The following is a 144,179-nucleotide window of genomic DNA, read 5'->3' on the forward strand; positions in this document are numbered from 1 at the left end:
ATAAAACACTACAAGAATCATTGAATCTTCCATTGCTAGAAGTTATGAATGAAGTTATGTTAAAGAAGAAGATACCTAAATCATGGTCAGAAGCCTACATTATACTTATTCCAAAAGAGGAGGCTGATCCATTACAAATTAAAAACTATAGACCTATTTCTCTACTAAACGCAGATTATAAAATTTTTGCTTCAATATTGGCAGAAAGACTTAAAAATACCTAAATAATTTTATTCATCCTGATCAAAATGGATTTTTGCCAAAGAGACAAATTAAAGACAATATGAGAGTAATCTTGGACACTTTGGAATACTACGAGGCACACCCTGAAAAACAAATGGCTTTGATATTTTTAGATGCACAGAAGGCATTTGACAATGTGAATTGGCGATTCATGTTATTACAGTTGGAACAGATGGGCTTTGGTAAAAAATTCATCCAAGCAATAGAAGCTATATATCATAACCAAACGCCAAAGGTAATGATAGAGGGAGAACTGACAGACTCTATTGATATGAGAAAAGGAACAAGACAAAGGTGTCCACTGTCACCTTTGTTGTTTGTGTTAACCTTGGAAGTGTTAAACAGAAATATTAGAGAAGAAAAGGATATAAAAGGGATGAAAATTAAAAAGGAAGAATTTCAGTTGCAAGCATTCACAGATGATCTGGTTTTTATTTAAGAAGACCCACTAGAAACAGCATTAAAATTGATAGAAAGGATAGAGGTATATGGGAAGGTGGCTGGTTTGAAAATAAATAAAGACAAAACAAAGATTTTGACAAAGAATATGTTATCAGGACAAAAGGAAGAATTGGTGGATGTATTGAAAATCCAGGTCACAAATAAGATCAAGTACTTCGGGATACGTTTGACAGCAAGATGTAGTACACTAAAAGAGAATAACTATATGAAACTTAAGCAGCAAATAGCGCTAGATTTAGCGAAATGGGAAAATTTACAACTTTCATTAATAGGGAGAATATCAACAACCAAGATGAATATATTACCCAGAATTTTATATTTGCTTCAAACAATTCCAATTAGGCTTGGAAAAGTCTATTTTGAAGATTTAAATAAAATTGTGTTGAAATATATATGGCAAGGTAAGAAAGCAAGAATAAAATTAAAACTTTTGCACAATGCTAGAATAAGAGGAGGATTTGGTTTGCCTAATTGGGAGTTGTACTACCAAGCTACAAATTTGATGTGGGTCAAGGAATGGATAACATTAAGAAATGCTAGATTGTTGACACTAGAAGGACATGATCTGTTGTTGGAGTGGCATGCTTTTTTATGGTATAAAGGAACTAAAACATGGGGGTATTTTAGAAGACATTATACACGGGAGTCTCTGTGGTTAAATTCGGAGAAGACTAAAAGGCAATGTTATTTGAAAATTCCGGTCTGGCTATCGACTATTGAAGCATTTTCTTATCCTATAATATACAAAAAGCAACAAACAGTTAGATATGGTGAAATATTGAATGAAAAGTGTGAACTTAAATCTATGCAAAAACTAGAGGAACAAGGTATAAAGGTGAATTGGTTTTCATATACGCAAATACATTCTAGGTATGATAAAGATTCTAAAACAGGTTTCTATGATAAATTGACTGATTTAGATAAGATTTTGACAGGTATTGATGAAAAGGTGATTAAAAAACTGTATGGATATTTATTAGAAATTAAACTAGAAAAAGAACAAGTTAAAGAAACAATGATTGCTTGGGGGAAGAATTTTGGATATGGGATTGATTTAGAGAAATGGCAAAAATTGTGGTCTCAAATTTACAAAATGACAGTGTCAACAGCATATAAAGAAAATTTGTATAAGATGTTTTACAAGTGGCATTTTTCTCCAACAAGAATAGCAAGAATATTCAAGAACAAGTCTGAAAAATGTTGGAAATGTCATCAGATACCTGGCTCATATTACCATATGTGGTGGACATGTGCGAATGCCAAAAAATATTGGACCAAAATCCACACAGGGTTGGAAAAAATGACAAAAAAGCATATAGACTTGAAACCAGAGATATTTTTATTGGGAATTTTACCTGAAATATATAGTAAAGAATTGAAATATTTGATTGTAAATGTATTAACAGCGACTAGGATCGTATTTGCTAAAATTGGAAAAATGAGAAAATACCAACACAGGAGGAAGTTATTAAGAAAATAATGGAATGTGCTGAAATGAGTAGATTGACAATTGAAATCAGAGAACAAGAAGATAAACAATTTTATAAAATTTGGGATCTATTCTATCAATGGCTAGACAATAAAAATGGTAATGAAATATGTAGATTTTAGAACATAATGAATATATAAAGATGTATTTTTTATTATATCAATAAAACTTTTTTTTTAAGTGTGATCCATACAAAATATGTTAATCTTTAAAGTCAATTTCAATTTGTACCAAAGTGTTCCAGTAATTTTAAGTGGGCATATTAATGTATTACTAAATGTATTTACATTGTGGATTTTTTTTTAACATGGCATCAGAACATTTGAAAAATATGAAAGCTGAATAAATGAATTATTCTTTCATCTCTCTCTCTCTCTCTCTCTCTCTCTATCTATCTATCTATCTATCTATCTATCTATGAATTATTCATCTATCTATCTATCTATCTATCTATCTATCTATCTATCTATCTATCTATCATCTATCTATCTATCCATCCCATCTTGTGGTTTAGGCGACTGAGGGATTAAGATCAAGATAAAACATATAAGTTACAGGATAGTTAATGTATTTGTCTTGCAAATGAAGAAGATGGAAAAAGTGTGAGTTACTGCTCAGAGTATTCATCACATTCCTCTCTCCTTGAAGATGGAAGTCGTTGGGTTCTTTAGTAATGCTTTACTGATACTGGAAGGAGAAAATTAGGAACTGTCCTGGATGCTTCTGTTCGGTAATCAACAAAATTATATTTGACATACTTTGCAATAGGGAGACAGGACTGCCAAGCATTTGCTGCTAGTTTTAATTTGATATGTCTTTTGGCTTGTATCTCAGAGTCAATTGCTCCCCACAGGATTATGAACCACTGCAGATATTTAAAATGCACTAGGGTATTGTTTAATTCCATGTGTTCCCTTTAATAAATTTAGAAACATTCCACTGTGTCTAGCTTTTTGTCTTATTATTCTACAAAAAAACCCTATTCATTCTTTTAAAAAAAACCCTTTCCAATCTCAGTCAATCAGTAAGAAGACTTTTAAACATCCTCTGCCATCAAAACAATTTTCTGTTTTTCCTTACTTGTTGAAGGTATGATCATGGATCATTACTAAATATTTCCAATTTAGAATCCTACTGTGGATTGACTGACCCCACCGTCTCTCTCTCTCTCTCTCTCTCTATCTATCTATCTATCTATCTATCTATCTATCTATCTATCTATCTATCTATCTATCTATCTATCTATCTATACCATCTTCTATAATGTTGGTATTGTTTAATTTTCTTTAAGAACTGTGATTGATTTCTAATGACTTCTACCTATTGAAAAATACTAACTTTCAGAAATCTAATTTGATGATCTTTTATCTTGGAATTTAGATAGTTGGCATATGATGCATTTTTTGTACAAAACAAGAAAATTATTTAAAAATATAAATTCATATTAAGAAATAACATATTGAATGCATAATTGCCTTTCTAGGAATATAAAGGATCTTGTTGGACAAGACAGAAATACAAGTCAGGATGGTGGATGAGATTTTTTTGCCTCTCCCTACGTGCTCAGGAAGTGCCCTCTTATGTTTTCTTCTGAGGATTCTGTTTCAGAGCAAGAACCTGCTTCATAATTTCAAAGGGCAGAGGGAAAAGAAGAAATTATCAAAAACTGCCTCTCAGCCTTATTGGAAGCTAATCTGATGTAAAACAGATGTTCCATTTCAGACTTCCCCTTTCTTCAGTGCAATAAAATTGGCAAAATAATGACATAAGAACAAGTTTGGGAGCCCAATTCCTTTCTTCCCTTAGGTTCCTGCTATTGCTTTATTGAAATACAGCACACTCAGGATGAGACATTCCTATTTCTAGGAATGGAAAAATTTGCTCAATTCTGTTTTTTTTTTCTATTTCCATTCCATACTTGTGTGAATTTTTTGTATGGCACTGAATGCTTGAAAAAGTGGATTATAGCAAGTATTCCAGGGCAGCCTCCACCAACATACCTACACACACCAAAGTACACTATTGACTTTTATTGATTTATTGATTTATTGATTTTTATTCATTTATTTTATTTGGTTTGTCAATTTCTTACAAGATAATAGGTATAAGTAAAAACATAGTTATGAATACATGGATACATATAAGAAAATTTCAGTCTTGTCCTCCTGGAATGAAATTATGCTGGGAAGTAAGAAGACTCAGATAATCTGTCATAGAATCCTGTTTTTTTAGGTCCAAAAACATTGTTGTGAGCCATGCTAAATTATAGATGATAATGTCAGAATACTTGTTTTCCAGATGATCTTTCTGCAGCTAGCATATTTACTCACAGATAAACCAATCTGTGGATATGCCAACCTTCAAATTTTTAATTTAATTCAATTTAATTTAATCCTATCTTTATTGTTTTTAGAAATAACTCAATGTGGAGAACATATCAGATATTCTTTCCTTCCCCTACTATAAAAGTACCATGAAAAATACACCACCTGCAGATAAGCTACATTTTTTTTAAATTATATCTTAGTTTTAAAAAACCTGAGGGTCTATTCAGCCATGGGTGTGTATGGAGATCTGGATATTAAAAAAAAAAAATTGTGTATAGTTACATATAAGCCCACCTGTGGATAAGACAAAGACAAATTCAATTTTTGGGAATGTAGTTTGATATTTAAAATTCTCACCTTATATGCATGTATATATGGTACTTATAATTGACCATAGTCCATATCAAACAAGCTTCTTAAACACCATAACTGGTTATGAAACAACTCTAAACTGCATATCTCACTTGCTAAGATCATATTTCTTCTGTCAGTTACAGGAAAATTTACTTCTTCCATAAGAGCTGCATTCCCCACTAAACTTATTTTTGTTTTATCTGGTTCAGCTTTAAACAATTGATCTCATACATTTTGAATGAGCAAATTGTGTTTCTTTGGGCTAACCATAAATATGCTTAGCAGGGTCTACTTTCCTGCATCTTTGCAATGGACCTCACTTTTATTGCCCATGGTTAGTGGATAATTTTATGGAGAGAGAATCAACCTCTGCACTGTATTGGTCTTTCAAAATATTGAATGCAATTTGTGAAATTGAAACCCAACTTCAGGACTAAGTGTCATCTTAGGTTTGTTCCTGATTCTCAGCTTAGAGAACAAGCTAGCAGCCTACAGTGATATGAGGGAGACAGTTATACAGTATGTCAGTAATCTCCCTCTTCCATAATGTAACAGGCGTGATCGCTCTATTCAGTGTGGAACTGAGGAGTAGAAATTAAAATATTGAGATAGAATCAACCTAATACACCTTGCATGCATAATCTGTTCAACTCACCACTCTGTTGATCAATAAATCTGCTTTTAATTCAATATGCAAAAGCCTGCTTCATTTGTATAATCTGTTTATAATAGGCATGGAAAAATTCCAGAAACTTGTGCCAGCAGGCTGAAACCTGGTAGGTGGGCTGGAATACAGAGTCCACTTTCATTTCACAGCTTGCTCTGAGAAAAATAGAGCTTTCACAAACATTAATTTTAAAATAATGAAATTGGTCAGTGGCTCTTCATCTGGAGTCCATTTTAGGCTGTATATTATCCACAAAGACAAAAATGCTTTTATGATTCTGAAAAGGGCATAGCCTCACCTGCATCTGAATGAAGTGCCAACAGACACACACACACATGAGGGTGTTCCCTATGGAGAATGTAGCATTTGATTTCCCTATGCACCTTTCTACAAAGACATATTTAAAGGTCAGTGGGGATTAGAAAAAGAAAAAACATTTCTAAAAAAGAATGACGTCTTAGTTTGATTGTGGTATCCGATTTGCAGAAATGTGGTGTGCATTTGGGTCCTCCTTCAAGTCCAGTCATATTTGTGGACATAATATATAAGTCTCTATCAGTGATGGGATTCAAATAATTTTACTACCAGTTCTGTGGGTGTAGCTTGGTGGGCGTGCCTGGGAAAGGATACTTTAAAATCTCCATTCCTATCCTACTCCAGGGGAAGGATACTGTAAATTCCCCATTCTCTCCCAACCCCACAAACCTGCTTTCCAGCTCTGTTCTCCTGTGTGGGCAACAAAAGAAGACCCAGCCAATCAGCTGGGATTTGGGAGGCAGAGAATAGATAGGGGCAGGGGCAGTCAGAGGGGGGGTTATCTATTAGCATACTTACCTGTAATTGATCAGTCCAGGATGGTAGGAAATTCGAAGAGCCATCACTGGCCACAGCCGCGAACAGCCCAAGTATAAGAAGGTTTCTTTGCTGCTCAGTCCTAGATGGAAGTAAAAACAAATTAGAATCATGCTGGTGCCCTGAGTCTCATTCCTGTGACATAACACTGGTGATGAAAGTGGGATACTGAGACAAAGGGGACCAGTGAGCATGTGGTGACCGACGAACACCGGCAATGCATTCGAGTTGAAATGGCTGGAAACAACACGCCACCCGCACCGTTCGATACAGCAACCAAAGACTGGGAATTGTACATCGACCAATTCCTCATGTTCCTCGAAGGGAACGACCTCCATAATGTATCCAAAAACAGGAAGAGAGCCGTCTTCCTCACCCATTGGGGTCCCGTGGTATTTAAGATGGCCAAAGCATTACCAGCACCCGCCGACGTGAAAACGATGGCCTGGCCAGACCTGGAAAAGATACTCAGGGCTCACTACACACCAACTGTTTCCTGCCTAATCAGAAGACATGAATTTTATCAGTGCAACCAAAAAGAAGGTGAGAGCATCAGCAATTTCGTTGCAATGCTGTGAGACATCATCGAAACGTGGGAATTCTTAAACATGGATGAAGCCATGAGGGACCAAGTGCTCTTGGGACTGAGAGATCTTACACTCCAGGGCCAATTATTAATAAAACCCAAAATAACACTCCAAGAAGCAATAGAGGAAGCTATCGCAGCAGAAGCAATGCAAAAATCAGCGGCCACCATGTGGAAGATGAACAAAGCACCACCAGCGACCCCAAAAAACACCGCCACAACCCACCATGCGGACATCGAGTCCACATTGGAAGACGACAAGGAAGAAGAAGGGGTAAATCAACTCTAGGCAGAACAGGGCAGAAGGGACCAGAACGGAAAGAGGAAAGAATTTCGTTGTGCTGGTTGCGAGGGGAACCATCCATGTTCTGAGTGCCATTTCCTAGATGCAATCTGCAAACATTGTGAATGGCAGGGACATATTGTTGGGCATGCCGAGCAAGAAAGAACTATGGCCCTAGACAAAGATAGAACACACACACACACACACACACACACACACACACACAGAGACACACACAAACAGGGAGCCATTGGAACCAAGACAACAGAAGCAGGAGAGGAAAAGAAACAAGCAATGGAAGAGAAGAAACACACCAGACGGTGACCATCGGACACTCCAACATGACAAATGCCAAGAAAGTATATGTTCAGGTCACCATAGAAGGTCAGCCGTGCCGGATGGAAGTGAACTCAGGCTCATACTTGTCAATGGTATCATGGGACACCATAAAAAGACTGATACCAGACATGAGCCAGGAAGAACTCAAAAAACAGACACTAACACTAAAAGACTACCAGGGGAACAAAATCCCTGTAGTAGGTACTGGTCAGTTCAAAGTAACCTTCAAAAATACACCAGAATCCTTCCATTAATCATAGTTGCCTGGAATTGACCCAGCTTATTGGGACTCAAATGGTTTGCACCATTAGGAATCAAAGTCATAGGGATAAACAGCATAACCGAAACAGAGTGGGAAGACGATCTGATGAAAGAGTTCTGAGACATATTCAATGGAGAACTGGGCAAGTACTGAGGGTCCCCAATTTCCTTTAATCTAAACCTAAATATAGCTCCCATAAGACTAAAGGCGAGGCGAATTCCTTTTGCACTAAAACCAAAAATCAATGAGCAATTGGACAAACTCATCATGCAAGGGGTTTTAGAATCAACTGACCACACGAAGTGGGAAACTCCAATTGTTACACCAATTAAAACTGATGGGTAGGTGTGCATCTGCAGGGACTACAAAGCGACCCTTAACCATGTGCTCCAACAAAGTATATACCCGGTCCCAGTGGTACAACATCTATTACATTCCCTTGGGGGAGGGGAATCTTTGCAAAACTAGACCTCATGCAGGCATACCAACAGTTGCCCATTGACTGCCAAACAGCGGGAGCCCAGACAATTGTGACACACAGGGGGGCATTCAAATGCAACAGACTGCAATTTGGCCTCAGTGTCACCCCAGGGGTGTTCTAGAGCTTAATGGAACACCTATTGCAAGGGATAAAAGAGATGATATCATACTTCGATGATGTGCTGGTATCAGCCAGGAACAAAGAACAACTATGTGGCTGCCTAAGGGAAGTCCTAGGCAAATTCAAGGAGGTGGAACTAAAAGTAAAAAAAGGAGAAGTGCCAATTAGCCGCCAGCAAAGTTGAATTCCTAGGATACCTTATAGACAGCGAAGGAATCCACCCCACTGAAAATAAAGTCAGAGCAATCAAGGAAGCCCCCAGACCCACAAATAAAACTGATCTACAAGCCTTTTTAGGACTCATTAACTTTTATAATATATTCCTACCACAGAAAGCAACCATTGTGGTACCACTACACAGGTTGCTTGACAAGAAAGCAACCTGGTCCTAGGGGCAACGAGAAGAAACGGCATTCCAGGAAATAAAAAACTTGATCACATCAGACCACATGCTAATACAATACAGTGAGACACTTCCCATAACACTAACCTGCAATGCATCACCTTTCGGCATCGGTGCAATACTCAGCCACGTACTACCAGATGGGAAAGAAGCACGTATAGCCTTCTATTCAAAGACATTGTCAAAGCCAGAGCAGAACTACAGTCAACTAGACAAAGAGGCAATGGCCGCTGTCACCAGAATAAAATGTTTCCATGAATATATCTATGGGAGAATTTTCACACTAGTCACAGACCACAAGCCACTTCTGGGCAGAATCACAGGAAGCAAAACTATACCTAATATACTGTCACCACGAATGACAAGGTGGTCGGAATTCCTGGCGGCATATAACTAAAAACTGATCTACCGACCCGGAAAAGACATGAATCATGCTGACGTGCTTAGCTGTTGTCCTTTACTTGACATAGAAGATGACCCAACACCAACCACATCGACCCTTCAAATAGAGACATTAGAAAACCTACTCATAACAGCAGCAGACATCACTAGGGAAACAGCTAGAGACAAAACCCTGGCGCGAATTTTAAATTGGGTAGGAAAAGGATGGCCAGAAACAGAGAGTGACGAGACCATCAGACCATTCCGGAATCGACAAACAGAACTTTCAATGCTTAAGGGGTGCGTACTATGGGGCGATCGGGTGATCATACCGGACAGATTAAGGAAACACATACTTGAATTATTACATGAGGGACACCCGGGTATTGTAAAAATGAAAGCCCTGGCAAGGAGTTGTGTATGGTGGTCAGGGATGGATAAGGAAATAGGGGATTGGGTGTCAATGTGTAAAAGCTGCCAGGAATCGAGGCCAACACTCCCCACAGCAACAAAACATGAATGGAAACACCAAGGGGATCATGGTCCAGATTACACATTGATTTTGCAGGCGCAACCAAAGGACAGACATTTCTAATAGTCATAGATGCTTACTCCAAATGGCTAGAGGTAAGCATTATGCACGCCACTACAACAGAAGGTTCATTAGACAGTTCAGGAAACTTTTTGCCACACATGGATTTCTGGATTTAATTGTATCCGACAATGGGCCACAATTCACAGCAACAACATTCGAGGGATTTCTAGCACAACAGGGGATAAGGCATGCACTAACAGTGCCAGGACACCCAGCTATGAATGGATGGGAGGAATGCATAGTATGTTACATGAAGGAAACATTACAAAAGATGGGGCCTGGGGACACATAAGAAAAGATAGATAAGTTACTAACCATTCAAAACATGACACCCAGTGCCACAACAAATAAAAGCCCAGCAGAGTTACTAATGGGAAGAAAACTAAGATCACACCTAGACAGACTGCACCCCATGTATAGCCCATAAAAACCAGCAAGCTCCCCCAGTAATTGCCGCACATTCTAAACAGGGGACCTAGTTTATGCAAAAAATCTCACAGGAGAACCACTGTAGATACCAGCAAAAGTAACCCAAATAACGGGACCCCGTTCTTACAGGGTAGACACCATGGGCAAGAGAAGCTGGAGGAGGCACATTGCCCAGCTCAGAGCAAGAGCCACAAAGGGTGACCCAAGCAGAACGAAAGAGGGGGAAGACCCCCTCAAACAAACAAAACAAATACAAGGAAGGAGGGGGAAACCCCTCAAAGATAACCATAGGGGAGGGGGGAGACCCCTCAAACAGATAAAATACAAGTAGGAAGGGAGGGAGAGACTCTCTAAGAACAACAAAAATAACAGATAAATAAACCCTGACAACTACGCAACAACCAATACTAACACTAGCCCCGGTTTGGAAATGTAAACATGTACCTGAGACCAGAGAAGAAGGCAGGTCTGGAAGACAGGAACAGGCCCTGAAGGATAACGGGGAAGCAGTTCCTGGCAGGAGCAGCCAGGCCAATTCAACCAGCCAGGAAATTCCTGGCGGGAGCAGCATGGCCAACTCAACCTTCCAGGATGTTCCAAGAAGGCAGACGGGAGGAACAGCAGATCTGTCCGAACAGTTCAGAAGCCAAACGGAGACTGAGTTGCGCAGGTCTAGTAGAACTCATAAAAGCCCCGCCTACCTACATGATTACCATGTTTCTCATAAAATAAGGCTGGGTCTTATATTTTTTTGAGCCCTGAAAAAATGGCTAGGCCATCTTTTCGGGGGGTGACTTAATTCCCCCCCTTGCATCCTCATCTAGAATGCCCCGTGGGCACCTCGCCACCAGCCGCTCCTAATGGGTGATCATGGTGAAGCGCAGAGAGCTCCCTACTCCCGCCGAACACCTTTGCTGCAGACCCAAGTCCTTTGGCACCCGCAGCTGTTGCTTTCCCTTCTGCCCATTCCACTGCCAGGTTTGGAGCTGCCGCTTCAGTGTTTGGAGTGCTGCTGCCATTTGGAGTGCCGCTGCCATTTGGAGCACCGCCACCACATTTGGAGCTGCCGTGCTGCTGCCATTTGGAGTGCCACCACCATTTGGAGCACCGCCACCACGTTTGGAGCTGCCGCTTCCGTGTTTGGAGTGCCGCTGCCATTTGGAGTGCTGCCGCCATGTGGAGCACCGCCGTCATGTTTGGAGCTGCCACATCCACGTTTGGAGCTGTCGCCATGTTTGGAGTGGTGGTGGTCCTCCAAATGGTGGTGGTGCTCCAAACAGCAGCAGTGCTCCAAATGTGGAAGTGGCAGCTCCAAACGCGGTGGCGGCATGGGCAGAAGGGAAATCAACAGTGGCGGGTGCTGAAGGTCTTGGGTCTGCCGCAAAGGTGCTTGGCAGGAGTAGGGAGCTTTCCATGCTCTGCCATGATCACCCATTAGGAGCAGCTGGTGGCGAGGAATTGCTGCCTGCGGGGGAGGTCGTATTGTTGGAGAAACATGGTATGTACGGTAGGCAAAGTTCCAATTGGTTGGACCGGACCAGGTTTAGAGGGGTGTTATGCATACTTACCTTTAATTGATCGGTCCGTGGTGGCAGGAAATTCAAAGGGCTGTCACTGGCCACAGCCGCGAGCAGCCTAAGTATAAGAAGGGCTGCCATGGTTTCTTTGCTGCTCAGTCCTAGACGGAAGTAAAAACAAATTGGAATCATGCTGGTGTCCTGAGTCTCATTCCCACTACATAACAGGTGGTATTCCGAACTACTCAAAATTTCCGCTACTGATTCTCCAGAACTGGTCAGAACCTGCTGAATACCACCTCTGGTCTCTATGCAGCTGTCATCTTCTCCCTTCCTTAGATAGTCTCTGCTCCTTACTTGTCTTCTCTCTGTAAACCACTCAGGTTCCTTCTCCATCTTTGCAAGTCATAGGTGATGAGAAGAGATTAGTCTTTATAATGGAAGATGAAGAAGGAGGGCAAATTGAGCTTCTTGTTACCAGACTGGGAAGTGATGAAGCAGGGGAGAAGCCATAATTGCACATCTCTTTTTAAAAGAAAAAAACTCTCACTTTTGTGTTTATGTGGGTAGCTAGTAAACAGCTTAGCAATGCTACCATATACAACATCTAATTAAAATAATTAATTCTTCCTAATTTGGGGGAATTATTTGGAGGATGAAGATAAATGTTCCTTTTATTTTTAAGGGGGAATGAAGGGAAGGAAGAAGAAAAAAGAAAGGGGTAGACTGACTCTCTCTTTCTCTCTCTCTTCTCCCTCTCTCTCTCTCTTTCTTTTCATCACCCCAACTATTCACTCCTATCCTATTTAAAACTAAAACAGCAGCACAGTAAAAATAAACCCAACTAAAATAGATAGAGTGGGAGGATGGAGGGATTGCGTTGGAATCAAACCACCAAATATATTTATTAGCAAAGCTTTGGTAGCTATAGGAATTTAATCACAACTGGGCCCTAACAACAGTCAGATCCTAAATGCATCTTTTATTTAAATGCCTGCTGCTTTCCCCCATAACTCCATCCTTCACATTGCCCTTGCAAGTCAGCCCTTAGTAGCAGAGATATGACCATTCCAGGCTCAAAATTTGGAGCAGTCAGAACACTTGAAATAGATACGTTTTACCAAAACATTAGAATAAAAGTATTGGAACATGTTCCTTTATTTCAAGGCTAAAACACTCAGAACTGCCATTTTGAACTTGAATCATTTTGCCTATCTTTAACTCTATCCTTAAGAGTTGTATTGCAGAGAGAGGAGGAGGGGTGCCCTATAAATTTAATAAGAAAGAAGAAGGCTTCCCTGTCATGAACACTAGCAGTGTCCAATTAGAAATTCATTTGAAACCTTTTTCTCTAATGGCCACTTGTCATTGGAAATTGTTTGAGGGAGGGGGCATCATGATTCATATCTACGAGTCTATAAAGGAGGCTGCAAGAGTAACCAAGATTGTAACTAACTGATTTGGAGAATGTTATAAAACAGTAAATGTGAAGAAGGGGGGAGGGGGGAAGAGTCCCAACCCATTTATTTTCATCTTTTGCCAGTGGCTTTAGGTGATTTCTGTAGTGCAAGTCCTGCACTTCATTCTGAGCTTCCAAGTTTCAGCTGTCATTTCAGATTGTAGTGTAGAGTTGTGGCTATCTATTTGAGATCTTTTTGATTCAATATGAAGAATGATATTGTCTCGATTCCTTTTTATTTCATTTGTTTGCTAATTCACCCCAAAGGTCTAAAAATTAAACATATATGGGGTACAATTGAAAAAAAAATAAACAAAAAGGTGCTTTTGACCACATAAATACTTCACTATGTTTCATGATTGGATTTAATCAGTGTGAAGATAATTACCTTTCTATGGGATTTTCTCTTCTCCTTTTGATCCCATGTATAAGTCCTACAAAGGTAATTTAGATCAGTCTATTGTGGTCATATCTTAGACAGATCCCTCAGCATGTTGCTGAAATTTACTTCCAAGTGAACAGGTAGCATCTAATAAAGTAGACAGATGCTCTCAAAGGTTCGGTGCTATGAGAGGCACTATATCTCACAAGACTGTGCAGTGCTTTGGATTCAAAGGAAAACATGTGTCAGATTGTATGCTGAACTAGCAACTATCTCGTAACTGCATCCTTTTTAGATCAGACTGCTGCCCTCAGCTCCCACTGTTTCTGGTGCAGTAAACCATAGCTCATGAAATCCTGCATTTTTAAAATAAAATTTGATAGTCTGAAAAACCATGACCAGATTCCTTCTGATGTATCATTTAGTAATTCGGACATGCAGTTTAGTAATATAGACCTGAAGGGATGAATCAGCATTCTTCAAAATATGACCCAATCACTTTGTACAGTGATCACTATATAAAACTGATTTTTATCTTTCTTTCTTTTTCTTCCATATTCTTTCTTTCTTTCTCTCTTTCTTTTTCCTTTCTTCTTTCATTTCATTTTCTTTTCTCAGAACAGCAAAGTTCATTCAGGGCATTTGATGTGCTATTTTAAAACATCCTGACAACATGAAAAATGACATTTTTCCTCAACTCTAATTCAGCATATGAAAAATAAAACATACCAAGAAACTGTTCTTTCTCTCAGAAGAATACGTTCAGTATGACTACAGAAAGAAAAGGCTAATATCAGGAATAAAAGAGTAAGAATCTGTATAGTAATGGAATGCTTCCCACATTTATTAAACCAGCCTTCTGCTGAAGCAGAAGTGGTTAACTAATGTGAACCAATAGCTTGGGAGGAAAGTGGTTGTTCGATAGTCAGTATTTTGGAATATGCTTATGCATTAGTAGTGTCTTAGCAGTTTGCTTCAAGTGATGCATTGTTAGAACCCTTAAAGTGCATCACTTTTCCCCCTTAATGGTTTTCAGAAGATGATAGATAGATAGATGATAGATAGATAGATAGATAGATAGATAGATAGATAGATAGATAGGCAGACAGACAGACAGACAGACAGACAGATCCCAGCCTATATTTCAGCAATTCTGCTCAGTGGCATAAGGGTTTTGTTGCTGCTTCTTTTTGTTGTTGCTGCTGTTGTTCCATGCCCAATAGGACTCTGACCTGAGCCTAGGTTATATGATTCTCATGTATTACTTTATGATTTGTAGGCATGCATGAATCATACCCAGAAATTTTACTTTTTAATTTAAATTTAAAACTTCTTTTTTAATTTATAAAATTGGATTCTTATAAATAAACTCCCCAAGAACATAGAAATGAAAGTTTAAACCTTTTATTTCTATTTTTCTAAAGGGGAAATTTAATCGTGAACCCCAGAGACGCTGCCGAGAGGTGGCGGCAATACTTCGAGAAGCTCTCCACCGAGGAGTTCCCACTCCCACGAACCCCGCGAGGTGACCCAGTTGAAGGCCCAGTCTCAGGCATTTATGCCAGCGAGGTCACCGACGCCATCAAGGCCATGAAAAACAGTAAGGCAACAGGACCAGACGACATCCCTGCTGACTTCTGGAAAAAGGCACTACCGGGCTCGGCATTGTGGCTGTGCGAGCTGTTCAACAACATCGTCTCCACGGGAAAAGTGCCACACGACTGGTACCGCAGCACCACTGTTCCGATCTGGAAGGGAAAGGGCAGCCCAGCGGACTGCTCCAACTACAGACCGGTCAGGTTACTGTCACACACTATGAAGATCTTCGAACGTGTCCTTGATAAGCGCATTCGGGACATCGTCGACATCAGCGTCAACCAGGCTGGATTTATTAAGAACTGCGGCACCACCGACGCCATCTTCGGTGTGCGGATGCTGATGGAGGCTCACAGAGAGAAGAAAATCCCGCTCCACACAGCCTTCCTGGACTTGGAAAAGGCCTTCGACCGAGTCCCGCACGATCTCATCTGGTACGCACTGCGAGATCACGGCGTGCCTGAGCTGCTCGTACAATGGGTCCAACTCCTATACAGATGTCACAAAAGCCATGTAAAAGCGGCAGCTGGGATATCAGAGGAGTTTAATATCACCGTCGGTGTACACCAGGGCTCCGCTCTCTCACCACTGCTGTTCATTCTGGTGATGGACACAATTACACACGACCTGTACATGCCCGCCCCATGGACGCTGCTCTACGCCGATGATGTGTTCCTGGCTAACCTGTGCAAGGCTGAACTCGAGCACCTAGTCCAACAGTGGCACGACCGCCTCGAGCAGTTCGGGCTCCGGCTGAACCTAAAGAAGTCCGAATACCTGACCACTGACAATGAAATGATAGGCTCCATCCACGTGAACGGGCAGGAGCTACCGCGCGCCTCCACCTTCAAGTACCTGGGAACTATTCTTGGGGAAGAAGGCCTACTACAAACTGAGGTGGCAGCCAGGATCAACGCAGCGTGGGGCAAATGGAAGTCCGTCACGGGCGTCCTCTGTGACAAGAAGATGCCGATGCGCCTGAAGGCGAAAATCTATAACTCTGTGGTGCGCCCTGTAGCCATATACGGCGCAGAGTGCTGGCCGGTGACCAAAGAAGTCGAAAGCAGACTCCAGATAATGGAGATGCGAATGCTCCGATGGTCGGTAGGCCTCACCCTACTCGATCGCGTCAGGAACGAAGAAGTGCGTAGACGGTTCAACGTCGTGCCCATCCCCACGGTCATGAGGCAGTCCCAGCTACGATGGTTCGGCCACGTGAGCCGCGCCAAGGAAGAATCTATCATCAAATCTGCAATGAAGGTGACTGTCGGAGGAGCGAGACCGCGTGGTAGACCTAAGCAACGCTGGATGGACACGATCAAGGCCGATCTAGAGATCGCGAAGGTAGACCTGACATACGTGGTAGACAGAGAGGTGTGGAAGCAGTACTTAAGGACATTAGCGGACCTCGCCCGAGCGCGAGACAAACGCTGAAGAAAAAGAAGAAGAAAGAAGAAGAAGATTTCTATTTTTCTACCAATAGGCATTCAGCCACCCTAGAACATATATACATACCAGTATTCAGGGGTGGGATGCTACTGGTTCTGCCCAGCTCTATAGAACTGGTAGCTCTGAAGAGCAGCAGACACCGAACCAGTTCTGTGTTTGTTGCTGTTTGACCCACCCGCCTGCCCAGGCTCTTACCTGTCCTTTATTTCCTGCTTTTTCAACCTCAGCTGCTTTGCACAGCACAGCTGAGGTTGAAAAAGCAGGGAAAAAAGAGGCTTTTCAAATGCTGTGCACCTGCGCGCTGTGCTTTTCAGCTCTCCAGGCAGCACAGCTTAAGGTTTATTTACACTCGTACACAGCAAAACGTTGTCAGTAAACCAGCAGTAACACCAGTTGAATCCCATCACTGCATGTATTCATGAATACATAACCCAATCTCAGATCAGTGCAGTATTGGAATTTGTGACAAACTCTTTGGAAAGAATTGGGAATCATTTGCCTCAGAAACTGGGAGCCCTTGTCCTGAGAAGATACAAAGTAGTTTGGCAGTCCTGGAAAAGAAAGAAACATTTCTACTAACTGACCATGAGAGAATCTAGCAAGAGCAGCTTAATAAAATGAAGTGGAAAGCTCCAGTAAATGTCTATGGAGATTCTTAGTCATCCAGGTCATGGTTGTCCCAAAAGTACTTTTTCAAAAGGCAACTGAACTTTGTTGTTGTTTTTTTACCTCAAAGATATTTCACTGTCATCCAAGAAGCTTCTCTGAGTTCTGAATTGAAAAAGCTTCTTGGATGAGAAGTGAAATGTCTTCAGGTAAAACAAAGTCCAGTTGCCTTTTGAAAAAGCACTTTTGGGAAAGCTCCAGTAGCAATCTTCAATTCAGAATTAGGTGAAATTAACTCAAAGTCAATCATAAGAAGGAAAATATTTAAGTTGATGAAGAAGCAGTTGAATATGTCTAGAGAAATGTCTGGGATTGGCCATGAATTCCACCACAACACCCACTTATTTGAAATAAAAAAATGTTTTCATTCTTTCCTGCTTCATCAGTACATTGGCTAGCTTCCCAAACTCACCCCTTACCCTCCTTCATGACAACTGCAGTTTTACAGAAATTAGGGTGCAAAATCCTCTGTCAGCCACCACTTCCTTGGAGAGCAAGCAGTATTCCAGAATTAAAACACCACCATTATTAAAATCCTCATTATATATTTATAGGGCGTCTCTTCTACAGAAGGAAATGAATTGACTTTCCAAATGGCAATTTCAATTGATAGCATTGACAATAGTCATATATAAAGAAAAGCATTTTAATAAAAATGTAGAAGCATTTTTTTTAAAAAAAGCCTTGATCTTCTGCCTAGCAAAGTAACATCATTATTTTAATGAAACTTCATTATTTTAATTAAGTAAGGCAGGCAAGCTGCTGCTTTGGACTTTGCTCATTATCCCTGCTTTAAATAGGAGTTTTGTAAAGGACTGAAAAAGCTTCAGTGATTGAAATAACTCTAAATTCTGTTTGAAGTTTGTGAATGTCCCATTTAAGAGATTTGGAGATTTGGAACATATCTCTTCATAGAAACATCTGTTTATGAATTTAAAGGAGAGAAGTCTTACATTTTCACCTCTGCTGCCAGTGAAGACTCTTTTCTCTTTATTTAACAAAAGGTGGCAAGATCAGAGAGACATCTAACCAAGGAAAATAACTCAGGATATCTTGGACAACAGCCTTCATTTGACTTCTGAGCTTTTCACTTTCAGTTTGGATGTTCAAATACACCTAATCTTGTATAATGTTTGCACAGTAAAAGTATTTACATCTAGAATTACAGAACTGCAATGGATCTACAATATTAGGAGACTGGCAAACATCTGAAAGCTCTTGGGTTTATCATTTTTACACATATGGTATGTTTTTCATAAAAACTAATACAAACTAGTGTAAAGTAAGGAAGAAAAAAAAGGAAAGAAAAGAATGCAAGAAAAGAAAAAAGTTGAACAAAAATAAAGAAGAAAGAAAGAAAATATATAATGTATGTGTGTGTGTGTGTGTGTGTGTGTGTGTGTATATATATATATATATATATATATATAGAAAACTTAAGAAAATATATATATATATATATATATATATATATATATATATATATATATATATATATATATATATATATATATATATATATATTCTGCTATGTTATTCTGCTATGCAGGCTCTCCTTTCTCCATATGGTTCAAGTGTCCATCATGCCATTGCCTATGGAAAGTTAATGATGCTACCTTATCAAGGAAATAGTATGTTTGTTTGTGCTTCCAAAAACTCATATCCCTGACAAATATATAGTATAGTCTCTATCATATGCACAGTGCACTTAACCAGATCTGTTTCTTTTTAAACAAACAACTGCATTCACATTAAACACTGAGCTTAATGGGTTTTTTGCTAGTTGTTTGTTTGGGGGGGTTATGTGGTTGTTTGGGTAATTCAGACTAGTTGTGAATCCAGAAAATGTATAAATTCAGTATGCATGTTGTATCAACCAAAACAAATCTCTAGAACAGCGGTCCCCAACCTTTCTGGTTCTGCTGACAAGTAGCAGCAGTGACAATGCGGGGGAGGGGATGGTTTCACTCATGAAACCTAATCCTGCACATGCATAAATGGTTTGCATGCTTGCCCACCGTTTATGTGATCTGGTTCCCTATGGGCAGCAGACTGGTACCAGTCCATGGACCGGGAGTTGGGGGACCTCTTTTCTAGAAGACAAACCCTTGGCAAACAAAAATTTAGAGAAATTGTGCTTATGGTTGGGTTGAAAAGGGATTCCAATTCAAAACTTTTCATAACCCAACATTTGCATGCATTCTTTACAAGGACCAGAACTACTCGCATGAGATTTCTCCATGCACAGCTTTCCCATAAAAGAAAGTCCAGAGCACTTTTCAGTTTAAAGTCTATGTTCCACACAAAAGACCAACCATATGGTGAAATCTCAGAGGTCATCAAATTAGCATCCATCATCTCTACCTATAGCCCTATTCCTATCTCTACCATTCATTTTTTTCTATATTATTTTATCTACAGTGTTAAGAAATAGCCTACATGTAATAAGATCAGGAGAACATTGGGAGACTTTAAAGTTGCTCAGCTCTTTCTTTCAATCCAAATTGAACTGTACTGGACCTAAACATGATAAAATCACTTGAAGCAGGCAAGGAATATTCTAGCCAGCAGGAAGTTGCATATTCATCCAGTCCTCCCTCAAAAGAGAAAAGCTCAGTAGTTATATTGTACAGTATACTTTTAAATCATCCTAGAAGTCATTGTACAATCAACTAGCAAAATTGGTAGGACTCAGGATAATTTTTGTGATTCATCAGGAAAGCAGGTATAAAATTACAGGTCTAAACCCTTGATTTTCACTGGAAGTCTGTCAAGGCAAAAGGTAGGGCCAAGTTCCCTAATAGAGAATTGATAACTTGAGCTATTGGATTTTTCTGTGGACTGTTTATTTCATCTGAAATTCTTTTAAGAAAGGGATAATAAATGCAGTTTTCTCCTTTATTAGTATCCTACTATGGAGTTTCTTCTGAACCTAATCATTTTTGACAAATGAAAGATTCTTGCTCCATACTCCTGCTTTAAAATTTGCTGAGGTAAATAAACATTAGATATTGTGCTTTGTATGATAAAATAAAGAAAAGGCAACATCTTGTGACCATTCTATGACTGCCATTGTATTAGATCCCTTTGAATTAATTAATTAATTAAGCTGCCCATCTTGCTTCTAGATGACTCTGGGCAGCTTATAACATCAAAATGAAATCACCAACATATGTACCAATGTATAAAATCACAATAAAGTCATTATAAAAATAGCAATTATAACTAAAAGATGGGGAGAAAAGAAACAGAATATATAGGGGTGGGGAATGGAGCTGCTATTAAATGGATCGATCACTTCCGGTATGATATTACCTCATTGTGGTCCCCAAGTCAACTGGCAGGTCCAAGTTTCAGGCTCTTGCAGAAAGTCAAAAAGGTGGGAGCCAATTTCACCTCATAGGGCAAGATGTTCCAAAGGGTTGGGGCCACAGCATAGAAGGCTCTTCTCTGGGACCCTGCCAGCTGGAATTCCTTGACAGAGAGGATCCTCAGCATACCTCCTCTGCTGCCATAGCGGCAATATGGTTCTTCAAGTAGCCTGGACCCATGCCCATGCATGGCTTCAATTCAACACCTTGAATTTCAACTGGAAACAATTGGCAGCCAATGCAACTGTTGGCTAAATTATAGATCTGTTTGGCCATTTCAAAATGAAATTGTCTATTCTTTTTCATTGTAGCCATTATTCTAGGGACTAAAAATCTTTATAAATATACTAGATTTTATCCAAAGGCCATTGATACATTAGATATTTTGCCTTCTGTTTGTGGGAATATAATAACATTCAAATTTGTTAAACACATACGACTTTTTCTTTATGAAGTTAACAGGCAGTAGTATGTTTGTGTAACCTAGTTCCTAGAATTATGGCTGTGGTCCAGAAGTTCCTGTTACATAAATAAGAGAGCTGTCCTTCTAGGGAGGAGAAACAGGATGGTGTAATAAGAGACATTAAAGTAAACAATGTTGTTTAGTGTACATATTAATAATCTCAGGAAGACTATTGCAAGTATGAAATACAACAGGGAAGTCATTTCAATAGCTTAGAAGCATTCCAAAGGCAGGATCACAGTGTAATTGTATTACGCCTTTTATCTTTCTGTTTCAAATGTAATTAAGTAAACATATATAATTGGAGGAGGTGTTTTGCTCAGGGCTCTCTCTCCTGCTGTTTGCTGGCAAGAAGCTCAATGATTAACTGTAAGCTGTCCAATAAAGTATACTTTGTTACATCTATCTCTAAATATTTTTGTTTCAGAATACAGTATGCAGTTTTCTTACAACATGTAATGTGTATGTTTTATTTTTTAAAAAAAAATGTTTAGTTAAAAATGAATACCAAATAATACATGAATAAATTCATGTCATGCGTCCCCAATAAGGTGTAGGTTAGGGGTGTCAAGCTCAAGGCCCAGGGGCTGGATCCAGCTCACAGGGTGCTTAGATCTGGCCAGCAGGCCAAACCTGGAAATAGCAAAAGACCGGCCCATGATGCTTCTGCCAGTGAAAATGGCACTCATGACGGCCGTGCATGCCACCTCAAGCTCCATTTTCACTGGTAAAGGGTTGCAGGAACCCGTTTTTGCTGGCAGAGTGCTCGGGCCAATACAGGTGCTCCCAACATGAGTGACATCATGCTAGCCCCCCCACCTCTCCCCCCAAACTCTGATGCAGCCCTCAATGAAATTGAGTTTGACACCCTGGTGTAGGAGATGACCAGGTTGAGCCCAAGGGAGAGACCAACTTATTGCAGAATACCTTATGCCACCAGACTTGAAATTCTAGACCTAGACAACCTAGAACTATGCCATTTTTGGTCCGATCTAAGTATAGTACATAAAATTATACATTGCAATGTCCTACCTGTCAATGAATACTTCAGCTTCAACCATAACAATACAAGAGTACACAATAGATACAAACTCAAGGTTAATTGCATCAAATTTGAGTGCAGGAAATACGACTTCAGCAACAGAGTGGTCAATTTCTGGAATACTCTACCTGGCTCTGTGGTTTCTTCCCCCAACCCCAACCCCAAAAACTTTAACCTTAGACTGTCTACTATTGACCTCATCCCTTTCCTAAGAGGTCTGTAGGGGGTGTGCATAAGCACACCAACGTGCCTGCCGTCCCTGTCCTATTGTTTCTTTTTATTTTTCTTATATGTATCCATTTCATGTATTCATAACTATGTTTATACTTATACCTGTTATGTTATAATTGCTTGACAAAATAAATAATAAATAAATAAATAAACTAGGTCATCAGTCTAAAGTCCCTTTGCACCCACAAGAGATCTAAGTCCAACCTACTTTTTTTAAATTTTTTTTTTTAAGAACAAGTTTTATTGATTTTTAAAGACAAACAAAACATAGCACATAGAGGTATAAAACCTCCTTTCCAAGAACTACCCATAAACTTCAACAAGACAAACAAGGCATTATTCTTTAAAACATGGTTCCACATTATCACACTTAAAGCAAAACATTGGAGAAAAAAAAATTAGTTATCATTTATACATATCTTTTCCCAATTTCTCTCCCTTTAATTTCATTTCTCCGAGATTTTATTAATTTAGAATCAAACATAGATAATCCACACACTAAACATAAAACATAAAACTTCTTTTGAAAAGTGACTTGGCCCCAGGTTACATCTTTTTTGACAGACCTATATCAAATTCATGCCCACCTTATATACCCTTCATATCTTATTAACCATTTTGTATTTTCTATATAACTTCTCCCATCTTTTCACTCTCTTAATTATATTTTATTTATTTCATCTTATTTCAAAGTCATTATACTTATATCTTTTGTCCGTTCTTTACCACACATCTATGTATCTCTTCCCTTTAACAAAAAATTTCCCCTGTAGTCACTTTTGAAGTATGACGCCTTCTCCTAAAATAAAGCTTAAAATAATACATAATTTCCATCCTGATTCTGCTTAGTACCTTCTACATATTAAATCTTAACATAAAAGAATAATAAACTTATAGTATAATTAAATATATAATTTCTATTCTAATTCTAATTCTGATAAGTACATTGTTTTAAAATAGAAAAAATAAAATACTAAAGTTATGATAATATTAAAACACTAACAAATTAAACTTTAACTAAGCATTAATAATTTAACAAGTCTCCTAATATTTAATCAGATATCAACATCCATCATTATTAAACATTAATATTTCATTAAATATTCCAATAAACTGTTCCAAATACAAATACTACAATACTATCTTATGCACTCTTGCAGAATCATCTTTAATTATAAGCTATCTATCATCCTTCATCTCTAAAAAAAAAACTTTTTTTAAGAAAAAATCTTGTCCTAACCCATGACTTTTTTTTTCTTTTTCCCTCCCTTTCTTCTCCAATCTGGTCTTTTTGCCCCCTCCTCTCCTCTCCCCCTTTTTAAATTTCCCTCTCTGTTGTAATTCTCTTTTCAATTGCTTTCTAACATTGTACCTTCTTTTCATCCTATTTTTCTTTTTCTTGGTTGTTTTATTAAATCTTAAATTCTCCTTTTCCCTTCCTCCCTTCCCATTTTCTTTCTTAATCAAACTTTTTAGTCCATTAAAGATGGCTTCTTCCTTTTCTTCTTCTTCTTCTCCTTCTCCTTCCTCCAGTGTTTGCTGGTACATAGAAACCGCCATTTCTAAAAAATGGAAGGCAGCTCCCAGAGAATCCTTGCCACTTTGTTGTCTTTCTTTTAATTTTTCATATTCCATTTTCAGTTCATCAACCGGTGGTACCATTATAGGTTTTTTAAAAAAAAAAAACAACCCAGATGCTTTCAATCTTGAAGTAATTTCCAAATGTCAGAGTTATCAAACAATCCAAACAAGCAAAACTTTTTCCCTCTTCTTCTCTTTACAGTTTTTTCTCCAGAGGCAAAATCCCAGATATATTTTAAAAGCCGTATTACCATTAATTAATGGTCTTGTAATCTTCAAGGCGTCTCCTCCAACAAAGTTTAGAAAGAATTTTTTTTTTAGTCCTCCCCTTCCCACTTATAACAAAGAGCTTATTTTTACCTTTAGAGAGCAAGTTTTTCTATGCTCCTTTGCTTTCTCCGTAGGGAGGGGGAGTGAACTTTCCTTCAGCACTTTCGCCGATGTAACAGATTCTTTTGGAAACAAATGAATCAATCCAAAGTCAGGTTTCCAGGATGTTTTAAAAATAACATAATGTCGTGGTTTAGCCAAGAAAACTTCTCCTTCTAAGACTTCCTCCTGCACAAACTTATCCAGTTGAAGAATCCTTTATGGCTGCCAAGACAGCCGCTCATCCGTCTCGGGAAAAAGGAGTCTAGCCGGCTGGGGAAGTGGGGTGCGATGTCCCCAGACCCCTGCCCGGATCTCCTCTATCTTCCGCTGCCCTTTCAGGGCAGCGACAACCCCCAAATCCAGTTGGATCGGGGGTACCTTGACGGCGAGCGCAGCAGGGACCCGCAGAGAAGCGGATTCCTGCTGCCGCCGAAGCCTTACAACCCCTAAGTCCAACCTACTTGAGTTCAGTTGGCTGTTGTCTACCACTAATTTGCTTTGACGATTACTAGTTCAAATTATTGTAGCGAGTGTTAGCATGCAATAAATCTGTATTCATTTAAACTGCTCTGGCTCCTGATTTCTTATGATTGGCATATGACTGGAAATTATAAATCTTATTAGGAACATTCTAAATTTTCAACCCCAAGGACCTTTTTCATCTTGATTTCCTAGTGTCCTATCTCCCTACCATTGAGATATTTTTTGTAACTAATGGTGCATTTTGGAGGAGGGCTTCTATAATGGCCAAAATTGCTTGGTGCTGTTGCTTCTACCTTGCACAACTTGGCATATTCTCCATGACTTCAAAACAAGATTTACTCGTGTCTTTCAGGAGGGTTGACTATGACTTACTCAACTTTTTACTGAAATAGTGAATGGTCGAAATAGAGAACATGCAGTGATAAACAATGTTATGTTTATATCTATGACGTTATGTGGACCTTTTCAGTATCTTGTCTTTAGTGAGTACAGCATCCTGAAGCCATTGGACAATTTTAAAAACTAGTATGGGAAACATCATAAGCCCACTTACTAGTTTTTTCACATTCATCCACATTATTTTCCATTAAACTTTAGCTGTGTTTTTCTAACATTCATACCTTTTACAGGCATTATCAGGTACTTTGAGAGCTGCAGTGGTTCACTGGTTAGAATGCAGTACTGCAGGCCACATCTGCTGACTGCCAGCTGTCCGCAATTTGGAAATTCAAATCTCACGAGGCTCAAGGTTGACTCAGCCTTCCATCCTTCAGAAATTAGTAAAATGAGGACCCAGATGCAATATGCTGACACTGTAAACCACTTAGAGAGTGCTGTAAATCAGGGGTTGGCAACCTTTTGGACCTCAGGGACCACCAAACTCATAATTTTAAATCCCGGGGACCACTAATATGAATTTGACTGATAGTGGCTTGCTGACATTGGTGTAGTGTGTGTGTGTGTGTGTGTGTGTGTGTGTGTGTGTGTGATATCTAACCTCCCTCTCTCTCCCCCCCCTCTCTCATACGCACACACACACCCAAACATACACAGAGGGGGGGATGGAATTCAAATTTCTTAACAACAGGTTCTTTGGCATGGCCTAATTTGTGGGTGTGGCTTGGTGGTCATGTGACTGGCTGGGCATGGCTTGTATGTAAATATTCTAAATGTTTATGTAAATATTGATTTTTTTATAAAAAAAGAGGAACTTTTACCCAAAATCAGGCAAAGCAGCCAGGCAGATTGAGTTGCTCACAGAATCACAGATTCACTTAGAAATTTGTGTTTCTGCCATCAGCTATCTGAGTCTGCACTGAATAATAGAACCTTCAGTCCTAAGGGAGATCTAAAGATTAGCTAGAAAGCAAGAAATCCAATGATTTCCTGCTTTCTAGTTAATCTACATTTCCCGGCACAGTAGAACAGCTGATGTTCGGGGTGGGGGGGAGGAAAAATAGCAACTTAGCAGGCAAGTTTTCCAGGTAAGGAGTGAGTGGGAGGAGAGGGAGGGCCATGTGGGCAGGGCAGACTTGTGTTCCTGCGCAGACTGGATTAATTGCTTTGGGGGGTGCTCTGGGGGTGACATTTCTCTGCGGACCACCAAAATTTTCTCGTGGACCACCAGTGGGCCATGGCCCACCGGTTGGCAACCACTGCTGTAAAGCACTGTGAAGCAGTATATAAGTCTAAGGGCTACTGCTATTGCTACTTTAAGCGCTGAGTTTTTACTATGAACTAAAGAAGCTTCTTGGATGAGAAGTGAAACATTTTCAAAGGAAAAAAAAACCAAGAAAGTCCAATTGCCTTTTGGAAAAGCACCCTTGGGACAACCATGACCTGGATGATTGAGAATCTCCATAGATATTCTGAACATAGCCTTACATATAAATAAGTCTGCATATAATAGAAGAAAAAATGCACTATATTTTAGAAACCTAAGCCTTGAAAAAGTAAAGTCAAATAGTGTGTTCTTTGACCAGCTGACATTTTGAAGCAGGGGATTAAAACTAAAGCTTTCAAAAAAGTTTTTAATTTTTTTATTGATGATGTCAGCCTTGGAAGCCATTTTTTTTTCTTGGAAGTTTCAAGGCTACCACATTTAGTGCCTGGGAATTTAGGAGAGGGGATTTCACAGTGAGTAGAAGGTTTGGGATGAACCACTGTATGCATAATCATAAATGTTTGCTGCATACACTGATTCATTTTATGGAAACTGATCAAGGAGAGATTCAACCTAGAAATAATGAGAATTTTCCGACAGTGAGAACAATCAACTAAGGGAACAGCTTGCCTTCATAAGTTGTGGGACCTTCATCACTGGAAGCTTTCAAGAAGAGACTGGATTGTCATTTGTCAGAAATGGTATAGGGTCTTCTGCTTGGGCAGGGGGTTGGACTAGATGACCCACAAAATCCCTTCCAATTCTGTTAATCTGCTAATTTTATTTCTACATTTCTGAACAAACATACTGTAGGTGCTTGTTATTAGTGAAGTCACACTCAAAGACAAAAGTGATATTGAATGCAGTAATTTTATTGAAAAAAAACCATGGGTATGTGCATTTCCTTCTTTCAAGTACATTAAATAAGGAACAATTGATCAGGAATCAGTTATTCCTTTATATGCATGTTTATTTTTAAAACTATACAGACATTGGGAAACTTAGAACTCCTTAGGACTGTATTGGCTATCATTGATTTTTGCAGTGATAATATACACATAGACTATTCCTCATTCCCGGCTGCAAACCTATTTGATATTTACCATTTGTGACCATAAACATGTCAGAAATATTTACATGTGCTAAAGATTGCATAACTGAGCACTGCATGAATATTTCAAATTCAGTTGCTAGCTTGATGAATTTCAAGAATTATCTTGGTGGTTTTGGTTGTTGCTGGAGCACCCCCATACTATGATGGATTATTTTCTCATTTTGGTCTGTTCATTTATTTTGGTTGTCTTTAGCTTGCATGCCAACTGTGGAGACCTTTATCTTAATCAAGGGACCAAAAGCAAGACAAAAAGAAGAGAAGCATAAACATTATTGCACTAATGCATGGTGAACTGCAGGTCTATGTATTTCAAATGAAAATATACCAACCGCTGCCTGTAAAACAAATGTTTGCTGTATCTCAAAAAAAGCAAATGTAGCTAGAACTATCTTCAGCCTGGTTCATTTCAGATAGTTCGTACATCTCAGCAAAAGCATTCTAGCAATCATCAGTATTCAAAGTAGGTGAGGAGATGCTTCCTGAGAGCAAGGCTTCAAAAGTCCACAGCCTCATTCTTGATATATACTTGTGTGTGTGTGTGTATGTGTGTGTGTGTGTGTACATACACATATACACATACATCATATATATCATATATATAGTAATTGACAATTGCTGTTGAAAATGAAAATCCCAATTGCTGTTGAAAATGAGGAACTAACACTGGGAGCAAAATTACAGAATTTTAAAGTTGGCCATTCTGGTTTAGCCTGTCCATGGACCTGTGTGTGTTCTGTTCAAATGTTTAGGATTTGTCTAACATTAAAAAGTGCTGCCTGTTCAAATCTTCCATGCATGAGGGAGAAAGGATTTCTGCCAGACAAATAAAAAGAAGGCAATGGTCACTCCACAGTTTTCAGCAAAGCAGGGATCTAAAATAAAAGATAGTTATATATATGGAAATTTTCGCTTCGTTCATTTCACCCACCCACCCACCCCAAATAAAATCTTCATGCACTAGACCCAAGTGCTACAAGCTAGTGAAATATTTACAATGTTTGTACATGTGCTCTAAGGAAGGACACCCAGCAGTTCCTTTTATTTATTTTTTAAATTTGGCTGAGAAGAAAAGCTGTCTTCTCACCGCTGACTAGTTTCATTGATCTGAAATGAAAGATGACTCTTCCAAAAAGAAAAGCCTACAGAGGACAAAAGATATTATACATTTATAGTCAGTGCTAATGCACAAGACAGCATTTACCCCAGATTGTACCTGCTGTCATATATAACTGAAATGGTGACACCCAAACCTCGAGAGTTGGTGTGGATTCTCTCCGCTTGGTTCCTCTCAGATTCATGTGGCCTTTAATATGATCCTGGCTCTTTGTTGGATCATAGCACTTAAAAATGAAGAATGATATCATCCAGGTCACAATAGTGTTACAGTAGCCTTCAGCAAATGATCTGATGGTTGGTATTTACTAAGTTATGGCACTAAAGAATTCAGATCACTGCAAAGCATGTTATAAAATTGAAAAGTTCATGAAACTTTGATGCTCAACAGACCAGGGCTGAGCCATTCCCTCCTTACGTCAAGGAATGCTATGCATGAATAATGATAAGTGTGCAGTGCATTCCCTGGGGCAGAAGAGAATGGGATGGCTCCTGCCTGCAGGATAGTCCATGTATGTATTTTAAGTCCCCTCATATGCACCGAAGCCACTAGATCATGGCACTGAAGTGAATTCATACAGGAAACCAATCCTCTAATAAAATCGCAACAATAAGGCTCATGTCATCGACTTCCTTTCTGCTTGTTTAAAGGTAGAGGTAAGATACCCAGTAGACCAGATTAAACAAACAGAAGGCCGTGGGGAAAAATATGCGGGCGTAGGAGTCCATTTTGGCAATGCGAATATGTATCCTTCCATGTCGCCAGGCTCCTGTTCGGCAATCCTCAAAGCAGCAGAAAAAACTTGCACAGTCCTTGCCATCAAGACACTCATAGCCATACTCTTCATCCCGCTCTTGGAGGTGTGTCGCATTGTTCATTTGAATCGTCGCTGACCTTGGACGGATATCAATTGTTGGTGCCTAAGATACATAAGGGGCAAGAAGGACAAAGGGCAACGATGAATGGTTGTCGCTTTGCCATAAAAAGTTCCACTAATTGGTGTGAAACAACTAGTAGCTCTACAGAACAGACACACGACCAGCTTACTAAAGGTCTGGTTTGCTACTACAGTGATGAACTCATCATTTTGAATTGATGGAAAGGCACAATCCAACACTAATACCTTAAATCCAAATGTTACTGAACAGCAGCCACATAGCAGGACTTAATTCCAAACAGGAATGAAGCCATAGGAACACCATGATTTGTTTCCCTTGTTAGCTATAAAATGACTGTTCAATAGAGGAAAGTGATCACATTTGTTTCCCCATCAATTTGAAAGTTGATGCTTTATATTTCTACATAGTGAAATAAGCTAAAATTGGTTACTGGGAAGTGGAATACTACCAGATGAATTATTTGTACATAGGTTAGGTGATGCTTTTAATAATCTTTGGAAGTGAGCATTCCTATAACATGCAGTTTTCATTTAACAACTGTCCACTAGCTAAAAGCTTCATCATGTCAAAATATGGCAGCTGTATATGTTCAATCACTTCAATAACATTTTACTGATAATGATTTTTGACCCTTTGAGCGGGAAAAACTGCTTAAAACCAGCAGCTAGCATATGAAATATTTTTTTAAAAAAATGTTATTAAAATAAAGGCTAGAGACAGTAAAAAATATTTCAAATGTATTAGGATCATTTCAATATTTCATTTAATCTGTTACTTGGATATTTTAAAAGTTATCTATTTCAGAATTCTATGTCATATTTAACAATGACATACAGCTACCCTGTATTTTCCACTCTGGATTTTGAGAGCTAGTGACAGTAGTAAATATAAGCATGTTATAGCCTTCAAAACTCTGCTGGCATATGTAAGAATAATTATAAGATCATCCAATGGCATCCAATATTTTGCATCTTTGAAGGATTTCTGGCTAGCAAATCTTCAGAAGGTATCACTAAAGCTTAGAAATAAATTCTAAAAGAATTTATGGTGTGTTCCTGTGTTTTTATTACACTGGATTGGATTCCACGGATAACGTAAGAAGAGTGAAAGAGTAATATTGATGTTTTGGATATTCTACAAGGATCTCTTCATGCATGCGGATCCAAATATTCAAATCCTTTGAACTTAGCATAAGTTCAAAACAGCAGTGAATAAGTGTTTGGGCTGCTGAATCATCTTGATGCTCATTTCTAAATATTATCCATTCTACTTCACCATAAGGCCTTTTCAAGTAGAATGCACAAATTATTTTATAAACCACTAGTGCAGCTCTAATTGTTCAGTTCAGCAGTCACATGCAGTGGATTTCTATTCCAAAAATATTATACCTTGAATGAAAACATCCGGAGAAGCTTTGGTTTTGTAGACAAAAATAAATAAATCAGAATTTTTAAATTAAAGAAAAGAACAAGAGGGGAAAAGGAGACAAAAAGTAGTTTAAATTAAAGATTCTATTTGAAACTATAGCAAGTTAAAAGAAAACCAACAGAAAAATGATTTAAAATAGACTACTAAGCAAGAAAGTATGTAAAAAAGAATCAAAATTACACATTTTGGAATTCTTATTTAAGCTATTTCTAAAACTAAGAAAGCTATGATTTGTCAGTAAGCATTTAGCAGTTGAAGATAACTTGATCAGATTTCTAAGCACTGATCTTCCTTCCCCACCCATCCTCTCTTGTTTTTCTTCTTCAATCCACTGTCTTTCTACATGCTAGTTCACAACATGGGTTGAAGAAAGCAGAAAATCTTATGTATATAAAACATTATCTTGTACTTTGAGCAATGACTTTGAAGCTGTTCTACTTTTAAAAAAATTAAACAGACACAAAGCTATGAAATATCAAGTCTCTTTCTACTATGAAACAGCAGTCTTTGTTACCCTTCCCACCATTAAAATAATACTAGTAAATAATAATAATTTTCCTTCCATTAGATTAAGTCTAGCCTGGTTTGTTTGTTTGTTTGATTCCTGACCAGGGATATTCTTGAGAGATGGAGAGTTTGGAGACTCAACTAGTCTAAAATCTTCCATTGTTAGTCCATCCACATTTACATCTGTCAGAACTCTGCTGTCAGGAAAGGAACAGCACTGAAGCTTTCAGAGGACTAAGGAGAGAGGATCTCACTTCAGTTATTTTCCTCTCAAGTTAGAGCTCTTTCTGACCTCATACAGAGTTTGAGTTCTTCTATGATGATTTAAATGCATTGACTATAGATTGCTGTCTTCATTTCAAAAGTTTATGGAAATTAAACTTGTTCTGCCTGGCATCTGAGGAGTAGGTCCATGAATATTATATTTAACCCAATAGTGACACATTGGACACAATATTTGCTAGTGATCTGGCTTAACTGTTTTAACATAGAATGAATCCTTGAAGCAGATAAGCACATATAAACTCACTAACAAATGTGTAATTTTTAACAAGAGGACAATTTCACATTGTATTAACAAAACACACAAATGATAAACAAGTGAAAGTAAAAAGAAAAATAGGGAGATAGTATAGACCATTAAAAAAGGAAGGATGATAATCAGGAAAAAATAGACAAGACATACTTTTTTAAAAAAATTAAAATTCATAATACATACATTCTACAGCTTTTCCCTCCAACCTTATTAAGTTAATTCTATACTCTTGGGGTTAACAAGATCTATATTGGAGAAGAAATATTGAAGCTTCCAGATCTACAAATCGTATCTGTTCCGAAAAGAAATTTCTATGCTTAGGAATGCAGGACTTGAAGAACAATGTCTAAATGTATGTCCACTGACATACATTAAAATAAATGATATACGATCTTATAATGAGCAACCCATGCAAAGTACCACCCTTGTTTCTTTTAATCTGTCAGTATAAATTGAAGATTCTGAGATAGCCATAAAGAGAATAAGTAAGGTCTTTCAGAGTGGCCATAAGAAAAGTTTCAGAGTGCAATTCTGGCATGATCTATCTGATTGCTCCACAAAATTTGAGCAGTACTGAAGGTGGAGTCAGTAAAAAATGAGTGTACTGTTACGTTTTTGACTTGTCTCATCATTTCCAACATATCCACTTCAATGTGCTTTTATAAGGATTCCCTCATTCCCATTTCTTTTGGATCTCCATCTATGGTCTATCTTTGTTCTATATTGGACACTAAGAAGATCTGACATTTACAGTCCTACTCTTGCCTGGTTATTAAAGCAAATTTTCTACACACACTTTCTGTTCTGATATAGCTATTAAAAAAAAACAAGAAAGGGTTCATTTCTGGAAAACATGGTTAAAATCAGGGTTTATAACATTATATATATTTCAATAAAATACATACAGGATTTTTCTTCTTTTTGTCTTTATCCTTGCTTGGCTTTCTGTTACTAACAAAATAATGAAGAGTCCCATACTCCACCAGTGCGGAAAAAACAAAAATGAAGCACACTGATACAAAGAGATCCATTGCTGTCACGTAAGAGACTTTGGGAAGAGATTTGCGAGCAATGGTACTGAGAGTGGTCATTGTCAGGACAGTTGTAATACCTAGTGAGAAAACAGAAACAAACAGAAAAATACAGAAAATATATTGTTGCATGAGTAGAGAATTCCCATGCTTGTCAAGCAGGACATGCAGCAGAGATGGAAACCGAAATCAATTCATTTGATTTTTGGTTAGTTAGTTAACTTTACTGATTAGCCCATGGGCCATATCAAAGTACAGAATTTGAAACACAAATTATTACTAAAATCCAACAAAAAGTTTAAATGGAATTGGAATAAAATACAATTTAAAACAAGATTGGAATAAAATCACTTGATTTTTGATGCAAGCACACCTGTTCTCTCTCTCTCTCTCTCTTTCTCTCTCTCTCTCTTTCTCTCTCTCTCTCTCTCAAGATTCAAGATGGCTGGCCCAAGGTCACCTAATAAGCTTCTGTGACTAAGAGTGGTTTGACTGATGGAGGACTAAAAGTTGGAGTTAATAGAAAAATCAAATTCCAAGACTTTATCTACTACACAACATTGACTCTCAATGTACATGTACATTTTATCCAGATAATAAATGCAGATATGCCCAAATCTACAAACACCCCAATGTAGAGGAATCTGCACATAAAAGGGACATGCAAAAATGTGTAGAAAAAGCTGTATGAATTTTCATATAATGAAAGTTATAATTTTCATATAATTTAAAAATAATCATTGCCAAATATAGAATGGCTTCATATTCAGAAGTTTAGAAAAATAAGAAAACTTATTAATTGTATTTAACAGATTTGCTTAGCTTTGGGATTCATTGGATCCAACCTGCAGCATGCTTCAATTAAATAAACAGATCTGCAGCTAAATAAATGTTTATTAATATGATTCTTCCTTCAACTTTCTGAGTTGATCTCCCAAAGGATAACAAGAAAACAGTATAGTTGCTTGCTTGCTTTGTTAGGCTTATTTAGATCTGCAACTTATAGTGCTCAGATCCCTTGTAATCAGTCTCCCTTGTGAGTGTTATCCATGGTGTTAATGCCTCAGGATGTTTGCTATAATATGCCTATACCATGAACTGTGAAAGGGAGAGTAGAGTAAATCTTGACAAACCATTATTTGTTTTTGCATACTTGCAGATGTCTTTAGTGTCTCCTCCTCTATGATTCCTACTGAATGTAATTAGTTTGTGGCCAATTTCTACAACAAAGCCCTAGTTCTAGTCAGCCAAATGCAATAATACAGAACTAGAAAAACAAGGATTAGTGTGTGCTGGGGATGGGGAAGCAAATTCTATTCAGGTCCATCTTGTGAGCAGCTAATCCTGCACTGTCTGGAAGGTGGCTTTTAACCTAAAGAGTTAATTGCTATTTTATGCTGTTTATTACACAGTTATTTTTATTTATTTATTTTTGTCAACTATTTACAAGATAATAGGTATAAGTAAAAACATAATTATGAATACATGGATACATATAAGAAAAAAAAAGAAACAATAGGACAGGAACGGTAGGCACGTTGGCAAGAAGTGAATAGCTTGGCTTTATCCTCCTGTCCTCTGGCAAAATTAATGGTCCTAAAGTATCTAGATAGCAAAACTATGGGCATTTTAAAATGATGGAATTTATCTTCTCAACCCATAAAGCTCTTGCCTGGGTAAAGTGTGAACTGTAGAACTCTCTCAATGTGAATGCTTATCCAAAATGAGCATTTATAGGTTGTAATAGCTACTATTTTAAAGCATCCCACATCACTTTTGTCTTCACCTCCCCCACCCCCAAACATTCAGGGAAAAAAACCTTTTAATCAATCTTCTTGAATTGCTGAGAAGACAAGAAAGAATATGCGTTTCTCCCCAAATGACCAACAGGAAAATGTATCATTGTCAACATCATCGTTATCATGGCTTTCAATCACATTTTTAGCTCCTGCTGTGTTCATTTGTTTGTGAATTTCTAAAAAAATTATAACAAAAATCTGAGCAGTTGCTATGATGAAGTTGAAAAAACTGCCAAGGTATATTACTCTGGCTAAGTTTAAAACAAACAAACAATGAAATGGTACATGAAGTTTTACTGGTTGAACTCTATAAACCCCAGGAACTGGGCTAATACGAAGTTTTAATAACAGAAAAAAAGAGTCCATTCTCAAGTTTAATATCAAAATCTTTAATGGAAAGCCAGATTCTCTGTAATTCCCTGTACTTGAATAGAAAATAGACTGATACAGAATCAGACTGTTAATTTGGAAGCAAAGTAAAGAAGAAAGTTTTCTAGCCATAAGGATAAGTTTTTTAAAAAACTTGCACTATGCATATGAAAACAGACACACGTGTATTTTGGCTTTGATTTCCCAAAAGAGGGAAATACATATTGTTATTTCAATCCAATCTTCTTATTCTCTAATTATGAGTGAACAAACATATCACGATATCCTTGAAACTTATTTTGTTCTAATAACCTATTGACTTCATATTTCCATTGGATGCACCCACCAATTAGACTAATGGGAAAACTTTAAAAAAACTTACTCACAAATGGATATTGCCTATGGCAATCATTGTTCCTTTTTCTCTAGCATAAACATCCATATTTTTTGTAAAAAAAAAAAAAGAATAACTGGTTCAGACTTGGGTACATGTATGGGTAATATATGCATTTTAAACTACATCACTGCTTTTGACGGAAACTAAAACTCATTATATCTTAAACATCTATTAATATTTGACATCCACTTTACAAATGGAATAGCTCAAGGGCATGGAATACCACATGGTGGAATTTCAGAACATTTGACAGTACAGTTTTGATAGAGTCAACTGATTTCAAATTTCAAGCCACATTTCTCTCCATGTGTTTTTAAGTACTGTGTTCTGTTCTTTGCATTCTCAGAAATAAATTGTACTTCTGAACTATATGTTCAGCTATGGTAAGGCTTAGATACATTTTGGATCAAGGAAAGGTTTCAAAGATAGAATATTCTTCTCTGACAGCAAGTCATGAGTTACTAATCCCTTCAGAAGTTTTTCTTCATCAGTTCAAACGCACAAGGAGGGTGGGAAGGTAACCCTTCTTGTATTGTTTATCATATTGTTTCACTCATGATTGTCATGAGCTTTACCCATAATCTTCCGAAATTATTTTTTTTTTAAAAAGCTGGCAGGGAGATGTTCACTCTGCATTCAAGTAAATATAGTTAGAATCCTTGTTATGGATGGATAAAATACCAGGTCCACTTTGCTGAATGAAGAATCTCTGACTTTTTGTTCTAATTCATAAAGTTTACAAAGGGAATATTGCCTTTGTAACTATCTTTTTTTAATAAAAATAGAGGTATTCAGATGAGCCTCCTTAAAACATAGGTAAAGAATACATCAATTCATACCAAGATAACTTCCACCTCCTTAATGACATATGGACCAGCTACAGTGTACAGCAACCATGGGTTTGGCAGCAATTAAAAGAGTGCAGTCACAATGTACTGATTGACCCAAGATTCTGCTTCACATGGAAGATTCCGCACACCTATACCAATATAGTCATACTGATGACAAACATAACTATCAGAAATAAAAGTGTATGATTAGCCAGCAGAATCCCATGAGATTCCCCCCCACCATGAATGATGGGGGGGGGGATGTGAACCATTTAATTCCACTCTTTATTGGGAAGCCCTTAGTACATATGAGCAGGGGTTCCAATACTTCAGAACAAGCTAAGCAATCATCATAATCATGGCATGAGTCTTAGAGAATTTTCTCCCTTAGTGGACATTGATTGAGCTTCCAGACAGCCATGTTTCCTTTAAATCTATGCATGGGTTGCTGGTATATGTAAACATCTCAATCATATCTACTCTAAAATATGTTCACAAAGATGTAAATATATAGGGCAACATTTCCACACAATAACCTCTGAAAGAAAGGGGATAAATTTTCTTTTTTGGCTGAAGATCAGGTTCTAACACCACATCTTCTGTTTTACTATATTGATCAAATATCAAATGTTGACAATATACTATAACCATAGATAAAGTGAATCATATAGCTTATTGAATGAGCAAATCAAGGCATATAGAGGCAGTGAAATCTGATTGCAACACTATTGCGGGATCCTTGATGCTCTGTGAGCTTGGACGCTTTGTTGCAGAGATTTCATTACCAAACTAAGTAACAACATCAGTGCTACAAGGGAGTGAGTTTTGTTCTCATTAAATATGCTAGCGGCTTGCCTCTCAGGGTAAATGGGAGTGATCTTGGTGATCTTGGATTAGGTTATAATTTACTGTTAGCTTGTTTGTCTGAGTTGATAATTCCTTGACTGGGGTGTTCTTTATTTCTTGATTGTTGCTCTGGTGTTAACCTCTGCTCATCTGGATGTTGATTGCTGCAGGGGAAGTGTTTTCATCTCTCCTTTTGGGCTTTTTGGTTGTCATTTTTGCATGGTATGTAGATGTTGTTTATGTCTCTTCTGATGGACAATTTGTCTGAATGCTAGTCTTTCAGGAATTTTCTACCATTTTTGGACTTGGTTTGATCTAGGATGCTCATAGTTTTCCCAGTTTAAACTATTGTTAAGTCTGTCTAATGTTGTATACAATGCTCTTGAAAATAATTTGGAGATAATGTATATTGGAGAACCAGTTTGGTGTAGTGGTTAAAGGGATCAGGTTAGAAACTGGGAGACCACAAGTTCTAATCCCACCTTAAGTGGAAAACTAGCTGGGTGACATTGGGCCAAGCCACTCTCTCTATCAGCTTAGGAAGCAGACAAGGGCAAATTATTTCCCAAAAAAACTTTGCCAAGAACACTGCAAGGAATTGTTCAAGTAGTTGCCAGGAGTCAAAAACTGACTCAGAGACACACAAATTATAACACATAAAAAAAGTATTTATTATAATTAAGATATTGCTATTCTGTAAACGTAGACCAATTAGTTTAGTATTCCATACAAGAAAGAGGAATATTACATTGGACCCAGGCTCTTTCCAGCCCACAAGAATGAATCTTTTCAGAGTTGGGAACTTAATTTGGAAATCCTGTGCTATTGTTAAAACTAAATTCTTATGGCATTTCTGGATCCCTTCATAAGTGGATTACTGCATTCCAGTCAAAAAGGCAACAAATAGTAAAAATAGGGAGTACTATATCAAACCCTGCTCCAGTTAACAGCGATGTCCCCCAAGGCAGCATTTTAGGACCCACACTCTTTATACTCTATATAAATGACCTTTGCGATCACCTTATAAGCAACTGCATTCTCTTCACGGACTACGTAAAACTATTCAACACTAGAGACAATGCTACTGTCCTTCAAAGCGACCTTGATTATGTGTCTGAATGGTCAAACAATTGGCAACTCCAAACCTCAACCAACAAATGTTCTGTCTTACTCATTGGTAAAAAAAATCAATACACCAAATACAAACTCGGAGGATATGACCTCATTGATGATCCTCACTCTGTCAAGGACCTTGGAGTTCTCATATCAAATGGCCTAAGTGCCAGAGCTCACTGTAACAGCATTGCCAAAAAGGCATTAAGAGTTGTAAACCTAATCTTATGAAGCTTCTCCTCCGGAAATATTGAATTGCTAACTAGACCATACAAAACATTTGCTAGACCAATATTCAAATATAGCTCCTCAGTCTGGAATCCGCACTGTATATTGGACATTAATACAATTGAGCGAGTCCAGAAGTATTTCACGAGAAGACTACTACACTCTTCTGTTCACAACAGTATACCCTATATCACCAGGCTTGAGATTTTGGGCTTGGACAATCTTGAACTACACCACCTTAAGACTAGCACATAAAATTATCTGCTACAATGTCCTACCAGTCAATGACTACTTCAGCTTCAACCACAATAATACAAGAGCACACAACAGATACAAACTCAATGTAAACTACTTCAAACTTGATCGCGGAAAGTACGACTTCAGCAACAGAGTGGTCAATGCCTGGACTCTGTTGTTACATGCTCTAACTCCCACTCCTTTAACCTCAAACTATCCACTATTGACCTCACCCCATTCCTAAGAGGTCTGTAAGGGACATGCATAAATGCACCATCGTGCCTACTGTCCCTGTCCTATTATTCCCATTTATTTGTACCTATTTCCTGTATCTTACTCATGCTTATACGTATACCTATTATCTTGTAAGTGATTGACAAATCAAATAAATAAATAAATAAAAAGGTTAGCAGAAGAAATAAAATGGGGGGAGGGAGCTAAGGGTATTAAACATACCATACCAGAACTTTGTCCTAGAAATTCTCCTGGCTCAGTCAAAATGATGTTCTCCCATTGCTTATAAATAAAAGTATATATTTAAAAAAAAGCAAGGCCAGGAAGAGAACAGAGAAACAAAACTACAAACTTTCTCATTTCTAGTCTGCTGATCTGAAAGTAATAGAATTTTGAACTTCTTGGAGCCAATTTGGAGAATTCCAGTGAGAGCATTAGATTGTGCTTTTCTAGATTTTAATAGGGCAAAAGTTTTAAAGCAGCATTCTAAATGTATGTCATGTTGGATCCACACATCTAGGCAATTTGTATAAGCTAACACATTTTTACAGAGGTTATGACTACTAAAAAGATAAAGAAGCAATGACCTACCCAAAGATGTTCTAGCTGGTACAGCATCCTTATTAATCCAGAAAGAAACCCAGGAGAGCACTACAATGAGTGTGCAGGGGATATATGTTTGAATGGTGAAATAGCCCATCCTTCTGCTTAAATCAAAATAGACCGCCATCACCACATAGTCTCCTGTAAAATGTATATAAAGAGATACAGATACACACAATACATTATACACTCAAATTACTGTCTATTGATGCATTGCACAGTGGACCCAAGGCAAGTGAATTTCTCAGTGCCAAATCTTTTTTTCCCATCTCCCTTCACTGGACCTTTGTTCCTTCCAGCTGGACTAGAAAGTTAATTGAAAACTGTGCAAGAGTACCTCCATCACTGATCCACATACATTTAAGAGAATTGCTTCATTAATTTCAATGAGTCTAGATAATCAGTGTGCAATTAACCTCCTATCTACCACAAGCTAGCAAATGATAGCAAAGTGGAGTATATCATATCCAGCCAGCTTAACTTACATTTCTCCATGGACGGCATATCCTTCAATGTCAGGTTAGTGACTAACCAATCAATTTCAATATACTTGCTCTTGTTTTCATTTATTTATTTTAACTTTAACTCCACAAGATCGTCCCATTCAACTCACCCTGGTTCTTATAACCTTTCTTCCTTTGGTTTTCTTTTCCCTTTGATTCATTTTTTTTTCCTCATGAACGCATCAGTTTCAGTTAAGAGCTTCAGTAAAAAAAAAAAAAAAAAAAGCTGGTGTGCTCCTGAAGGGGACAGATTCTAATGCATCCTGGGATTCAGATTGGAACTGATTCTCTCTTTTCAGGCTCTTTCCATAAAAACAATCCCATGCTAGAAGACTATGGGCACATACTGTTTCTATGTAATTTTGAAGAATGAGGCAATTGGCCAGATGTAAAAGAAAAAAATGCATATATAACTACTAACCAAGTAAAGACCCGGGGTTTTTTAGTAATATTTTTATCTGACTGTGCTGGCTTCACAGAATTACATGTGCCCTGAGGTTAGGGCAGAGCATTCAATTAAAAGGCATGTATTGATTCAGATACCTCTAAAACTATACCACGCCAATTCTGCAAAGTACATCTTATCACTAGATGGCAGCAAAATGTTAAGAGTTGTCTGCACAGCTTTCTTGCCATCATCTTGTGGTAGCCTGAGATGACCGTCAATGTTGACCAGGACAAAACCTGTGGCTTAACAATGCAAAGTAGATGCCCTCTAGAGCAACAAAGTAAGTTGTGAGGCTTTGGGAACAATTTAAAAGATTGGGGCGCTGCAGAAACAGATGCTATAGACTCAGGTTGAAAACAACGAGTCATGATATAAAGAATGCATGAAATTCTTTATCAGATTTATTTCCAGAAGTTAAACATTGTGTCTCAGTTCTCAGGAAAGCACTCTTTAATCTCTCTTTAAATTGCACCGTAGGGTATAAAAGGAGAAAATGATCAAAGTCAACAACAAACTAATCCATTAATTTTCCACTCATAGGGCTATAAGGTCTCAGCCAAAAAAATCCATCAGCAAATAACTAGTTTAGTGAGGTTGAGGAACCATTGCAAATTGAAATACAAGTAGTCCTCAACTCACAACAGTTCATTTAATGACCATTCAAAGTTACAACAGCAATGAAAAATGTAATTTATGAATGTTCTTCACACTTAAAACCTTTGCTGCATCTCCATGGTCATATGATCAAAATTCAGATGCCTGGTAATTGATTCATATTTACAATAGTTGCAGTGTCCAGGGTCATGTGATCCACTTTTGTGACCTTTTGACAAGCAAAATCAATGGGGAAGCCAGATTCACTTAACAAGCATGTTACTAACTTAACACATGCAATGATTCACTTAACAACTGTGGCAAGAAAAATCATAAAATGGGGCAAACTCTCTTAACAAATGTTTCACTTACCAACATAAATTTTGGGCTTAATTGTGATCATAACTCGAGGACTACCTGTATTTGCTTAAATAGATATGTTCAAAGAAAATATCAAGAAAGGTTTGGTACATATCCAACAAAACTCCTCCACCTCTGTTTTCCAAGTAGCTTACTAAGGAGTTATTTCCCCCTCCTAGATTAGCAATTCTGCCTGCTGATTGCTAGGTTCATGGTGCAGGAATCCTATGGATTTTGGCATATATTTTTTAAAGAGGTTGGAAGCCAGTGCCTCTTCCCACCTTATAATTCCCTGGCATTGACCGTTGGTAAGGGGAAGATTAATTAATAATATTTTACTGCAAAGTCGTTTATGCACAAAACCAAACAAACCTATAATTAAAACTCACAATTCACTTATGTGAAATTTGGTACGATTATTCCCACAGTTGCAATAATTGTGATAAAAATGTCATTTAATTTTGACCCAAGTAAACAAATGTCAGACTTTGTTCATGTTTCAAAAGCCTAAAACTGAAGAGTCTAATTCCAAAACCTATTTTTGTAAATGTTCCTACAAATTTAATCCTTTGACCACTTGCCATACACACAAAGATCAATATTTGCCCTGAGATGAAGCAAATAAACTCTGACCTGATTTAAATAAAAGCACCAAATCATATCTGAAACCAAATTTTGTCATAAATGCAGGTATCTAGAATATACTGATTTTTTTATTCATTTACAATATGTGTTTCCTTTAAGATTTTTTTCAATTTCTCACCCTCTGCTTTAGGGTTTGTTTATTTATCTGAGAATTGCTTTTATGGAATGATTGAGAAATCTATCTCATGTGAATTTTTACGTGAGTATTTATTCTTTCCAAATTTATAGGAGATTCCATTATTTAATTATTTTTATACTAAAAACAAAATGCCTCACAAAACTGAGCAATTAAGCAAAATTGACTGACAGATTCATCTATCCCTTGAATGTCCTAACCAACAAGATTTATGGTAGCCACAGAAAACCCCTTTATGCAAGAGGAAAATGTTTATTCCCAGATCTGTTTGAAAGTACAATAAAACCTCTGGTCACCACCATAATTTGTTCCATAACTTTGGTCGCAACCCAATTTGGTCATGACATGAACCTAATTTTGGAATTTTGATGCTTACAAAAAAAAAAAAAATGGTACGGAAGGGGAAATCAGCCGTGGGAAAAAAAATTGTGAATTTTTGGGTTGGAACTCAATTTGGTCATGGTCAGAAGCGTTCGTGACCAGAGGTTCTACTGTATAGCTCTTTTAGGGGCGACTAAAAGAACCATACTTTCAAAGGTTTCTGGGAATAAATAGTCATTTATCAGAAAAACTGTGCAATCCAATAATGGGATCCTTGCTGAAGCAGAAGATATTGGTGCATCAAATGAGATGTTGAGAAATCTATCAGGTTCTCTAACATTCCATGTTTGTTTGTTCATGCAAATTCACCACAAAGGACAATGTCTGCAGTTCAGAACAATCGACTCTCCATGTTATGAAAAGCAAAACAATGTCCACAAACATCAATTGTATCGACAATACTTCACAGAAAAATAACTTGAAATATTACTTCCACACTAACAAAAACTATATAAGTTCCATCTAGATGCACTTAATTTCCTAATAACATGCTGGCTTGCAAAACCAAACCTAATTTATCAAAATATAATACCCTTTTTAAATTTTGCAATATATAGCTGCAACCCTATACAGTTTGGCATAGGCCTGGGCTTGCAAATGAAGAGGAACTTCATTCTGAAGAGATATGCTAGTAGGAGTGTGTGAATTAGCCACAAACCTTGCTCAACCACAATGTTCAGTTCAAAGACATATTGATTGAAATTCAATTTGATTGAACTGTGCAATTCAAGCCATTATATCAATTTGATTCAAATATTTGATCAAATTAAATGTCTGTTTGCACTTTTGCAAAATTCTAACACATATTTACATCAGATTGGAATCAATTGACTTGATTTGTCAGTCAAATTGATTTGGTAATTCAATGCAAACATTCAATTCAAAGGAATTATTTGATTCAAACCAAAGCATCCAAACCAAAGCTTCTCACAGCCCTAATGCTTAGACGTATACATTATTATGACTATTTTAAACTGTTAATCCTGTTTGTATTGCAGCTCAAATCCTTCTCTTCCTTCTAGCAGAATTCCATTTACATTTTAGCTTGCTTGCCTTTCAGTCCAAAAAAATTCAGGAGAAAGTATGAAACAACAAAAAACATCACAACATTGACCCAAGCATAAAAAGAGTAAGAATGTTTCAGTTGCAACAATAAGACTGTTCATTCAGTTAGCAGTTTTACAACAGAATCCAATGTTTGGCATCACATCTGTAACTCAGTAAAGCAGACACCAAGCTGTTTTATTGTGTAGTGGTCTTCACAATGAAAACAAACACCTGCCTCCAGTCACCAGTGTATACAAACTTAATATTCACCACTCAAATCCTTTTTCAAAGCAACAACTGGACCAGTGTGCTTTTGAAATTAAAAATTGTGCTTTTGCCTGGGAAGGCTGCTATGGCATTTGGTTAAAGCCATAATGAAGTGCTTCAGTTAACACAGCACAATAAACCTATAGGGACATCTTGATTAGAATGTATAGCATATTAAAACATTTAGCATAGTCCCTTAATTTTGGCAATGCAGTTATACTTGCCTTTTGTCCAACCATAGAAACAACATAGAGGATAATTATATATTTACCTTGGCAAATGTAGACCAAATGAGTGACAAAATATTTGTACTTAGCTTCAATTGATACATGCCATTGATGCAAAAGATATATTTTGTACATTGGCTTTCTGCTAATACATGTGACATAAAGGGCACTTTATTAATGGGTAATTGAAAAGCAAAGGCTGAAGTTTCTCAGTTCTTCCTTAGGGGCATGAAGGAAGACAGAAAGAAAAAAAATAGGAGCACAAGTGGTTCCAAGAGTCTCCAGATTAAGCTATGAAGCTCAGTGATCCTTCAACACTGAGCTATAGGATGCTTAAATAGGCATCTTATGACTACCCTTTGTTTTTATTTTACAGTGTAAATACACTGTGGTTTGATCCCTACTGGAACCATTATGGAGGGGAAATGCTTCTTCTTTTTTCCCCTCCATCTTTATTATTGATGGAGAAGACTCTTGAGAATCATGTGGACAGTCATGAAAACAAACAAAATGTTCTCACTTGAGGCACAAATGACTAGGTTCCAATTACTCCATTTTGGACAATTATTTAAAGACCTAGCTCTCTGGAGAAGGCTCTAATGCTGGGAAAGGCGGAAGGAAAGAGAAGAATGGGGTTACTAGTTGTATAGTGAATGGATATGGTGATGATGAATACACATTGATGAATACACGAACCAGTTCAGGAATAGCTGAAGGACCAGGTTAGGGACAGATCACTGCTTCATTGTCTCTGATTATGATAGATAGATAGATAGATAGATAGATAGATAGATAGATAGATGATAGATAGATAGATAGATAGATAGATAGATAGATAGATAGATAGATAGATAGATAAACAGAGATAGTGATAGCACTTAGACTTATATAGCACTTCACAGTGTTTTTACAACATTCTCTCAGTGGTTTACAAAGCATATTGTCCCCAACAATCTGGCTCCTCATTTTACTGACCTTGGAAAGATAGAAGGCTTAATCAACCTCTAGCTGGTCAGGATCGAACTCCTGGTAGTGGGCAGAGTCAGCCTGCAATATTGCATCCTAACCACTGTGCCACCATATATATTTTTAAAAAGTGAGATCCTTTATTCCTGCAAATTAAAAATTTACTTTTAATCCCTGCATGATTGTGGACATTTTCTTCTATATATATAGCAGTTGTAATCTAAAGTGAAGAATTGGGTGAAGACTACTAGGGCACCAATCAGTCCTGTTTTTATACCTATGGGCTGCATTGGCCAGATAATTATGAAAAATGGGTGAGAGCATGTCTCAAATATAGATAGAATTGAAATCTTCCATTTTTTCAGGGGAGGGAAAATATGTGGTTATTTTAATGATTTTCTGAATTTTGTCATTTCTTTTCAGACTTATGGTCAATCTACGCTCCTAGGGTCACAAAATGAAATTGACAGTCCTATACAGAGCAAATGTGCCTAGAGTACTTTTATATCTTGGTCTTTCTATGAACATTCATGGAAGTCACTACAGTATATTTTGACATTGATTTCTTGGCCCTCCAACAATTCACTGGCCTCAGCTATCCTTAAAGTCAAATTATATTAAGCCATATAGGAATTTGTCTCCATTTACAGAACCATGCAACATATGTGATAGACAGTAAAGGGGATCTGAAACATTCTCCAAAAAGAAAGAATAGAGAAGTCACAGGACTAGTTCAATGATTTGAATATAGCATACAGATTCCATTAGGTAAAAAAGCTAGAGCAAAATATGGCCTTAACCGATCAATATACAGTAGGGCCTGCATGCTTCCAACATCGAATTCTAAAGATAACTAAAGTACTAAGTGAGTCCATTAATGAACTAGCTCTTGTAACTATAGAGAGAAATCAAGATTGTTAGGATTATAACAACATAGTTAATATGTCAATATGTCTGCATATAAAACATTTTAGATATTTTGTTTTTTACTGTATGGAGCATGAACTTGCAATGCGAGATCAAAATAGACTAACTGGAATTGAATTAACAAGATATTCACTTCCACTGAATGGAGCAAAGCAGAATTTTAAAGACATCTTTCATCTTTCATAATGTATGTCTTCACAACCAGCCAACTTTCCTTACTGAAGGAAGAACCTTAACTGCTCCTTTTATTTTATGTACCTAAAGATGAGCAAGTCTGAAATAGGAATTAAATCATCAAGACATCAAAAATTGGCATCAATGTTCTTCATGTGCTAGGAGTTCCCTGTATTTATTTTAGTGATGAGCAGTGCCAGAACAGCAGCTGGGTGGTGAAAAAAAATGGTTCAGATTGATTCAATAAATTGTTTTTAAAGACTGATCAAATGTCTAACAGCTTAAGTAAGTATGAGTCACTACAGAGATGTGAACCAGCTTATACTATTGGCACATGCCCACATGGCATATCAGCAGGCATGTATACACCAGCTGTCCTAAAATGCATTCTATTGCTTTCTGGTGGAAAGATAAAAAATGAGAAAAGCAAGGGATGGGCACAGATTTATTTAAAATTTCAGTTCATTCAACTGGATAAATATATTTTAATGGGATCCTGGAAATGGGGAGTGGGAAAATCAACAACATTTTCTCTTCCTTCTTGTATCAGCTTCTGTTAACAATCTGAGCAAATATACACAGTATATTTTCAGATAAAATGATTCATTCCGAGACAGGATCTGTCTGTATGCTACGATGGTAGGAAGGTTGTGATGGAATAAAAGTTTGATGAAACATGGAAGGATTTTGGTAAGAGAGTTAATGAGTTCTTTCTGGTGGATGGACAGGCATGATAGATACATGAGACAGAGATAGATAGATAATACCTGGATGCCAAAGATCTGAGACTATAAAAAGTTAGAATAAGAGAAAAATAACCCCCCAAAAGAACAAACTGGTGGAGATTAAGAAATATAAATTGTTCATATTAGACATGTTGGAATCCCTAAGGATTTTGGAATTGGTGACTTCTAGGTAAGAAAAATAATGTCTCAAGGAGAAGAAAAGCATTAAAAAAAAAACTTAGAAGTATTTTTAAAAAGTTGTAAAAAGCTCTGATGCTGTATACAAGATAGATAGGAGAGACATAAAAATGAGGAGAGAAAGTCCAGTCTGGAGCCATTGGAAGAAGAGGAAAAAGAGGATGAGGAAGATGAGGATGGGGAGGATGAGGAGGATGAGCAGGAAGAGACGGCTAGGGAAGAGGAAAGAGGAGGAGGAAGAAGATGACAACAATGGTATAGTGGTGAAGGTATCATGGTAGAAGTCAGGAAACCATGAGTTATAGTCTTATTTTAGGCACAAATATGATCTTGGGCCAGTCATTTTTTTTAGCTTTAAGAAGAAGGCAATGGTCAACCATTTTTGAAAAAAAAACTTACCAAGAAAACTATAGGAATTTGTCCAGGGAGCATTCAAGAATCAGACAAAATTGAAGAGAGAGAGAGAGAAAAAAAAAGTGATGGGGGGAACAGAGAGAGAGACACACACAGAGAGAGAGATAAGGATAAAAAAAAATGACTAATTGTAAGTACCCAAAAGATAAAAAGAAGCAGGCTTTTTTTCTGCAAATCAATCCAGCTGAGCTCTACTCCCTAACAGATAAGAGAAACATGGAGACATGGGTAGTCTATAAAAATCTTCCTCAGTGTTCAGGCAATGGGGAAGAAAAAAGCTATCAGCTTTACCTGCAAGTAATTCATCATTAAATTGGTGAATGGGGTAGGGGGAAATCAAGACTTGATAACTCCAATGGAAAAGCAAACTGGGGTCAGCAGAGGGAAAGATCCAAACAGGAGCAAGTGGAGAGGGTGCATAAAAGGCTAGATGTTAATTTGTATATTTTGAAAAAGGGAAGGATAGAATTATTTTTCACCTTTAGGAAGGTAAATTAGTAGGTTCTTAGTAAACACTCTCTGAAAGAAAATCACCCCAACAAATTAAATAACTTAGTAAAGCTAAATAGCTTACTAACTTGGTTAAGTAGCCAAGGTTAATATTTACTCATGTGGTATGGTCTATATCAGTGGTCGCCAACCAGTGGGCCGGGGACCGTTGGTAGTCTGCGAGAAAATTTTGGTGGTCCACAAAGAAATGTCATCCCCAAAGCACTCCCCAAAGCAATTAATCCAGGCTGCGTGGGAACACAAGGCTGCATCGTCCACATTGCCCATAGGAACACAAGGCTTGTATCATTTGCATTGCGAACAACACAAAGTAGTGAGGGAAGGGAAGAAAGGGCAGAGGGGGGAAACTTGCTCCACTTGCCCCATGCACTTCACCTACCACCGGGCTGCTTCTTTCCACTTCTTTCTTCTGTTGCTTTTGGCTGCATGAAAGGAAAGCAGCAAAAGTCTTTCTTTCTCTCCCCCAAACTCCAACAGAAATGGGACACTGCAAGGCATCCTGCTCCAAGAGGCTGCGCTGGCACAAGTCTCACAAAAACTCATTTCTTGTGGAATTTGGGGGAGAGAAAGAAAGACTTCTACTGCTTCTGCTGCTTTCCTTGCATGAAGCTAAAAGTCTCTCTCTCTTTCTCCCCCCGAGAACGGAGCTGGAGATGGTATCCTGCAATCCAAAATAAAGAATGATTGATCAGTAGTAAAATGGGGTGGGGAATTTTCCTGCAGATTTTTTTGGGGGATTTTCCCAGGGTCTCTGGTCCACGGGATTTAAAATTATGAGTTCAGTGGTCCCTGAGGTCCAAAAGGTTAGTGACCCCTGATCTATATAACTGGTTGCTATTTTTTACAACAAGAAGTAAAGCTGTTCTATTCATTTATGATTAGTTTGGTTTAAAAAACATTGCAAAGAGTAGGAGGAAGAAAAATACTCCACCAGAAAGAGTCTTCTCTTTTTCTGGTGGAAGGGGTTAGAATGGAAATCACTGCCAGGCTTTGTTTAAATTTATTTGCAAAGGAGCTGAGGAGAACTGACTTGAAAGATCTCAGGAGAATCAGCTTCTCCTACCTAGAAGAACTGGATCCAAATATTGGATACATGTTTAAAGCCTTGCTTCTAGCATTATATTTAGTATCTCTGAAACTGCAGCTGACAACTGGAACACAGTAAATCTATCCACTGTGCAGAAAGCTGCCCAGCATTAGCATAATGTGAGAGTTACCTCTATCAGTCCTGTCTTTTTTCCAAGTATTCTTATCTAAGCCACAATTAGGGTTTCATTACGTAATGGAGTGATACAGTGATACATCTTTGATAATGGTTTCAATGGAATTCATTTCAGAGTCTTTATGTATGCTAGGTTTTTGAATTTAGCTAATGTATACTGTGACATTGTAACTAAGTTAAAAATCACTGGTTTGAAAACATATTCCCCTCAACCTCAAGCCTATGTTAAATCACCTTCTATTTGTGTAGTCCTTGGTGCTCTCTGAGAATATCCCCTTCTATTGGCATCTTTTATTCAGTTATAGAGATGCGGTGGCACAGTGATTAGAATGCAGTACTGCAGGCTACTTTTGCTGACTGCCGACTATCTGCAATTTGGAAGTTTGAATCTCACCAGTCTCAGGGTTGACTCAGCCTTTCTTCCTTCTGAGGTTGGTAAAATGAGGACCCAGATTGTTGGAGACAATATGCTGACTCTGTAAACCGCTTAGAGGGCTATAAAGCGCTGTGAAGTAGTATATAGGCCTAAGTGCTATTGCTATAGAGACACAAAATTATGTCAAAACCAACATCGAGAGAGCAAACCTTACATAAGAGATTGTGTACAGTGTGTTGTCATGGATTGGAATTTTCATGGAAACTCTTTTCATTTCTAAAAACATGTCCAGTGTATATTATATATTATATATTGACCATTGTTGGGCAATTAGTATTATTATAATATTGCCATATTGTATATTATAACAATGTATTCTTTATACCATTTTTTCCTATGGTAAATGAATTTCTTTCTATAATGTGCTGCAGTTTTGTATAGCTTCAGTGTAGCTACTCTCATGTTCAGGGACTCACATTTTACCCCATTGAAGAACTATTTCATTTGTTGCAATAAATGAGTGAAATTTTAGTCATGAGCAGAATTCATAGAAGCATTCTGCAAAGCCAGCTTACTTAAGACTGAAGGAGCATCATGCTGATCTCCAAAATATGCTCCCTGGCAATGCATATGCCCACAAATCTAAGAAGAGAGGGAGATTGTGTGTACATATGGCACTGAGCTATATTTTACCCATTTAGTTCTCAAGAGGCTTATAAAACAGTATGGTGTATCCAGAACTGTTATATCTGTTCCAAACAATTTTCAACATAGAATTTACATAAGATATGAGAAAAAATGAACTGGCCATAAAAATAGTAAGAACAAAAGGAGCAAACTTTCCCTGGAGATTACTAAAGACTTGCCAGAAATTTGTTTTTGGTACTGGGAAGATTAATATGCCTGTAAAAAAAAAAGACCATTAATATTCAGCATTAAACTTAAATATTGATTGAACTGGCTCTGAAGATACCATTATTCACCAATGTGTAAATAATCTGCAAATGAAGATGCATATGCCTCCTTTTATTTTCTCTCCAATGAGCAGCCACTAGAGAGAATAATTCCTTTTTCTTGTTTGAGTTGCTCAGATTGGTTAAAATATTTGCTTCCCAATTAACCTACACAATGCACTACTATTCCAATAACATTTAAGAAAATTGCTTTGAGGTTGTGAGTCATATTATATTTTAAAGGTGTAATATTTCAATTCACATATCTGTTCATCCTTCCTAATGCTTTTTAGCCTGCTATCACTGGTTGCATGTAGTCTTTGGGATCAAACATGCTTGTTCCATAATCAAATGTTCCTTAGAATAGGGATTTTTAAGCTTATTCCAGTGGCAGAATCTGTTAGTTAAAAAAAATTCCAGAGCTCTTGATTAAAAGACAAAATTCTTGTGGCTGAATTTGGTGATTTATTTCCTCTTCAATTTTTAATAGAACCCACCAGGCTCTTTTGAATCCATGGGTTCTATAGAACAGAAGAAGAATTATGCCTTAAAGCTGAAGAAGCTCCAGATTGCAAACATTACAAACTGCTCAATTTACATTTAGCAATATGAGATCTATCAAAAGCCACTTATACACTTGATTGCAGTTACTCTCTCCCTTAGCACACTATGCAACTCATTGCTGAAAGTCTTGATCATTTGTTTCCTTAATATTTGAAAGGGGTACTTTCATGGCATCACATGTCCTTAAGGTTGGACTATTTCAGAAGACTTCCAAGAATATCTTAAATATGTAGTTATTTTAAAACTATTACTGACAAATAAATGTAAAACAAATGTAATATCACACTTTTCTTTATGCACTTATGAGGTGAGGCACTCACGAAAATGATAAAAGGCAAAAGTTCTGGAATTCTTCCTTATCCCAAGGTTTGTAAGCCAAAACTGTAAGAAGCATCTATATTTTATTCTGAGTAATAAATTATAAATTCTTACACTTTTCAGTCCTTACAAATATTTTTTAAACCGTTTTCCGTCCTCTGTCCCCACAATGGCAAAGATCACAATGAACTCATCATTGGGTCCATAAATGAGGGCAGAAAAGTACCCAATCCAGACCTACTGTTGCTACAAAATATTCTCTTATCAACATTTCATAAAGAAAGAAAAATAAATGGATAGCACTCCCTCTTTCCATTTCCAGAACATATTGTATATGGTTATCTAGTTCTGTTGAATTTTTTTAAAAAAAGAGCAAAGGAACCTGAAAAACCACCAAGACATGATACCTCTGTTATATGCAAGAGCATTTTGCTGTCTGTGATGGTGAAGGACAAGCATAATAAGGTTTGCTACAGATAACACTTTATAGGAACTCTACGCTTAGGTGTACTTTATATCTTCCCCTTATCCAGCATCGAAGCATTGCAAACAACAAACCCAAGAAAGAACATGGATTGCTGTGGTGGCGCAGTGGTTAGAATGCACTACCGCAGGCTACTTCTGCTGGCTGCCATTTGCCTGCAATTTGGCAGTTCGAATCCTACTGGCTCTAGGTTGACTCAGCCTTCCATCCTCCTAAGGTAGGTAAAATGAGGACCTAGATTGTTGGGGGCAATATGCTGACTCTGTAAATCACTTAGAGAGGGTTGTAAAGCCCTGTAAAGCGGTATATAAGTGTAAGTGCTATTGTTTAGATTTCCCCACAAAAGGCAATTGCTAGAATTTGAAGCACTCAGTTTAGCCCAGATTAAACCTGGATGCTTTTTAATGTGGAATTAAAAGGTTATGTGAATTTACTTAGTCATATGAAAAAAAAAGACAAGGAAAAAAAACACCAAAACCTCTCTAAGCCAGGCCACAGGCTGAAACTCCTGGCCACAGGCTGAATGCGTCATGCACTGGCCATGCCCATGCCCTGTTTAGTGAAGGGGGAAAAGTCCTGATACATCATATGACGCCACCGTGATGATGTGAGTTTGACACTGCTCTAAGCTGTTGCTGTGAAGAAAGCCTTGTGAAGTCATCCAATCAACTTTTTACTTGAAGAACCCATAACTTCCTCTGACGTAAGAAAACTGGGAAGCAGGATGAGGCAGCATCAATGGATAAGTAGACTATCAACAAGTTCCTCAAACCTGCAGTGCTACAGATGAAATGTTCCTTTGTTTTTCAATTCCAAATGCAACCAATTCAGCCAGAAATAAATTAATGTTGTCAATGGGTTGACAACACAGAAGGCAGGACTGATTTAATGCAAAAAAGTCCATATGGAAATATCATCTGTTATACCACCTGCTTGTCTAAGAAAACACAGGTTGATCTTACTGTGCGGCAGCAGAACATCTACAACAGTACATCTTAAAATGATAAACAGTCTGTAATTCCAGTTATTCAGAATGGAAAAGGCAAAAGGGTGACAATTATAAGGAGTTATCTCCGTAGCAATAATGTGAGAAACACAACTCCATTAAATTAGTGATAATCATACAGTTTAATATAGTCATAATTCTATAACTTTGTTCTCTGAATTGCTAAACTTCTTCATACAGTTGCCTCCTCACTGGACTAGTTCACACACTATAGGCTACAGGAAATCATAATTTGATTTGTTTCCTTTTGGGTTAGTATTTTTTATGAGCTCAACAAACTGTGTTTATTCAGCATAATGCAGTTAAGCAACCAGTGAATCACCATCAAGTGCAAATCTACTTGAAGTGTTCACTTGCAGCATTAATGCAATCTCAGACTGCTTTGCTCAGTTGGTACCTCTCTCTGTCTACAGCTAAAAACATATACAGGTCTTTCCACAGCTTCCTAACTGTAAAATACTGAACACTGATTTACCTAATAAAAGAACTGAACTTTGGAGAAAGGTTGCTGGCTCCTCTGTGACAAAAATTTTGATGTCATTTGGCCATGTTCTTGGAGACTTTAAGCGATAATTTCATCATAGCAAAAGGTTCCTTTGGGGTCAACATTCTAAGCTGCTTTCTTAACTACTATAAATTGATGATTTGGGTTTAATCATGCATTCCCTAGTCAATTCTAATCATAACCTTCAATGAGATAACCTTTAATGTTTTTTACTTTTTCTAAGATTTGGGTCATTGGTTAAATCTTGCCAAGCTCACCCGTTTCCAAAACAAGATAAAATTACAGACAACAAATGATGATTTGTATTCAGTGATGGGATTCAAATAATTTAACAATCGGTTCTCTTCCCTGATGAGTTCTTCCAAAAACCAGTTCACCAAACTGCTCAGAAAGTTAACAACTGGTACTCTCAAAGTGGTGCAAACCAGCTGAATCCCACCGCTGTTTGTATTCTTCAGCTGCCTTTTTTAAATTTGCCAATATAAGACTGGCACTGAAAGAGTTTACCACCTGAATATTTTATTTCAGGGAGGGGAGTTGCTTCTGCAGATTAGTTTTGTTACTATTGAATATAAAACTACAGGAACATGCAGTTTATTGTGCAGAAGTCCAGTCAACCATAATATCGAGTTTTTCAGAGCACTGGGACATTTTGGATAGACATGTCTGATTTGAAGCTGTTAATATTAAGGGAGTTCTACCTAGAGATGTACAGCTATTCAATTCTTCAACATTTTGTAACAACTTGGATAATATCTAAAACTAATTGCCGATTTGAAGTTTGTAGACTTTGCATATACTTGAATAAAATTAATGTTGCAGATGAGAAAGCCCTCAAAAAGTATGACATCATCATACACCACCCACTTAAACTGGGCAAAAATTATTTGGAAGAGACTTTAGCTTAGGATGTCAAACTGGATTTCTTCAAGGGCCAGATCAGCATTGTAGTTCTCTGCAGGCTGGCCAGGGGCCAGGAGACAGGATGGACACCCTCCTGCAGTACCCTGCCAGCCAAAAGGGGGTGCAGGGCAGGTATGGGGGCATACTTTTTGGCTGCCAAAGGCACTGCAGGCTGCTCCTTTGCTATTTCCAGGCCAGCCCCACGGGCCATATTTAAGCACTCTGCAGGCTGAATTCAGGCTGTAGGCCTTGAGTTTGACACCCTTGTTGTAGATCATTGATAAAACACACAATGTAAGTTCACATCCAGTCCTTGGCATTTTCACTGAAAAGAATTAGATGCTTAAAATAAGGAAGTTTCTTCTAGAAAACTTAGAATCACAAACAGATGTACTGGAGAAGGATTGGGGGAAGCCCATTGTTAAGTTTGGGGGAATTATCATAGTCTCATATTTTTCTGGATCTTGATCTATGAGTGTATGTGTGTACACATTATGACCATTCAGATAGCAAAAGAATCTATCTAGCTAGCTAGCTAGCTAGCTAGCTAGCTAGCTATCAATTGATCGTCAGTTTCTTTTGCTGTCTGAATGGTCATAACTTGTCAAAATTGGAAGCATCAAATAAAAATACTTTGAATTGGAAAAATGGAACCATTTTTCTCTAGGATACTTTTTAATGCTTTTTTAAAATCAATAAATGCTCCTTTTCTAATCAATAACTTTTGAATGATTTCCTCTCTCTCTCCCTTCCAGTTTTCATTTGATTTTAACTATTTGCTTCACCTTAAATACTATCAAGTGTGAACAACCAGAGTCACATGCATAGACTTCAAGCTAATTATTATGTTCTGCTATAATATAGGAATCTCCCCTGTCTGGCAGCTCTTCTCTGGGAACAATTAGATGAAGTTCCAAGAAACTGGGGGAGGGTCAGTTCTGACACTTTTATGGTTATGCAATGATTAGATTTGTCCCACACTTTATCTTTCCTCCCTGTCAGGATTGAATACTGCTCAACAAATATTTAAATCCTTTTCATCCCATTTTACATAGTAGTATTCAGTGTGTGAAATGATAAAAATATGTTTTATCATGTCTGGGAAAAAGCAATATATCCCTCAAATAATTTGTTTAATTAAAGCAAGGAAAACCAATCCGCAATCCACAAATGGATCCACAAATGAATCCACAAATTACTCATTGTAAGGAATATCTATTATATAGCAAGCAAAGCCTAAAAATTAAACTCTTAAACAAAGCAATCTGTTCTACAGAACATTATAATACATCATTCTATAATGAAAGTTAACACTGTATCCTGTCTGCACTCAAAAGCTAAGTAAGTTTGGATCTAGTTAGCACTGAATGGAAGAGCATCAGAGAATCCAGAAATTGGGGAGAAAAAAAACTCATAAAGGAGACTTCCATGCTGCAAGCATCTTGAAATGGTATATGACATGGTAAAAGCAACATTGGCAATAGAAAGATATGGAGAGCTATAGTGAAGGGTGCTGGATACATTATTTTAGCTCTGCTTCCTCTTTTCTTTTGCCTTATTTCGTGCCTTAAGTTTCTTCTTCCTGCTAATTCACACTCCTATTCTGACCTTCGCACACTACAATCCACCCCAAAGAGAATGCAATTAAGGTATGTGGAATATTGATATACCGCATTAATAGTTAATAATATTACAATTGTTTGGAAAACTGCATGGCTGTGCTGATATAGTCATCAAGGCTGAAGTTCAGCTCAAAGTTATTTTTATCTTTCATTTGTTTGTTTGTTTTTTTAGAGGAAAAGAGAGACCAAAAAGAACACTTATGCCTTAGTAATTTAGAGTCACTGGCAATCTCAATCTTTCAGGTGCTCAAATTTGTTTGACAATAGATTTTTAGAGCATACTGTTTCATGCATTCATGTATATTATTGCAGCTGGTAACAACATTTAAAAGTGTTATAGTTATTTTAGCTACCTTTTCTTCGAATGTTACCCACTCAAACCAAAACAACAACAACAACAAAAGAACCTTGATTTAACCAGAGTGTGTTCTGGGCTGCTGGGTGACTTGAGCATCCAATTATACTGCTTCTTCTTCACCCAGCCCTCAATTAAAATTTCTTGAAACAGTTGAGATGGGAGACAAGGCCCTTGCAAATTAGCTAAGTGGGTTACCAAAATGCAACATAACAACCTTAAGTTGAGAAGGCAGCACCTTCAGTTACTGTGCATTGCATAAGGAATTCACTGAGCAATAACCACCTTGGAAGCATCATTGTTTATTATGGAAGATGTAGCCAATGTCTTTTTATTTTATGAATATATTTCCCCTTGTGTTTTTTTAATGTTTGAGCAGTACCTCTTCATCAGAATGCCCTAGAAACATCCCTTCTGTTTATTATTGTAAGAAAAAAAAGTGTCGTTAACAATAACCCACCTCCTCTATAGCAGAGGAGGTAGGAAGAACAAAGTTCCATTTGGAACTGAGTGCTGATTGGGCAGGCCTCTTTCTCTGTACATCTGAACAAATGTAAACTAACTGTCCAAGTTATCGCTGAATCCATGTGTATTTAGACAAGAATTTAGCAGAAAAGGTGCTTCTTCTTTCCTGAATCTTAATTTAACATACTTCAAATATTTCACTACCAGATTCTAATATTTAAGTCCAGTAACTAAGGTAACAACATGCTTCTGAAAGAAGGAAAGTGAAAGGTGGACATTACCAAACAATCACTTTTCCACAATAATATTTGGATACAGTAGGTGCAGTCATACAGTAGTTGCTGTTTGTCTATTGCTAGGTGCCTGGATCAAGTACAATTCTCCAAGAAACCAAATTCAGTAAACAATGCTCTGAAATAATTACATTATAGTTTGTTAATTATGTTCTGCAGGGATTCTAAATCTGAACCCGTACTTGCATATTTAGCATTCATATTTATCAATCATATTAAATAGGTATCTAGCTCACAAAAAGTGACTTTGCATGACATACAATAGCATAAAAGCATAATACAATGCATTAAAGTTACTTTAGGAAATTTTATTTCAGCATAGGATGCATGTGCCTTTTTTGCTGGAGAGATTGAATATTGTTTCCATAACAATATTATAAACTAGGTTTATAATCTCTTTTTGGTCATGATTATCCATCACAATATGTTGCTATGACTTTCTCCAATTGCAAGCTTCAATGATGAAATCAGAGCATACTTTGTAAGTGAAACGGCAGCAGTTTAATGAAAACCAATAATTAGATTTAGTTGCTATTTCAGTGTAAAGTGCATAGATTCTGAGACAATGAAATTTTCAAAAAAAAATATGTCATTAATTATTAATAGTACCTGATTCTTAGTTCAACCAAAACTAAGAATGCTGAGATATTTTTAATTTTCATCTTAATATAAATTATTCTTAATATATGACTTATTGTAAGTTTTCTTTTAAAAAGAATTTAGGACTAAACAGCTTAGACAGAAATGCATTTAGGTTATAGATATTACATTTTCATTCGTTAATTTATTAGCTTTCCCATCAAGAATGTAGTCTTTATCTATGATACAGACTTACAATATTTTATCATGACAGGAAGGCTAATTTTTTTTAAATATTCAACTGAGATAAGTTTGCAGTGCAATCAATAGAAACATTTAACATATCTAAAAGCAGTATCTCAAGCCAGGTAGATTGTTGCATTCAACTTTGCTGGAAACCATTTTATCATAATTCAAATAGAACAACCCAGTCCTTTTTTTTCGGGGGGGGGGGTATGTAAAATGAGTCACCTTTCTGTCAACAGTGAATATTTCAAACCATTTTTAATCTGGTGTGACTAGAAAAAGCCTGACAATGTAAATGACTTCATTATGTTATCCCTTTAGTATCAAAATTTTATTTCTAACACCCAGACTGCACTTGTTGTTTTCAAATTTCTATTCACACTGCTTCTTCAATGAAGTTAAATTTGAAACATTATTTATCAACTTACCTGGTCAAGTGTTCATATAATTTACAAATTATTCCTTTGCATAATAGCACTTTAGCATCTAACTCTGAACTAATGAAGTCTCTTCTGATGAACACTTTAGCTATGTCCCTGGGGAGAATCTAGAAATGCAAACATCTGTGTTCATCTGTATGTATGTTTGTGCACTGTGAAGAATTAAATATGATGCTGAATTAGAGCTGCCAAGTCTTGCTTTTTTGAAAAGTTTCATACCTCTAATAGCTGTATTGCAAGTAGATACAACATGACCTTTTCAATGCTGAATAGTGCATAGAGCATAGCAGAATACTAAGCCAGACTTTTTTTAAAACAATGGTTGGTTTAACAAGTCATAATACTTCAACTCAGGCATCATGCCAAGCCAAAAACTAATCAACTATAACCTGCTTAACTTTATATATGAATATATAGCTGATGAAATAGATGCACCTGTCACATAACATCTCAGACTCAACAATTGTTGATAAAATAAAATAAAATGTCTGGCTACTGGAGACTGAAGTACAGGATATTACACTGGAATATCTGTAAGAATTACCATTTTCCCCCAAGCAAGAACCCAAGATAGACAAAGTAATAGAAAATGAAGTAGCTAAAATGCACTGTGACTTTAGAATTCAAATACATAAACACCTGCTCCATAACATCCAGATTAACCATTGTCGATAAGAAAGACAAAAAAAAAAATCTGGATAGTGGATGTTGCAGTATCTGGAGATAGCAGAACAGAAGAGAAAGGACTAGAGAAAAATCACAAAATACAAAGACCTACAAAGAAGTATAATGACTGTGGCAAAGCAAAGCAAAGATAGTACCAATATCAATATGCACTTTGGGCGCAATCCCCAAATATGTGCAGCACCACTTGAAGAGCATCAGCACTGGCAAAATCATCATCGGTCAATTGCAAAAGGTAACTTTTCTTGGAAAGTATCCTCTGATAGTACCTTTAACATCCTGAAACAGCAATATCTGCCTATCCTGGGTCCTTGGGGAAGGTTTGATAGATGGGAAAGAGTACCAAATCCAGTCTAAACATCTCACTGTCTAAAAGACTTTGAGTGGTTTACAGTTAAATATAGTTGAAACAATAGTAAAAAAAATGAGCAAGCTAAAACGTTGTGAGATTTCTGAATATAAAGTGATAAAGTCTTTGCTCAAAACACAACATGTGATTGAAAAGAAGAAACTGTGAATAACTGTTATGGCAATATCAGAGGATAATTGAATAGAAGAAAAAGAATTTCAAAAGACCACAAAGTATTAAGATCTGAAAATTAAATTTGAAATATTCCAACATAAATTAACCATGGCTGTCAGCACACTATGTACCATCCTAAAAAAAAATGTGGACAGTATTTAGAAAATGTATGCCTTGACAAAATTTCTATTTGACAATTAAAAAAGGATCTGCACAATTACAATATACAAATTACAATATCCTAGGTTCTTGGAGAAAAAAAATCAATGCATATGAAGGCCAATATCAGCTAAAGAACTAGCAGCTATGATCTCACACTGTTATTGTTATTAGAATGGCATGGTGGCTCAAAGGTTAAGATAATGGGCTTGTTGGCTAGAAAGCTGGCAGCCTAGGTTCGAGACCTGAGGGTCAAGTGATAGACTATGCTCCTGTCCCAGCTCCTGCTAACCTAGCAGTTCGAAAACATGCAAAGATGAGTAGATAAATAGGTATTCCCATTCAATGGGAAGGTAACAGCGCTCTGTGATGTCATGCTGTCCACATGACCATGAAAATATCTTTAGACAGCTTTGGCTCAATGGCCTTGAAATAGAGATAAGCACCATCCCCTATAATCAGAACTGACTAGTGGATTAAAATCTGCAGGGACTCCTTTACGTTTTGTTGTTGTTGTTACTACTACTACTATTATTATATACATCTCTAATTTCCACCACACATTTTTCCTAACAGCATAAAGTATATCTAGTTACACATTAGAATTAATTCTTACTAAAATGCAATCTTGCAGTGAAGTAGATTCTTTTATCAGTTCCAGCAAGGTACACATTTCTCTCTTGCCCAATTTCTAATTTCCATGTTATTTCTTTGTGTCCTTACAGAAAATACCAGCTTTTGCCAGGAAAAGTCCTATACTATTTCCTCCCTTAGAAGTGAAGTAAAGTGCAAATGTATTCCCTTTTGTAACTACTCTGAATATTCAAATATCCAGTGTATGTTTCTTGTATAAATGTCACCCTCAGTCTAAAATATGTAGCTGTTGAAGTGCTGTTGTTAGCATTATCAAGTGACTGTAGCTGCATTATATTGTAGCTTTTAATTTCTAGTACTATTTGTTTATAGGTGATTTACTGTGGATGTTTACTCCTCTAGATATTTTGTTTTTGTTACATTGTATTCCATTTATAATAATTATTGTTCTTTGTAGATCAGTTGTCCCAACCTTCTTGGCACCCAGGTCCAGTTTTGTGGAAGACAAGTTTTTCATGGACTTGGGGAAGGGAGTGAGGAACGTGCAACCTAAATCTTGTGTGTATGCCATTTTGCAAGCCGGCTGCTCACTTCCAACTGTGCAGCCCAATTCCTAACAGGCCACAGATTGTACCTGTCCATGGCCTAGTGGTTGTGGACCCCTATTGTAGATGATTCTTTGTGTGCTACCACAAGTTTGCTCAGATTTGGTAAATACAAACAAAAATATTTAATTTTAAATTAAAATTGATCACTGATCAAGTCTAGGAATAGACTTTAAGCAGCATTCTGCTTTAAGAAGAGTCAGATCATTTTCTCTTTACGGGATGGTAGAATGCCCCTGGTCTCAAGGATGCATACACCCAACACAGGTCATCCACCAGGTAGCCTCAGCCAGTCAGGATGTGGATCCCATACCAAGGGAGCTGAACCAACAGATTCAGGAGGTAAACAAATAAATCTGATATGGTCTAGAAAGAAACTTTGGCACATGGAGAAATTATATATAGAATAAAGCTTTTTCAGTTAGCCTTTCTGAGACAGTGGCAAATGGCCTCTGATAAAGACATAGATAAGAATTTAATCCATGAATCAGCAAGTGTTGACATTTAGAGAGGATTAGAGCTATTACTGAAAATTGCAGCATTTCAGAGATAAACCATGAAAATTTCACTAACCATGAAAAATCAATCTCACTAAACTGGAATAATTTTGAACATTCTGACAAAATGAAGCCTGATGGGAGTTCGAAATATGTTAATAAACTACTTGTAACTCTTTGGGTTCTTCTTGATCATAGGAGGAAGTCTCCAATTTCTGGTTGCTTCTTTACCTACTTTATATGGAGGGTTGTGAATTTATCCTATGGTAAAATGCAAGTAGAAATCTTCACAGAAAGATCAAAGGCCAAACTGCTCCTGAAATCTGCAATATTTCCCTAGATGACAAAAATGAATATGACTACATTATTTTGGAAAACATACTAAATTATTGCTGATAACAATCTTAGGTAATGCGAGTTGCTATTTGTGTAAAAACACAATACATACATTTATCACTTTAAGTAGAACTGGACTGTGTGCATTTTTGCATTCATAACAAATATAATCTTTCAATTACATCAACAATATCAGACTATTACTGTGGGTTGCAATTAGATTAGTGGTCCCTCTGGACGGCCACACAAGGCTAATGTGAACTGATAGTTGTGTGGGAAGGAAACAAAAGAATTAAAATTTAAACTATTTCTTCCAAAATATCCATGTTTTTTTTCATGAGAAAAAACAAGACTTTGAGATAGAATACACCTCTCTTGTTGTGATTTTTTCACTCCAAATAAACTCTTAAACTGAGCCAGAAATAAGATACTTTATCCAAGGAATCCTTTTATATCTTTCACTAACACCACAATTGCAACCTTTGTCTTCCATTTTGTGGAAGAGCACCCCCAGATTGTGTAGTTGAACCTGGGTATAAAATCCACATTTTTGATTTTCATTCTTTTTGTGGTGGTTGTTCTCCTAGAAAGGTGTTAAATAAAGGGTTTTAAACATCTGTGAAACAACTCAATAAAACAAATCACTGAACAAAAAAAGGAGGAGAAATTTCTCTGCAGTTCTAAAAACTAAAATAATATATTTTTAAAATATGGGTCTGGACCAAATATTGCTTGCACATTATAATTACCAACTTGAGAAAACAAGTTAAGGCTTTTGTTTGTCTCTTTTTCATATTCATATTCTAAACTGTGGGATATAATTAACCAATGTCTGAATTTACTAATCCTTCCTCTATAAAGAAGGTTGCGAAGGTAATATGCCTTCATTGAGGGCAGAAGGTCTTCAAATTAGACTTTGCTATTTTTTATCAAACACACACTTTCTATAATTGCTTCCCTAAATACAATGATTTCACCCTCTTCCTAGGCTAATTAAAGCTATGTTTATTCTGGAATGAAATATTTCAGAAGTACTAATACTAATTAAAGTCTTACACTTGGTTGCAACCATCCCTTCTTTATCCAGAATATGACCATGGATAATTTATTGGTTGGCAAGGCTGCCTTTAAGGGATTAATCTGATGATGGATTTGCAAATTTCCACATACTCCTCTCTCTCTCCAAAAATACTGCAAGTATCACAATTCTGGGATACAGAGCACATGTTCAAGCTTGTTGCTTCCAAGAAGTTGGTTGAACTCCTCTTCCTCCTCCTCCTCCTCCTCCCCCTCCTCCTCCTCCTCCTCCCTATTCCTATCATCATTACTGAAATAGATTTAAAAAAAAATGCTTTCCAAGTTCAAACATTGTTCTGATACCATAATATGTTTCAAGATCAAGTGTATAAAAGCATGAATCCTACTCTTCCTACTCTATTTTTGAAATGTGCTTTCCAAAATAAGGAATCTATGGCACATAAAAAACGATAATTTGATGAATACATGAGTCACCAACTGGATTTTTTAACTGGTGTTTTTTTTTTCTCAGATAAAGTATTGAGCTAACCCTTCTGAACTGCTAACCTTTTGTCATTTCAGAGTCTATTACATGTGCATACTAAAGATCATACAGTGCAAGGTAAAATGGAAAGATGTAACTATAAGACCTCTTATCTACCCTACAGAGAAAATCAATCATCATTTAGTAAGTGATTGCTCTATTTATTGCTGCAATCCAAGCACAAGCCACTCCAGAAGTGTATTAGAAAAGGAGTCATGGCATTGAATCCCAAGAGGAGTCCTTGAATAATTTTCTATCGTGAAATGGGATAAAAATACCATTTTGTGATGACAGACTCCAATAAATCATGTTCATGTGTTCACTTCCTCATATTACTAAAGAAACAACCATATTCAGAATGCAGATTATTTATCCTAAATTAAAACTTTTGAATTCATGCTTAGAATTTATACTTTTGCCTGCTGTTTTCCATATTTTCTATGACAGAGTCATTCAAGCAAGTGAAGCAATTTGTGACCTCAATACCATTCTTGGATCTCCCAATGCCTTTCCAGGCCATAACTGCCAAACACTGATGGTAATTTTGAAGTGAAAAGTCCATGAAAGCAGTAGTCTAAATCTTTAAGTAGATTTCGAACAGCTTGAAACAATGGTCATATATGGGCAATTCCATTCTATACCATAAAATGGATGTATCTGCATTTGCGAAGCAACAGAGGTAGAAAACTTGGCTCACACACTATTTGATTGTTGTTTGCATAAGAAGGTAAGAGACAGGTACCTTGGTTCATATGAATGACCCACTGGGAGCCATATTAAAACAATATAACTTATGTCAGTACATTCATGAACTGGAATAGAGCTTGGTAACAAAGTCAGCCAATGAATACGCATAGCAACTAAATCAGCCAATGAGAACAGTTTGGAAACTGAAACTAGAAGTAGCTTAGGCTGGAAACTGAAACTAAAAGTAGCATAAGCATGAAGCTATATTAAGCTCTGCAACTCTGCAACTATGTTGAGTTCTGAGTCTGTCTATTGAAGATGAAACTTGCTTGCTTGCTGAAGACTGGAGTTCTTCTCTGAACTTGCAATGTGTTTCTGTTTGAGTTTGCTCCATGTTGGAGAAATCTACAGTTGGTTTATAAAATCTACTTATGTTTATAAAGATGTTAAATGAAGCATCAGCCGTCTGTGTTTATTTTTCTGGTGCTGAACTATCGCTGCAAAACTCTCAATAACTTATGTGCAGCCAGAATTTGAAAACAACATTTAATATAGCACAGTACTTGAGTAAAATGGTTTGATTGAGATTGGCTTATGTGGGACTGATAGGGGTATACTGTAAGGGTGATACTGAAATATAATTTTATCTTACTTCACTTATCCATATATCAAATTATTGTATTTTACTCCAATTTCATTTTAAATTCCTTTTACAGGTTTAATACCATAAAACGAAACAAATCCTTTCTTAGAAACTAAAGAATGGAAATTATAATATCAAGTGCTGAGGCCTTATTCATTTTGCATGATTGCTCTCTCTCCCCGTAAATCTCATCAAAAAATAATTATGTCCTCAGCCTTTGGGTTGCCCATCATTTATTTTATTATCAGCCATAATTTACAAGGCAAGGTAAACATCATCTGTGTAGTATGTTTATCTTGGAATGTTATTTCTATTTTTAAGGGCCAAAATTTCAAGCTAGAAATGATCTTCCATAAATGTTTGGATGAATAAGATTAGAAGCAGGCTCCCTATTACAAAGCATTTTCTGAATATGTTAATCGAAATGAACATTTCTCTTCAAACTAAAAATATAAAGACTAAGGTTGATATTGCCAGTGGTTGGGTTGGGAGATATAGATTAAAGAGTTACAGAATTGGAAGAGATCACTAAATGAGTCCAAATATTTGCTCAGTCCAGGAATTCAAATTAAAGCATCAATGGCTGCCTATCTTTAGCTTTAACATATCTAATTGGAAAAAAAATGCACACATTGGGTTCACACCTTTCATTTAATGTTAATTTACATCCTGTAACTTAAAATCATTGCTCCATTTCTTGAACAACAGGTCTTTCTTTTTGAGATAACCATTCTACTCTTTGGAAATATATCATTTTCCCCAGCAATCATTTCTCATGGATTTATCTAATTTCCTTAGTCTGCCCTTCTTAAACTAAATTTTCTTAGTTCATTCTTGCTACCCATCTCTTCATTGGTCAGTTTATTTAAGTCTTTCTTAAAATGTGGTGCACAGAGCTGGACACTATAACTGATATGGAATCTGGCCAAAGCAAAATAAAGTGGAAATACTATTTTCCGGGATTCAGAAATCACAGTAAAATTGCATTTGCTTCCCCCCCCAGCAATATTACATTGTTTGTAACCAACCACTATTCCAAAATATGTATCACAAATACATTTCATTATCTGATCAAGGCAGCCCTTTCTCCCACCCCCCACGAAAAAAGTACCTGTTCCTTTAAATTTTTCTCCCTAAGTGAAAACACTTTGCATTGGTGTATATTAAATTTCACATGTTTATTTTCAGCTAATTTCTCTAATTTATAAAGCTTAAACTAGTTTTTCTTTCTATGTTCTATTTAGCCACCCCACCCAGTTTCTTATGAACTGCAAATATGATAACATTTCCTCTACTATTCATCTGGATTATTCATGACAACAGGGCAGTATGGTGACTCAGTGGGCTTGGGTGGGATCCTACCGGTTCGGTCTATAGAACTTGTAGCTGTGAAGAGCAGCTGACACCGAACCAGTTCAGTGTTTGCCCACCCGCCTGCCTGGGCTCTAGGTTGTCCTTTATTTCCTGCTTTTCTCTCCTCAGCTGCTTTGCGTGGCACAGCTGAGGTTGAAAAAGCAGGAAACAAGAGGATTTTCAAATGCTGCACACCTGAACACAGTGCTTGTCAGCTGTCCAGGAGGCACAGCTGATGATTTCTTGTAAATTCCGCACACACAATTGTCCACAGTTCGGAGAACCAGCAAATTGCTCCACTCACTCCTTACCTGGCATGCGAGCCATCCAACTTGCCTGGTTTGGTAACCTGCTATTTTTCCTTTCCCCCCAATCATCAGCTGTTCTGCTCTGCCAGGAGATTTAGATTAGCTAGAAAGCAAGAAATCCTTGTATTTCTTGCTTTCTAGCTAATCTAAAAGCAGAGCCGAACCTTCCTTAGGACTGAAGCTTTTCAGTGCAGACTTAGGTAGACAATTGCAGATAGAAAGATCTCTAAATCAATCTGTGATTCTATGAGCAATTCAATCTGTCTGCCTGCTTTGCCTGCTTTTGGCTAAAAGTTGCTCTTTTTGATATAAAAAAATCAGTATTTACATACATGGTGTGTTGTGAATTAATTTTGTGAGTTTGCTTGCAAGCAAATTTTATGTGAAAGACTCAGATAGTCAATTGCAGATAAATAGATCTCTAAATGAATCTGTGATTCTGTGAGCAACCTGCCTGCTTTGACTAATTTTGGGTAAAAGTTGTCCTTTTAATTAAAAAAAAAAAACATAAATATTTATAATATTTACATACAAACCCTGCCTTCCCAGTCACATGACCACCAACACCACCACACCCAAATTCAGCCACACCCACAGAACCGGTTGTTAAGAAATTTGAATCCCACCCCTGAGTGGGCTTGTTGGCTGGAAAGCTGGCAGCCAACATTTGAGACCCAAGCTCCACACGACAAGGTGAGCTCCTGTCTCTCCCTAACTCCTGCGAACATAGCATTTCAAAAGCATGCAAATACAAGTAGATAATTAGGTATTACTACAGTGGCAAGGTAACAGTGAGCCTTAATCTGCCACTGGCTGGCTCAATGGAGATGGAGATAAGGTCAGCCCCCTATAATCATCAACAACTAGCAGATTAAAATCTGCAGGGACTCCTTTATCTTTATTCATGAAATTGGTGAAAATATGATGAAAATATACTTCACTTACCTGATCTTGTTGGAACCACTTCAGTTGTATTTCTAAGTCCAATAAATGAGAACTGATAGAGCCTCCAGGATCTTGTATCCCCCACTTCCACTGAACTGCGTTTCCACATATAGATTATTTCCTCCTTTGGGTAGCCATCTTCAAACCAAGGGAATCAGGATTACATCAATATATTTTTATGTGTTTGTGCTTCCTTATTTACAAACTAGTACTTTCCTATTTATGTGTGGATCTCAGTGATACTACAGATGCGCTTGTATAGCTTTCAGCCATTTTGTCACACAATACTTATTGAATTCATCTAAAACCCAAAGCAACAAAAACTTCAGAAAAGGATTTTACAGTTACAAACCATTATGGAAAAAGCATGACTATGTCAAATGTCTGACAGTTTCCAATATATCAAATTGAAAACATTCTTTTTTCTTAAAGGAAACTTCATTCACTACTCATCCCCAACCCTCATAATGGCTTTTTAAAAGTGAAGGATTTTACCAGGAATATGTACGCTAATGTTCATGCTCTTCTGTAAAGATGAATTTCTCTGCTAGATATCTGAGAGAACCACTATTAAATTAAATAACAAAAAACATAAAATGTGCACTTGTGTATGCTTTATTCTGCAGATATTATGTGCTGTGGACCCTCCAATGGATTTGGCAGTGAGGATTTCTAGATGCCATTCCCCAGTTAGCTGTGAATTTTAATGAGTCATTACCCCTGTTCAATTCACTTCGCTGACATACATGGCAGTAAAATAGGAGGAACCCAAGCCTTGCTTAAGACATTTTACTTTTGAACAAAAGGCATACGAAACCTTTAGCATTAATCATGTTTGGAGAAAGCAGATGAGTTTAGAGAATGGAGGGCAATGGCTACATAAACCTCTGTCATTTGAGACAATCTCTTCATTCCATTCAATCCATTGAATGGTAAAGTTAACTCTATTTAACTATTCCTGAGCTTAAAGGAAGGTTGGGACAGATGTGATGAATTTATAAACATGTGAGATTTGAATTAGCTTATTTTTTGGCAGCAATGTTTCTCCTTAGTTGGAGTTCAACAGTACTTGGTAGTCTCATATTTATTTAATTATATAGCTATTGTTTGGAAACATTCTAGTGACTTATAGAAAAATGCCCTAAATTTTTCATAAAAATCATGAGCAATGGATAATGTGTGTTCATCTGAACAGTAATTTTATTATTGATTGTTGTTATACATTGACACAAAAACATACTATGTATTACATTGTCAGCTTTATCTGATTATTGTGATATTAAGCTTTTTGTTTTTATTATTATTACTATTTTCCTCTTTCATAAGGATAATCTCATTGTTGACTACTTACAGCTTGAAAATGCTAGGGGACAAGAGTGTTCATCCATTGGGAAATTGTGTAACTGTAATTGACACTCTGCATCTATTGTCAGTCTGAAAATAAACAAAGGCAGATGTTATTTCTATTTGTATTATTCTCAGCCTACCAATCCTTACTGTAACTATGACAATAGTCAATATGTGTTCATGCACAATACTTTTTCTCTGCTAAAACCCTGAGAAGTGTTCCTTGAGTACATAAAATATTCTTACAGTCTTTGTTCTTTGTAGACTACTTCTTCACCTTCATTTTCTATAATTCTGAATCATCTGGATCAGAAATTTGTCCCAACTTTATTTTTATATTAGTTTGAGAATGGGTAAAAAGAAGCTTGAAAATCCATATGCATTTTTGTATGCAGTTCTCTTAATACAACTTGTCTTAATATATGCAATTTTTAATAAAAGAGAATGTATGTAACTCAGGGCTGAACTGTGGAATCCTTGGTGCCCTCTGAGCTTGGTTGTTTGCTTACAGAGATTTCATTACCTAAACAGGTAACCTCATCAGTGCCATATACTTTTTAAAAAATTGTTATGTGATACATATATATGCATCATACATACTGTGTATACATTTTATATGATTTTTTTTGCAAGTAATCGTCCATATTCTTATATTCTAACCATTTCACTACACAATTTCAGTACAAAAGAATTAAACCATGAATAACATTAATTCCTCCATTATCATTCCTTCCTTCCAATGTTCCTTTTAATATATTTTGATTACTATATGGTGCACCTATCATTCTTTCTTGTACTATCTTTGTTATTCCATAATGGATGAAGGCTTCTATATATTTACTTGAGAGTAAAGACTTTTTAACTCAGTGTAATAACTTCTGCACAGTCACAATTGGGATTTTACTATGAACTGTTCACCAGCAGGAACATGTCCTGCCTATCTAGGCTCTTTAGGTGTATAAATCATGCTTGTCTTCTTCATCTCCATGACTTTTGAAACTTACTGTTAAATTGGCTATCTTTCAGAGCTAACATGGCAAACGTGGTTCTTATAGTGGGCTTCCAAGGAAATATCATGAAGGTCATGATAATCAACTTATTTCTAGGCAAGAATCAACTGAATAATTACTGCACAACATTGTGTTCTGTCTCACTTTTCTTCTTTCCCAAAAGATGAAAGAATACCAACTCACACAAACACAGGCAGGCAAGCTGGCTCAGACTTCACAGAGTTAATTCTTTGGAACTGATAATATCCTTGGTATTCCAAGATCCTGAGATTAATCAGGAGAAAGGCATATCGGAGCAGCCCCTGACAGGGAGTAAAGAGGAAGAGTGTTGGCTTGATCCTAAGCAGCGTTGTAGTGAGAAATGTGAGCAGCAACATAGGAGGCGTGGGAGGGTCAGAGAGTGAGCTGAGTCATTGAGCCAAGTCTGAACTGATAACAAATAAAAATCTACTCACAGAAAATTACAAGGCAGTCCACAAAAATCATTCATGAAGAAAATCTGAAGTAAGATTAAATTTTGTCCCGTACAAAGTTCCAGCTGAAAACACACCCACTTTTATCCCCTGTGGGGTGTGGCTCAATAACTCAGCTCACTCTCTGACCCTCCCATGCCTCCTACATTGCTGCTCACGTTTCTCCCTATGATGCTGCTTACGATGAAGCCAACACTCTTCCTCTTTACTCCCTGTCAGGGGCTGCTCCGATATGCCTTCCTCCTGATTAATCTCAGGCTGTTCCTCTTGGTTGTCTGATAAAACCTGAGGCATTATCAAGGAGGAAGGCATTGCCAGGGGAGAAAGGCATTCCCAGTTCCTCCTCCTCATCGTCCAGGTCTTCTTCCTCTGACAGCATAGGCTCGGGAATTGGGGCCACAACACATTGTAACAGCTATGTTAAACTGTATTCCTGTATTTACTTCTTATAAATCTTTTAGGTCTGTGAGTCTGTACTACTCTGCAGATATACAGGAATTGGCAATATTTGCTATTTGGAACAATTACAACTATTCCCATCCAAAACCTCAGACATTTTGATTTTTTTTTATAAGGTTGTTACCATTGAGATTACTTTTTTGTTTACAGTGCTGCAAGCAGCCTTCAAATAGCTGCAGATCATGTGCTCTTTAGTTTCCTGTCAAGCAATGAGAGAAAGGAGATGGGCACATACCAATGCTGCAGAGAAACTCTATTTAAAATGCACATTTTATTCTACTGGTAGTTGTTTGCATACTAAGATAAGAGAATTGGAGGGGGGGAGCTAGAGAGGAGGAAATGCTTTCAGGACTTGTTCACTCGTATCTTTTTATTAGATGGCAGTGCATTGGTTGACATCATTTTATTCTCCTTAAAATGCTGTGGGACCAGTTTGAGAGATAGCAAATGCTTTACTTCATGCTCTGATCCTTAGGTTCTAACTATTCTATCATTTTAGTTCTGCTCAAGCGACAAAAATGCTCATTTAATTTTGGCTGAAATATTTAAGACATTGGATAGTCACTATGTATGATGCCTTCTTTATTCACATGGACACAACCAATAAGCACTGAGCACTTGGAAATAATGCAATTAACGATGAAAATACCTGAGGGTGTAGAGAACCCTGCCATCATTCCAGATCCTGAGCATTCGATTGGGTGTTGTTATCCAGTGTGCATCTGCTTTTTTTGAGTTTCGAAAGAATGTATCAGGAATCCAGATCTTCCCCACCATGTTGCTATTCAATCTCAGAACTTTTATGGTGCTGTTGAATCTTAGTCGTCTATCATACCAGGTTTGGGCAAAAAATATATCAATTGTATATTCCTGCAGTAATAACAGAATGTGTTAAGGGAAAACCTGCAAGATCTCAGTACAAAGTATTTATGACCTTCTAATCCAACCTTTTGCTCAAGCATGAGATCCTATCCCAATCTAGACAAAATGGCTGTCCAAACTCTCAGTGATGCAGTGCCTACAATTTCTGGAGGCAAGTTATTTCACTAATAAATTGTTCTGACAGGAAATGTCTCCTTTATTTTAAGTTGGATCTCTCCTTGATAAGTTTCCATCTGTTACTTCTTGTCCTGCCTTCAAGTGCTTTAGTTGAGTCCCTCTTCTTTATGACAATATCGGAAGACTGCTATCATGTCAACTCTAGTCTTTTTTTTTGTTTGTTAGACATTCTCAGTTCCTGCAACTATTCTTCATATATTTTAGCCTCCAATCTCCCTATCATCTTTATTGCTCTATCTATTCAACTAGCAAGTGTACTCTTATCTAACTTTACAGAACCAGTCAAATTTCATCTTGCTTTTAACCAAGTTGATCACAGAACAGAATCGATTAAAGGACATTTTATTTCCACCAATGGAATTGCCCACACTTCCCACTCAGTCGCCAAAACAGCAAACTCGAGAAACAGGCAAGAAAGATAATTTCTGCTCCTTCTTTTTCTATAAATGTGTCTAAGGCAGTAGCATGTTGATATATATTATTTATATGTAGTAATGATCAGAATTCACTGATGACAAACAGTCTTCAATAAACTCTGACAAAAATCAATGAAGAACTATTACATACCATATTGATAGCATTCACGGGGCCAATGCTATTGACATACATATCAGTGTGAATTATTGTTGGTTGCACTGTAACAGAAACAATAAGGGTAAAACTGTAAATTAAACACAATTCCAACAATAATTAATGATTGTTAGCCATTCAAATTAATAAAGTAATGAAGCAGCCAACACTCCAATGAATGTTTAAAAAAATCTGTATTACTTCAATTAAAGAAAAGAAAATATAAACAATAATAAGAAAGGACTGCCTTTCAAACAGGACTGACCTTTCTCATCATCCTGAAATTACAACATTCGGAATTTGTTCTAAATACTTAAATTTAAAATTAGATGAAAGCCCTTGAGAAATGCAATGGTTTTGGAATATAAGATTGACAGAAGAATTTTTTTCCATGTAAACAATGACATTTCTTGATAATAAAAGGTTGGCAATTTGATAATAAAAGTTGATAATTTATAAAATTATATCATAATGTTTAATTTATACATGGACTTATAATTAGTATATTTATAATTCTTACTGATATATTTTTAACTTATAAATGTGATAATTTTGTAATAAAATTGGTAATTTAGTCCTGATTGCTTTTTTCAAACAACTGACAACATAAGTGAAACAACCAGATATCCCTCTCGATAAACATGGTCAAAATAAAAGTATTTGAAGGCAGTTTTCTCTTATTTAACTTTTAATACTGTCAGTATGATACATGGTTAGATACATTTAATGATTTACTAGTTAAGAGGCACTCACTGTAATTCTAAGCTCACCAGTTAGACTTCTGTTCACAACTCAGATTTAACAAGCTTGGGCCCAGTGTCATACTGAATTAAATAGCAAATGTATATATAAAATGCTGAGACTAATTTAATCCATAAACCTCAATTATGCACTTGGAGTTCAGTTAATAAAGAATCAATAGAAGTTAATTCCTCCTTAGATGTTCTAAATTCTACTATTTTCAAAACCATTACAACTAAGAAAAAAACTTTATTTCCTCCTTCTCTATCAAAACAAGCTGTCTAGGCAGAACATCCAAAGTAGCTATCTGCTTGTGTTTGCAAAGTCTTATTGCTATAAGATACAACTGGCCTTTCTTTCCCCTCTGCCTGAAAAGTCAGCTTGTCTAGGCCAGGGGTCAACAACCCACGGCTCTGGAGCTGCATGTGGCTCTTTCTGCTATGGCTCCCTGTCACTGATCAGAAAAGGAAAGGACTCCATGCTAGGAGGAGACTCTATGGTGGGGTAACCAGACTTGTGGTCGGCAGAGGAAAAAGGACACCACACTAGGAGGAGATTCTATGGTAGGGGAACCAGACTTCTGATCACCAGAGAAAAATGGATGCCATGCTAGGAGGTTACTAGACAAATATACCACAGTAGTTACAAATCATTCTTCGTACAAATATCAACATTCATATTGCTTAAAAGAATATTAAATGAAACATTATTGTGTTCAAAAAACATAATTCCATGTTTTTTTAAAAGGAAAGAAGAGAAAATACAAAGTTGAAACATGTGAGATATATTTTTCTATCAGCAAATACAATATTAATATTGTAACATGTAAATTAGTTTCTGCACTAAATGAGTGGGATTTTCATCCACATTATTGCATAATTAATTAGAATCAGAATTAATAATTATAAATAATCATAGTGCATTATTAATTAGACTAAAATCTAATATGTCTGGGTGGGATGGATTTTCATCCCATTTGTATTATTGCATAATTAATTAGAAATAATAATTTTAAGTAATAATCCTGGTGTACCATTAATCAATCTAAAATATATTATGTCAGGATTTATATTTGATTGGTAATAGCTAGAGTTCAACATAAGATTGGTGGCTATATGAATGTTTTAATCAAATAAATAAATATTAAAATATAATATTTTGTTTCTATAATCTTTTTTAATCAATCACATTGTTTATTAACTTTCACAAAAGGATTTCAGTTTTGATTCACATGTAAGTCTCTCCTAAAAAAAATGTGATACTGGAATATTCCATTCTCTGCTGCTCTCATTAACACAGCATGACTGTCCCACTGATAGCAAGGAAAAGAGAAACCATCAGGAGAAACAGCCACCTCATATCTACCAATACTTCCCTACTGGAACACTACATGGCATCTTTCTGCTAAACATGAACAAACAAGTCTCAATTTTTCAGTTCTGGACAGCTGTCAATCTATTTTCTTATCGTCAAGTGGCTTTTTTTAAAACCTGGAATGGATTTTCTATAAAAAATGTGAAGACAGGAATTTTCTCCTCTAGTCACAGCGATCACCACTTCTTGCCACTGAATTAAGATAACTCAGTCACAAATAAAATGTCTTCTTTGATCAATCCCTCATTTTTTTTCAATACATCATCTCATATTGTAGTTCTGGCTCTTTAGTCTTCATTATTCTCACCCACGTCCTGAATCCATGTTTATCATAATCCCATCATTACAATGAATTATTCATTTAATGGAATAATTTAAATTAAATAATTACATAGATCCTGCTTTACCAAAGCAGAAATCCTGATTTGAGAGCTGATTCTTCTAGTAGTTACCCAGGCAGCTTCATTTTCAGCTCTTATTGTAAAAAAAAAAAAAAAAAAACCTGCTCCCCAACCTTCTACTAGCAAGGCTTTAAAAGACAACTTCTCTCCTAGTGACATCCAATAAGATAAAAAAAAAACCTCTCTTGTGACTTTTTACAATTTTTTGTTATATCATTAGGAAACTGTCCAGAACCATATAACACAGATACAATAATAACATTAAGCAACATTAAGGTATTCATCTCAATCAGAATGAATCTCAGTGTCTACAATGAACATGTGTCCTGAACTGAAGCTTCTTATAGAGTATATAAGCCTCCTTATAGGCACCATCCATTTCAAAAGCACAATAAATGTTTAAGTAGCCCAGCTCTTTCCCCTCTCTTGGCAAAATAACACACTACAATTGACTGCATGAGTCCCAGGGTAGAAGTTTTCTCATTCTTCTCCTGGCTCCTTTCTTCTGGGCTAGAATACCAAACCACTTCTTTCAGCTTCTTCTCCTTTTGTCTATCCAAACCAGTTTATCCTATCCAATGTGCCATCAAACTAGCACTGACTCCTAGAAACTAGTCTCATCCTTTGGGTCTTCCACTAGTACACTCATTGGTGTTATAATTATCTTTCCACCTTGCTTTTGATTGTCTTCTTTTTCTTCCTATCTTTCTTAGTATTATGAATGTCTCCAGAGAGGTAGATCTTCACATAATGTCTCTGAATTAGGATAATTTCAGGTTGGTCATTTGTGCGAAGTATGAAGTCTGGATTGATATGTTCAATAATCTGTTTGTTTGTTTTCTTGGCTATCCTCGATACTCACAGGAGTCTTTTCCAACACCAGAGTTCAAAGTGCTAACACTCTTCCGAAACTGCTTCTTCCAAATCCAACTTTAATTTCTACAGACTGTCACAGGAAAAACAATTTCCTGCATGATTGCGATTTTTTTATGCATAGACACAGTCTGGCATCTTAATGTCCTTTCCACAGTTTTCTACTCTATGGGGTGCCAATCTTGGTGGATGGTTGGCTTTATTTTTGATCATAAAAGGCAGAAGTTACCTACTACTTCATTTTCTTCATTGTCAAATCTAAGATTGTACCTGTTGTCACAAATCTGATCTTTATAGTTAATTTTAGTGTCATACATTGTGCTCTTTTGACTTTTATCATTGACAAGTTATTGGAGGAGCTATTTATTTATTTATACATAGATAGATAAGGGGACTTGGTGTCTCAGTGTCTAAGATGCTGAGCTTGTTGATCAGAAAGGTTGGTAGTTCAGCTGTTCGAATCCCTCATGCCATGTAGCAGAGTGAGCTCCTGATATTTGCCCCAGTTTCTGCCAACCTAGCAGTTTGAAAGCATATAAAAATGCAAGTAGAAAAATAGGAACCACCTTGGTGGGAAGGCAACAGTATTCCATACACCTTCAGAATTTAGTCATACCGGCCACATGACCACGGAATCATCATCAGACAGTGCTGGCTTTTTGGCTTAGAAATGGAACACCACCCCCTAGAGTCAGGAACAACCAGCAGGTATGCGCAAGAGGAACGTTTATTTTACATAGATAGATAAATACAATTTCTATAGCCTCCCATTTTACAGCAATGATTCTAGTTGGTGCACAATAAAATATAACAAATATACACACAAATAGTTAAAACCTCTGGCTTTTCTTTCTCTACTGCTAACTCACTTGAAACTATTTCAACATCCTTACTCCTGCTGCAAATTCTTCTTGTTACCTTTAGAGAGTTGACCTCCAGAAGGGCATCATGCTGCAGAAAGAAGTACTGTTTTTTTAACCACATATTCATAAATAGATTTTCTACAAAAAAAGGCTCTTGCATCCTAATAGGATGAAGAAATGCCAGCTTTATTGCAGCCACTGAGCTGTAGTTAGTTCAGGTCATGTTTGCCAGGGACCAGCAATAATGCAAGGCTCTGCAAAAAGCAGAATTAGATGTAAAAGACTTTCTACATTATTGCAGCTTATACAATAATGTGAAAGACACTGAGATACTGGCAGTGTTGAAGTAAATTCATCTGCCAATCACACTGGTTTTGAACATGAAATGGGAGAAAGTGAAACCCTTGTTAATTGCTTGGCAGCCAAAGATCCTAGCTTACCCCATTCTCATGTGTTTTGCATTGACTAATGGTTGTTTAGGATAATACATTAGTTAATAATGGTTAATAATCATTTCCTAGCTTTTTTCTGTTACTTACATCTTTTGGGAACAGATTATTATAGCAGTTCCTGTTTATCATCTGAGAAGCACCTTACCCTGTTCTTGGTGACTTTTCTGAAAAATATGTTTGTTATGACCATGTTATTGGCTTCCCAAGGCTGTCAGGACAAATAGACAATGCTAGCACATTGTTTCTTGACAACTTTAGAATAGATATTTGTTTATTTGGTTTTTTTTTAATAAAACTGACTTCATTTTAAAGCTGTGGTGGCAGAGTGGTTAGAATGCAGTACTGCAGGCCAACTCTACCCACTGCCAGGAGTTCAATCCTGACTGGCTCAAGGTTGACTCAGTCTTCCATCCATCCAAGATCAGTAAAATGTGGACCCAGATTGTTGGGTGCAATATGCTGACTGTCAGAGAGTGTTGTAAAGTACTATGGAGCAATATATAAATCTAGGTGCTCTTGCTCTTGCTAGTGCTAGTGTTAAAGCTGACTTCGTTTTCCCCCACACTGCTATATGATCAATACAATCTTTTTGCCATTATTCCTTATTCTCTTCTATCCCAGACATTATATTATTGTTATAGTCTAATACCACTGAGAGCATGTTGTTAAATTCAGTTAAATATTTCCCTGCGTACAGCATCTTTTGCGAAGATATAGCATGACCAGTTAAGTCCAGGTTCTATGGTTTGAATCATGAACAATGTCAGCTTTATTTGATGCAGTTCAATGGAGATAAAAACTGTTCAGAATGATACAATAACCTTCTCAAACTTACACCTTGCCGCTGAAGCCAATTCCCACTTTACTGTTTAGGCTCGAAGCCCTTAGATCAATGAGTGAACAGCAACATAGGTACAATAAGATGCTGTTAATATTTCAAAATCACTATGAGCTGCCACATTTTAGAGATATAAATTTATTAAGAACACATTGATTTTTAACAAAAGATACTGATTGCCAAACATTACACAGATAACATTTTACCCTTTTCCATATAATTACCTTTAAAATAAATAAATAAAACACAACACTCTCACCTCCTATGTCTGGCCTCAGTTTGTTGTCATAGCCCTCCAGCAGGCCATTTAAAATGAGGGTAACATCACTCTCATGGACTTTGGGAGTCAACACCCAGGTTTTGTTGGTAGTATAATCTTCATAATCATCATCACTTTTTTGGCTAGTACTGTTTAGAAAAATAAAAGTAAAGGAAAAGAGCACTGGAATCATGTGATTGGAGAAAGTTAAAATTATGTTCCTTGACAGTTCCAGAAAAATCCATTATGACTACAATCTTCCCCTTTTAAAATGCTAGCAGTTCTGAACATATCCCTCTGTGTATATTCATATATATGGAATATGAAGAAAAATATGAATAATCCAAGCCATGCCTTTGAAAGTAAGATCTGTCTATAAGGTTAATACAAAACATTGATTCACATATTCTACTTGTTAACAAAACAAAATGATACTTCAGCTTAGCTTGTTAGGCTACTCTGTATTAAATCTTTTTTTTCTGAAACTCTTTATTAAATTACATGCGCAAAATACTTTACAGCCTGCTTTTATCTTTAAAAGAATCATATTAGTTTAGGATATTTATAGACAATGAAATATATGATTTGTGCAAAAGTAGAAGAATGACTAACCCATGCATATATATTGTACAATATTCCACTGTCTGTGAGACTCATTTGATAACTTTGTGCCAAATATATTAAATATTAAAACAAATAGCGACTATAATAATTGGAACAACAGAAATTAGTAGATGCTTGACATAAGCAAGATACAACTGATACCATTGAGACATTATAGTGTATAAGCAAATTCAGAGTAGGTGTTTAGCAAGGTAACCTAAGTCAAAAGTCTTTAAAACTTGAAAAAAAAAGGCTTTTAATCCTCCTTTATTGAAAGCTTTTTATACAACATAGCCTACTTCTGATTAAGATGACACACAAGATACAAAACCTATCAAATGTTTGCATGCTTAGCAAAGTGGATATGTCACTTTAATGTAATGGTTCATAACTTTAATGGAGGAGTTATTTTTCATTTTAAAACAAAATTATCCAATGTATACTTTATCCCACAACAAAATAACATTTATCTCAGCAACTAAGCTGGAAAAATACAACAGAGGTAAAAGAACAGATACAGTTTTAAGGTTCTGTATTAATATAACTGGAAACAAAGATAAAATAGGGCAATGTGCTATTATGAGTCAGACTAAACTAAAATCCAATGTATTTCTACAGACATCCTTTGGGAAGTGCCACAGGTCCGGTCAATGGAAAACGCTCCTAACTTGCTATGGAAACAAGCTTTTGCATAAATACTCTTTTTTAAAATTATAAAACCCTGCTTTTGGATCTGTTCTATCAAAGTTATTAGTCTGATTCAAAAGGGTTTGAGGTCTTCAGAAATAGAACAAAACATGGCTTTATGTTACCCTTGATTTAACAAGGAAATCATTAGAGGGATTTGTAAGCCAATGAAAGTGATAATATCTAGCCAATTCTGAATTATTTAAAAAAGCTCATCTAAATTAAATGAGAGATCACCTGGAAAACCCCAAATCTATAAAGTAAACAGGGAAATCTAGAGACCTTCCTGCAGAAGCAGTAAGAAACCATTTTCAAATGTTGCCCAACAAAGCTACGTGATAGATGTGTTCATGAAATTGCCTGGAATAAACTTTGAAAAAAATCTTTACCTTTGGAATTTGCTCTGCAACTTTAGCATTGGGGGAGGAAATTCCAGGATAGGGGGAGGAATATCTAATCCTGTGCTTTCATCCCATCATCCCATATACTAATTACATGTGTAAACAGCAATACTGCCCATTTAGTACAAAGTAGAATCTTTTTTACTAATGCCAATTGTAGGAGTGCAGATGAGAGATAGCAAGTGAAAGATGAAGGTTTTCCTTCCCATGGGTCCCACTTGTGGAATCCCTGAACATCCAGGCACTCGCTGCTCTGTCCACCACAGAGAATAGAGTCTAATCATTTTTGGAAAGCAAGGGGTAGAAATGCTCAAGTTGCCTCGCTAGGCCAGAATGTGCAAGGTCCAGGAGAAGTCAAGAGGGGACCTGTAGTTAAGTATTTATCAGCCTCAGCAGCTTTAAGATTTATGGACTTCCACTCCCAGAATCCCCTCAAAGGAGAATTCCACATATCTTAAAATAATTTTGATCCACAAGCCTGTTTTGTTTTTCCTTCAATCCTGCTTCATGTATGAAGAACAGTAAGTATAGTTTACCTGTCCAAACACATAGCAAAGTGGAGGTGAACACTTGCATGTATTAACAAGCATGGATACGTAATAATTTGAAATAAACGAACGCTGAAATAGGATGATATGAAAATTCATTGCTGTCTCCCCAAACTGAGAGAATACACAGAATGAATGAATGGATTTGTATAATCTATAAACATCAAATATTGAAAGGCAGTGTGAAAATGTGTTTAGAGTTCTGGAGTAAAAGTAGGAAGCCCCTGATTCTCAATCATGGAAGTTAATTAGGTGACTTTAATCATTGTCTATCAGCCCAACTTCGTTCACAAAATTGTTGTTGGAAGAGGAGTGCTGTATCTTGAGCATTTAGAGGAAACACATGGTATCAATCTAATGAATAAATAAAACAAGCATTTCTATAAGAAGTTAACAGCTACTAAAAACTCTCGTAAAGCTCCAAATGAGGAAGCACATGACATATTTATTACTTGAACAAATACTGAATTTTGCTCCTGTAGCTGTGACATTTATACAGGATGCGAAGGCTTTTTCTTAGTGTCTAAGAGCTGTATGCAATTCTTTCAAAGCTGAGGAACACAATGATCAGTGTAGTAACACAAAATTTCCAGCTGGGTTCATTATGAATGTTATGATGATCATCCCAAGATAGGAGGAGTTTAAAAAAAAAATTCAAGCAAACAGAAAAGCCTCACTAAAAGACTGTCTTCTTTTTTTCAGAAGGTATGCCATTTTGTGCAAATGTTAACATATGGCTTATAGTAAATCGTATAAGCATGTTTTATCTAAAATTGCACTATCAACACTAAAGGCTTCTATTCTCAGTTCAAATAGCAGAATGTGCTTGGGTGGCTGTAGAAACAGCTTTCTCCCTTTTTATCATATGGTTCAAATGACACAATGAAAAGAATTCACACAATGCATTAACAGCCTTCTGCAGGAAAATGCATATAAAAATAGAACCAAAACCATGACATGGACTTACTTAGTAGTTTCCCATAATCAAAAAATTTCTATGCAACTAAAATGGTATCAAACATACCCTGATCTCAGTATCTCTCCCACTTTCAAATGAACATGGAGAGTGGTTTGGTTCTGTTTTGTTTGCAAGATAAGGAATATTTTTTTTAGCAATCTGTATAAATGTGGATCAAAAATGTAAAGTATTTGTGCAAAAAATTGGCAAATTTTGAGAGAGATCCATGCGGGGACTGCAAAGTTAGAATAAATAGCACACCATAGAAAATCTAAGACAGAAATGGATGATAGATTTGGAGCAAACCATACAGAGCAGTATTTAGTGATGATGTTTTTTTTTTTTCAAAAGTGATCCAATACTATTTCCTTGCAAGTCTTACTAGATCCATTGAAATTCCTTTACTTCCTGGATTTCTGGCAAAAAGCATTGTCCACTAATTGGAGAGCAATGAAATTTATTCTCTGCCTTAAGTCCCCAAAATGACTATATAATAAATCTGGAGAAAAAGGAAACAACTTTTGTGGACTCAGTGTTCTAATCTTTGAGTTCTTCCAAATGCCAAATCATGAACCTGACTACCTGATAATAACTCACTTCATTGATTAAGCTAGTTGGATAGTGTTGACATTGATTGACAACAATTTTTAAGATCTCTAGCAAGAAGCTTTCCAAGCCCTATGTCAGAGACTGAAGGCAGTCTCTGTGTGCTTCTGTGTTCAAAGCTGCTTTTTTGCCACATAGTTGTTTGCCACTATTAAAATGTGAGCTATTCTTGTTGCTCATAGCTCCACAAAGATCATCCTGCCATTTTAGTTTCTGAAATTTACACCTTATTTTTTATAATACTAGAAGGTAGATTCCAATAGAATACAGTAATTCTGGTCCTTTTTAAAAAAAGCTTCTTACATGGATATGGTCTTGAGTCGAGGTGAAAAAACCTGACAGACTTGTAAAATCCCTATAAATGACCATGATATCAGCTATAATGCTTGGAGGTATTCCAGTATTTCGACTTAGACATGCTTAGAATCAGACGTAGTACTATGCTTTGAAATTCAAAAATCTGGCATAGAGGAGGATGAGGGTCAGATTGAAGCAAATTTCGTGCTATTATTTGTTCCTTCCCACCAAAATAATGCGGATTATCCATGTGCAAAGTGGATTTGCTATGCTTTGCTAAGACGTTTCACATTGCAAAGATGATGCAGTGATTCTTATTGAGGTAAAAAGGTAAATGCAATGCACCTCCATGAAGGTGTTTGCATTTTCTAATTGCTCCTCTGACGCTCCAGCACTTAGGCTCAGCAAAGGTGCTCTTCAGAGCAAAAGGCCTACATACTTTTGTGTTTTGTCACTCAAACCTTCATGAAGGGAAAATAATTCACATAGATCTGCACAGCCTGATTGAAATGAGCTACTGCAATGTTAGACATTAACTCAGAAATCTAAGCTGACACAGCTCATGGAAGAGGGGGGATGAGTTTCTTTTCATTAGTCTAGCAAATATCTGTCATTCTCTGTCAACTACTTAAACTGGAGATTCTCAGTTGTGAATAAGGATTTCCTAGGCTGATTGTGAGTAAGTTTAAAGGGAGGAACTTGCATTACATTACATTAAAAAATCTTCTTCTTTTTATTTCTTTTAGTTTTTCTTTCTGTACCTTAGCATTCTTTTTCTTTTTTCCGTTCTTTTCTGCTTCTACTTTATGTTAGTTTGTGCTAGCTTTTATTTTCTTGTAAAACATTTCATAAAAATTTATTTTAAATTTGTAAGTCAGTCTTATGCAGGAGAAATGGAAGCATTTGCTGCTGTGATTCCCCATCAGATTGTGGGTAGTTCAGACCAGTGGTGGGATTCAAGTTTTTTTACTACTAGTTCTGTGGGTGTGGCTTGGTGGGTGTGGCAGAAGAAGGATACTGTAAAATCTCCAGTCAGAGATATTTGCCGGTTCCCCAAACTACTCAAAATTTCTGCTATCGGTTCTCCAGAACTGTTCAGAACCTGCTGAATACCACTTCTGGTTCAGACAAGAAACACAGTCAGGAATACTACATCTAGCTTTGTTGTAAGATTACATTAATAGGAACTTGCAAGTCTGAAAGTACATTCCTATTCCCCTTTGCTTTATATTCAAAGAACCTAAGAAGAATCCCTTCTGAGATATTTCCTACAGCCACATTCTTTTTGTGGACTCAGTTACTACTTGTCTGACTGTTGTTAGTCTGGGCCTCTTCCTCCGGTCTCCCAAGGTCATTCTGCTATACTATTACAACCAGAGGTGGTATTCAGCAGGTTCTGACCAGTTCTGGAGAGCCAGTGGGGGAAATTTTGAGTAGTTCAGAGAACCGGCAAATACCAGCTCTGACTGGAGATTTTACAGTATCCTTCCCCCGCCAGGCCCATCAAGCCATGCCCACAGAACCGGTAGTAAAAAAATAATTGAATCCCATTACTGATACACAAACAAACACTTTACCTGTTCATGTCCACAATGGGTAGCTGCAATATTTTTTGACAATCCCTAGAAATATACACATTAAAATTGAATGATTAAAATGAATTGAGATATACATTTATTTCTGGCCCAACTGTAATCTCATCAAAACTATTAGGAAGTGGGGTTGACATGTAAATTCATCAAGCATTTGGTAGATCATTCTTCTGATAATTCCTGTCTTCAACCTAGAAATATGACATTTTACTGCCACAAAATGATGTTGTGGCATCTGCAGAGATTTTATGGCTTTAAAGGACATAAAGGCATCACTGAAGTTTGGGAAACAATAATCTCTCAAATATAGATTTCACAGATTTCACAGATTAAGGGACCTTGTAGGTCATCTAGTCCAATCCCCCTGTGATGACCCAGAGTGCATCAAAAAAATAACAAAAACCAAAACGTAAATAAACGTGCCTTCAACTTGGCTTCACTGTTTAATTGTTCACAACTGAAGATTAAACTATTTTCAAAACAACATTCCAAATGAAAGAAATACAGCTCAAATTCAAAGAGCAGATAATGAAGCAAAAAACAAAAACAAACTGCACTGAAGAAAGTTCCATGACAGACCAGGATAAATAATTACAAACTTCAGGAAGATGACCAGGTACAGTCCGTTGGAAGAATGCCAACCAAGATAAACTTCATCCAGGAATAAAACACTAATTTGTCTCCAGTGTTTGTTAGCACGCAGGTCCAAACTCTTATGCAGATCTCACACCTGCAACCCATGAAAAGGATTATGGCCCTCTCCTCCTGAGTAGACCACATTTTCCCTGAGCCTCTCCTCCCTGCATGCCCTAGGATGGAGAGGGGATGGCCTGGGTCCTCCTCTGACTGCTTAGCCGGCTTCTGCCCTTCCCCAGGCTCCTCCACCACCTCTGGAGCCAAACTTCCACTTCCTGTTGGCTGTTCCTCTTCTCCCTCAGAATCAGTCTCCACCAGGGGCATGACACCCCCACCCAAGCAGGAGAGCCTACACCATTTCTGACAAATGGCAGTCTAATCTCTTCTTGAAAGTCTCAAGTGATGAAGCTCCCACAACTTCCAAAGGCAAGCTCTTCCATTGGTTAATTGTTCTTACTATCAGAAAATTTCTCCTTATTTCCAGGTTAAATCTCCCCTTGTTCAGTTTCCATCCATTATTCCTTATCTGGCCTTCGGTGCTTTAGAAAATAGCTTGACCCCTTTCTCTCTGTGGCAGTGCCTCAAATATTGGAACACTGTTATCATGTCTCCCCTGGTCCTTCTCTTTACTAGACTAGCCAAACCCAGTTCCTGCAACCATTCGTTGTATGTTTTAGTCTCCAGTCCCCTAATCATCCTAACTGATCTTCTCTGCACTTTTTCTAGAGCTTCAACATCTTTTTTATGGTGTAGTGACAAAAACTGGATGCAGTACTCTAGGTGTGGCCTTATTAAGGCTTTATAGAGTGCTATTAATACCTCATTTGATCTTGATTGAATCCCTCTGTTAATGCAATTTAGGATTGCATTGGCCTTTTTGGCTGCTGCTGCACACTGCTGGCTCATATTTAGTTGGTTGTCCACTAAGACTCAAAGATCCCTCTCACAGTTACTGCTATTAAGCCTAGTTTCACCCAGTCTATATCTGTACTTCTGTTTTTTCTTGCCTAAGTGTAAGACTTTACTTTTCTCTATGTTGAATTGCATTTTGTTAGATAGGGCCCAGTGTTCAAGTCTGTCAAGATCCATCTGAATCTTGAGCCTATCTTCTTGGGTATTAGCTATTCCTACCAGCTTAGTATCATATGCAAATTTGGTAAGTTCCTCTTCTTTTCCATCAGCTAAGTCATTTATAAAGATATTTAAGAGTACTGGGTCTAAGATGGAACCTTGTGGCATTCTACTGCTTACTTCCCTCCATGTAGACTTAGACCCATTCAGGACTACTCATTGAGTATGGTTTGCCAGCCAGTTGTGAATCCATCTAGTGGTGGATTCTACTTTTTTTCTATTCTACTTCATCTATTCTACTTTTTTCTAGCTTACTAAGAAGTAGGTTGTGGTCTACTTTATTGAATGCCTTGCTGAAATCTAAATATATTATGTCCACAGTATTTTGCTGGTCTACTAATTAAGTCACTATGTTGAAGAATGAAATAAGATTGGTTTGGCATTATCTGTTTTTAACAAACCCGTGCTGACTGCTAGTTATTACTTTACTTGTTTCTAGATGTTGGCAGATCGGTTTTTTTATTATCTTTTCCAGTATCTTCCCGGGTATTGATGTTAGGCTGATTGGTCTATACTTTCCTGGGTCTGTTTTTTTTCCCCCTTTTTGAAGATGGAAAGTACATCAGCTCTATTCCAGTCCCCTGGTAATTCCCCGGTGCTCCGGGATTTTTGAAAGATATGGTGCAGTGGTTCTGAGATGACCTCTGCCAGCTTCTTTAGAACTTTGGAATGTAATCCCTCAGGTCCCAGTGATTTGTGTTTATCAAGATCAGATAGGTATTCTCTCACTATTTTTTAGTTTATTTGAACTTTAATTTCTAGCCTGTCTTTTACAGTTATGTTTTTGGTAGGTTGGGCTATAGTTTCATTTTGCGTGCAGACCGATGCAAAGAATGAGTTAAGCAGTTCTGCTTTCTCTCTGCTGCCTGTTATTTCCTTGCCATCTTCTCTCTTTAGTGGACTGTTTCCTTTATTTTTTCTTGTTATTTATATGTTTTTTATTATCTTTGACTTTTGTTGCAAAAGTCCTGAGCCTTTGCTTTTCTGACTTTGTCTTTGCAGATTCTGGCTATCTGCTGATATTCTGCCTTAGTTGTGTGTCCCTCTTTCCATTTTTGTACTTGTTCTTTTTGTCCTTCAATTTGTCAGAGAGATCTTTGTGCAGCCATGTTGGTTTCTTATTGGATTTCTTGTTTTTATTTCTCAGTGGTATTGTGCTGGTCTTTTGTGCTGGCTTTTATGATTGTACTTTTCAAAGTTTCCCAAGATTCTTGAGTTGTTTTCCCCTTTAGGATTTTCATCCAAGGAAACCTATTGCTTTCATCTATCACTTCTTCTCTATTTATAAGAATTAAGTCCAGTACGGCTGTTCCTCTAATTCCTCCTCTACCTTTTGGACAACAAAGTTGTCAGCTAGGTTGGCTAGGAACCTAATTGATTTCTCACTTGGTGCAGAATTAGTTTTCCAATTGATATCAGGGTAATTGAAGTGCCCCATTTCTATTGTAGTGTGTTTCCTACATATATTTGTTAGTTGGTTGGCAAATATAGTACATACCTAGTTTGTTCCCCTTATGTGAAAGCTAAATGGCTAATAGAAGGAACTGGGGAATTGTGAAGGAGAAAAATATGTGTTTTCTCTTAAATTGCCATAAATATCATGGAAGGGCAGATGAGTGTGGTACACATTATAATAAGCGAATGAGTTTGATCAGCCAACATTTTCCAAGCCTTTTAATATTATATTATTATGTGCACCATAGACATCACTGAGTACTTTTATTGTTCATGCTCAAGAGAGTAGTGAAGAATGTTGAATGCTGATTATTTCAACGTCTCTCCCTTAGAACACTATTAATTATGATTAGAAGCAGAAGCTGACAAGATTATGTTCAGTCTTTTCCCTTTTCCTTTTCCCTATCCTAATGTTCTACTGAAACTGAGAGTGTTCCGGACTAGCAGGCTTGAAAGCCTGCAATTCGGATTGGTCCGCTAGCAGCGGATCGTGATTGGTCACCGCAGACTGATCGGATTGGCTAGTAAATGGGCTGCCGTGATTGGTCTAACCAAGTGCGGCAAACTCAAATCACCGTCATTGGCTGCCTAGCTGCAGCCAGCCCTATATAAGGGGCTGCTGCAGCTGGGATATTTCGCTCAGATCTGAAGTCACTAATAAAGAGCTGTTGTTGCTATCTGAGTCTTGTCTCCATTCTTGGACCCATCCTCCCAGATATAACAGAGAGTTTAATGGAAATCATATTGAGTTTTCTGGACCCACCACTGGAGTTCTCCCAAATAAACAAATAACAGAGTTGAAAGAGACCTTGGAGATCTTCAGTTCATCGCCTGCTCAAGCAGGAGACTCTATCATTTCAAATGGCTGTCCAATCTCTTCTTAAAAAACTTCAGTGATGGAGCACTTACAACCTTTCTGAAGGCAAGCCTTTCCACTGGTTAATTGTTCTCACTATCAGGAAATGTCTCCTTAGATCTAGATTGATTCTGTCCTTGATTAGTTTCCATCCACTGTTTATTTTCCTGCCTTCTGGTACTTTGGAAACTAGATTGACCTCGTCTTCTTTGTGACAGCCCCTCAAATATTGGAACACCACTATCATGTCACCCCTAGCCCTTCTTTCCACTAGACTGACATACCCAATTTCTTAACCGTTCTTTATATGTTTTAGCATCCAGATCCCAATTCATCTTTGTCAGTCTTTGCATTCTTTCCAGAGTCTCAATATCATTTTTATATTGTGGTGATCAAAACTCGATGCAATATTCCAAGTGTGATTTTACTAAGGCATTATAAAGTGGTACTAACATTTCATGTGATCTTGATTCCATCTCTCCGTTAATGCAGTTTAGGACTGCATTGGCTTTTTTGGTCATTGCAGTGCACCGGCTCCTATTTAAGTGGCTGTCTACTAGGACTTCTAAATCCCTCTTGTAGTTATTGCTATGGGGCCAGGTTCCACCTATTCTGTACATGTACTTTTTTTTTCCTGCTTAAGTATAAATGTTATTTTTCTCACCACCAAATTTCATTTTACGAGATAGGGCCCAGTGTTCAAGTTAGGTCTTGCATAAAATCAGTGATGCAAGTGGAGCTTGTGCTTAAAATCCACAAATGATACTTAGAGAGCATTGGGAAATAATAAACATGTGCAGCGTAATCAACTGAGTAGAGTCTACTTAATCCAATACTTTCATTGTAGCAACCATCTCTTCATTTTTAAAATTATACTTAGGAGAAGGAGGAATCATCTGGGCATGTACATAGTTACAGATGTTCATTTTATTATTGTACTTTTAAATATATAATCCTGTTCTTGGATAATCTAGTGCTTGGTAAATGTATTTAGTATCAGAATAACAGAAACAAACTTAGTTGCAACTATGCTGTTATTATGATCTAAGAAAATTTAAAATGCAAAACTACATACAGTCTAAGTACTACTATTTAAAAAAAAATTGGAACTTCTCATACACTTTCTCTCATATATTGAGAAGATAGAAACAGTTATGAAGCATGAAATATTAGGGGAGAGATACATCTGAGTTGTGTTCTTAAAAATGGAGGAAAGAGACATAGCCATTTACAAAGGATTCCTAAGTAGGGGCTAGGGGCTTTAATTACTTCGCTATAAATCTGGCTCTAGATGGATTTCTGATTCTTTCTAAATCAGTCTCTGTCAAAGCTTTTGCCTGGGGAATATATATCTCCAGCTTAACTTCACATTTGCAGTAAACTCAAAATTTACAACAGGTTAGCAATTAGTCTTTCTGCCATAGCCCATCTCCAGACTTACTGTCAACTACACAACTGGAGATACATTTGGAAGCAGGGAGTGCTGTTTATGAGAGAAGTTCTCCATTGCTCTATCCCTCATATGACAGACCTGAGAATGAATATGAATACAATTGTCCCTCTTCTTTCTCAATTAATTGTCATGACATCTGGAATTTGAATCCCCAAGGAGGCCTGGAAGTATTTATTGTTTTATGCACTAGTAAATTGGGTTAGATCAGTATGAAGTAATGGTTTTCATTGTTTGCATTGTGATTAACATATACAATTCTGCAGATGCTCCGCAGTACAGGTGATCCTTGATTTACAATTGTTTGTTTAGCAACTTGAGAAAAATGATTTACAACTAGTCCTTGTACTTTTGAATGGTGCAGCATTGTCATGGACATACAACCAAAATTCAGGTGTTGGGTAACTGGTATGTATTTATGACAATTGTGGCATCCTGGGGTCGTGTCACTGCCATTTGTGATCTTCCCAGCTGGCTTCCAACAAGCAAAGTCAATGGGGAAGCTGGATTCACTTTACAACTGCATTGATTCATTTATTTAAAAAAGGTTGTAAAATTGGGAATGAGTCACTTAACAACTGTCTTGCTCAACAATAGAAAAGCTGATCTCAATTGTGGGCATAAATCAAGGACCGTTATACCATTAATTGATAGATATCATTCTAATTTCTCCAACTGTATGGAAAGTAAACATATAGAACAATAAGGGACAATGTTTGATATTACTAGGGGAGGGGAAGGCAAGAACACAGGGTGAGGATGTAAAATATTAAGTATCATATGCATAAAGAGGCAATGATTTCCCTTGCATCTGGGGGAAAATTGCATATATATATATATATATATATATTTCATGGGTACAGGTATGCAGGTTTTGGTGTGTTCGGGTCTTTTCCTGTGTAAGATTGAGAGTATCTTGGCGACATTTCAACAAGGTCCCACTCACCATCTTCAGGCTGGTGCTTTCAGCTTTGTGTTTGTCCAGGATTGAAAGGCGATTGGCTGAGGCTTGTAAGGTGGCCCAAGAACAAAGAAATGCCAAGGAGAGATTGCAGCTCCGATCACGCTTTGCTCGCACAAACACAAAGCCAAAAGCACCAGCCTGAAGATGGCGAGTGGGACCTCGTCGAAACGTTGCCAAGATATGCTCAATCTTACATGGGAAAAGATGCAAACATGCCAAAACCTGCATATATGTTTATGTATGTATGTATGTATGTATGTATGTATGTATGTATGTATGAATGATGTGTGTGTATATATACACTGAAATATATATACTCTCTCTATATATATATATATATATTTGTTTTCTTCAGTTTTCGTGGGTACTTACATATATGGTATGTAGCTTTGTTCAGGTATTTTCCCATGTCATTATAGTTGTGCTTTTAAACTTGTAGAAATGTTTCGGCAGAATCTCATCTGCCATCATCAAGATTGCCAATAATTATTGAAATTTCAGGAAAATAGGAAAGTGAAGGAGGAGGTCTAACCACTATCTTTTGCATTGCAGTCCAGAATCAAAAGTCTTTTCTGATTGCTTGTATTACTGGGGGCATGGGTGGGGTATCCTATTTAGCCCCTTAAAAAAAGGATCAACTACCCCAAAAGAGTTTTTGCAACAGAGGAAAACATTCTCTCCTAAATACAAGTCTTCCATGAAGTTAATTAAATGTGGCAGATGAGATCCTATGCGAAATTATTCAAAAAGTGACTTTCCTTTCTTTTCCTTTTCTTTCCAGTTTTATTATCATGATGCTCAGTATTTCCAGTTTGATTCACTTCTATATGTATCATCCTAAAAGGTTTTAAAAATAAAATTTCAGCAATTTAGGTAATATTTTAAAATTGGTTGATATATTACATCACATTATGATGTTTTAGTGATTTCTTCAAAAATCCTGCCATGCTCATAATTATTACTTAGTGGTTGTGATATGCAGTCCAGCAGACAGCTGCTATTGAGGCAATGGTCTGTATCTCTCACAAACGACACCCAATTCTAAGAAAAGGTATATCCACTATGTTTTCAAAATGCAGAAACACTTGTTGTATTTTTTATTGTAGTGGCTTTGTGAATGACAAATGATCTTGGCATTGCTTTTTCAGTTATAATAAGAAATCCATGGAACTCTCTGTCCAAAGTTAGATTTCCAAGAGAAAAAAAAAAACTTGATAGGTACCTTTGCGTAAATATTATGGGTTTTGCATTCACTCTGATTTTTCTTTTAAGGGTCACTCTTAAAATATAATATATATGAAAAGTGAATATATATGAAAAGTGAATATATATGAAAAGTATAACTGAAATAATTCAATCATTAAAATGTATTTGTTCATTGTGAATGTATAGTACAATAAAGGTATTTAAATGCTATTAATATAACATGAAGAAAGGATATAAAATAACAGATAGAAGGTATGTGATTGTGAAAACATTCTTTTAAAAACAATGTCAATGTCAATGTAAAATAAATTATATTTTTTCATGCTCTTTATATAAAATATATATCCAGATAATATTTTCTTTTCTTTCTTTTGATATTTAGAATTAAATATTGGAATAAGCATGTGATTTTTTTTTGATATTGTTTGTAATATGTGTAACCTTTTTGCATATGTTCAGTCTAAATGTATACTAACCTTTTCCCTCAAATAAAATACAGAAAGTGATTTTGAACATGATGCTTTGATTTTAATATGACAATATTACGATAAAATATGACAAAATTTAGAATATTTAATATACATTGCATGGATAATATTTCTCTGGATAATTTATCCTTATTGAAAAAGCATCAGAAACATAAAATATTGTTTTCCTTATCTTGATTCATAGAGATTACTTGGAATCCAATATCATGATAGTGGATTTCTACAAGCACAATGCAAACCTTTTAAAATCTATCTGGAAAGTCCTTTTTTTTTCATTACTATTTCTCCTTAAGGTGGTCCTTTATCTTGAAAAAAACTGGTTGTCAGCCCTGCTGTCAAAACTTTCTTTCCAAGCTGCATATCGTTCAACTAAAAGGGACAGTAGTATTAAATTGAAAATATATATTTTCTTCTTAACTGGCTCTTAAAGAGTAGTTATTGTAACCCTGCAAAAGAAACATATGGATGTCAACATCTTCTTGTATGTCAGTGACCATGGGTGGAAATTTTGTCACTATATGATATATAATTATTCTGAAATGTTAAAAATTACTGTACTGTAAGAACATAAATACCTTGCTTGTCAATTATGTTCAACCATTGCTGAGATAGGCTGGGAAACGTTGTCGATTCTAACATGAGGGTAGAGGTTCATTCTCCAAGCTTGTGGATTGGTTTCTGAATGTTTTGTTACTAGGCCTGATAGTGAAACATTCAGAAACCAACCCACAAGCTTAGAGAATGAACCTCCATCCTCATCCTACAGCCAAGGTATAGATATTCGCCACCATTGCATATTCTAACATTTCCCCACTGGCCTTCTACATTATAATGTAGGATTTACCAAGGAATGTCAGCATTCATGGACTTTCTGACCTTGCTGTAATGTGTGTGTGTTTGTGTGTGTGTGTGTGTGTGTGTGTGTGTGCGTGCGTGTGTGTGTGTGTGTGTGTGTATATCAACATAAAGCTTGATTAGCTGCTCATAAATATTACCATCAAATATGCAAAAAGCAGCTCCAGACCTTTATTAATAAATAAGTAGATTTAATTATAATTCTGGCGAGCCAATTTGACAATATTTGACAGAGAGATGCTTCAAAGAAGTACAAAGCAACACAATTTGACAGATTTTTAACAGTCCCTTTAACATAAAATGTACATTCTTCTCAACATCTAGTCTTTTTACTTTTATTTAATCAGCCAACCACCAGAAGGCTCCGTTGTCCTAGCACATACACAAAGAACAAAGAATCATAGTTCCCACAAATCACTATGTAACTCTCTATCTGATATTATTAGTATTTGTATATCCAGGTCTATTGATATCACCATGAACTAAGACAATTGGCTCTGTCCCTGGTGGCAAAGTTTGGTGATATTCTGGAAAATTGTCCTGTTTTTCAAAGCAAAGAACTATAGACTTTTCAGTGCAATACAAACTTTTTAGTAATAGATGTTTATGTATCACAGCTTTTCCAATACTTGCATATATGAAATACAGAAGGAACAGAAATATACTATTTTCCATTCATAGCCCTCAATTTTACTGTTAAACAAGGTCATTTGGAACAGTTTACATTTCTCAGGAAGAATATGACATTCCAATTAATTCACCTACTGTACCTGTCATTTTTATATTTAACAAGACTTGATAAGTTGATATTATAGTAAAAGACTAAGCAATTGGAAATGCTTGTTACTACATATTCTCAGCCTGCTAAAGAATAAAGACTTTTGCTGGAGGTACTTGATTCAGCTTAGTAAAAGAATAATATGCCTATTTATGCTGTCAGTCTGTGGTATGCATGCACACACATAAAAAGCAATGGAGTGAAAACTGACTCTTATTTTTTTCTCAGTTAAATCAGTAATTTTGGGGTTTTACTATCTTCTCTCTCATCCATTTGAAAAGGGAAATATAATAGAGGGAAGACAGATATAGATAAAATATAAGGCTATTAATTCTTGAAGGCCCTGCATTCTCTTTTCTGTTCTGTGTGAAGAATTGTTAGAAGACAGTCCTGTATTGAAGATCTGTTCAATCTGAGTATGAAGAAAACAAATAAAAGAACCAACCAGACTCCGGAAGTCTTGAAATCTGCACCCAGATTTTTAGACTTAAATGAAAATCTACATCCTCTGTTTTGGGGAGGATGAAAAATTTCTCCTTTTTTGCTAATGTTTAGGTAACTATACAATACTTTTCAGCTCTACTTGTGGAGGACTTGATGAATGTTGAAAGTAAACATGCTTAGATTTTTCTCCTGTGATGAGGAACAGCAATAAGCAAAGCATCTGATAACATGTTCATTTGCCTAAACATGCATATCAACCTCTTCTAAAGGGATTTGCTATGTATGCTAAATGTGTGTTTACATATGCATCATTACCTGTCTTTGCTTCAATTTTGCACATATTTATTCCAATAAGGAACAGAGGTAGAATCTATTGTTTAATAGTCTTTTTCCAAGGACCTAGAGAAGATAATTATATGAAACTACATAATATATCTGTACAAGTTTGTGCGACATGTAAAACAATTTGCACATCCATACAAATTTAGTCCAATGGGAGTCTAGCTGTGCCTTCAGGAGAGTGGGGCTCCAGTCTCCTGAAACACCGAGAATTTGACATTTCTCATCCAAGGGAGATGATAAGTAGGGAGCAATCCTTGATCCTCCCCCACAGTCTTCCCTTAGCGATTTTGGCCGCCACGATCGTTAAAATTGCATCGGCGATAACAGCACCCCTCAGCTGATCGTTAAAACTGCAGTTTTCAATTTATTGGCGATTTCACGGTTTGGGGCTGTTTGCAGCCTAAGGAGCAATTTAACCTCTGATTAGCCTGTAGCTCTTGCGAGCGGCCAATTTGGAACCTTCTTCTTCAACCACACGTTGCAAGCGACCATTTTGAAAGCCTCTTCTTCTAAAGAAAGTACCGAGTGGCCATTTTAGGTGGCATCATTCCCCAAAGGCCAGCTTCTACCATTCATAATCTCCTATTCAGGCTAAGGCATAGACAACACATAGTGAAGATCGCTTCCAGCACCTTTGTGTCTGTTTATGCATACTATGGATCAAGACAAGGTCCACACACAGCCTTCAGGCCTGATCTCTCAAGGCCCCCAAGCTGGCAAAAGAAAGAGAAGGAGACAATGCTCCCAGTCTGTTCAAAGGGAGGTGGTGGCCAAGATTAGGGCCAAAGCTTTGGGCCCCAAGAAAACATTCCAGGCCAAATTAAAGGCAGAGAAACAAAGGCATGCAGCCTTAGAAAGGCAATTCAACAAAACTATTGAACAAATGAGGGGTCAACTACAACAGGCTTCCCAATCAGCCAATCCTCTAGTGGTTCAGCCAGCTACTTCTAGGAAGAGGAAAGATACATCAGCTCCTCTTAGCTACCTCCAATCCTGGTCCCCAGAGCAACCTGAAATCCAACCAGGACCTCAAGACTTGAGCAGGTCAGGTGCCAACTTCACCCAGATTCCTTGGGATCTTTCTTCTTCATCTCTTCCCTCTGTGGCCCAAAGCAGCTCTTGATCAAGACCAGAGGCCACTTTTACTCCAATAGCAGCAGGTCTTCCACCCCTGGATCCTCCATCGAGTGGCAGATCTTCTGACATCAACAAAGTAGTCTCCTTAGCCACCAGACAGGGTCTGGCAGAAGGGCTTTAACACATCATCAGGCCTTCAGACAGACTTCAGCCTTCCTTCCCAGCTTTTCTTCTAGTGCAGATTCCCAAAGGGGACTACCTCGCTGTGTAGAAAAAAAGGCCCATCTTACCTATGCAGAAGGAGTGGACCTCATTCAGGGAGAGTATGAGGAATCATCTGAGTGCAGCCCCTCCCATAATTCTGATCTGGAAGAGGGAGAAATCTGGGACCCCAACCTCTTGGAGGAAGAGGAAGGTCTGAGGCCTGATCAGCCTCCTTCAGCTTCTGTATTCAAATCCACTTTATTCAAACCTCTCCTACACAAGGCACTGGTAACAGCCCAGTTGTCAGCAGAGGAAATTGCCCCCAAGCCTCAAGTGGTACAATCGGGGCATGGGGACTCCCTCTTCTCCAAACCCATTGTTCATTCGGAGGTCCTTCCTTTCCCCATCATCTTTCTTGACTTAGTCAAGGAACAATTTGCCTTCCCCACTTCAGCCCTTCCCCCCATTGTCCCGAGATAGGCGGTTCTACCACGTGGGTCCTTTCTTAGGTATGGCTCTGGCAGTTCCCCCAGTAGACGCCCCAGTTGTGGCCTCCTTCTCCTCAAGCACTCCAACTGAACCTGAGGATGTACTAAAGGCAGAGGACAAATGCTCCAAACATAACCATCAAGTCTCGGCTTGGGCCATCCGGGCCTTGACTGCTGCATCATTTTTACAAGGTCTTCCATCCACTGGCTATGCCAACTTCAAGGCCGCATACCTCCATCAGACTGTAGGTCACATCAAGACCTCAATAAGATCATAGCAGCAACAGAGTTCTTGGCAGACGCCACCCTCAACGCTGCCAAATTCTCTTCCAGGACCATGGTGTCATCAGTGGCAGCTAGGAGACTGCTATGCTATGAAATTGGCAAGCAGAGCCTCGACAGAAGTGGAAACTAGCTTCTGCCCCATGTACCAGTGAGAAGCTGTTTGGAGATGCCCTTGACCCATTTGTTATTGAAACAAAAGACAAAAGGAAAGTCCTTTCATCAACAGGAAAGAGGGCAGACTTCCATCCTACCCCATACAGGCCTCCCTCATTCAGGCCTGAAAACGCTTCTCACTTCTCCAGACCTCAAAGAGCATATTATCAGCATCAAGATCAACACCATGAGGCTACCGGCAGACAACAAGCTGTGGGTAAATGGCCCTTTCGTGGAGGAGGGGGTCGCTCTTAGAATTTATATCAAACGCACTTCAATGTTTAGGAAGACAGAGGCTATGTTTGTATCCTTTTCCCCTTCCCACTAGGGAAACAAGGCCTCTCCTGCCACCTTAAGCAGGTGGATCAGAGCTTGCATCTCACAGGACTATAAAGCCAAAGCTCTGCCAGTACCATACGGCTTGACAGGACACTCCACTAGAAGTGCTGCAACTTCAGCTGCTTGGGCCACCCAGGCACCCCTAGAGGAGATTTGCAGAGAGGCTACATGGACATCCCCATCTCTGTTCATCATGGACATCCCCATCTCTGTACCACCTGGATTCCTACGCCTCCACAAGTGCGGCTTTTGGCAGACGGGTTCTTCAGCTAGTGGTGCCTACTTTGGAGTGAGAGACCGGATGAGGATCCTCCTGAGGACATGAAGGCTTTGGTATGTCCCATCCTGGGCTCTCGCAGCAGCATGGAGGAGAATGGGCATTGGTAAATTTACCTGAGAATGCCCTTTCTATCTATGCTGCTAGAGAGCCCAGCCCCTCCCTTGATGCATCCAGATTGTGGTAAGGTATGTTATGGTTCACGATTTGTTTTGGCTTTCAGAGACACTCACTAAAGTCTGTCAAGTATCTTCGCCAAAGCTGGGGGGGTTTCTGCCACAGGCTGCTACTTTTATACTAGACGGACTCAGCTTGATGATGTCATCAGGAGGAGTCATACCCATCCTGGGCTCTCTAGCAGCATAGATAGAAAGGGCGTTCTCAGGTAAATTTACCAACACCTAATTCCTTTTTAATCAAAGTATCTTGCAAAACCATATGGCATGTATCTCACAATGTGCAACCATGACAATAACCAAGTATCCCAGATGTGTAAACATAGCTACTTTGAACATGATTTTTTTAAAAAAATAAAAATAATGCATTTTGATTGTCTTGGCAACTTGTTCCTAATTTGTCTCACTGAAGTATTGGACTATGTGCATTTGAGTATGCATTCAGATGTGTCTTTCAACAAGTATGTGAGTGTTTATATTTTTCTTCTGGGCTTTGTTTCTCTTTATGTGTATTCTACACCACAATTAGAGCTGGGTGATTAAAGCTATCAGACATTCACAGGGAGGACATCAATCTTTCATTTGTTCCCACTCATGTCATCAGTCTCCAGGGAGCTCTATAATTCTGTGATATGTTATCATTCATAGTGTGATCTTTTTTCAAGTAGGATCACCTAATGCAGCAGAATTTGGGGGGATAGGAACCATTTTATTAGGGTTAAAAATGGTATAGAGGCCACAACTATTTTGTGAAATGGCACACAAATTGGACAGATGTGAACAGTAGTGGATGAGATATTTTTTTCATTATGTTTTGAACTATCCTGCATTTATTTTATTTTATTTTTTGGTGCAAAAGCATTAAACATTTTAGGAGGCTTTAGTTTGAACTCAAGACCTTCCTTTCTATCAGCTGAGCACCTCACCCACTACAAAAGAGTCAGAAGTCAAGAACTTGGTTGCTTACAGAGTTCATTATGTAAATATAATAAATGAAGATGAGCAGTCATTAATATTTTTGAGATTGGGTCACTATAGTATGAATTTGAATGGCAGGATTCAAGTATGAACTTTTAAACTGTTCTCACATTCCATGTTCTAGAATATCCAGCAAATAAGCTATTTTGTTTAGAATTAAACGTTGTTCAACTGTTTTTATTAAATATGTCCAGTGAGCCAGGAAATGTGAAGGAATTACATCTGCTGCTCACATCCACAACATCAGCATATCTGTGGACTGTGCATCAGCCAATGATTTAAAAAAAAAAAGATGAAAAGCATCTGCATGTGGATGACTCTGCTGCAGCTCTGATTGCAAAGAAACAATATTGTGCATACAGCTGTACAAAAGGAAAATGTATCTCAGACCTTCAACCAAATGAACTCAAACATTTTCAAATGTTTCTGAAAGTTGTGAATTATAAGGTAAGTATTGCAGAAACTAAAGATGAAATAGTTCAATTCATATATAATAAGGCCATTTAGAGATCGTGCAATACTGAATTAAACTTTAATAAGAGTTGAGGTTTGGGATAGTAATTAAGGCACCAGGCTAGAAATGGGAAGATCCCGAGTCCTAGTACTCCTACCAGCTGACCTTAAACTATTTCTCAACCTTAGGAAGGAGTCAATGGTGAACCGTTTCTGAAATCTTGCCAGAAATACTTCAGGACTTTTCCAGTTTAGAATCAACACTAGAAGACAACACTGACTCAAATGCATCAAAAAAAAAAAAAGCAATTATTCCTTTCTCGGTCTTATTGCATTCCTAAATCCTTTGAGTATTTTGATTATAGATAGCTCCTCAGTGTGGCATTTTGGTTTCTTTTGTGATCTTGCTTGCATTTGAGTATATGTCTGTAGTCTGTTATCCTATGGTTCATACTTCCTGGTTCACTTAAACTAGCATACTAACACATACTATACATAAACTTAAATGTATAAGAATAGCCAGATACTACCATGAAAATGCATGTTGTGTACAAAGTAGACTTGTGCATTTGCATTTCACCAAATTTGGAATATTTCTTATTGGATCAATGTATGCTATGATAGTGTGGGGATGTAGGAAAGGGCCTTCTTGGTTTTAGCAATGGTATTAACACTCAAACAGGGGATTCTTTCCCTGAGAAAAGTGCAATTGACTCCCACACTGGTGAGTTTTGAATGTCTTGCCAAAAACCTGCTTTTATCACATTTTGATTTGCTACACAATGTTATCTTACTTTAAAAAAAAAGAGTGGGCTTGAGATGTTAATTTTATTGTTCACTATCCTTGTAATAAAATAGAAAGCAATGTCAAAAGACCTTTTGCTGGTAGAGGGCCTTCTGCACAATCCTCTCTTTATGTCTATGGAGATTCCCAGTCATCCAGGTCATGATTCTCCCAAAGATGCTTTTTTAAAAGGCAGCTGGACTTTGTTTGTTTTTTCTTGAGGATGTTTTACTTCTCATCAAGAAGCTTTTTCAGTTTTGACTGAAGCTTCTTGAATGAGAAGTGAAATATCTTCAAGGAAAAACAAAGCCCAGTTGCCTTTTGACAAAACACCATTGGGATACCCACAGGTGCTTTTTTCAAGAGGCAACTGGACTTTCTGGTTTTTCTTTGAAGACATTTCACTTCTTATCCAAAAAGTATCCAGTTCTTTTAATTAAATCCTTCCATTCTCCACCATCCAGTCAGAGCTGAAGAAACTTCTTGGATGAGAAGTGAAACTTCTTTGAAGAAAAACCAGAAAGTCCAGTTGCCTCTTGAAAAAAGCAGCTTTGGGACAACCATGACCTGGATGACTGAGAATATCCAGAGACACCTTTGGGTGTCTATCTCTCTCTTGAGATCTGGGTGTTTTCAAATAATTCATGGATAGAAACATGTCCTGTACATTTCATGATGACTACAAACCTACCCATCTGCAAAACCCTTCTTAGATTAGAAAAAACTCAAGAGTCAGATTCCTTGCTTTGGAGCCATTTATGAGTCAAGGGGTAAAAAAGGCTTATTTCTTTGAAATAAGTGAAAAAGAAAGATACTGAATCTTAAGGACTCTTAAGTCCTTTGGTATGTAAGAAGACTTTTGAGAAAATCTACAGCACTGAAAATGCTAAAAGAAGAAACGGCTTAGCTAATGTTTGCTACCTTTTAGGGCCTTTTTTTTTTTTTTTACTCCTTTGGTGAAATGCTCACAACCCAACTATTCCAGCAAGAAACTATTCCAGGATGAAGCTATTCCAGGATGAAATTTGCTGCGCCACACAGGTAAAGCTAAGGACAACTTTAAGCCTGTCTCACTCATCAGCTAGGGTGAGATGAAAGTAATGTCACAGAGACACAGCAGAAAAAAAAGGGGGGAGAAGCTTCCAGGGCATGTTTGCGCCATGATTAGGTGCAATCTGGAAACAAAACTTAGTTTATTTAAGAAATCAGATTAACATTACTTCTTGGGATCAGGATGGCACAGCAGTGCACATTCAGCCTTTTAAATAATCAAGTAAAATAATCCTTTATAAAAAACTTTAAAGTGAATATTGCACAGATTAACTGGACTCTTTTAGATATAGTGCAAGCCCCCCCCCCCCCAATCCTGATGGGAAGGTGTATCGGCACAAATCATATTAAGATAAAAAATTAATTATGTCCAAAAGCTGGTTTCCTGGGATTATTCATTCATTTTAAGAGGAATCTTTAAGGAATTCTAATGTCGAAAAGCAAATTTCTGACAAACATACAGGTTGGTTTACCTTAAATTCAAGGTGGCTAACAATGTTTGCTCTTTTTTCCTTTGGTGTTTATGTATAAAGTTTAAACAGCTACCCACTCAATTGACTCTGAGCAGCTTGCAATTAAAAACAGACAATTTTACTCCAGTAAGATACCAAGTCCTGATAAAAATGAGCAAATTTAAAATTAGTCTGTTGAGAATCTACAAGTTTTCAAGATGGTTCACTGAATATTGCCTCTTCAGCATTCGAAATGTGATGACTATAAAGAGATACGAATTTCAACAGAAGCTTCCATGCAAAGTGTATACAAAGTATCTATTACATTTTCAATCATGATTGTTTTTTTAAATGTTGAAAAAAGTTGCCTACAATATCAAAGATATTAAAGGTTTCTATAAATGTCTCCCTTTGATGATAATTGCAGTTTGAGGCCTATAATTTTATCAGACAACTGATTTCTGAAAATTTATCAGATTAAAGGAATAGATTTGAAATGGCTACAAGAACATTTATTACATATAATTTTCACATATTAATTTGTCTTTTAAGTTGGAACTATTAACTGCACAATTCAGAAGGCAAATCTTTCCAAACTATAATGGGGAAATTGTAGTATCAGTAAAAAATTTCAAACTAAACACAAGCAGAACCTTCTAGCCAAAAGCTAGCCTAAATCTTTAAGGCCCTGTAACCAAAATATGACATTAGGAAAACCAACCAATGCTTAAAACAGCCGTTTGAGGGGGTGGGGTGGGGGGGAAATCCCTTTTCCCTGTTGCATTTATTTCTAAAGTAAAACTTCCATTATAGGTTTGCCATTATTAAACACGATAGAGAAACGGGAGAAATAAAAGCAAGGACTGGAAAAAAAATGTTAAGTGGGGTCCAAATGGGAAGTAATGAGTGTTTCCTGGTCTCAAATTCTAACTCTTGCCCAGCATGCCACGATTGGCCTTTTCTCAAAGAATCACATTAGCTCTTCTTCAATATGGCAGGTGAAAGGCAAACGAAGCATTAAAGCATCTGCTTTACTGTTGCCAAATACTTATAACAAAAGGAAGGAGGAAAGATAGAGCTTGCAGCACTATGGACAAGGCTCTTGGGATAAGTCCAGCTCTGTATTTGGCAGGGCATTGCTACTTCTGACACCAGCCTGCTAATCAGAGACTCCACAATGTTTTAAGTGTAAGACACCGAGTCCTATAGCACAGCCTTTATTTAAGCAGAGTAGCAAACACCCGTGTCCCATTCCGTCGCCTGACAACTCCCGACTACAACCTTTGGGCTTGTTTATTTTGACATTAAGGCCACACACCCATCCACCCTACACACATACACGCGTGTACACACATAAACACACACACACATATGCCATGTATAATCTATGAGAAAGCCAAACATCCTTCCAGTCTCCGCGTCAACATTCCCCATAGTGAAGAGGCTGGGAGGTTAATGCAGCGCATGCCATCACTACGGCTGCGGGCTCTAGCGGCAAGAAGCGGCGTCCCTGTTCTGGGAGAGATGGTTGGCTCTGCGAGGTGCCCTTGGCCCAGAAGCCAAGCTGCTGCAGCACGGATTTAAAAATTAAAAAAAAAAAAAACCCGACCACGCAGTCCCGCTATGGCCGCCTTAAGCAACCCCACGCCGCCTCCCTCCCTCCCTCCCTTGCCAGCTTTAGTAGATTTTCTTGCACTGAAGCACCGGGTAAAAATGCTGTGAGTAGAGGGGGTGGGGGTAACCTTCCCTGGAATAGAGCCCCGCTCCCCTTCCTCTCCTTCGATTCCCTCGCCTCTGCAGCATTATAAGCAGCAAATGTAAGCCATTCGGATTATGGGGAGGAATGGCACGTACGGCTCACCCCAAAGCAGATAAATACATATCGGAGGCAGGCGCTCTCCAGCATTTGCCTTCCAGCCTTATGTATTTGTCGTCGAGCACCCCCCACTTCATTTTCGCACCACCCACCCCCTCCAGCTTTTCCCCAGCCCTCCGTAGCAAAACAGAAACGCGGCTTACCCCTGGATGAGGGAAAGGAGTAGTAGTGTCCGCAGCATCATTTTGAGAGGAGACACTGCTGTAACCAGCAACGGGAAGCTGCCTGGGCTCGGCGGGTTTGGAGGACTCATCTCTCCCCCTCTCTCTCTTCCTCTCTTCACCCCCCCACTACCACATACACACACACACACACACAAACGCTCTCCCGCCTCCGCTTCCTCGGTCGTAGACAAATCCGTCCCGTTCTTTATTTAGTGATTTGTAGAGTGGAAGGTGGTGGAGAGAGAGAGAGAGCCCCCCCTCCCGCGTCTCTCCCTCCCTCCCTCCCTTTACCAAGTCCCGCTGGTGGGATAAGCCATTGCGCTCGCTCGCGCTCTCTCTTCCCCTCAGCCGAATTAATTTTGGGGGCGGGGGGTTCAAAAAGCAAATCTCTTCCTTATTCTTTTTTTATGTATAGGTTCAAAAAAAAAAAGACGGCATAAATTGTAAGACTAGAAGCCAGCGAGCGTGTGCATGTGAGGGAAGGATGCTCACGTACACACACACACACACACACTTGCAGCGGAGAGGGAGAGAGGCGGCAGATTCTCTGCGATCTATTCCCCCCCAGAAGGGATCGGCCTGGGAAAAGAGATCGGAAAGAGGGGTAAAGAGAGGCCTTTGCCCGGATTAAGTCGCGAGGTCAGAGGGGGAGACGCGGCACCCGAGGTTGTTGCCACTGCCGCAGCACTGCTTAACACATGCGTGATATCAGCTATGCAATTGGTCCCCCTTCCCTTTTCAGCATACGCGTGCCGGGCCGTCTTGCAGGACCGAGTGGTTTTTCACCCTAGTCAGGTATAAATCTTCCTTCTCTTTCGATCTTTTTTTCTAAAGTAAACTAAAAGTATGGTCTCTTTCCAGTTCAATTCTGCTCTTGATCTCTATAAAGTTTGCTTGGCAACAGCCTCAGAGTCTTTCTCTTGAGTTCCCAATGGAATCCATAGTTCTGAGATTTCTTACTGGCTTCCAACGATTTAACAGGCCTCAGGGCTGCTGAGCTTTTGCAATGACAGGAAGTCATTCATATAACTGCCTCTACCTGAGCCAAGGATCACCTGTCCCCTGAATCATGCACAAAGTTCAAACAAGTGTATTGAAAGGCATGATGGAGGGTGGGGGTGGGAAAAAGGAATAAATCTGCTCTGGTGTGGCCAGAGAGATGCATGATAATGGACATTATTATGCACAGAAATGGATTTGTGGTTTCAAGGAATATTTGTGGCTGTTTAAAGGGAGAGTGACATGCATGTTGCACTGAGGTCAAAAAGATTGTTTTCAGGGGCATCCAAATTGGGCAGGGGGAAGAATTGTTTTCTGTTTCTATTCCATTTTGAAATAAGTAGACTTGTTTGCTGACATTTCACAAACCAGGAAGGAAGGAAAGAAGGAAGGAAGGAAGGAAGGAAGGAAGGAAGGAAGGAAGGAAGGAAGGAAGGAAGTTTGAGTGATAGTCCATCAGACATACTGGTATGTCCAGACAAAATTTTGCCTTGCAGAAGATTCCTCCAATATGTAAGACATGGGCAGAAGAGCAAGTAAAGTGGGTTATTTGGGTCATCTGTGAGTAGACAGGGAGAGAAACAAACCACACATGAGTGGAAGACTTATCTAGGCAATCTCCAAGAACTGAAGATGAATGAATGGAAGAAAAAGAAAAGAAGAAAAATGGAAGAAAAAAATAAAGAAAAGAGAAAGCAACTCTGTCGATGGGATAGAATATCAGGATTCGGGAACATTTAGGTAGAGAAGCAAAATATATCATTTTTCATTGATAATTTGACAGGCATCATTTTAATTTAGGATTTATTTTTTCTTTCACTTCCATGATGTTTAGTTCAGTAATGAAAAGCCTGATCCAAAGTTCATGAAAAAGTTAGGAAGAGCACTTACCACACGACACAGCTTAACACTTGTAAGGGAAGCCTCCTCTGAGGCTTTGATGACTTCATGCTCATGTCTTTATAATTTGCTCAGCATAATATGAGATTGATTTGCCATTGCCTTCTTTCATAATATTTTTCAACTTCCTAGTCTGCCTACAGGTCATTTTCTGCTTACACATTCAAGAGTGCTGATGAGAGGACAAAACCAGAAATTTTATTGAGGCCAGTTTACTTCGCCCTAAGCAACTTCCAGCAACTTTTGTTTTACTTTAGTTAAATTTTTGAAGTATAAAATTAGATTTTGAACTTTGAAATGAAATGGCAATATTCTTAACTACTATACAGTAAAGCAGCAACTCAAATTTGTAATCAGCAAATCTTTTTTTTTTTTTTTTTGAAGTAGCTGCTGGTATAATTAGCTTGCAATCACCCATGTAATCCACCCTTTAATGCCTACTAAATTTCTAGTCCCATCCAACATATAAATCCAGTATTATAAAAATAAAATTAATTAGGATGTGGGCATGCCACAAAGCAAAGCATCAGCCACCAGTATATTTATTGTAGCATTGCTTTTATATCCTGATAACTAGAGTGAGAAGGGAAATTCTTTGAGGTTTGTTTGTTTTTGGTATATTAAATCTTGTAGGCCTGAAGTGAAAATATCTAAACAACTATTACATTGAAGCAAAAGTTTGGATGTGCTATCCAGTCACTTGGATTTTAACCACTCAGATCTGGGTACTCTAATTTTGTGACTGACCATACTCACTGCAGCAGCTACATGTGAATGGACAACCCTGCCAAGGTCACTGGATCTTTCCAAATGGATTCCCCCAAAGTGTTTACTCAAACTAACCAACTACAGTATATGCTAGAGGAGAACTCTGGGAAATGAAGTCTATGCTTCTTAAAAGTGCTGAGGTTGGCAAATGCTGTGCTAGAGGTTCTTTTGCACATCTACAAGACGGTGCCTGTAAGTAAGCAAACACACCACACGGACTATATTTCCTTCAATATTTAATGGATTTCCATGGAATTTACTTCAGTCAATTTCATATTGAGTAATAGCAATATTCTATTTCAGCAGAACATTATAGACCACATATTTTTTTTAAATGATGAATTCAGATAAGAAGGTAGTGCAATTCCTGCACCATCACAAATGGAGAAAGCCAAACAGCACCTTAAATATACATTTGTCACACAATATCATTCTGGGCAGCTTTAACCACTTCCCCATCTTAACTGAATAGAGATCTAAGCAGGCATCAGTACTAAATAGTGTTCTCTGCTGGAAAACTGAATTACCTGCTGACTTGGCCAAAACATAATCACTTTGTGTCAAGGCTATGTTGTGACTCCATAAGGGATATCTTTCAGTTCATCTGTTGAAAGTAAGCAAGGTCACAGAATCTCTGTAACATTCACATGAGATTACTAATCGGGAATAAATGTGTTACAGAGCTGAGTCCTGCTGCTCTCACACCTTCCCTTTGTGTGTAGATGCTTGCACTGCCAACAGTTATTCCAACCTGCTAGGAAATTTCACAATGTGCTCCATAACTGTGAAGCCATGCTTTCAACACCACTGTCATTTGGCAATCAGCGAGTGCTATCTTCACTCATGTGAATGGAGAGAAAGATTGGCATCTGGAAGATTTATATTTGAGGACTATTTCTATACTACAGCCTTTTAGTGTTTTCTGGAAGCCCCGATTTCTTTTACTTAAACCACATTAGGATGAAAAGAAGTTCCACCCAACACTTAATCTGATAAACAAATGATGCCTTCAGCCAGGGTCAGTATCCCTTTACAGTAGTTTCTTAAAAGTAACTTGTATTCACTTTCAACATTTTCTAATTCAGAGTTTCTGGGTGGTGCTATTTTATTTAAGAAATGGGGAAATCTTGGAAATAATGCTATAAAAATATCTAAAAATATTAACTCTTTCTCAGCTGTTTCCTTTAATGTTGCAGTTGCTAAAATTGTTCAATTTTTTGCTGCAGTCTAATTTTATGGCAGCTGATGCATATCTGTACAAAGTTGCACTCTAAAAATCGGGTCTCAAAACATACCAGAGGAATACAGTAAATATTAAAATGAGATTATTTAGCAATAAGATTACATGAGTCATCTGTAAAATACATGTGAACATAAAAGATGACAGTTACCCAGAATAGAGCTAAAGGAAATGTCCCTTTGGGTTCGTCAAGCAAAAGTAACCAAAAAAAATTTAGTGAGGAAGATGCAGTTTTGCTTGATAAATGCAGCCTCCAATAAACTATAGTATCCCCTACTTTCACAAAACACTAGCACTCTTCAAAGAGAGGGAATTCCTTTGGATTCCTTTGCTCCTCTCGCTCAAGACATTTCTGTCAAGGAAAATACTTTCAATAACTTTTCATGATGCCAGCTCTTCATAGACTAGATCTGTAGATTTAATTTTGACTTCTTAGATATTTGATAAAAAGTCAGCTCTGTAGAGATTGGATGTGAATGGAAAAAGGAACTTTTGTAAACATCTCCTGTCAGACAGACTCCCTTAATCCTTGCAGCAACGTCTCAGGATTAGGTGCTGCCTTCTATACTTTGAGTGACCCAGGGAAAATATTTTTAAAAAGATAGATGAAAGGAGAAGAAGCAAACTCGTACAGGCCCTTTCATTACAAGGATGAACTAATACTGTTTGGAGAGAAGATGAACCACATGGAGATATTGCTCCAGAAGAGTTGACCAAATAGCTCATTCTCTGCCATGAAAGGATGAAATGATTGCTGTTAGATAACAGGTATGGAAAAGTGGACCCTAATGAAAATAATCTTGAGAAGAAATACTTGGACTTCCTATTTCTTTCTTTGTTGCAACCAGATCAAAAGCTTTCTGCTGGAAGATTGAGAAAGGGATGTAATTCAAGTTTCCAATGAAGCTATTATTTCAGTCATGTTGATCAAGTGCATCATATTTAAAGGAGAAGCATGTAGCTTCTAATACAGTACACCTGTACACCCTTTTACAGCTCTGATTACCAGGACAAAACCTGATGTTCTTCTTTACTCCCTAGAAAGTACAAGGGTTATACTGTATGTGAGAGGAATTTAATGTAATTATTCAGTTACAGAATCTGTAGGACATTTCAAAGGTGCTTTTTCAAAAGGCAACTGGACTTTGTTTTTCCCTTGAGGAAGAGGTTTCACTTCTTGGATGAGAAATGAAACATCTTCCTCAAAGGAAAAAAAACAAAAGTCCAGTTGCCTTTTGAAAAAGCTCCTTTGAGACAACCATGACCTGGATGACTGAAAAACTCCATAGATATCTTTATATTCTGGCCGTTTTCTTTTCACGTTTTCCCCCCTATGAATACAGGAGAAACAAAGATGGTTGAGTTCCTGTTTAGGGCCAGAGCAATGTTGAACACTGTGTAAATATTATTAAATGTTAGTGCATAAACACAATCCAAAAAAGTGTTCCACTTCAATATTTTGGATAAACAACCTACACAACAGAAGGAAAATGGTAGCAGGTTTATCTCAATTATTTCATTCTAAGAAAGATTATATCACAAGGCTTTGCTTTATGAAGGAGTATGGTCAAACTGCTGCTTTATTGTCTTGAGAAATGAAGATTCTTCTGAAAAGCTACACTTTTCTGCTCCTGTGTAGGTTATCGAAGAATTATTCTTCCGTATTCCTATTCTAATATTCATTTTTATAGAACAAATTTATTCAGAAATTTTTTATCAGAAAGCCATGATTTTTGTAAAAAAAAAAAAATCAACATTTTTTTTTACTCAAACTTTATTTTTTATCGATGGATTCTTGGATTCCCACCACCACCTCCCTTTACCGATAACTACAATCGGGCAACCATTTACTAGCCTCCTTTTACTTTTTTCTTTTTAAAAACTTTTGCTGATGATTAAAGTACTAAAATTGGGAAGGGTCCTGAGCCATATGTTTTTTCAACTAATTGCTGTAAACTATGTATTGGGTTCTTACCTTGCATTTGATTAGAGACATATTTCAAAGCTTTTCTAAACAGAATCCAGTCTTTAATTTTAAAGAAGAAAGTATTAAATTCTCAGAATTTAGGAAGGATCCTATTATTTATTCCAATCATAAATCTGCATTTTTAATAAAACTGCATATTAAGCTAATAAGATTTAATAGCTATTTTGTTTACAAGCTTGTCTTTAAAACTATTTGAGCTCAGGTGAGGGTGGATTTATGTAAGGTCTGGTAATGTGGCATTTTTAATCAATGTAATTGATTAATTCAATATAATCAATGTAACTCAAAATAGAGAAAATCTAGCAGTGTTATTTCTTTAGATCCTGGAAATGGTTTCAATGTTGTTTCTGAAATGAACTCTGACATTATATATTTTAATTTTTTGTTCTGCATTAATATATTTCATTTTTTTCAGTACTATGTGATTACTAATCACATCTATTTTTGTTTGTCACTGTTGATTTGTGGTACCTATAATGAATGCTCAGCTTTTCTTTTTCATCTGGTTTAGAATTTCTAGCTTGCACTGTTATAAATTTTAGAAATATTAAAAGGAATATAATAGGGAAGGTAATATGTAAGATTCTGTTACATGTGAATGATGTGCTCTATTGCACAGGTTAAGATTTAAATTCATATTTGTAATTGCATTTCATTAATTTGTGGGCTTGCTTTGCCATCACATGTACATACTCAATAAATTTGATCTGATTAAGTCTGTTACTCTGGAATCTCTGTAATGATTTTGACATATTTTATGATTCTAAGCTCTAACTCTTTTGTTTGCTTTAGTATGAAGATTCCTAGGAAATTTTCTCATCATGGGGATGTAAACGTCATCAGTATTATGCAGATAAAACTAATGGCCTAGTATAACTTTAAATATTTGGGATAAGACAAATGTGATTCATAAAAAAATAAAATTGATTATTATTTTAATGAAATGAAAACTCTGTTCATTTCATCAAACTTGTTCATTTCCAACACTATTTTAAGGTAATTGGAAACTATGTGGCATAGCAATTGAGATGTTGGACTAGGGAGCACAGAAATCCAGATCCTAGTCTAGTCACTGGGTGACTCTCAGCCCAAGCCCAGGATGGTTAGTGTAAGAAAAAAAAGAAGAGGAAGTGCATGTATACCACCTTGAATCTCTATACAAAAAATCCAGGATATATATTTAATAAATAAATGGTTAATGAAAATTAAATATCTTTCCCTGGAGGAGGATATTCCTCAAGATTTTCACTGTATATATCATTGGCGGGATTCAATTTTTTTTACTACTGCTTCTGTGGGCGTGGCTTGGTGGGCATGGCAGGGGAAAGATACTGTAAAATCTCCAGTCAGAGGTAGTATTTGCTGATTCTCCAAACTACTCAACATTTCCACTATCAGTTCTCCAGAACTGGTCAGAACCTGCTGAATACCACCTCTGGAACATATAGATGTAATTTTTCAGTTTTTGTTTTTTTATTATTTTTATTTATTTCTATCCTGCCTTTATTATTTTTTACAAATAACCCAAGAGGGCAAATATATTGAACACACTATCCTCTTATTATGATGGTGGGTGTATGGATGGATGAACAGTCAGTGGTTTAATAAAGAATATCAGAATTCAGCTCCAAATTGGCCTCACTTTGTAACCTATTACGCTGTTTGAAATCTATTATTCAGTCTCATTGAAATCTGGACAAGCACTTGGATTTGTTTATTTGTTTATTATTTTGGGACTTATGTCACTGTATTATGACTGCAAAAGACTCTGGATAGTTCATGTGGCAATACATGAAGACAGCAGAATAGAAAAGAGGGGGAAAAAACTGAAGAAAATAACAAAATACAAAGGTCTACTATGGCAAAAGAAAGCAAAGATATACTAATAGTAATAGGTGACTTGAACACAATCCCAAAATATCTGTAGCAGCATTTGAACACCATCAAAATTGACAAAATCATCAGTCAGTTGCAAAAGGCAGTTTTACTTGGAACAGCTTACTTCATAGTATTAAACAACTACATCTGACTAGCCCAAGTTCTTGGGAATGTCTTGATAGTTGTGGGGGGGGGTGGGGATGCCAAATCCAGTCTAAATATCTGGTTGACTGTGCAATGAACCATAATAGATCCAATGAGTCATCATAAGCAGAGATGAATCTTACAAATCTATTTATGTTATCCTAATGCCAAACGTTTATTTAAGTTAACATCCAATAATCATCATACATTTCTTTTCTTTACAATGATGAAGGCCAAATCCTATTACCTGGATTCAGTTGAATGCTAAATAGATGTCATTGCACACTCCCCTTCGCATCAAGGGTACTATATCCTCAGCATGTCTCAGTTCCATATCCAGAAAATCCTGGGCAATTTTTTAAACTGTTACTTTTTTTATCAGTTTGGATGGAGGTGGGGGGAAGGTGTGAAAGTGACTTAGCATCAGTTGCTGTTCACTGTTTCTGCTTTAAAGTCTACATTTGATTAATGAAAACTATATGAACAATCTTTTCTGCTTCATGTAGTTAAATGTTTAAATGCTTTCAAAATAATGCAATTAGCTATTCACAGAATACCTAACAAGTATTTGAATGCATCTTATTAAAAGCCAAGCCTACACTTCTAAAATATTAAAATAAACTGGTAGTTAAGTTGAATTTTCACAGCATGTGAAGGATAATGTTTAAAAATGGGGAATCAGAAAACCAAAAGTATAATGCTAGTTACCGCAAAAGTCATTTTCTAAGTTTTGCAAAATAAATCTGTATCTCTTATGTAACCATAGGAGTCTGGTACCAAACTAATGAAATGTGCATTGTGGCAGAGATGGTATTCAGGAGGTTCTGACCAGTTCTGGAGAACCGGTACCGGAAATTTTGAGTAGTTCAGAGAACCGGCAAATACCACCTCTGACTGGAGATTTTACAGTATTCTTCGCACCAAGCCATGCCCACAGAACCGGTAGTGAAAAAAATTGAATCCTACCACTGCATTGTGGCTACTCTGTTCTTTCATAATTATAGCAGAACCTAAAATCATACAGCTGGAAGAGAGTAATTGTTAATTCATCAATTGAATTGAATTGAATTTGTTTTTTTCATCCTTAGAAAGCTGGAGAAGCTACAAATTTCTTCCTGTGATGGTCATATCAATATATGTATGATAGCAGAACAATAACTATCACATTAGTATTGCTCAGTGCTGTTAATATTATTCACTCTGATTACTTTCATAGCTTTTGGAGTGGTTTTTTTTGGAAGGTGTTAGAGGATGTAATGCACAATAAAAAAAAGTCTGTCTTTGTTAGAAAATTATATATGCTGAAAATGTTAGACATTAATGTTTATCTTTTCAGTTGAGATTATTTCCTCTTTAAATAGGTATCACAATCTCTGTTCCTATTTTTATTTTCTATTGTTGTAGTTGTTATTGTTAGTACTATCACCATGGTAATCACATAACAATTTCATTTTATTTCTCCAGTAGGTTAATCTTATGCTAGAAAATAATAATTTATTTAAAACTTTTACATTGCTTGGAGGTTAAGGACCAGCTTAACCAGGTTCTCCAGCATTCCAGTTTATCAGTTTGCTGCTGTTGTCTTACAGATACCTGGGACATCTGGGTTCAGCACTCACTTCAATTAAATGTCTGCTTTGCCAATTCACAGAGCTTTCACAAATTGGCACGATAAAGGGGACTAATTGGGGGAAAGGAGTATTTGAAATGCAAAAGTATTTTAGTTATTTTAGCCTAGCAGGATATTCAAATTGACAATTGGTTTAGAATATCAGAAAGAACGATGCTGTACATCATACAAAAAAAACCAAACACCACCGGAACTCTAGTAGCTAATAGAAGTTGAAAGCATACCCATATGTGCAATTCTTGTCTTTCTGGAAGAATTTGTCCAGTGAGGATTGGGAAGACAGCTGAGGACATGGAAGAAAAGACAAAAGATAAAAACATTATGAGAGGTCTCTTAGATGGAATAGTTTCCTCACTCTGTTTTCTGATTCTCACAGATTGTTTCATATTGTAGGCTAATCACTATTTAATAATAATAATAATTTAATAATAATGGCCTTATTCAAGAAACAGCATTTCAGAATCAGAATCAGAATAAAGCTGGAAGAGACCTTGAAGATCTTCTAATCCAGCCCCTGCTCAAGCAGGATAAAGGTGAAAGTAAAGGTTCCTCTTACACATAAGTGCTAGTCGTTTCCAGATCTAGAGGGCAGTGCTCATCTCTGTTACAAAGCCGAAGAGCAGTGCTCTCGGAAGACTTCTCCATGGTCATGTGGCTGGCATGACTAAATGCTGAAGGTGCATACAACACTGCTACCTTCCCACCAAAGTGGTCCCTATTTTTCTACTTGCATTTTTACATGCTTTCGAACTGCTAGGTTGGCAGAAGCTGGGACAAGTAATGGGAACCGACTCCATTACATGGCACTAGGGATTCAAACCATCAAACTGCTGACCTTTCTGATCAACAAGCTCAGTGTCTTAGCCACTGAGCCATTGCTTCCCATTTTCAAGCAGGATGTCCTATACTATTTCAGACAAGTGACTCTTTAAAAAAAAGAACAACTCCAGTGATGAAACACCCTCAATGTCTGAAGGCAAGCTGTGGCATTGGTTAATTAGCCTCACTATTAGGAAGTTTCTCCTTAATTCCAGGTTGCTTCTGTCCTTGATTAGTTTCCATCCACTGTTTCTTTTCCTGCCTTCTGGTGCTTTGGAAAATAAATTGACCCTCTTCTCTTTGTGGCAGCCTCTCAAATATGCCGCTATCATGTCCCCCCTAAGCCTTCTTTTCTCTGGACTAGCCAAACCAAAACCTGCAACCATTCTTCATATGTTTTAATCTCCAGGCCTTTAATAGTCTTAGCTGCTATTCTTTGTATTTTTTCTAAAGTTGCAACATCTTTTTTGTACCGTGGTGACCAAAACTGGATGCAGTATTCCAGGTGTGGTCTTACTAAGGATTTATAAACTGGTACTAATCCTTCACATGATTTTGATTCTATGCCTCTGTTTATACAACCAAGAATTGTATTAGCTTTTTTTGGCTGCTGACCACACATTGCTGACTCATGTTAAAGTGATTGTCCACTTTACAAAATCAGATTTGTCTGGTTTTGTGAAATAGCTAATCCACAAATCACAATTTACAACTGCTAGATCCTTAACAAGAGTCAAGTAATGTGCATAGGGAAGTTGATCAAAATTTGCCATATAGTCAGCCAGCATTTCAGATCCTTAGAGTCATATTCTTTCTTGACTTAGTTGGATATCTCATCACTAACTGCTTTTCATGTCAGCATGTCTTGAAAAGCACTTCCTAAGCATCAAAATGGTTTATTATACGATGTATAAAGCTTCCTATTTCACATAAGTGACTGGGCTACTTATAAAAATTAACAAAAAAACTCACTACACTACTTCAATGTTCAAGAATATAACAATAACCCCACCAACCAAAACCAAAACAACGCCCCCCCATCAATAATAACAGAGTTTATCTATCCACTTGTTTAAAATACCTGCTGTTTTAGCCTGGTCTTCTATGCCTTGCCAGAGGCTAACAGATTGAGGCCATCCAAATCACTAGAAAGTCATGTTATTCTACAGAATAGGTCCTGCCATAGAAATGGCATGATTTTGAGTTCCACAAACATTGTTTGGAAAGGGGACTTGAAGCCTGGACCTCTCTTTAAAACTAGTAGGGTTGGCAGTAGGTTGTAAGAGGTCAGCTGATCCTATTTAGAATTGAATGCTTCCATTTTTGCAAGCTTTCACAAATTCTGAACATCTTTGAGGTCATAAATGGGGTTTTTTTATTCCTTTAAAAGCTGTCAGGTTATTGAAGTCTGTGAACCATGCATATGTTCAAATATTGGAACGTACAATTTTACTGGCAACTGAAGATTAAAATTATCATTCAAACCCATTATAGAACCTTCCCCATAGTCATGGTGGCGCAGTGGTTAGAATGGAATACTGCAGACAAACTCATTGCAGGAGTTCAATTCTGAGCGGTTCAAGGTTGACTCAGCCTTCCATCTTTCTGAGATCAATGAGGACCCAGATTGTTGGGGGCAATATGCTGACTCTGTAAACTGCTTAGGGCTTAGGGCTGTAAAGCACTGTGAAGCAATATATAAATCTAAATGCTTTTGCTATTGCTATTAATTTAAATTCAGTAGAAAGAAAAGGACTATGCTATGGACTATACATTATGAATACCATAATGTAAAATAAGCAGAAGATTCTTTTTCTCTTATATTCTTTATAATTTATGACCTAGTTTAAACTACTTTCTTTTAAGTTCTTTGGATGTTCCAGACACCATTTAAAAAGTGATAAATGCTTCTATATTTATTATCTAAAGCTGTTAAAACAAATCGTATGACCAATCTGTGGATGAACATTCTTAAAATTCCTTGTTTTGTAGTTAAAAATCAAAGCAGTTCAATTTCTGGATATCTTCATTCTATAATAAATAATATATTATATATTATATATTTATATATATATAAATAATAGTATGCTAATCAGATATTTAGTCATAAGTAAATATTTATTATGAAGTTGACATATGCCATATATATAGCCATAACAAGGACCCATACCTGGTTGCAACAATCTATATGCCCACAAGATGGAAGTAAAAATATGCTATTGTAAATCTTTTTTGCCATCTCACAGACATCTGGATTTTTGCACCTCAGATCTGGTAGGCCTAACTTGAACACAATAATGGTAAAAATGGAATATACCAATATTTTATTTATTTATTCTATATATGAAACTTCTTAACCGCTCATCTCTCACTATAATATTGGGCTGACATATTTACTATTTACATTTCATTAAAATTTTAGTAATGGATATTATTTAAGAATTAGCATACATTCTCTGAAACAGACAGTGAAAAAAAAGCATTACTAACTGAATTGGACATGAGAGATATGCAGTGGTGGGATTCAAATTTTTTTACTTTACCGGTTCTGTGGTTGTGGCTTGGTGGGCATGGCATGGCATGGCTTGGTGGGCGTGGCTTGGTGGGTGTGGCAGGGGAATGATACTGCAAAATCCCATTCCCTTCCCATCCCACTAACCTGCTTTCCTGTTCCGTTCTCCTGTGCAGGGCAACAAAAGAAGATACAGCCAATCAGCTGGGACTTGGGAGGCAGAGAATAGATGGAGGCAGGGCCAGACAGAGGTGGTGTTTGCCAGGTCTCCAAACTACTCAAAAATTTCCACTACTGGTTCTCCAGAACTGGTCAGAACCTGCTGAATACCGTCTCTGGTTCCAGGGATCTCAATATATTACCCTTGTGTGCAGAGAAATATTACAGTTTGTGAGAAGCCACACAATTATTTTTAGATCTCAATTTTTCCTTATGTTTATGTGCTCAATAAAGCTACTCATATGAATATTTGTTTACTAAAAAAAAAAAGCTGTATCCACAAGAATTGCTTTGTGTTCTGCTTCTTGGCACAGTCTGCTTTTGCTTCTAAACAGATTCTTAGGAAGTTTTACTGTATTTCTCTTACTCTTGCCTATTTTCATATGCATTTGTTATAAACTGTGACAACAAAACATGAGAATCCATGCATTGCAATGTCACATTGCAAGGCCTGGTATTTTGTATTTGTGTCCTGATTTCACCAGTATGTAAGCTATGTGCCTTGTGCCCCCACAGCCTGATGCGTATTTGGTCATTTGCTCCTATGTCAATTGTCCTTATCTAATTGTTTGGAAGTTTCCAAGGAGGGTAAAAAAGTTAAAATAAAATAAAAATTGACAGTAAGGCTAAAATTAATGATAAAATCATTTTATAGTTAAAACTATAGGAGGGGGAAAAGAGATATGTATAGATTTGATATGTACGCTAATGGGCACAGGGATAGTCTCTAGTGGAAAGTCTTCCATACATGAACAGGATTTTCTCCAGAGACCAGAAAGAAGGTTTGTGACATTACAATCCTCTTCAAAAGACCCTCTCTAGCATATTTTAAAAGCTTTGCAAAAGAATAGGCAGCCCCTTAAATACTACAAATTCCTAGATCATTCAAAGATTTAAATACCTTTTATGATCCAAAATGGTAAGTATTAGGTATTGGAATAGTCATAGCTATATCAAAATTTTAGATTGCCCCATTAAATCCCAAAGTTTCGATCATCATCACTCACCACATCAGATATTACCTGACTTCTAGTACCTTTCTTATCTACATTATTTTACCTATTAACCTATAAATCTTTATCTCATATTTTCCAGTGATATTATAGATTAAACTTTACTGAAGAGACAACCAATTACTAATACAAATGCCACTAATTTTTGAAATGTATACATTACTGTGAGCCTACCACATTACAATGGAAGGGTTTTAAATATGCTTTCTTTAGTCTATCTTCATAGCAACAAAGCTTTGACTTGTATGATCAAGAAATATGGACCATTACTTTTGGTAAGTTGGCTATCAAGAACTCTTAGTCTATTGGAGAGGGTTTCTCTCCATTAGATTGTTGTTACTGTTGTTAGAAGAAAGGCACCATCTCTGTAAATCTTTTCCAGATATATAGTATCAAATGTTCTTCTTCAATCTTCAGACAGTATTCTATTGTCTTCTGGGAAGCCAGGAAATGTTTTGTGCATTTTTTAAATAGCCAATGTTGATCATAAGAGTGTAATTTCAGCTGCTGCAAAGATTATATTAATTTTAGTTAGGCTGTCAATGTCAAATTAAAATTAAATTGGAAACGTGACGTATTATCCGTAAACAATGCCTCTGTTATCTATGGAGGGCAATACCTCCCACAGGCTCCTATTCAAGCCTCATGCATTTTTAAAAAAGGACACCAAAATTATTCTAAGGTTGCACCTCCTCTAAAGCATGTGTCAGAGTAAATTATTTGAAAATACAAAGTTAGTTTGCATGCGAGTGTATATCTGCCGGGTCTTTGAGATTGGCAAGGTCAGGAAACAGAAGCAGCTGTGATTTCATGAACAGTTTTACTGTGGTAGTTTTACTGTGCTCACGTGATCTGGCACTGAGTCAGACTTTGAGACTTTTCTAGAAATTCCAAATTCTTGTGATCTGAATGTACCTGTATTCAAGGTGGATGGATCCTTCCAGGAAATGTTGAAATTCTGCTCAGGTCAAAGAATTTGGAGCATGTATCAAAGGGACCAACCCTGACTAGTTGCCAGATCAGATAGGTACAAATGTTTTATCTTAATATAAATCATTTGTGAAATTTCAGGTGTTTATTTCTTGATCATACCAACCTTGAGAGATCAATATCAATCTTGAAAGCCTGACATAATTCCTCTCTACCACACTTAATGCAATACTTAATCAAAAGAGGCTTAAGTGTCTATCTCATGGTTTCCTCTTTCTCAGAACTGAGTAAACCTTTCCCCTTTCTTAAATTTCATTGCTCCCTTCCATCTTTCCAAGGTCTATATTCCTTCACAGTGTACACATATGTATGCCAGGTGTTTTTGTTTTTTTTTGGTCTGTGTGTATGCCTTTATTCAGTGTTGATTCCTGGCAACTTTCTGGACTAGTCCCCACAGTTTTATTGGCAAATTTGATAAATGCCATTACCTCCTCCCTAAGGCTGAGAAAAAGTGACTGGCCCAAGGTCACCCAACTGGCTTTATTTCTCAAGTGGGACTAGATCTTACCATCTCCCACTTTCCAGTCTGGTGCCTTACCCACATGCCACATTGGCTCATACTGTATGAGCCAATACTGTATATGAATGCATCTATGTATATGTGTATACGTACATACAGGCACTTTGGAACAAGCTGATTAAACATTCCTATTTCCTCCTACCTTGCTTAAATTGTATGCAAGCAAGATCAGAAGAGATAAGACTCTTTAGCAGGTTCAAGTGAAATCAGAAATGTATTCATTCAAACCTGATGAATGATTGAGGAAAGAGGAATCATTATGAATTTCCAAACCATTTGATGTGTGCCAGCAAGTTATTATGAAGCTAAAAACAGATCTTCATAGAAGCCTCAAGGGACTTAAAATTGTAAATGTTGATTGACTGTGTGCTATCAAGAAAATATCAACTCTCAATGATCACATAGATAGATTTTCCCCAGTACAATCTGTCTTCAATTTGATTCTCTACATCTCCCAGCAGTATATCCATCACCAGTATAATTGAATTCACCCACTTTACTATTAGTTATTCTTTTCTCTTCTTGTCCAGAAATAATATAAATAGTAATATTCAAATTACTAAATAAATAATAACATTTACCACACTTAAGCCATAAAGAATAATACCTACTGCGTGGTATGCCCCTTGCACATTAGTAACATTTATCACCCTTTGTCCATAAAGAATAATATATACTGTATGGTATGCAATTACTATCTAAAAAAAATGCATGTTGACAAATCATAGAGATGCTTCCTTATAAGAACTCACTGTTTTGTAAACTTGCTCACTATGTAGAGGGCACATTAAGTTACTGTATTTGGTGAATATCACATTAGGCTGGGTCATCAATCAAAATGATAATGAAAATCTAATAATTGTTATACATTTCCACATAGCAGTTTGAAGGATGCTCTGAAATTATGTGTAAAGAGGTCAGTATATTTCTACTATAATGTCAGTTCAAAGGGGTAAATCAGTTTAAGGAAATGAAAAGCACATGGCTTGCCTCTATTTGTTAAGCAGATGGTAATATAATAATAGGAGAGAGTTTGTGAAAATGAATCCACAATAGATTTAGAACCATGTAATTAAGTAATAACATTTCAAAAACAAAATGTAGGAAATCACCCTGCAAAAGAACTGAACAATATGAGTGGAATAACCCTGAACAGAGTACCACTGATGATCAAAACACATTCTTGTACACACACACACACACACACACACACACACACACACACACACACACCAGTCCTGGTCTATTTATTGTTGATGCTGTTTATGACATAAATATTAAAACCAAGGATTTTTGAAAGTACCAACATTTGTGTAGCTGGGTATTATGATTAGAATAGAATAGAATAGAATAGAATAGAATAGAATAGAATAGAATAGAATTCATTATTGGCCAAGTGTGATTGGACACACAAGGAATTTGTCTTTGGTGCATATGCTCTCAGTGTACATAAAGAAAAAATAAAATACATTCATCAAGAATCATAAGATACAACACTTAGTGATAGTCATAGGTTACTAAGAAGCAAATAAATCATACTAGGAAACAAATAAAACAATATAAATTGTAGAGATACAAGTAACATACTTATAGTCATAAGTGGGAAGAGATAGGTACTAGGAAGGATGAGAAGAATAATAGTAATATAGTCTTAGTAAATAATTTGACAGTGTTGTGGGAATTAGTTGTTAGTGATGGCATTTGGGGGAAAACTGTCCTTGTGTCTAGTAGTTCTGGTGTGCTGTGCCCTATAGCGTTGTTTGAGGGTAGAAATTGAAACAATTTATGTCTAGAATTTGAGGGATCTGTAAATATTTTCACAGCCCTCTTTTTGACTTGTGCAGTATACAGGTCCTCAATGGAAGGCAGGTTGGTAGCAATTGTTTCTTTTCTCCAGTTCTAATTATCCGTTGAAGTTTGTGTCTGTCTTGTTTGGTTGCAGAGCCCAACCAGACAGTTATAGAGGTGCAGATGACAGACTCAACCGATTCCTCTGCAGAACTGAATCCGCAGTTCTTTGGAAAGTTTGAGCTTTCAGAGTTGGCGCAGAAAGAACTTTCTTTGTTGTGCTTTTTTGATGACATTTTTGATGTTTAGTGTGCATTTTAAGTCTTGAGATATGATAGAATCTAGAAACTTGAAGGTCTCTACTGTTGATACTGTGTTGTCTAGTATTGTAAGAGTTGGTAGTATAGGAAGGTTTCCCCTAAAATCTACCACCATTTATACGGTTTTGAGTGTGTTCTGTTCCAGATTGTTCTGGTTGCCCCACAAGGCTAGTTGCTCAACCTCCCATCTGTGTGCAGTTTCATCATTATCTCAAATGAGGCCAATCATTGTTGTACTTTAACAGAAGTTTTGAGATTCAGTCATTGGTATGTAGAGATAAGAGAAGTGGAGAGAGCACACAGCCCTGGAGGGCTCCTGTGCTAATTGTTCAGATACTGTATCTGATGTGATTTTGCCTAGCTTCACCTACTACTTCATGTTGGTTAGGAAACTTATGATCCATTTACACGTGTGGTCAGGTACAGCTAGCTGATTTAGTTTAAATCATGATTAGTACAATCTGTTCAACTTTTCAGAACATTTCAAACTAAAAATGTTTTTCTTTAAACTATGTTAATTTGTGCATATCAGTTTTTGTGTCACATTATTAAAAAGAAGAACTATGGATTTTTTTTTAAAAAGTCAGGAAGAAAATGAGGAAAAATGTGTATAAATGACTGAGTAAGATGTAGAGGTACATATGTATGTAGGATAATGCATTGTTTATTATTGTGTTTAACTAAATCATTGTTCTTTGAGCAAACATCAGATATGATGGGATTACAATTCTCATCATTCTCAACCATATGTCAATGTATATTGAGAATTTTGATTATAATAGTAAAATTTATTACAAAATAAGCTTAAGGAAAGAGCAGAGAAAAATGGAGTAAAAAGAAAGAATAGAATCAATACAGAAAAAAGAAATATATAAAGAAGGACTTCTAAACTTCATCTCAGATATCAAAAAAATTGATGACTCTTTATCCCCTATAAAATTATAATTATCTCTTCATCCCACTTCCTATCTCTTGTTTGTAAACAAATCCATTAGCATCCTCTGTTTAGTCCTTGGTCTCAACAGAAAAGCCATAAAAGGTTGTCAGTAGTAACAGCGTACCTAATTCTAACTTTGATCAAATAAACCAACTTTATATTTTTTTTCCTTTTATCTATAAAAGTCTTAATCTTTAATTCATGTTTTAGACCTGACCATACAGTAATAACGAGATAGCATTAATGGTTGATGACTTTTGACAGGCTTGGGATATAATAATGCATCTTTTGTGATCTCTCAGAAGTCCTTAATACTATTTATCATGGTATCCTATTGGGTTAGTTTAGAGGAATGGAAATGGGAGGCAAAATGCTTTGATTTCTCTTCCTTTCTACAGGACCAGTTCCAGTCATTGTTGGTCAGAGAGAGAGAGACCCTAAGGCTCTGCTCTCAAGGCTCTACTTCTCTCTGCTCTTATTTAACACCTGCATGAAACTACCAGGTGAGGTCATCAGTTGGCACAGTTAAACTGACAATACTCACTAATAATCTCTGTCCTGGGCCGCAATGCCATCAAGGTTTTTTTTTTCTCAATGCTTCAAGACTTTGTGGCTTTCATATGGGAGAACAGGCTTTGGCTCAAAATCCCGGAAAGATTGAATGATTATGGATTTTAAGGTTCTACAGATCCAACAATCCTCAATCTTTAACTACCTGTGGGGGTGGGGGTGGGGCTGCTTCCATAGTCTGAGTTGGTGTGCAACTTGAAGGTCCTCCTGGACTCACAATCTCTGCCAATGAGCAGGTAGCAATCATAGGTAGATTCATCTTCTGTACCAACTTTACCCTTTAATGGACCTAGAGGCCTTGTTCATGGTGACTCATGTTGTAGACACTTCCTGTAACATGCTACAAAGGGTGCCTTTAAAGAACTTGCAGAACTGCAGCTGGTGCAGCATGGGCAACTTTTGCCATTCCTCATTATGCCAAAATGAGCATAACCACTGTTATATGTTATTATATGCACTGTTTTTGCAAGCTACACTGGCTACCATGTGTTTCTGGTACACAAAAAACACAAAAAACAACCCAAGAAACACAAAAAACACAAAAAACAACCCAAGAAATAGCCAAAATAGTACATTAAAAGTCTATTAAAACATAAAAGAAGGGGGAAAAAACCCCTATCCTAACTCCCATAGTCTCTTTTTGCACCATCAGATCTAGAAGAGAGAACATGCTTCAGGTTCTTTCTATTAAACAATAATATTTTATTGAATCCCAGAATTATGCATTCTCTGTGGTAACACTTGCCATGTGAAACAGCATCTCTCTGGAAATTAGCATTATTCTGACCCTGTTAGCCTTTTATAAAGCATTGTAGATTTAGTGTTCCCCCAATTATTTGTGCTATGTGATTAAGCAAGTTCTTCTGGTTAATATGCCAATCCCTTTAGTGTGGTAGATTCACTGGATAAAGGAGATAGGTCCTTTCTAGAGGGAATAGAGACATTCCAGCTTGGAATTGGTTCAATGAGGTCAAACCCTTGGGTGTACATCTGCCATTTCTGAAGAGAAGGCAGACAGACTGGCAAGATTCTGGTAACCTAAGTGATCAACAATAAAATAGCTACTTGGACCTATTCATGAGTGGTTCTGGTTGCTTGTGCCCTACAGGCAGACAGGTCTTACTTTGGGTTCTATCTGCTAAGGAGTTACACTTTGTGGATCTCATGAGGCAAGTCTTCTCTGCTTTGGTACCCACTTTATGGAACATTCTTCCTCCTTCCTATGAAATGAGTTTAGTTCCATCCCTTTCAATGTTCTGTAAGTTCTTCAAGACCTGGCTTGGTCATCCGGCCTGGACATCCCAGGGGACCGGGGATATATCTTTTATCTATATATTATCTGTCTGTCTGTCTGTCTGTCTGTCTAGCTGTCTAGCTATCTAGCTATGTGTATATGTGTAGCCATATAAATTTACTAAATACATAATGTGGCTTTGAATTATTTATGAATTGGTTATAGCTTTGGGCATTTGTTTTCTGTTAAACTGTAGTTGTAGTAGTTTTAACCCTTGTATGCTTTTGTCACTTATGATGAAAGAGCAGACCTCTAACTTGTTTAAATATGTAAGTTGAAAGCAAGTATTGTAAGCATCTGTTGAACCTCTTACCCTTTTCAATCATATATTAATGGAACATAAATATACTTTGTCTATGTATGACTCCCTGTATTGTATTTCAGTAAAATCAAATAGTTTTCTAAAAGTCTTACTAAAGAGTATTTTAATACATGGTTTGAGGTGCGGGAAATATGTTCTCCATATGTAATCAAACATTGCCTATCTCCAAATATGGAAAAAGTTCAAATGGTTTGCTAATTTCTTGATTATAAAAGACTTTGCTTTTTAGTGTATGAATTGACTGAAAAAATGAAAAGGAAAAAAGGAACTAAACTTGCAATAAGTGAGCTTCTTAAATCAACATAACTGAAAGCACTTGTATAGATAAAAATGATTTGATTTTCCTTTTTTTCTAATCAGGCCAGAATAAGAGGATAATAACATTAGGGAGAAATTTTATGGAATGGTTCAAAAATTCATTAGAAAAAAAAATGGCAAGAAACTGAAATCAACCAAATGCTCTCCTTCTCTTTAAGGGTTCTCTCTGATGCAAAATAAGGAAAAGCCTGTTGATCAAAACTGTTTCCTTGATCTGAGATAGAGCTCTAGCTTAGAACTGTAAGTTCTGGTGGCAGCTATACATCCTGCTCATTTCAATTTTTTGTTTATAATCATGTTAATTGAGAAGACTTGAAACCTCTACCTCTGTACTCTTACTGTGACAAATTTAACTGAAAAGTACCAATAAAGGAGACTATTTGTAGCTCATGGTTGAAATGAAGGGTATTGGGCTTGGTTGTTTTCTTGCAGATGTTTGATTACCCAAACATTGTTAGTAAATAGTGGGGTTTGCCCTCAATTTATATTCTAGTGGCTTGCCCAATTAGTATTGGAGGGAGAAGTCTTGGAGATTTTTGGTTGGACTGTTAGCTTGTTTGGCAGTTCCTTGATTGGGGTACAGTTCTTGATTTATGATTAATCTTGGTTTATCTAGGTTGCTGGTGGAGATGATATTGTTGATCTATTAAAACCCTTTTTGGCTTGTCTCTTTTGCACAGTATGTAGATGTTCTTTATGTGTATATGTCTATTGATGGTCTATTTGTCGGAGTGTTAGGCTTCCAGCAATTCTCTAGTGTTTTTGGATTTGGTTTGGTCTAGGTTAGTCACAGTTTTACAATTGAAACTATGGTTAAGTCTGACCATAACTTGTGAAATAAAAAGTTTTCATCGTATCTTCTGTCTTCGAGTTTGGTTGTTAATTGATGCATTCTGCTTGTTTGTCCTACATAGTGGCTGTAGCACTCTTTTCACTATAGATTGTAGACGACACCTTTTTTATTTCTGGGGCTGATGGATCTTTAGTTTACTTAGGATGTTTTTGAGGGCTTTAGTTAGTTTGTGTGTGATTCCATATGGTTGTAGTAGTCTGTGGTAGTTTCTATGATATTTTCTATGTATGGCTGTGTTATTCTTTTTATGGATTGTGTTGATGAAATAACGTCCTAGAACTTGATTTATTTTCATTTTTTGTTGTCCCTTCTCACAAATTTCTTCAACAATTTAACAAGCCTCTTTGGTTAAATCCAATATAGGAAAATTATCTCTTGGTTTGTTATTTGTATATCCTTTTAAAATATTAAGACATTAGACTTTTTTTGTTTGTTTTTGGGAGAACTAGAGATATTCAGGGTAACATTTTTCCATATCATATTTGTAGCTTATCATTTTTAAATCTACTTTCAAATCAGTCTAATCATGTCAGATGATACTTGTTCCTTTTCCATAACATCTTTTAATCTATCTTTAGAATCAGACAATCTTAGAATTAACTTCTGGGTCCATTGTTCAAAAATACCCCTCAATATATCCAATGTTAACATATTTTGCTTCATTCTATATTAATGTGTTGAGTTTCTCCTTTAATTATAATCTTTAGTTCCTTCTAATTCCCTCTAGTGTCAATTTTAAAAGTTATATATCATTTTTGTAAAGAACCCAAAACAACAGCATTTTCCCATGGGAAGGGTTCTTATAATTAAGTCCAAAATCTTATTTCATATTTATTTAGATGCTTAAACTATTTCTAACTTTCCTGTAAGTCTCCTGAAACTGCCTCACCAAGTCAACAGGAAGAAATATCTAATTCTACAATCAATTTTTCTTTTTCTTTTTCCCCAATTCCATTGAAGTTCCACACAAAAAATTCCTATTTGCTATCCTAGTGATCTGATCATAATTTATAGATGTATTCTATAGCAGTTATAAAAAATAGCATTCACTTGTGCTTATTGAAAAGTTCCTTTCTTAGGGCTGATGAACATTTCCTGTTTGTTTAATTGGCTTCAGCTTATCCAATAAATTGAAATGTTAACCATCTCTGTGTCTGCTAATAGAATTCTCTTTAATACAAACAGTATCCTTTGAAATGTATGACAATATACCCGTGTGGCACACAGAGTAATCTACTTTGCAAAATGAGAAAAAACTGGCCATTCTTCTCAGTTTTTCAACAGTGGTTGCTTATCAGAATTTATTACAATTATTATGTCCTCAAGGCAAAAGGGAAAAACATAGAGAAGTAGAAAATGGAAAGGAATGATGAACAAATTGAATATAATTAGATAAAGACAAAACAAATCAGGATTTGAGAAGTGTGTAGAATTGTGTGACTTTTTGTGTGGTGGTGGTGGGAGAAAAGACAGCAGTATCAGGAAAATACTCCCCCCCCCCGCAAAAAAAAATATTCAGAAAATATTCAGATTCCTTGTCTGAATTGCTATCCCACTCATTCTTTTGTATATGAAAATAAACATGTTATGGATTCACAGAGTCTTTCATCATAAGAAATATATTGCAGTAGGACTATTCCTCAGAGTTTTCTACAGTTCATGAAATGGAAAATATAACAATTCACAGCTATTTCAAATGTTCCTTGTAGTTACATAATTTCTGAAACAAATCTATAATTGCTTTCTTACTATATTGTTATATCATAGTTTGCCATTTCATCTATCACTTTGTTACATTTTGTCACGAGGCAATTGTTTTAGGGATTAATGACAAACCACTGGGGATCCTATATTGAACATGATGCACCAGAACGTTACATAACCAAGTAGCTGGCTCTTTGGTGCTTTCACTTGGGACAAATGAAATCAAATTAGAATGATTTCTGGGTTGATCACATGGATGTTTCTGGTTCATTAGGAATCACTTAATAAGTGCGATAGTACAACTGACGTTAAATTAAGCTTTACTAAGTAAATGTTTACCCAGGAAGTAAATGCCTTTGTTTCCACTTACAGCAATCTCCAAATAAAAGTCCATGCTTTTCCCTTGGCCTTTTGGCTCTAGCTGTAGAAACAAGGCACTCATATTTCACAGTATTATTATAGGCTGACTGGCAAAACTAATGACTAAATCATTATGTATTCATTTAAAAAAAAAAGGTCAAGGAGCAAAGCGATTAGTTGTAATTTTATCAGCTAATCAATACAAATAAGAATTCTCTGCTCAAATGATTTGTAAGAACTCCTTGCTTGTCTCAAGGGTGCTTTATCAAGAGGCAACTGGACTTCCTTGTTTTTCTTTGAAGATGTTTCACTTCTTTTCCAAGAAGCTTCTTCAACTCTTTGTTTGGCATACTCAAAGGAATAGATTTTACTTATCTTATTAGTATTTTCAATGGATTGGAATGTTGGCATTCCAGTTAGAAACAGTTTTAGGAAGACTTGATGTATGGTATAGGCTTTTATGTATACTACGTATATAACTAGAGTGGCCTATTTAAAATATTTTTTTAGAATATATCCACTAGTTGTTTTTAGTTAGATAGTAGGAAAAGAATTTCTGATTTGTCTTGTAATTGTAATAAACGTTAAAGAAGTGTAAATGGCCCTTTGTAGACTCCTTATTGAAAATTGATAAAAATGAACTGCTCATGTTAATATTTATGGTTTTAAAAGGTTTTTTTATGGCAAGTAGGGACTTATGATATTTAGAGGAGGGTAGAGATGATGATTGCTATGTTTGTAACTGTTGCAAGTAGGATATGGACTTGCTTCTTTAGATACTTTTCTTTTTCTTGATTTTTTTGTTTCTCTTTACTTTCTTCTTCTGTTTCTCTCATTTAAAAAAAAAACTTTGGAAAACCTGTTAATAAAAATATTGATAAAAATACAAAAATAAAGGATAAAGATATTTTGCAAGAAATAATATCTTGTTCATGATATCAAAAATATAAATATATTTTCTATTTATGACCCATAGAGGCACTAGTGAATTGTAATCCAATTTTAGGCATGAAGGCAGATGGATGACCTTAGCTTAATTCGACTTAATCCAACTTTCTCAGCTCTAGGAAAGAGGCAGTGGCAAATCTCTTCCAAAACCTTGCCAAGAAAACTATAGGGACTGTGGGGACCATTTTGTGATATTTCATTTGTTTGCATTGTTTTATTTTCTAAAATAAATAGATTTTTTCAGGGCACCTCAGTAACTTTCCTCCTTTATCATTTCCTTAAGTGTTCCCACACTTAAGGTTCCCCTGTTGGAGGTTTATATTTTAGGTTTATATTTCTTCTCATGGAAACAACCTCTTTAAAGTTATATGAATTGATTGTGTCATGATGTTCATTCTTTGGAATCAAGATGACAGAGACTATACAAGGATGGTACCTACAGAGGTCTACACCTTGTTTACCCCTTTCCTCTCCCCCATATTAACCAATTGTAACAAGAGGCCCTGTTACAGATCCTGAGGAAACCCTATCAGCTCACTTCTGTGACATATGGGCAATTCTGCCAGAGGGCCAGGCATAGCTAAGGCATAGTTGTTACTTGATATAAATAGAAAATTACCTAACAGCAGGCATTGCTCTCATTCAAGACAAATGTTTTGAAGTTATTTGATGTTTTGAAGTTATTACATTGTCAAAAATATCTTCATTTATAGACTGCTATTCTTTATAGACTGTTTCATGGTTCCTGCATATTTTTATTATAGTAAATATTATTATCAACACTGATTATATTCTTTTAAAAGCACTTTATTATATTAGGACTATAAACGTTTGGAGTATCAGGGAAGCATCAAGTTTAGTCTTACAATTAGAGTTCAATAAAAATGAAGACATTTTCCTTTTGAAGATAAAGTAAATTTTATACTTCTGGATTTGAAGTTGAAGTCTACCTGTATATCAGATAATTCTATCAGAATAATTAAACATTAGATCCTTATCCATATTAGTCTGCATCCAGTCTCCCCATAGCAAACTTACTAACTTTTGATTTATATAACTGCTCATCTTACATACATGACTTATTCATCCCAATTGTCATTGCTTGGACCATTCAGATCTAAATTCATTTTTTTTTTGTTATTGTTATTTTCTTTTTTATTATTTTTAATAAAACAAATTTGTTTATTCATATTTTTGGGAGGTTTTCTTTTCCTTATATGGAAATAAGACCACCTATTCTTGGCTACATACTTCAAAACTACCTCAGGATATGACACTGCATAGTTGGTTTTCCATTTTTTATTATTATTATCATCAACAACAGAACTATTATTATACTCAGTTTATGGGGGAGTTGCTTGATTGGGGGAACTCCATCTCACACAAGTTGGGTTTAAGATGAAGGTGCTTGTTCAGATATTTCCTTGTAGGAAGGCGAATAGTGGTAGTAGAAGTTCTACTAATCCATAACAAGAAGCTGGCAAAATAGGCAAAATAGGCAAAACAGGCAAAATAGATCAAGGTTGAATGGTTCAAAAGCTGAAACGATTAAAGTCTTTCCACCTGTGGTATATTCCCACTTAGTCCCTCTTTACAGAAATATTTGAATTAAAATGAATGTTAATGAATGAGTAAATATACAGCATATACTGTAGGATACTCGAGAAAGGTGTGAGAACCTTTAAGATAATAGACAAGCAATAATATTCTCCCCATAAGCATGTAAGTATAACATTGCAGTAAGTTTCTAAAGAATTTTCCAAAGGATGGGATTAAAAAAAACCACATACCTAAACAATGAATATTTATTATAACTTGTCATATTAGAACAATGATGCTATTAGCTTGAATTATATGAATAATTTATGAAGACCTAAAACCAGTGGGGTATCAGTATGTAATTAACCAAGTCATTATTTATAGTTATCACACCCACAATTAATAGCATTAAAATATATTAATGGACTGAATTAAATGAAGAAATGCAAATTAAATATATTCAGTTGTTTAAAAATATAAAATGTAACCCACGCTTATCTTTTAAAAACTTCATTTAGGTCATCTAGCATTTCAATTAAATAAATGCAGAGTGACAAAAAGACAATATCAGTAAATTTTGAATGAACTAGAGATACAGTTGCTACCATGGAGTTATTCAAAACATATATATACCTAGTATCACAAATGTGAGCTGGGCAGATTTGTAAAACCAATAAATCAAATAAATAAATAATGTATCTGAGATTCCTAATGCAGGACCTGCATGAATAAGACTTTGTTATTTTTAGAATTCTTTACTCTTTATTGGCCAAGTGTGATTGGATACACAAGGAATTTTTCTTCGGTGCATAAGCTCTCAGTGTACATAAAAGATATATGTGATGAATCATGATCATAGTCATCATAAATACATTCATCATGAATCATAAGATACAACACTTAGTGATAGACATGTTTAGTTCAACTATTGGTTCCTCTTCCTCAGTTAATATCAGGTTATATAGAGTTATTTGCTGTCAGGGTGTCCTAAAGTAGGCATGAGCTTGTTTGAAACTTCCTAGGGATATAACCTGATATGACTAGAATTAATTCTTCATTGTACTGTAACTAAGGAAAATTTAGCCATTCCAATCTGTAATCTATTAGAGTTTATTTATTAGTTCAAAGCCAGAATCTTCTCTCCCTGTATTTCCCTATACTGTAATGATAATATGGGCTTTGTTTCCCACACTTGCTTGTAAACAGTAATTGCCTGTTTATATTCTCTGTAGTTTTACTCTGAAAATCTCTAACTACTAATTTAAAAAGCTGACATTTGTATGCTTACTTACATTCTTATTTGCCATTATCTAAAATCATAGTGCTTCTTCTTTCCTATAGCTCCCCCCTAATAGGTCTGTGGGTAATCCCCCACTGCACTACCCAAAATGAATTCTAAAATGTATCCACATGTATGTGAAAGAGGGGGAAGGAGAAGGGAGAGGGAGAAAGACAGAATGTACAGTATATATGTGACACAGTATGCAGTTTAAAGGACAAAGCACACTGAGTTCACATACATCAGGGATGTCAAATTTGCATTGTCATGGTGTTGTCATGTGACCTATCATGACTGTGCGTGTGATACATCTGGCCCATGGACTGTGAGTTTGACAGTCCTGACATACATGAATGCCTTGACTAGGATCTCAACAATCATACTGTATTGTGGAGTCCCTGGTGCTCCCTAAGCATGATTGTTTGTTTGCAGATATTTCATTATTAGACCAGGTAACTTCATCAGTGATCAGATAACATCATCAGACATTGGTGGGATTACCTAGTTGGGTAATGAAACATTTGCAAGCCAACAAGCAAGCTCAAAGCGCATCAAGCACTCCATACCTAAATTCTGAGTTATAGACATTCTCTTCTATTGGAATCGTAGCAATAAGAATAATACTTAGCACTTAGACTTATATTCCGCTTCCTAGTGCTTTACTACACTTTCTAGGTGGTTTATAATGTCAGCATATTGCTTCCAACAATCTGGCTCCTAATTTACTGAACTCAGAAGGATGGAAGGCTGAGTCAATCTTGAGTCCATTAAAATCAAACTCCAGACTGTGGGCAGAGTTAGTCTGCAATACTTCATCCCAACAGCTGCACTACCAGAGTTCTTCCTCTTGCTTGTTGAAATTTATTACGTGTGAAATGACTTGAATGAGAAACGAGCTAAATATAAATTCATATTTTTTTTTAGGGATGGGAAAACTAAGACATAATGTTTTAAACAATACCTCCCTGACCACTGAGCATAATAGCTGAGGCTGTTGAGTATTATTATTCAGAAATATCTGTAGGTCACGGTTTCCTTTTCCCTGAGTTATTCAGTATTACTAGTTGCAAAGTGAAACCAGAATGAGCACAGTTTTAAACTGTGTGTTACAAAAGTATTAACAGCATGGTCAAGGCAATGCAGAGAGGAACACTTAGAAATGATCTAGCCACAGGGGCTTTGTCACTGTGAAGACATTAAAATAAGACCAGAAGTTTGCAATCCTCCATAAAGAATGCCAAGTAAGAAAGTGCTCCAGGAAAACCCCAAAGAGCACAGCCTCATGCATTGTTACTGCAGGATTGATCACTATTTTTTGCCTCCTGGCTAAATATCTTTCCAGAAAAACAGCAGGAAAGAGAAGTAGAATGACTGTTTTTCCAGACCATCAACAAATTACTTTCCTTCCCCCTGCCTCTTGCTATCTGCAATTGAAGAACCCGTTGTAAACAAATTGGCAGATACTGGCACATAAATCTAAGTGCTACTTGCTACCTTGATAGAAATCTCTCCAACAATCTTATTTGAGAGCTTCCAATTATCATAATTCAATGAAACTCAGAGTGTCTTAAGTCTGGATCTTTAAAATGACAACAGACAACTGGATACAAGGCAGTGGTATGCCTACCAACCCTGAATCTAATTTAATGTGTAATGAAACATACAATGCACTTGTCTAGTTGATTGTTCCTAACATCAAACAAAAACATTTGGTTCTTGATGCAATCTAAACATATCAAGTCCATAATGAGAATATGTAAAAAAAAAAAATCACCAATATCTCTGCCTGTTAAACAAATAAGCATCCTCATCACAACTTGGAAGTTTGCCAAAGCCTAAGGCAAAATATAATTCCCAAATGCTGGAGGCACTCCTGTTCAGATAGCCATTCAGAATGCAGTAGACATCCATTATCCTTGGCTGGGTTTAATCTTAATTTGTTAAACTTTTCTCCCCTCTTCTTTCCAATTCTCCCCTCTTCTTTCCAATTTGCTGGGTGACTCACAGAGTTTGGGATGGAGCAAGATTGAAATAATGCCTGAAATATATAGGAGCATTAGTAGGGCAAATAGAGAGATAATGAAATCTCTTAATTATTTGCTACCAATCTAGTGATCATTCTGATTTTTGCAGTGCAGTAAAGTAGTCCTAAGAATTGAAAGATTTAGTTTTATTTTATCAAGAAATTGAGAAGGATTGGTTGTATAATGAAGGGCAGAGACCGACAGACAATCATTATAAATTGAACACATTCTCCTCCCCACAACTGTGACACCTCCAATTTTCTCCATAGTGCATGGACTTATATTCAAAAAGACATGTAAGCCCACTGAAATTCTTCACTAGTTAGCATCTCTTTTTTGTTTGATCTTCCAGAAGAAATAATTAAGGAGAGAGATATATCAGAAAAAATAAATTATGAATTGGAGCAAGTACATAAAATATGCTTTTCTGTCTTTCTACTTCCCAGTGTCCAAACACAGCCTTCACTTTCTTGATAGCAGAAGCAGCCATACACTGTATGTACTGAGGTGTTTTTGGAGAGAGGAGATGCATTTGAGTCAGTTTTGGATACTTGTTGACTGCCTGGACCGCTCCTTGCAGTTTTCTTGGCAAAGTTTTTTAAAAATAATTTACCACTGCTTGCTTCCTAGGTTTGAAAGAGAGTGGCTTGTCCAAAGTCATCCAGCTGTCTTTGTGTCTAAAGCAGGACTAAAACTCAAGGTCACCCAGTCTCTAGCCTGGTGCCTTAAGCACTACAGAACCAAGCTGTGTCTTGTGTGGAGAATTGGAGAATCTTTCCTCTTTCCTGTCTTACAAGCTGTAATTGCAGATTTTTCTCTTTTTATTTTTTATAAAACTAATTGACATAGATGAAAAATAAAATATCAGTAAACAAAGACTCTACAATTATAACATTTAAAATTAAAGTAACAAAATACTTTGTAAATTAATATATAATTAAGTTGGATGTCTCATTTGCAGCAGTCCTTACAAGAAATGCAGAGACCATAATTTATGACTTCCATCTCATGCTTTTATCATCCCCCTAAGCAAACATGACTTCAAACTTCTTCTGGAACTTTATTGGCCATGTGTTTGTTTCTCTCTCTCTCTTGCTTGCTTTGTGTGTGTGTGTGTGTGTGTGTGTGTAGTAGTAGTAGTAGTGCAATGGTTAAAAGGCCATACTGCAGGCTAAGTCACTGCTCACTCCAGGAGTTCGATTCTCACCGGCTCAAGGTTGATTCCATGGCAAAATGAGGACCCAGATTGTTGGGGCAACAATGCTGACTCTGTAAACTACTTATAGAGGGCTGTAAGGCACTGTGAAGTGGTATGTAAGTCTAAGTGCTACTGCTATGCCATTTCTGCGGAAGGTCAGAGAAAGAATAGCCAAGAGTCCATTTACTCAAATGTGTAGGAGAGAAAGGTTTAAGATTTAAATTTTTGTCTGAGTGAAAGGAAGAGACAGCACATGTGACAAAATACCAGTGCAGTATAGTGGATATGTGTTGGATTACAAATAGGAAGACCCAGATTCTAGCTCACTCTTAGCCATAAATATTCACTGGGTGACTTTTGGCCAATTACAGTTTCTCAGCCCAAGCTACTTTCATTGTTATTTATTTGTCAAGCAATTATAAGATAACAGGTATAACTATAAACATAGTTATGAATACATGAAATGGATATATATAAGAAAAAAACAGTAGGACAGGGATGGTAGGCATGTTAGTGCACTTATGCACGGCCTCTACAGACCTCTTAGGAAAGAGGTGAGGTCAATGGTAGACAGTCTAAGGTTAAAGTTTTGGGGGTTTGGGGAAGAAACCACAGAATCAGGTAGAGTATTCTAGACATTGACCACTCTGTTGCTGAAGCCGTATTTCCTGCATTCAAGTTTGGTGCGGTTAACCTTAAGTTTGTATCCATTGTGTGCTCTTGAAACTGAAGTATTCATTGACCGATAGGACATTGTAATATATAATTCTATGTACTATACTTAGATCAGACTGAAGGCGGCCTAGTTCTAGGTTGTCTCGGTCTAAGTCATTCAGTCATGTCCAACCCTTGGCCACTCTATGGATCAGCACTTTCCATGTCCTTCTGTTTTGCACCGCCTCCTTCAGATCCGCCCTGGTCATCCCAGTGTCATCCTTTATAGTCTCCAGCCAGGGGTACTAAGGCAGCTCTTTCTCCTTTTTCCACTGATCACTCCAGGCATGATTGATTTTTTGAGTGAATCAGCTCTCATGATCAAAGTATAACAAGCTACTTTGTAAAGTTGCTATTGTGGGGATAAATTAAAACAAGGAACAGTATGTAGACTAACTTCAGCTTCGACCCAGAAGACAGGGTTCTATGTTATACATCTTATACTCTGTCTTCTGGATAGAAGCTGAAGATAGTCTACATAGCACTCCTTGTTTTAATTAATCCCACAATAGCAACCTTATTTATCCCTGTTTTAATTTATTTTTTCTGTATATAACTTCTTTGTCTGTAACAAAGCAGCTTATCTAAGCAATAGTTAATTTTTGATGTTTTTTTACTGCTATCTAATTCTTGAATTAGGTTTGCATTTCTGAGAGACCAGAGATTTATAGCCATGCTATAGACCAGCCACCCCTACTACCGAAACTAACAAAGCAGAGCCCATAATCTCACCATAACATTTAATTCCTGAGGTCACACTTTTCTGATCCAATCAAGAAAATCACTGCCAACCTCAAAAATCCCTTTCTTCCAATATGGTAAGAGCTTGGAGAAAGACAATAAAGCTGATATAAAATAAATTTGACTAATTTAAAAATGGATTCTACAATGAAATATTGTGTTCTGACCCAAGTCTTGTTCAAATTAAACAAATACAAACTGTGCGTAAAAGCAAACCTTTTTTTAATGTGGTGCTGGGAATTATTTGCATTCCCAGCCAAGAGTCATTTAAACCCAATTGTCCGAGACAAAAGCAAGTCCTTTCAAGGTTGTAAAAGGCTGCCAAGAACAGAAGTCTAATTACTGATAAATATCAACCAACAGAAGTTTCAAAAACAAACCGGAGTTTGCAGGGCTTCAACGAGGACTCAGAGTCTAAAGAACGTCTTTGCTTCCTGAAAAGAGCACATCCCCGAGGGCTGGTTTTTATCCCTTATGGGAGGGGCAATCACCTTCCAGCCTTACTCCCAAGTCAGCCTTGCTGCTTCAGCCAGACTCCCTGACTGGTTCTCTTTTGTCCTCGCTGTCAGAGACCTCTGCCATCTGCACCTGCTGCTGGTGAACCACAACATATTAGATTAATTAAGTCATTAGATTAATCCAAGTTTGCTTGAGTACCAGTGGAAAACTTGAGGTATTGCTGAAGACTAGGGAAGGAGAGTGTGATACCATTATTCTTTTTGTTCCTTCTTCTACCCTACTATTTTTAATCAGAAGACAAACCTATGCAGTTGGAAGCTACTATATCTGTCTCTGAAAACCTGTGATGATACACATAAAACATAGGTTTCTATTAGAATAAACCTACCAAGATTGCCCTTTCCCTTTGAAAACATCAGTGTCAAACTAAGGAGGGTATTTTGCAAGCTAATTACCTAAACACGCTAGGTTTAACCAGGAGGAGATCAGCGAATAGGTACTGCAAAATTAAGTGGAAACAGACATGTTTAATTGTCCATAGACTTGCTTAGTAACAGATCAATATGACCTCAGAATTACATATTGTAATAATCTCTGGTGCCTACAGCAAAAGGTTGATATACAGGGAAGATACTTTTATCATTCTTGGAGGAAGAAGTTTCTCTGAAAAAGAAACTATCTGTATGCAGCGAACATTCACATTTCATTTACACAATTCAGACTTATTTTGATCTTTAGCTTCTAATAAAGTCTTTTACATTCCAATCTCATTTTTCCTCTTTGGCTGTACACACTTGCTTTTTTCACTCACTGGCTATAGTAAGGATGACAAAATGGAATCTTAATCTATGTTGACAAAATGTTCTTTACCGAAAGATGAATGTGCTTTTAATTCATGCCACCACCAAATCAAAGAATGGCTTGTCTGCATGGAACAGCCTGTTGAAGGTTGATAGGAAAAGATTTCCATGCTTTTGTTCCAGCTCTTTGTTCTCCCAATTTGCCATAATAAAAGAAGTCACCTTGAAAAAGTTACAAATTATCCATGTCTATAAACCAAAGGGTTATTGTCATCTAATGCAATATCATCAAGTGAATATCCACCTGGATGACTAGAGATTATAGCACACTGATTATAAAAGTAGAGTAGCCAGACCACTATATTTTCTGTATCAAGTGTATGTTAAAGACTTGAAAATATAGTTTACTGCACTTATTTGTTATTGTTGGTGACTGGGTTGAAAATGCTTTCACTGAACACCAAATAGAGATCCGTATTGTTCCCAACCTTTCAACTTTCCACAAACTGCTCAAGACCTAACTTTTTCTCCAGGCCTTGAGTTAGGATGGTAAATTGAATCCCTTTGATTTGGTTTTGTGCTCTTTGCTCTTTTTGGTTCTGTGTTCTAGATGTTCTCTTATCCTTTTTGATATATAGTCCTCTTTGAAAACAAAACTTGTAAGCTCTTCAGAGTTGTTGTGGAGCCAGGCAGCCTCAAAATTCAATAAGTAAACAACGGATAAATAAATAATAGGGCAGTGCAGCACTTCAAAAATAATTTGGACAAGAACTACAAATGAAGAAAATCTTTGTTGTCTATACGTTAATGCTCAGAGCATTTGTCTTTATTGAACATTTAACACAGTATACAAAGGCAAGTGTGATTTAATACTATAATAGAAACATTAAGAAACAGAAATTAAGTACACAGAAGGGATAGACAATATATGTCTTGTTAATAATATTTATGAAAACAGTCCCACTATAGTAATTAATTGTAGGCCAATCAGTATGAGCAATATGATGCAGCTGCAAAAAAAAGTCTGATACAAGTTTAGGTTGTATGAACCAAAGTATAGTTTCCAAGTGATAACAAGTGGTAGTTCGACAAGTGATAGTTCCACTTTATTCAAAGTCAGATCCCAAGTCAAATATTGTGTCAATAGAAAAATATATATGTAACTCAGTTTGAACTTCGGTGTCATCACTGTCTTGTAAAGTAGTCCCTGCTCCTCTTCCCAATTCAGCCCATCTGATGGAAAATCATCCTGGGACATCAGCATTTTAGAAGAGTTTCTATACATTATATTGACACATGCTTGGTAGCATTGGATTGATATTTTTAAGCTAAATAAATATAGCTTATATGGAGCTTTGATTGATTGATTGATTGTGACTCTAAGTCAGTATCAACTCTTAGTGGTCAAATAGGTAGATTTGCAGAATAACTGGTCACCAACCCGGTCCTTCAGGTCTCTCAATTATGTACTCACCACCACTACAATCAAGTCCATCCATCTTGTTGCTGGTCATTGTTGTATTCTCTTTCCTGCTACTTTCTCCAGCATTATGGGCTCCTCAAGAGAACTAGGTTTTTGTCCAATGATTTAGGAATCCTATAGAAACCATTACAGTATAAAATTAAGCCTTGGGTGAAAACTCTGGATTGGTCTGTTCTACCTATAATTGCATTTACCCCTTTAGTTTTCTGAAAAGAAAACTGGGCCATGCAAGCAAACAGAGAAAATTTAGTCAATTATCTGTAGATAATGTAACCTATTTTTTTAATTGTAAGCAAGGTCTTAATTATAGAAAATAAATGCTTTATTTACTAATCCTCCCAGTCATCTCTAATTTGTTACTTTATCACACTAAGAATAATTAAGTTCTGTCAAAACATTCTATCAGTTAATCCCCCAATAAACTGAATTCATTAAACATATATGTATTAGGAATGTATCTCTTTTGTGTCTGGAAATCTACTGCAACTTACAGAAGCAGAGCTGTATTTGTTTTATTGAAGCGAAGCACACTGATTCTTATTACAAAAACATGTGCAACTGTTTAAAAAAACACCTGAATCCTCCAGAAGTAACAAACACTGCCCTTTAATGTTATTCTTCTGGGTCACATTTCACTGCAGTGGAAAACCTGCACTTATTCTATAACATCACAAACACAGATTGGTTCTCTTGTGATTGAATATTGCTTTCTGGACATAGAAAAAAAGCATGTCAAAAAGAAAATTGGTTTGGGACACTTTGACCCAACATTTAGTTTTCAGCATAAAGATTAATTTTGAATAATTAAAAAAAAATCTTAACTTTTTCTTTAAGAAAACCAGAATTATGGCCATATGATAAACACTGAGAGTGTGCATTCCTATAGCCATAAACAGAAAAGATATTGGTGAGCTCAGGCTCATCTGAGGTAGAGGTAGAAATTCTATGAAAGTCTTGAACCAATGATTATTGGTTATGAGGAACTGGAAAAATGAGACATGAAATTAGACTAGACCATAGCACATTGATGTTGCTACATCTAGGCTTTGTAATAACATTAGTTCCACTGGTTGCTGTCTGTGTGGCTGTGCTCTCCTTAATTAATCCAGATCCATTATTTGAAGGTCTTTCTAAAGTCAAAGCTGTAAAGATACATGAAGACTTTAGCTCTCTCAGTGTGTGTTTGTGTGTGACAATGATGGTTTGCTGAAGCTCAGATGAATATTAAATGCCACTCAATTTGTCAACCTTTAAAATTCATCTATTTATCTGTGCTACCAGATCATTCAGAGGGATAATATAGAAATGGAGAGAGGAGGACGAGGAGGAGGGAAGAAGAAGGAGAAGGATAAGAGAGGAGGAAGAGGAGGAAAAGGAAAAGGAGGAGGAGGAGGACCAATTTCATGTAATTTATCTTCCGCTTTCAAAAAAACGAAGTATCATATTCTTCCAAATCAAACTATTTCTTAATTTTTTCTACTTGAGTTATGGAAATGATTCTTATTTCATTATATACTTAATCTTTTTCTTCTCAATGTCTACAGAAAACACAATCTATCTCCCCCTGGATAGCAATCTCATATCTCTTACAATATTCCTACTTTTCCTTCTAGATGGAAAATGTGATTGACAGCATCAAATGCTTAGATAATTTATGGAGGTGTTTTCCCCCCCAGCAGCAGTGCTGTATCCCAAAATGCAGTTGAGCTCTATTTAAAGATTATTTAAAATTGGTTACATTGCTCCCTATGTTGCAATTAACCCAAATATTAAAAATTTGTGAAAAATTTGGGTATGTAAGAAATAGTTCCACTAGATGGCAGCATGACAGATCGAAGGAAATAGAAGAATATAGTAAACTGTTCAGTTACTTTGCACCTAATCTAGTTATGCATTTAGTTATGCAGTTGCATAAAAGATCATCACTGCAGTCTTCTTTATAAAAGCCTGTCTGGTAATGACCCACTTCCATAGTCTGGTTAATTAGCTATGAAATGAAGCCGCCATACAGAGTAGATTGTGATTTTCTTACATTCCACCTTTTAAAAAAGATTTTCAAAAACTGCATAATTTTTAATCAAGATTTATGGAATTTATGATAGCGTACCAAATTATAGATTCTTTATTATTCTGTACTGAATCTTAGGAGGGAAAAAAAATCTAAGATGTTTCCAGAAGGAGAAAAAAAAAAGAAGAGAGCTGCTAAAACTGGTCACTATGGAAACTAGAATCCACTTTTTAAATGTGTGTATGTGTGTGTGTGTGTGAGAGAGAGAGAGAGAGGGGGGGGGTCTCAACTCCAAGTCTTTTAATAGAAGAGAATTCAGGGTTGAACTGTGGAATCCTTGGTGCTCTATGAGCTTGGTTGTTTGCAACAGATAGTTCATTACCAAAGTAGATAACATCCTCAGTACCCAAAAGTGTAGGGTTCACTCTCTGTTTATGTACAATACAGGTAGGGGTATGTTTTTTCTCCTTGATAGTTCTTGATTATTTATTCTTTTCTGCTTGTTTATCTGGTGCTAATCCCTAATTCTTTGGATATTGGCTTCTGGAGTGGGTGTGTTCTGGTCTTTTTGTTTCCTTCTTGTATTGTCTCTTTTGGGTGGCAGGTAAATGTGGTTTAACACTATGTGTCTAATGATGGCTGCTTTGTCTGAAACTAAGAGAACACCAGTCTCCATAGAAAGCACCACAGACTCCATAGAAAGTCTTTTACATTGAAATTGTCATGGGCCACTTACATGGACAATTTCAATGCTTCATTATTTCTATTGTGTATCACACATGGTTTCTGTTGCTTTAAATTACACACAACCCCAAATCAATTTTATATGCATGTTATATGTTTTCTGTAGTCCACCCATGCTGCTCCTATTCAGTGTTTGTGAAGAAAAGAAACACCAGATAAAAAGTAGAACTGTAGGAGGAGCAAGTTCAGGGGTGTCAAACTGGCAGCCCATGGGCCGGATGTGTCATGCACAGACCATGCCCACCCTAGCTCCGCAAAGGAAAACATTGCAACATTGTGATGCAAATATGATGCCATGAGTTGACACCCCTGAGCTACTCCATGTGACTGATTGGTGCTATTATTACAGGCTGGGTGGCCCATCCAAGTAGCCTCTTCCATGAAACAGCAGTCCCAAATGAGCAGAGTTCCAGTCTCTATGTGTAAGCACTCCCCTTCAGACCAAACTGACCAGATATTAATGAGAGAGATACATGCAAAGGAGCGGGGGGGGAGGCTTCACATAGTTTTTATTTGCTTTTGCATGCTGAAAGCTTGGAAAAGACTTCTCATTGCTCTTATGTTTATTTTCAAGCTGTTCTTCCTCTATTTTCACTAATATCATTGCAGAATGTAATATATGACTAATGTAATTTCTGCTATGGGAAGGAGATTAGTGAATACAAGAATCACAGAATTATAAATTTACAAGGGCAATTTAGGACACTGACTCCAACCCATACTCAATGCAGGTATCCAAATTAAACCAACATGGAGAAAATATGTGATCTGCTTGACCACATCCAGGGAAAAGGAGCCTCTTCTCCCTTTCCCAATTGGTTCTGCCGTTGAACTGCTTTTACGGTTGGGAATTCTCCCCCCACACATACACCATTCAGTTGCAATATGCCTTCCTGTGAAGTAAATCCATTCTTCCATATCTTGCTACCTGGAATAGCAATAGCAATAGCACTTAGATTTATATACCACTTTATAGTGCTTTACAGCCCTAAGTTATTTACAGAGTCAGCATATTGCCCCCAACGGTTTGGGTCCTCATTTTACCCACGTCAAAAGGATGGAAAGATGTCAACCTTGAGCCATGCAGAAACGAATTGCTGGCAATCAGCAGAATTACCCTATAGTACTGAATTCTAACCACTGCACTATGATGGCTCTTGTGTGAGTTGGAAAAGTTCAAAAAAATGGATAGTAGGGGATCCAGAATGAGAAGGAAAATAGAAAGCAAGAACTGTTTGAAAGTCATGAGGGAAAGATCCAAACAACTAAGAATTCAAGAGCTGTAAATGGGGTTTTATGTGGTACATTGGATATAGTTGGATGGTGTACAGGTAATCCATGACTTACCACCTCAACTGAGCCACAAATTTCCCTTGCTAAGTGAGTTGCACCTCATTTTCCAATCTTTTTCCCACAGTTGTTAAGCAAACTATTAAGGGAATCATGTAGTCATTAAGTGAACCTGGCTTCCCCCATTGTTTGAAGCCAACTAAGAAGGTTACAAATGGTGATCACATGGCTCCCCTGATACTGCAACCCTCATAAATTCATGGCAGTTGCCAGTCACCCAAATTCTGATCATGTGACCAGGAATAATGGAAGATAGGTCTTGACTTTCTTTGGTGTGACATACCCCACCCTCTTCTTTTTCTCAAGAATAAATATGCAAAGTTACTTCAAACTCACTCCTTTCTTAGGAATTAGTTCCTCCTGATCTCCTTTAGCTCTTGAATTCTTCTTAAAAAGTAAACAGCAGGGAAATACCTTTATAAAGTGAAAGCAAAGATGTTTCCATGCCCTTAATCTAAAGAAGCTATTGTTGGCTCTAAACTATGGAAGAAACTGTCTGAAGGCTTCATGAAGAGATGGGTGACATTAAAAAGAACTTATACAAAATGCTGTCAGGTCCCCACCAGAATAGCCTGTTTTAAGATATTGTGGAAATAGACCCTTAAATTATTCAGAGAACACTAGACTGAATATTAACCTAGGAGTTTTCAAATGGCTGATTCTACAGAAAGAATTGCTAACCAAAAGCTTCTGCTTTTTTTAAAAAACAACACTGGAATCTTTCTATGCTTATATAGACTAGTGGAGGAGGTTTAATCAGACGAAAGGAAGTGTATTTGGCTTATTTCAATGCTATGGGATTAGGATAGTGAGGAGCTTTGACTTCAAAAGGCTTTAAAACAATTTGGTAGCACAAGAAATGTACAATTTATTTCCTCCTTTGCATTATGCATAGCTTAAAATAATCAGATGTGCCATTTTAATGTTTTAAAGTGTTTGTTCTTTACTGGCCACAACACTTCTAAAAAAGAGTATACTCAAATCATGTTAGTTATTTTTGAAAGTATTGTGTGGGCTTGCATTCTGTTTTAATGAGAAGAGAAGGAATTATGTTTCAGGTTTGTTGGTTTAACTTTATCTACAATTTTTTTGAAGCTTGGATCTAGGGTCTTTCTTCCAGCTATATTCAACTCAGACGTGTGATTAACAACTTCATTCTACAAGTGCAATGTTATGAATTTAAAATATTACTATGCAGAATGTAAACTTCAATTAGAGCATTATGCTCATTGATGTTCTCTCTTAGTATAAATTGTTCCTTATTTTTCTCAGGGAAGTAAAAAAAGCTAAATAAGATACATATAACACTTTTCATGATTACTCTCTGGAATTTCTTCAATTCAGGTCAATTGACTTTTTACTTAGCAAGCAAGAAATGGCATGGTGGTAAGGGATTCATTCTTTAAATGAGTTATGAGAACAGTAGGTTCCACTTCTGACACATAGAAGTTAATT

At 36.9% G+C, this 144,179-nt stretch overlaps 1 protein-coding gene across 2 annotated transcripts; it reads right to left on the reverse strand.

Annotated features, from left to right (window-relative positions):
• Nucleotides 1-27,421: 27,421 nt before the first annotated feature.
• GABRG2 (gamma-aminobutyric acid type A receptor subunit gamma2) lies at nucleotides 27,422-103,597 on the reverse strand. Of its 2 annotated transcripts, XM_087924569.1 has the most exons (10): nucleotides 103,332-103,597; nucleotides 78,300-78,448; nucleotides 72,496-72,563; nucleotides 71,519-71,739; nucleotides 68,932-69,014; nucleotides 67,581-67,718; nucleotides 39,821-39,973; nucleotides 33,051-33,256; nucleotides 31,064-31,087; nucleotides 27,422-29,696 (listed from the first exon to the last, which is right to left on the reverse strand). In XM_087924569.1, exons 1-10 carry the CDS (start codon nucleotides 103,439-103,441, stop codon nucleotides 29,421-29,423), a joined length of 1,428 nt encoding a protein of 475 aa, XP_087780695.1. In that variant the 5' UTR covers nucleotides 103,442-103,597; the 3' UTR covers nucleotides 27,422-29,420. The 2 variants fall into 2 exon arrangements, with proteins under 2 accessions (XP_087780695.1, XP_026551879.2); XM_026696094.2 differs by lacking the exon at nucleotides 31,064-31,087.
• Between the last annotated feature and the right edge of the window lie 40,582 nt (nucleotides 103,598-144,179).

Source organism: Pseudonaja textilis, chromosome 2, assembly GCF_049901715.1.
Source record: "Pseudonaja textilis isolate UNSWEBS1 chromosome 2, rPseTex1.2, whole genome shotgun sequence".
Taxonomy (NCBI): domain Eukaryota; kingdom Metazoa; phylum Chordata; class Lepidosauria; order Squamata; family Elapidae; genus Pseudonaja; species Pseudonaja textilis.

Coding starts and splice junctions, on each gene's coding strand:
- GABRG2 (XM_087924569.1), bottom strand. CDS start 103,441: ATGAGTCCTCCAAACCCGCCGAGCCCAGGCAGCTTCCCGTTGCTGGTT. Junction 78,449..103,331: donor CTCCTTTCCCTCATCCAGGG/GTAAGCCGCGTT, acceptor TTTTCTAAACAG/TACTAGCCAAAAAAGTGATG. Junction 39,974..67,580: donor AGTGGTTCCAACAAGATCAG/GTAAGTGAAGTA, acceptor TACATTTTACAG/GAGACTATGTGGTGATGGCG.